Below are 144,179 nucleotides of genomic sequence, written 5' to 3'. Positions count from 1 at the left end.
GAGGAAATATACGCTGAAATGAATTTTCCGCGAAATTTTTTTTTACGTTTTTGTATCCTGTGCTATTTCGTTGAAATTTAAATTGAAAATATGTGCCGAAAAAATATCGTTAAAAAAATGGAGGTACAGGGAAGCACTGGGAGAAAACGACGCTTTGTGACAGGTCTTGACATCACCAAGACTGCAGATAAATATTATCAGTACAAATATATAATAGAAATGCTATTTTTGTTATCGTTTATGCATAATTAACAGTTCCATTTTAACGAATCTGTCATTTCAAAAATTTGGTACATTAAATTTTGTCAATTCATAATTTTGCTTAAAGGTCTTGTGTGAAGCAGATGTAGAAGTCAATACTGCTTTACAAATCATTTGATCGGGGACACAGAGGAGGTCAAATTTTAAGGGTGAACATAACGAATAGTGATCGATCTCAAAGAATCTGTAAACAATACAAAACTGTAAACAATACAAAACTGTAAACAATACAAAACTGTAAACAATACAAAACTGTAAACAATACAAAACTGTAAACAATACAAAACTGTAAACAATACAAAACTGTAAAAAGGGCATAAACACGAACCCCTGGAAATTCCAGAGGTAAGATCAGGTGCCTAAAAGGAGAAAGTATCCCCTGCCGACCGGTCACTCTTGGTGAGCCCTATGTATTAATCAGGTAGACGGAACATTCCTTCGTCAAATTTTGTATAAAAACAAAGGCCTAACAATTGGTATAAAAACATAACTTAATGATAGGTTGTATTTTCTAACATTATACAGAACCTGTAACGTGCTACATTGTACTACCCCCAAAAAGAGTGTAACTTTTGTGCGCTTTTTGTTTCGTGCAATTCGTTTAGCGTTTCATACAAACCGTGAATCGCTTCGAGTTGACCGTACAGCGTTTCCTGTAAGCTCCATCACCTTTCGTGCAAACCGTGAAGTTAGCGTGCGAGAAGCGTGTGAGAAACCCGAATTCCATGCGAATTTCATGCAGAAATCGTATGAGAAACGTCTAGGATTCACTCGAGAGTCATTTCACTTTAAATATGGCTTTCGAGGCGTCATGATGTTAAATTGTGTTGTTTGTGTCCAATATTATCCGTAGAAACGTATCATAGTGGTGGTATTTTATGAGTGAAAATAATTTTAAAAAACGATAAAAATATATTTATATAAGATGGTGTTGCTAATATCTCAGCTTTTAATTTTCAAAATTTTCTGAGACATTTCAAAAACAGTTTTAAAATGACACTCTACATTATAGCATGAATATTTTTGGTGTTGCAAGACGTTAAGCAAAATAGTTCCATGAATTTTATATTGATTATTTAGTGTATATTTTAAAAACGAATGTAGATAATGATATAAGAAAACCATTTTTTATGTTTATTTAAAAAAAAGAGATTTTATGTAAAACATTCATTTAACCATTTTGCAAAAATCTTGTAATTATGCCGAAAATATATATAAAAGTAAGCCTCAGAGTTTAAACATGAAAGAAGTTGTACAATTTGCCAAAACCTTAGCGTGTCCTCTGGTGAGAATTGACTTGGTTTCTTTTATTTTTCCTGAGATGAACTTTCTCAAGGTTTTGGCAAATTGTACAATTTCTTTCATGTTTAAACTCTGAGTAAGGTACATGTACATAGAAATATTCTATTACTATTCAAACAGCTAGGTTCACTTTATGCTAAAAATGGGCCTAATGATATCCCATTCAATTGACTAAATCCCTATATCTCATTTTAAACACCAGTATAAAGCAAAAAGACTTCATGTAACAAAATGTTCTCTGAGAGTCCGGGTTTTTGTTCTTGCATTTTGCAGAAAACATGTGGATTTCAGAGAATTAAAATATGTGAACACTTTCAATTTTAAAAGTGAAAACATATCTCATACTCTTCAGAAACAAATCTACAATAATTGCACATTTTGGACGAGAGGACATGCACTATACGAATATTGAAAAACAGATTTCATCTTTTGGTCATTTTTGAATTTTTTATGATACGGGGATAATGACAAAATCAATGACGACATAAGGGTCTGGATATGAAGGAAATTACGCCATTCTAATTAGATATGCAGTCAACAAGGGTCAAAGTGATATTAAATGCATTGTCGACTAAAACTAAGAAGGTTTGTTTTTTTCAGTTATTAACGGGCCAAAATGAGAACCTTGCTCTTTGTAGTTCGTAGACCAAATTTTCCGTTTAGAAGGAGGCACAGAAAATAAAATCGTCATGCACAGAATTTAAGCAATCTCAGCTCCATAAGAACTAACAAATATTATGTAAAGCATCTAGACATCAATAACCACAAATTTCTTGTTAAAATGTTTCATTCATGATTTCAGATTATAACGTTAAATTATTAAATGAAAAACGGCAAACAACATCCACATCTAAGCTATTCCAATGTCGCACGATTTTTAATAACGAAACAAAATTTATTAAATCTTTCTTATTTTAATTCAAGCACCCTGAAGTTGAAATTGAAAACATGTTAAAATTCTTCGTCAGCGTGTTGTAGTCTTTGTCAACATCCCTATTTTACGAAGTGATATTCCAACTTATTTGATAGGCAAGAATACGCTCTGCAAACGAATAATTTTTAAAACAAGACAAGCTATGGACAAATAAGTGATGTAAAAAGGATTTCAACAACCCTGTATACAGGCAGCTTTTCGAAAATTCAATCTGTCATTATAATTACCTTGTTTGTAATTACAACGTATTGCTGGGTCATATTTTGTCTAACATATTTCATACCATTTGTTAGGTTCTTGCTTTATACTATATTTGACTACGGAGCACTACCCTACCTGTCGCCCGAGTGGCGCAGTGGTTAGAGCGTCTGCTTTAGAGTGGCGGAGTTAGGAGCTGATCCTTACGTGGAGGGTTCGAATCCACTGCGGGACGTGGAGACCTAGTAGGACACGGGACCTCGGTTTATATAGTCTCATCCGAAGGACATGTGTTGGCACGAAAAAGATCCCTCGCTGTTCATTGTTCTTGAGTGCAGAGTATAGGTAGAAATTTGAAGCCCTCCACCGGTTAGTGATGGCGTCTCCAGAAGAGTGAAAAATTTTTCGAGAGGGGCGTTAAACAACAAACAAACAAAACCTCCCCCTTCCTTGTCAGAATATAATGCTCAAGGCCTGTGTGACAAGGAATGCTTACTCCTATTAGGCACCTGATCCCAACTCTAGTGTTTCCCGCGTCCGTATTTTGGCCTTTTCACGAGTCGTTTGGTCACAAGAATTATAAAATTGACCAATTTCTTTATTTTTTCTTTTACAATTATTCTTAATGCATTATTACATTCTCTTAAAATATGTATCTTTTAAAAATTTATATATCAAGCGCACTTAAAAGATAGGTAATGCTTCCAATTACACAATTCTCATAATCGCTTGAACCCTTTATTCATTTCCAAAACATTACGCAAATATAATGAAACAGTTTCGGAGCATAGTTTTATTTTTTGCACATGATTTTGTTAATATTAAATTGAATAAAGAAAATGAAGATTGATTGATTGATTGTACATTATTTCACTTCCCGTTCGAGAATTTTTCACTCATATAGAGACTTCATCATATACTGTTGATTGATTTCAAATTAAGAACAGTTGATACTATTTTTATCTACTTCGGTCAGTCGTGGCTGGGACTAAAACCCCCGACCTTCTGATCACGGAGCGAGCGCTCTACCAAATGAACTAACGTGACAGTTAAATCAGGATTGAAAGATACGAATTCTAAAATAAAAATCTATAAAAATTAATGTGAAATAAATAGGTTTACGAATATCAAATCCTTATATATACCTCTAACTTTTTGTCGTTGATCTTATTTTTTGGGAAAGAGGATAGACAAGGGGAAAACTGCAGGTGAAATGATTTTAGAACTTTATTTAAGATGTAGATAATAATTATCTTTAAACTTTGTTAAATACGGAAAAAAGAAAACCTTCATTGACATAATGGATTTACAACTTTACTTAAATGTAATTTTTAAGTGTGTTTCCTTCTACATATACTCAGTCGGTAGAGCGTTTTCTCCGTGATTGGGAGGTTGTGAGTTCGAATCTGCCCTAAGTCGATAAAAAATGGGTAGCAACTGTTCCTTCGCCATGCGCTCGGCACTTTGAAGTGAAAGTTGCGGGTCCTTCGGATGAGACCTTAAAAACCGAGGCGGGCGTTGGCACGATAAAGATCCCTCACTGCTCAATGATTCTCTCTGTATGAGTGAAAAGTTCTCGAATGGGACGTTAAACAACATACATTCAATCAATCAATCCTTCTTCATATACGTACATGTATTTGCAATTATGACCAATAATTAAATAGTTCTATTTTTATTAACGGAAATGGTACACACCAAGAATTATTTTTTACTTTTAACTAAGAAAATTTTACGTGAATACTTCAAATAATCTGTCTTAGAGTAATATATTCAGGTCCGCAAACTTTAAAATCTCACTTGGTTTTCCGTTCAAATGAATGTCACATTGTTAGAAACTTGATTTATGTGAAGATACAATAAAATCGGCTTCGAAATACTTCTAATATAGTATATATGTTATAACTAACAATTGGTAGGCCCACTCTTTGTTTTGATCACTGCATTTATTCTACCAGCTAAGCAGTTACGCGGTCCATGCAAAATTCCTTTGTCATTGAATACGGATGTTGTAGCTCTTCATACGTGTCTTCCTTCCTTTAGGAGAATTTCTTGGATAGCTCTCTTCTTCTGAGCCCATGTGTCTTTGTTTGGATTAAGATCTGAGGGAGTGCATGTTCTTTAATTCTAAAGAAAATTTGAACTCTCTAGCATGGAGAGAGATCTTATTGAAATATCATGATTCTTTTGTGAACTCTGCTCTATACATTCACATGATGTTTTCAGATTATAAATACATGTGTATCTCATCTTGGTATCTACATGTACTAAACTTTAGTATTCACTCATATTTTTTTTATCAAAATAATATATATCCCTTGATCCAAAAGCTCTCCAGCATGAAATTTAGATGTTTAACAAAATTTTAGGCAATCATAAATAATACTAATTTTGACTAAAAACACATCCTCCAACATTTTTTTGTCATATTGTGATGATTAGCCCATTGCAAACGTCATTATTTCTGTTTTTGAAAATAGTAGCTCTTCATAGTGAACGTAGCTATAAATTCGACACTTTCCTGATTTTTTTCAATAGTTGAATCACTTTAGGATATCATTGTTGATTTTACTATTTTTGTCTTCAGCTCTCTTATTGGGAATCTCTTATCTTGCAACGCAAAGTTCTTCATGACTTTTCTTGTTTACAGGTGACTTTTTATCTAGGCATGTTAAGCACAGTGCCGCGTAAATTGTATTTCCAATACTGCTACATGCATAGAGCGAGATGAAAATGCGTACATCTGAACCATCTGTTGATCGACTGCTTTTGTATTTCTCAAAGTTACTGATGGAATTCCTTTAAATAATAAAAATTACATTTAAACAAATTATCCAGCCTTTTGATGTGGTCTTCATGTATTTCTTTTCGGCTTTATATTTTGCTAAAAACACAGTTCATAGACAAATATTTAACCTTTGAGAAATGCGTTTAAATATTTCGACCAGATAGTAAAAATTGACGGCTTCTGTGGTTCCAGTTTTGCTCATTTTTTGACAATAAATCATGGAAGCATATTTCTGCCACCACTTGTCGGATGTTTATGATGATTTGTCACATATTTATGTCAACTTTTCAGATAATAATGTCGACTCGTCAAATAAAAAAATCACGGCCAGGAACATATTATCGTGTTATTACAGCAGGTTAAAGCCACTAACTGACATCTACTTGTCATCATAAAATTTGACAAGTCGACATAATTTTCTGACAAGTAAATATACTTTTCTGACAAGTCGACATCATTATCTGGCAAATCAACATAATTTTTTGACAAATCGGCTTGTTAGATGTTATGTCGCCTTGTCAGATAATGATTTCTACTCGTAGAATGTTATGTCGACTTGTCAGATAACATACCGACTAGTCGCTTCTTTATGTTGACTTGTGCGATCTTTATGCTGACTTGTCAGATACTAATGTCGACTTGTCAGAAAAAATGTACATTTATTGTCAAATGATGGCCGAAACTGGGCAGAGACACATTTTCATGTTGAAGTTTTAAACACTTGAATAGGTGACAAGTTAACAAAAAAAGATCTCCCAAGTCGACATAATTATCTGACAAGACCAAAAAAAAAAGATCTGACAAGTCGACATTATTATCTGACAAGTGGGAGGCAGTAATATACCATCATAATAAATAGTGCAAAAATACAAATATAAAAGAAATAAAAGAAAGTTAATTTAGAATCCAGACAAACATGATGAAAATAAATGAATAAGTTACACAATGTCTTTCACCATATTTTTGATGATGTAGGGTCATATTAGCAAGCAGACATGAAACAGTGTCAATGTGTAAGACATCGAAGGGTTTCCCTTAATTTGATGGCGGATTTTGTACATTTATACGGCAAAAAATTTAAATTTAACCATTTTGTTCACAAAAACAAAACAAAACAAAACAAAAACAAAAAAAGAAACAAAAAACAAAAAAAACAAAAAAAAAAACAATAAAAAAAAGCTTTCAAATTTATATGTCATTCTTCTAGATCAGCCTGTTTTTTTGAAAAAAAATTAATTCTGGTGCTCAACCTGTTGCACATTTTAAATATATGTTTAAACTTTATAAGTGTTTTAAATATTCAAATTGTAGATTTGCGTTTATACGTTTTTGTATACTATATACCTTTCATAATTAGCTCGTAATTGGCTATAGGTGAAATTACTATACTTTTTGTTAAAAAAAAATATGTTGAAATTGACATTTTTTTTTATTTACTATAATTTCCATGGTACCATATTATAAAGAGAAAGAAAATAAAAGTAATGTTGGTTAAACATCATATTTATACATGTGAAAGTTTTGTGTTAAGAACACTTTCTACAACCAATAAAAGAAAATAGAAGATAAAAATTTTCAGTTTCCATCTGAAGCTTGATTATTCGTGACATGTAATAATTATCTGATGAAATGTCTTAGCATTGATTAATTTCAGATAATTATTGGATAGCCTGGGTAACGGTGAATGCCTGGGGCTAGAGCGGAAACGTTTGGTGTTTACATCGGAGACACTTAAGCTGGGTGTCGTACGGGGATTGATAATTAAATAAATAGTTGATTGGTCAATTTAAAAATAACAGCCGTTCACGACTGATTTTGTCTTGGCAGTCAGCGAGTTGATGATTTTGAGAGTTTAATTTCAAGCATGTCAGATATTTTTTCATACATTACGACCTTTTGTTCTATTTCTGCATAATCATAATAAGGCAACGATTGCACAATTCGAAGCTAAAAAACGGAATAGAGATACGGAGCAATCGATTGTAGGACCGATTAGATCGGGTTATTTAATCAAGACCGATCTTTGCTTTTTGAAATCAAGTGAATAACCAAATCAGTCTAATCGAATTCCCTAAGCGGAGTATATCCTCAAAGGAGGGTTTTTCGATCCTGTCATGCAATGCACAAAAACGGCGATTCTTGCTCTACCCAATATAATAAAACAAACTTGCGTATATCACCTATTTTAGGAAAAAAAGAACGATAATATTGTTGTATCTGCCAAAAACTTCGTAAAATGTCAACAGAAAAAAATAAACAGATTTAATACTCCATAAACTGAATTTATTTTTATCGTGTTTTCCCCCAACAATCATATTTATTAAAAACAACTTTGCCGAACATTTTATTTAATTCTTTCAAGATATGAGATATGAAAGACAACAAAAGAAGTAAATTGCATTTAAATTTTATTTTTAACTGTATGTTTGTTACACTTCCTGATCATGGATATTGATATAGAGACAATTGATTGCTGGTTGAAAAAAAACATTAACTTTAGTCATTTGCTGTATTGCCCCCAGTTTTTAATCCTTAATAGATCATACACTTCCAGTTAAAGAGGTATTTTATTTTCACTCTGCATATTAAGATTAAAATCATAATTTGGGAGAGAACAATATTTGTTTTTGGAACTTGTGTCCAATCCCATTGACAAATTAACATAAAAATATGTCCAAACTGTATTTACATTATATGCTTAAGTAAAATAAAAATGCATGTATTAGGATTATTTGTGATCTACAAAGTTCAACTTTTAATATCTCTGTGATAAGCTTGTTTTTCTTACATATGGCTAATTAAGACAGGCAATAAAACATTAAATGTAAGTGGATATGGGGCTGAAATACTATGAGCCGCCCTTATCCTCCATTTTCTGCATACAATAGGTTAATATTAAGAATATTTTTAATCCAAAATAAGAGCAACGTCATTTGCTTCCAAGAAATAACGTAATTGATGAAATATACAGGTATAAGCAAGAGGCCAAAGGGTCACAACGCTTACCGAAACAACAAAACGACGTCGGCAGCATTCATGTCGTTCAGCGTTTGATATAGCCTAAGATTGCTGTATCTTAATGATTTTAAAAATGTATTTTATATAATCGAAGGAAATTGTATAAGTATATTAAATGTTGTTGATAACATTTGGTTATTAAAAATTTTATAGCAGTTAGGATATTACTTTTAGATCAACCCTCGTATCATCAGTCATAAACCCTCGTAGCTCTGTTAACAAAGAACTGCACTGGTATAAAGAAAAAAATTAAATCGGTGCATGAGGAAGTGATTTCATTCTCAAGAGTGTTGCTTCCTGAATGCTGACATATTGTATTTGTTGTAACGAATATTGAAAGGACTGAAGAGATCCAAAATAGTCTCCACAAATTTGTTGACATAGACCCAGCATGTGCCATGAAATATTCATAGCGTCAATCGGAAGATTTACATCGGCACTATAAAGCAACAGATTCTGGAGATCACTTATAGATTGTTGAGACCTAACTGTATCGCCGATTTGATGATAATTCAGTATAAACATCATGTGTAACATCACAAGATATGGAATAACAAATACCGGTATACCCTTCTTCTTAAGAATTGTTTGCTCTAAAACTAGCTCATCAATGTATGTGTACCAACTCAATAAGCTAATATCCTCCACTATATCTTTCCTGATTTTTTTACCCAAAGACATCTCGACTAGGCAATTTTTAAAAATATTAACCTTTACTGCACCATTATACACAATATTTGGCCGTGACATTCTAAACTGTGCTTTCTGTAAACAAATTAGTGAGTGTTTAAATCTACATGAATTATAGAAGTGCATAGCAAGATACAGAATGTCAGAGACATACCGTAATTTACATGACAGTTTTAGCAACGCAGATACTTTATTAGCTTTATAATAAACCTTATTTTCATTTATATTTGTAATTATACTACTTTGTATCAAAAATACTGTGTTCCGTAGTGCATTTGAAGTTACACATTGTAATGTAGCTGCCTGACACTGTGTCAGCCTTTCCCTGATACTATTCTCCAAATATTTCATAAGAACTACAAATTTCTTCATAGAGGAAATAAGTATGTCATTGTTTAATACTCGAAATAAGCTATTACCCAACTTAATATTAGTGCTAGGTATAATCATTCTCTCGTCTGTACAGAATCTTAATGTTCTATTTAAAATGGCGTGACTTAGGTAAGGTCTCATGGTCGCACTCAATAGTAAACATGATATTCCCTTACAATACAAATCGTACACCTGATTAAATAAAGATGTTTGGACAGAACCGTTGATTTTCGGACGAAACATATTGTTTTGTGGAATAAAAAAATTTGGACAATTTCCAATACGTACACAGTATATCAATAATTTAAAGCATGCCCAAAAACAGGACAATAAGTTGTCAGGTGTCCACGTCAAGGAAGTATTAGTCTGAATTACCCAAAATACAATTGTTTTTATGAAGTATGAGCAAAGAATGGGTGTATTGTTCAGAAAATTAATAACTTCTTTAAGGAAAATTTTAAAGAGGCCATAACACAAAAACTGACAGTGATTCATTGAATAAACGATTTTCTGTTCTGCTTTCGAGAATGATATTCTCCATTCGTCACAATTTTCAGGTATACTACCGATAGGAACAACATGGAATCCTCCGCTTAATATATCCCTTACAATAATCTCAGATGGCCAACCTTTCAGAAAACTCCTCTGTACCCATAGTAGAGCTATTGTCGGCCAATGATCTGATCGGAAGCAGAAGGCATAGTCTGCTTCTGCAATCCCGGACGCACAAAATGTAGAACAAGGTCCATGTAGCGTAGAAAAGGCGGCGAAAAAACTTCTGCTGTTCTGGAGTATTCGCAAACAATGAAAGCGGAATAATGTGCTTGATATATATACAGTGTTATTCACCACTTCACATGAGAACCTGACTGCTGGATCATTTGATTGACACATCAGATTAAGTCTTGTAAATCCCGGTGGTAAATCATCACACTCCATCAGAATTAGGGTGTGATGTGGTATACGGTAAAACATTTTTTGAGATCTATCACATATTATTTTGTGGTCTGTACTCCACCACATCCAATCGACATCTGAAGATTTCAGTATCAATCCTTCACGCCTACTCCCACTCATCATTCTCTCTATTCCCGTCATGTTATGCAAAGGTTTCCACACAAACTCCATAGTGTCCATTACTTCTCTCCTGATCCTCACTTCCGTAGGTGTCCCTATGCTATGACAGAGTCCCAAATATAACGCCTCTGATAATCGAGGTATGTGATACATTCCGATGAATAATGAAAGAATGAAAATCGCGAATCTGAAAGAACATGATTTCATAAACCACTATTTTATGAAACAATTATCCTACATCAAAGTCTCCATAGAAATGTATGGATGATGATGAACGTTACTTTTTTTCCAGTAATTTTGAGTCTCTTTTTCATGCCGCCACAAGAAAACATTATTTCGAAGTCTATCAGATAGCAGTCTTAGCACTGGTTCTTAATATTGACGTCTTAATTCCAAAGAGAAAACAAATAAAAGCTCACATATTTCCTTGTAATTTTTAAAATTATATCATAACAGTAAAATCCTTTCCTTTTGTACTACTTAATATAAAAATATTCAAACAAAAATTTATTTAATTTATCAAAGCAAAACAGCTTTGGCAATCTTCGAAGGGGAATAAAATAAGGATAAGGAAAAAATGACAATGTCTCATCTTATAATGAAAATTTTCATGGGACACAGGAATCCTACCCCATCTAAGAAAACATGAACGTAAAATATAGAAGTAAAGATGATTGAACAATTGATTTCTTCTTAGAATTATTATAAGCATACAAAATTAAGTAAATATTTCAGCCTTTGAAGAAAAACGAAAAAAACAGCTAAATGCTAATATGTAAAAAAGCAAACAATATCGTGTAAATATGTCAAATATTTCTGTTAAGTTAAAGGATCCCAGGAAAGTTGAACCTATACCTTTAATTATTCAAAAAATCGATTTGAACTTTTTATATACTAGACATAACTGTAATACCTTAACTCTGACAAAGATTTACTTCTTTGTACCTTGGATTTAAAATATCATATGATAGTGTCATTACCTGTGTAAGACCATACAATGTCCCTGTCCTGGGTAGATTAATAAAATGATATGCTCAATATCATCAAGAATTATTATTTATGATCATATATATGTATACATGCCTGCTTCCTGTTAAAAGGGATGCGAGAAATGAGGTCTAAAAATTTTCAATTTTTTTTATGTCATAATCAATTGTTTCAGAATTAAAAAAGAAACAAAGAAGTAATAACTACATGTAATAATGTATCTTTAAATCTAATCATTAATCTCTCTCTCTCTCTCTCTCTCTCTCTCTCTCTCTCTCTTTTTTTTTTTTTGTTGCTACCAAAAACAATCCTCAAAAATGCTGAAACAGCGCAAATTATGTATGAGGTAATGTGCATTTGATGATTTTATTTTTTTTCAGAAGAAATTAAAAAATAAACGAACTCCATATAATTCCTGACCTCAGGAATCCTTGATTCAGTAAATAGAAAAAATAAAAGGAGGATATATTTTCATAATTAAATCAGCTGATAAGTATGGTATATTTAGAACAGCTTTTAAAATTAAGTTTTCTGAGCAGACTCCTCTGGAGAAAACACCTGGGTGATCACATTACAGACAATTGTAATATTTTCAAGAGTTGCACAAAACCCGTATTGGCGCAAGTGATTAACAAAATTTTACACACATTTTGTTACTTAAATAAAATAATTGTTTCCCAATGTAACTGAAAAGTGCTTTGGAGGAGCCATAGAATTTTAAGTGTGCGAAATCTTTCATAGGAATTTCAACTTACCCACACATTTAAAGATTCTTTCAAACTTCATAGTAATTTTTATCAAAGCAAGGCGATAACAGCTCCGTCCCAAGCAAGATTCATTCAGAAAACAATCTCATCTGATGAATTTTTACAAAACATTTAAAGTTAACTCTTATTAATCATTTGCGCCAGCTACAGCCTGTTATATATACACATATAAATTCTACCATTAACCATAGTCCTGTCAACGGGAGAATTTTAAAGTTTCGTTTTTACAATATCATATTGAATACACTTGAATTCAATACAGAGAAGGTATACAAAATATTTTGATATTCAATGATAATTACCACCCTCAAGGAAAACTTTGCAAATAAAATTGAAATGTTCTATCTCTATTATCTTAACAGAATAAAATCCCACTCTGAACTAAGAGATATGTTTTATTAAACTGAACTCTATTCTGATTAAATTAAATGGCAGAATACAATATGCTGATTTAATTTACTTGGTACTAGTTTGAAAATACGGATAAATATTTAATCTCTGTGGTAATATTTAGAAATTTATTTCAAAATTAAGAATTATCTCCCTTATGCATAGCTCTGATCCATCGACGTATTTGGCTTCAGTCTTTGGCACTTTTTTCAGCTCTTCCAATTCTTTTTATTTAAATTTTGGATTCCCAAAATTTCGGCTTGAGCATCATTGAAGAGACATAATTTGTCGAAATGCGCATCTGGTGCATCAAAATTGGAACCGTATATGATTTACATTATGACTCCTGGGTCGAGGCCTCTGCTGGTGGACTGTTAGTGCCCGAGGGTCTCTACAGCCCAGTAACCTAGTACTTCGGTACTAGCTTGAAAATACGGATATATATTTAATCTCTGTGGTAATATTTAGAAATTTATTTCAAAATTAAGGATTATCTCCCTCATGCATAGCTCTGATCCTTCGACGTATTTGGCTCCAGTCTTTGGCACTTTTTTCAGCTCTTCCAATTCTTTTTATTTAAATTTTGGATTCCCAACCTTTCGGCTTGAGCATCATTGAAGAGACATAATTTGTCGAAATGCGCATCTGGTGCATCAAAATTGGAACCGTATATGATTTACATTATGACTCCTGGGTCGAGGCCTCTGCTGGTGGACTGTTAGTTCCCGAGGGTCTCTACAGCCCAGTAACCTAGTACTTCGGTACTAGCTTGTATTTAATCTCTGTGGTAATATTTAGAAATTTATTTCAAAATTAAGGATTATCTCCCTCATGCATATCTCTGATCCTTCGACGTATTTGGCTCCAGTCTTTGGCACTTTTTTCAGCTCTTCCAGTTCTTTTTATTTAAATTTTGGATTCCCAACCTTTCGGCTTGAGCATCACTGAAGAGACATAATTTGTCGAAATGCGCATCTGGTGCATCAAAATTGGAACCGTATATGATTTACATTGGAATGTTTTAGTTTGAAATATTTAAAAGAAAACCTAGTTGTACAGTGATCAATCAAATTGCCAATTAGTCAGACTGTTATGGACTTCCTATTAATATTCAGGTCATAGTTGGGATATATTTTGTCCTGTTTTTTGTCCTTTTTGCTTTATGTATTTTGAACAAAAAAAGTCTCTATGTTCAAATAATAATTCAGAAGTCAGTATCATTCCAAGGTCAAAGTTCCTAGACTAGTTTGAGACTATCTCCCTGTTAGAAATATACTTACTTGATTAATTTGTTATGACTACTTACTGATGTATATATATATATATATATATATATATATATATATATATATATATATATATATATATATATATATATATATATATATATATATATATATATATATATATATATATATCCAAACTTGAAACATTCACAGTGTCCGGTTTTTATATAGATAATTATTAAAAAAACAAATGCAATACAGGTTAAAACGTTAGCGCTTTCATTATTATCTTCAGACGTTTTACAAATAGATAATAACGTTTTCTTGACTGTAATGTCTAACAAAACTATTAATACTTTAAAAATCATTATCTATAATTGAATCTGATAGCTAGCTATAAAATGCTTGCAGTAGGTTCACACTTCTGAAACCAAATCCAACATGTGTTTATATTACTAACTGAGAACATGGGAAGGTTATACTCTGTGTGAAAGTTTTGTCAGAAATCAAATTAAATCAAACTGTTAAGACTGGGTTTAAATTTTTGAATGAAATGTTTTTCTTTTTCTCTTCTTTCAATTATATTGTCTCTAAAAAGTTTATAAAAAGGAAATACTTTAAATTGTCCGTGTCCGCATATATCTATATGTTCGCTGAGTTTCATCTTGCGGTACTCGGGGACTTGAATGTGTTGTTTATGCACCCGGATTCTGGCTCTCAATGTGGTCCCCGTTTCACCGATGTAGAATTGGTTACATCCTCCGCAAGTAATAACATATATTAAATTTTTGGACTCACATGTCATGTCCGAATTAATAAAAAAATCTTTTCCTCTGAAATTAAATGACGTTCCTTGTCTTAAAAAAGGACATGTGCCACATCGCGGGTTTTTACACTTCGTCACGGATTTTGTAGATTGCCTTAGTTTGGAAGGACAGAACATTCTTCTGAGTTTTTTTTTTTGGCTGCCTTTTGATGTTTATAAATTTAAATTTTGATAAAACACTTGACATTTCTTCATCTGTCAGTGAGGAAGAAACCAGAAATCAACGTCTGGAGGAATTGAAAATATATCTCACATACCAACATTATCCTTTAAACTTAATTAACAACGGCATCAAGAAAGCAAAGAAACTAGTCAGGCAAGAATTAATTAACCCAACTGCTAAGGATGTAGAGGAAATTAAAATATTACCACTACATGTAGTCACAACTTACAACCCTAACAACCAAAATTCTATTTATACATTACAGTCAAGAAAACGTTATTATGTATTTGTAAAACGTCTGAAGATTGAATGAATGAGTATGAATGAAGTTATAGTATTTGATGATTAAATGGAAAATGTGTAAATAATAATAGCAAATGATTTGAATGAATATAAATCTATAGAGATCTGTTTTAAAAGTTACACTGATATATGAAATATCTTTTATGATGAGATCTGACCTGAAAGAATATGTAAATATTGTATATTGTGAAATTAATAAATACAACTATATGTTGTATGGTTCAGGTCCAGATATGGTTTCTACAATGTAGCTGTGACACCTATGTATGCAGCCTAGGTCCACAACTTGGTATATATTAATATAATTACTTATTTTAAGAATTGTAAATATTTTTGGTAAATTATATAAATTTACTTGAGTTTTATGCCTATGGAGAAATAAGAGTTATTTCCATTTTATTGTAAAATATGAAGATAATAGAAATATCAGTGTGATATAGTTTTATGGTAATTGAATAATTTGTGATAAAATATATACTTATGTTAATGTTATGAAATATTTATTATGTTTACATGTTTTGTAGGGCTGAATTAGTTATTATCTTGAAATACAATAACATCATCCATGTCAGAAATTAAAAGAACCCTACAAGTTGACCAGCGTTTTCCTTTCCTTTATTCACGGGAAAGCCCGGTTACATATATATATATATATATATATATATATATATATATATATATATATATATATATATATATATATATATATATATATATATATATATATATATATATATGTGTGTGTGTGTGTGTGTGTGTGTGTGTGTGTGTGTGTGTGTGTGTAAGTTGATCAATCTCAGATACGGATTCTCACTTGCAGGACATTGAATGAAAAAGTATAAATAGCCAGCAGTCAAGCATTAAACCATTTAAAGTATGACATTTGAATCTTTAGGAAAATGAATATTGTTTCAAGAAAAAGTCCAATATTAGTTTGACAATGTATATGATGATCAAAGAGAGAATAATTCATATACAAAAATGCATTCCGAAAGGATGATGCTTCTCTTTACTAAATTTCATGGACTAGCATGCATTGATAAATAATTCATAGTGTGCAACACTTTTTAACTCAACTGAGCTGAAAGCTCAAGTGAGCTTTTCTCATCACATTTTGTCCATCTGTCCGTTGCGTCATTTAAAAATCTTCTCGGGAACCACTGGGTCAAAAAGTTGAAACTTATATGAAACTTTCTTTACCTTATGTAGATTCAAGATTGTTTAAATCATGACCCCGAGGGGTAGGATGGGGCCACAATGGTGGTCGGGGGTCAAAGTTTTACCTAGGAATATATAGCGCGGGTATGTTAAGGAAGCATACAAATCATTTCTCGGGAAATTTAGACTTTTTTAAGAAAATTAAGATTAATAATTCATCAAAGTCTCCGATAAAACATAAACTATTATTAACTATTACATAAAGACACGGAGTGTCCGAGGCCAAGTAGTGCACCACCTCGACGTCATCACGTGACTGCTATTAATAGCAAAATATTCCTTAATGAAAAACTTCACAGAACAACAATACCCCAGGGTTAAATAATTTCTTTGAGTAAATAACATAGTTGAAAAACATCTCTTATGCCTAAAAAGTGCTGCTAGAATCCCACTGTCCGATCGGGAAAATAATTATTCCACATATATGTACGAAACCTTACCCGATGTTTTGCATTTTATGCATATAACCCGAGATATTTCTACAAACCATGTTTACCTCACGATTCTAGCAGCACTTTCCAAGTATTATAGAACACAAGCTTTCGATATGTACAAATCTTATGTTTTTAAGTATCCAGCTTAGTGTTGTTCTTTTGCATTATTGTTGTCACGAATGACAGAGGAAAGGCCAACCGGGATACGTAAATAGCTGACTGTCTTCAATAGAAGATATAATCGATGAAAATAAATCAACATACCTGTTTAACATACTTTACTTCACATGAATAACACACAATATTCACGGTATTTGCTTCTAAACCTCCTTTTACGTATCTTTTTACATGCCGTTTTGGCCAAATTCTCGTTACACAACATGATCGATACTCAAGTTACTTGTTGAACAGTTATGACGTCATTGGTCGGAGATTATAATTCAAGTGACAGATACAGCATAACAAAATAAAAACATTTTATTTTTGTTAATATTTGCAAATTTCTATTCATTTTCAGGAGTCAAATTATATCTCTAAATAGCAATATTAGGAAAACTTGTGTTCTAAACTTGACGTCATCTCGCCTACTATGACGTCATATTGTATCACTGATTTAGGCAAGTCAGATTATCTTAGTGCTTCCTTAACACACCTGCGAGGGAAAAAAACCCAAAATTTCTCAAGAACAGCAAAGTCATTATTAGTCACATTGATATAGATACATCCTGACCTCAGATAGTGTAGATTCAAGTTTGTTCAAATCATGATCCCGGGTGGAAGGTGGGGCAACAATGCACTATTAGAGTTTAACATATTGATGTATAAGAAAACATTCTCTTGAATCTTTTTTTCTCAAGAACAGCAAAGCCATGTTTTAGTCAACTTGATATAGAAGTATTCTGAGGCAGTGTTGATTCAAGTTTGATCAAATCATGACCCTGAGAGGTAGGGTGGGGTTACATCATTTTATAAAAATTGTGCCGCCTTGGGATAGGATGGGGTCACAATAGAGATAAAAGTTTCACATAGGAAAATATAATAGAAAAAATCAGCTGATGAAGAACATCAGGGTCAAATTGACTCAGGTGAGCTTTTGGCCCATGGTTCCTCTTTTTCGACTGTAAATGTAATTTGCCAGAGGTTTAATGCTCATTCAAATGTCTTCAATTGATAGAACCTACGTATAGCTATGAAAAATGTCAAGGTCACCATAGACCATATTTTGCAACAGTCATTTTAAATCTTTCAGCGCAATGCAAAGAAACCTGCATATTTAAAACGATAACAGAGAAAAGAATATATATATATAAATCTATGGAAAAAAAAGAAAAAATATTGTCCAAGAAGATAAAATAAATTTTATGACTCTGAGTTTAGAGGTCAAATGAAAAAATATAGCACAATAACCTTAAAAAGTACTAATTAAGTGAATATTTTCTGTGAAACAAACATTTCTATGCAAAAAATACTCAATTCCTATTAGACTGTGTTAGTCTGTTACAATTCAAACATTTTGATTTCAGCGACCTAAACTTGTGATAATTCGTAGAATACCAACTTTGATAACCTCATTTAAGTAATTGAAATTGAGATTCTGTTTTTTTTAATATCACCTTGAATTCTGTGTGTTTCAAATAATTGGAGGGCGCACTAAAATAGCATCTTCAATATTGACAAGAGCCATTCAAGACATTTCTCAGGAATTTGATCATTGACCTCATATCTTAAAACCACTAGAATAAGGGCAATACAGTGGCGCCGCGTTTATCCGGACGCCATTTATCCGGACGCTTCACCATCCGGACGATATTTTTTGGGAACCGGTTTTTTCCACGTTATTTTGTCTCATTAATCCGGAAATTCGCGTTCCGTATCCGGACGGTCAATTTCTACTACAAAACATAACAGTTCATTGAAAAATGACTCGTTTATCCGGACGGTTATTTTTCAAGATACGACATTTTCACACTTATCTCTATTTAACGTACTACCATTTACAAACGTCCAGTACATATAAAAATGGTGTTACGTACAGAAGTTGATTACGTTTTTCAAGGTATTTTTTAATGATCGAAATTCAAACTCAGCGTCTGTAGAAAAAAATAATTATGATAATCTTGAAGATGGCTTTTGTTTTTAATACTTTGTTTGAGTTAGCTTGCAGTGTTCAGTTAATTTTATAGTAACCCTGTGTAATGAATATACGGGGAATATACAGGGTTAGTTTATATTTCAACATTTTCAATGATGATGCTGAACAGTTCTGTCACATCATATGAGCTTCAATAATTATAATATATGGCAAAATTAAACAACAGTAGATCAAAATTTGCTCAACCCATGAAGTCACATGCCAAAGAGAAGGCGAATTAAAAAAGGAGGTCTCGGCATAAAATTGCCCATCCATTTTTTTTTTATTGTGTAATTACATTTTAATATAATTTTCATTAATCAATTACTGCTTTTAAAACAATTAACTAAAATATAATTTAATTTCTTTTTCTTTGCTGTCACATTTGAAACAAGAATGTGCACATATACATGCTTAGAGAGTGCTTTTTGAGATGTGATTCAATTATCTGGACGATTCATTTATCCGGACGATTTCGTTGGGGACAGAGGCGTCCGGATAAACGAGGCGCCACTGTATATGTAAGCAGGGGCTATAAATAGTTTAAAGATCCTTTCATTCAGAATTTTGTAATATTAGATTAAAAATGGAAAGATTTTGACATGAAATAATTAACAATTTAATTATTCAAATTCTAATTGTTTATTTCTGTTTAGCAACACTATCATATTTTATTATTCCTCTAATATCCAAAAAGTTTTCTTTACTTGTTATTAAAGGGTTTTTTTAAAGAAAATATTGGTGAAAGTCAAAAAAAGTTTGATGTATTTTTTTAGAAATAGTCAGAGGCCACTAGCATGTAAAACAGGTAATTTACTGTCCTGGAAAGTAAATACCAGGACTTCTATGGTATGTACACAATGTAAAATGGGTGATTTTTCACTCCTATCAGTGGAATTATTTTGTCGTCTGAGTAGCCGTCATTCTTTTCTCTCTTTAATTAAAACATGGTACAGTCCCTGAAACGTTCTACTTTCCCACTTGAACGCTGAGCGAACGCTGAACGAACGCAGAGCAAACGGTGAGCGAACGCAGAGCGAACGGTGAGTGAACGATGTGTGAACGCTCAGCGCAACTTGGTGAACGGTAGGTGAACGCTGAACGGTGAGCGAACGCAGAACGCGAACGGAGCGCGAACGCGAGCGCAAAGTGAACGGTGAACGCAAGATGAACGATTTATTCGGAATGCCTCTGATCTTTTCCATACATTGTATTTATTCTATTGTATTCTAATGTCAGACGGGAAATAAATAAATATTCAAAAATTGTCCTAAGAAAGATGAAACATGCACATTTAGTAAAACTATTAATTTTTTTTAATTATTTTCTGCACATATGTACGATGTTTAAATTCAGCTGTTTAATTACACGATTTTTATCGCTGTAAATCATTGTAATTGTTACCGAACGCTGTAGTATTAAAGATAAAATCAATCTAGTTGTAAAATAAATATGTTTATTCTTATTTGATATATAAAACCATTACAAATAATGATTTTCGAAGAGTACATTACTGACTTACAGAATGAATTACAACGTTTGTAACAACCATACCTGTATTTCCGTGTCAAGGCAATTCCGTGTAAAATAATGAGAAAAAAATTTAAAAATATTTTGCTAGTCTGTGGACGTACTGCATGTATACACTCGTATTTAAAAACATTAATGCAATAATATGATTATGTGTCTTTTAATTTTTTTAATGATGATTTATTCGGCAGACTTCTACATGTATCTATAAACAATTCGCCGTGACTATACTCGGACAAGGTTATACAAAGAAGCATTCATTTTATATATTTGTTATAGATTAAAATTTCAGAACTTGGTATTAAAGTAACACGTGTCATAGTTTTGATTAAACGGACAAATGAGAGAGAGGGAGAGAGAGAGAGAGATTCCGTTTTAACCCCCCTTTCCACAAATGCATGTACATGTATGTACCTGTATAAACAAAAATTCTTAATTTTTATCTAAATATATCAGGCAGTGAAAGTAACCTTTTTAATTTAACAACAAATTCACTTTGTTTGACAGTCATAATCAGTTTTTATTTTCCTGCTTCAAGTTCACACGAAGTCCACGTGCTTGTCCTGTCAATCAGAATCATTCGACACTGTGCAGGTGTGAAAGTTTCGTCATACCAAAGGCGAAGTGCTACACTGTAATGTTTTCAAGAAGTTTTACATGTTTAATCATTTCTAGATCTGATTCCAATTTTTTCCATTAAATAAATAAATAAAATACATTGGGCATAAACACTTCGAATGAATTTGAAACATACTCCCTGGCCAATTTAAAATACCACCGTCAGCGTGTGTATATTTTGAACTACTGTTGTTTAATGACTTTTTTAGATGCATGTTTGTTCTGAGACTGAAATTTTTGTGCTACAAAACGCGTTAACTTCTTTCAAAATATTAATTCAAAATATACTGGAAATACTGACTAAGTGACCGATCTACGTAGGAAAAAAAGGGGGAGGGGTCTTAATCATATTGAATGGCAAACATATAAAGTTATTTTTTTCTCTCTAACAGTAGAATTTATATATGAATTGTAGTATATTACATTTAAATAAATATATTTTAACCACACTATCAATTTAATTCGCTCCAAAGATATTTAATTAACTGGATATCCGTAGTACTATTTATAATTCTCAGAACTATTTCTAATAATGTATTTCTATAATAATTGAAAAAAAACGTGTTAGTAATAAATACTTTCTAATTTTCCTGCAGTTGTTAAATTAATTGACATGGATTATAATCTCTCCATTAACGACTTGTCATCTTTAACATAACAGCAAAATGTTGCAGTGCTTGAAGTACCCCTATATTGCCCGTATTTAAATTTAATTTTTCAGCATCGTTCTACATAGGTACATACTTATAACAACATTTATTTTCCAGAGTAATTTACATAATAACCTAACAGCTAAGTTAGAATAATAATAAAACATATTGTAGATAATTTATTCCAATAAAATAATGATCATTTAAACACGATATGTGGAATATTAAATTTTAAATCCCGTAAATCCTTCCTTACAATAAAGATAAGTCCTTTCACTTCGGAGTTCCGAATGACAGTGAAGACTGAACGATAAGTGAACGCTGAACACAAGGTGAACGCAAATTGAACGAACGGAGAGCGAACGCTGAACGCTTTGTGAACGGTGAACGCGAGCGCACGGTGAACGCAGAACGCAAAACTGTGAACGGAGAGCGAACGGTGAACGCACGCTGAACGAACGGTGAACGAACGGTGAGCGAACGGAAAAATAGGAAAATAGAACGTTTCAGGGACTGTACAATAATAATTCAATATACAGAAGAGCATATTACAAACATTGCATAGAAATAAATCAGAATCACAAATAATTGCCTACTTCTAGATACAAGTTATCATTAATCATATATGTCTTTCTTAGAATCACGTTTTGAAAACAAAGACAATTTTTAGTCTTATTTCGAACAACTTTCACATTCATGTTTTCCTTTTCAAATCTGCATTTTATTTTTTATTTATGAATGGTAAAACAAATAAATGACAATAATTTGTTCAATCTACTTTTTTGTTCTGTTTTGTTTTGTTTTCATTGTAAAAACCAAGTATCAATATTTAATGTGTTTTTAAAACCCAAAAACAAACTTTTCTCCAAATATTGTCACAAAGTTTACACTTGTACAGGAGGTGTTCAGTGTCTTAAGAACCATACAATGTTCACAAATAGGTTTTACATCTTTGTTCCATTTACTTACATTTGAATTATTATTCAATATGCAATCCAATAATTTATAATTGAATTCAGCGATATATATATATATATATATATATATATATATATATATATATATATATATATATATATATATATATATATATATATATATATATATATATATATATAATTTTAACTAGATATACATTTTTCCAGTCATGTTTATCACTATCGTAAGATCAAATGCCTTTTGCCATATATTTTCGGTCGTTGAAATTTTATATTTACCAAAAGTGAATAATAACCGTCATCCTTAATCACAGAGAAAAGAATGGCATGAATCAAATACATGAAAACTAACAATAATGTGTTCACATATATTAGTAAGCAGTAAAGAATTCTCATTCCTAAAATATATTTACTCAAATGTTTTTGCCTAAAATATACTCACAAATTGACAGACATAAATACAAACATGTTAAAATATCTTTAAGAGTTCAGAAAACAGCGGAGTCGCTGACATTTGCACTTGAGATTTTGTAATATTACAAAAAAATAAACTATTAATAAATGGAAATATAAAAAGTATAATCATTGAGATGAAATACATACACGACGAATTACACGAAGCTAGATGATGTTCCCTGAAAATTAAATATCATACGTAATTATTCGATACTGAAATGAAAACATTACATCGCTCTATGAGTAAGTGAGTTTATTCGTGACAATGTTGCTTCTTGAATGTTATGAAATGGTGTTTGTTGTAACGAATATTTGTAAGACTGTAAAGATCCCAAATAGTCCCCACAGATCTGTTGGCAGATACCAAGTATTTGCCAGGAAATATCTGTGTTGCGAGAGGGTATGTTAACCCCTTCATCATAAAGCAATAGAGTCTGTAGATCCTGTAGAGATTGTTGTGACCTGACTGTGTTACCCAGTCTGTGGTGATTCAGTATTAACAACATGTGTAACATCACTAAAGGTGGGATACATATTGAAAGTATGCCATTCTTCATACTGATCTTCTGCTCAAAAGTTATTTCATAAATGTAACTGTAATTGTTATCACAATGAATATCTTCCACCAGAGCCTCCCTGAGTTTACTTCCCGCAGACATCCCTTCCATGCACTGTCTGTACATGTCAATATTTAAATGACCATTATACATGATATATGGCAATGACAATTTCTCATGTACCCTTTGTAAACAAGTGAGTGAATGTTCAAACATACATGTTCTGTAGAGGAACATAGATAGAAACAAATTTTCTGAGGCAGGACCTATCTTACACGCCAGTTTGAGCAATCTCGATGCTTTCTTAACTTTGTATGAAATCTTATTTCTTTTTTGAGGAAATATGCTACTCTGTAATGAAATGGCAGTGTTTCGTAATAATATTGATGTCAGATACTGCAATGTAACTTCCTGATACGGTGTCAATCTCCTGCTTATCACTTTCTCTATTTGTATTATGGAAACGGCAAATTCCTTATTCTGAAAAACTAACGCGATTAATGGTAATTCTCTAAATAAGGTTAAATCCAATTCCGTTCTAGATGTGATACAGCTCTCGTCTGTACAGAGCCTCAATGTTCTGTTTAAAATAGCCTTGCTGAGGTAGGGGTTTAGTGTTTGACTTAATAGTAGGCATTGTATACCTTTCTTAAACAAATTGTTTAAATGATTGAACAATGACGTTTGCATAGAACCAACGACTTTCAGTCGAAACATGTTGTTTTGTGGAATAAAAAAATGTGGACATTCTCCAGCATGTACCCAGTGTATCAATACTCTAAAGCATTCCCAAAAGCAAAATAATAAAGTTCCTGGTGTCCAAACCAATAAATTCTTAGTTTGAATAACCCAAAATACAACTGTTTTTGTGAAGTATGAACAAAGTACAGGTGCATTGCTTTGAAAATTAACAACTTCTTTTAGAAAAATTCTAAAGAGACAGTAACACAAAAACTGACAATGATCCAATGAATACACAAGTTTTTGTTCTGCCTGTGAGAATGAGATCCTCCATTCTTCTCCATTTTCAGGTGTGCTACCTTTGGGAACAACGTGAAAGCCTGCGCTTATTATATCCGATATAACATTCTCAGATGGCCAACTATGTTTTCGACATCTCCGAATCCATGGAAGAAGCGATACAGGCCAGTGATGAGCCCGTAAACAGTATTTATTGTGTGCTTCTTCGTTTTTTTCTTTGAGAAATGAAGACCAAGGTCCAGGAGGAATAGAGGAAATGTAGATAACGGAGTCCGATTGCCTAAGCCGTAAAATGTTATTTCTGAATAATATGCTGGATATATAATGATTGTTATCAATTTCTTCACATGAAAACATTATAAGATGATCAGATAATTGATAAAACTTTGGACGCATAGGAAATAATCTGGTATATCCCGGTGTAACGTTATTAGTGTCCATCAGAATCACAGTGTGCTTGGGGTCAGGATAGAGATTGATCTGAGAGAGGTCACAAATTACCTTGTGGCGTGAGTACCAACACATACTATTATCCTCAAAAACATTCACTGGGAATCCCTCACGTTTTCTCACACTTTTCATTTCCCAAGATCCCGACAAAGCATACAAAGGTTTGTTCATAAACTCTTCAGTATCTTGTACTTCTCTCCTGATCCTCACTTCTGTAGGACTCCCAACTTCATGACACAGTCCCACATAGACCGCCTCTGATAGTCGAGGTATATCATTCATTCTAAAATTATTGAATAGTGAAATAAATTTAATTTGAACGAAGGCATTTTAAGTCATGATATGATTTTTTTGTCGGCCATGTTTAAGATGGTAATTTTTAATAGATATAAAGTCACCAAAGGTTCAAGTAACATTGATTGCATTGACAACTAAAACTGTGCAGATTTGAATTTTCCAATAATCACAGGACCTCAAAGGTTGTAAGTTAACCAACAGGCGCCTGAAGTGTGGATCGATAGCCACGCCTCCCCCCCCCCCCCTTTAATTAAAAAAAATTGTAAGAGCTTATAATTTCTCTAAAATATTAAAAAAAAATTCCCCGTCAATCACACATCCATAGTCTACTTTTTTACGTTTAGAGAATGACGCTGTACGGTATAATAAAAATGCATCAGGTAAGAAACAAAATCGATAAACAAACAGGGGGTTCCCTACTTCGAGACATATTTCCATGGTAATAACAGTGTTTCTTATCCTAATTTTGCAAGCACTCTGTCTAGTAGATGTTCTTCTACTAGTCTCTTAAACCTTAACCCCACCAAGTGTTTTATTTTCGTAATCGGACAATTTATTAATCGGATACATAAAATTTTCTCCATTGACAGCTTTGAAAGAGGTTTTGGAGTTCGCACATCCGTCTCGCTTTATCTGATTGGTCAAAGGTTTAAACTGTATCACTGTTAACCAATCAGATAAAGCGAGACGGATGTGCGAACTCCAAAACCTCCTTCAAAGCTGTCAATGGAGAAAATGTTATACGTCCTATAAATAAATCGTCCGATTACGACATATAAAACACTAATGATGGGGTTTAGGTTAAAGAAATTAGTAGAAGAACATCTCCTTCACAGAGTACTTGCAAAATTATGATAGGTAACACTGATGGAAAAACACCTACATAACCTTATGCACATAACCTTGGACAACCAAAGTTGTGCGGAGAAAAAAATGCTACAGGGAACATGATTGGTCATTAAGAGAAAAGACTTGTTATGTATTTGACAAGTGAAATAAAGGTGATAAAAATATCATATCAAGACTTAGGCTTCTTAGAGATATATAGGATTTACAGGTAAAAATTTGAAGGGAGGGGTGCACTTTGGTTAGAGATTTTCATTTGGTACTGAACGCACCTAGTTGTAAACAAATGGAATTTGAAAGTAAAAGTGCAACGGCACGGTATATTTTGCAAGATCTCAAACTTTCACGGCAAGAAATTCATTTGCCCAATATTGAATATATTAATCAGTGACAGGGGCTCAACTTTGTATGGAAGTCTATGGGAAAACATTTGGTGGTGTTTGTCCTGATATTACCTTGGTAATATGTCTCGAAGCAAGGAACCCCCTGTTTGTTTACCGATTTCTTACCTTCTGTATTTTTATTATACCGTACAGGGCTATTCTCTAAACGTAAGAAAAAGTAGAATCCGCTTGCATAGAACGACATGTGGATGTGATTGACGGGGAAAATTTATATTATTGAGAAATTATAAGCTCTTTAAATTAAAAAGGGGGGGTATCAATCCACACTTCAGGCGCCTGTGGTTAACCTTGCTCTTTCTTTAGCATTTTTAAGTGTATTATGTTTTAAATGTGTGTTTGAAATATAACTTGTCTTATTAAAGAACATGTCAATCATTAGCATCATTCATTTCAAATTTAGAGCCAAAGAAAGGTTAAAAAATGACAAAAATGCCACCCTTTAAATATAAATTGCATTTGACCTATGAGGAAAAATTGCTATTATTTTCAGGAACCGTCATAGGAACTCTCCTTAGACACATAGAGATTGGCAAGTGGTCATGCAATATTGTACATTATATCTTTTTCAGATTCATGCATAAATATTGTGAAATTTTAATGTCACAATTATGAAAACCATAAATTTGAAAGAAGTCTTTGTCCAGAATGGGAAACTTAAGCATAAAGTGTACAGGTGTTGAAAAGGTTTTTATTCTATAATTTAAATATTCAAAATTTAAAAACCTCGTAGAGCTGATCAACCTTGATTGATTGAAGAATGCGTTATCGTTGACTCATTAAAATGAATACACAAAACCGGTCAAAGTAAAACCGGAAATTCAAAACTACATTCAATATTATTTTTTCTGCCGAAATATGGCTGAAATGTCGCCGACTTGGCTATAACAACAATAATACATGTAAATCAATCAGTCAGGCAGTCAAAACTATAATAAAGCATTCCAGTCTTGTCGAATACAAGGGTTGTCCCAGTATTCCGTAAACTGAGCTCATATCCTTTTCAAAAATTAACGCATCTTCATTATTATTTTTTTTTTTTTTTTTTTTTTTTTTTTTTTTTTTTTTTAAGCTGATTGCATGAAAACAATTCGAGTAATACGAATTGCAGTGTTATCGTTCCCTAACACCCGGAGCAATTTCCGACATCACAAAAGGTACATGTACCTATACCAGTTCAGATTTTTTTAAATACATTTATTACCAGAATCAAATTCTTCAATTCAGCATAAAGATTATACAAATATATGTGAAACATCTTAATTATCATAATATGGTTTAACATAGAAATATACGAACAAAGTATGTACATGTATAATATACATGTATATCCAATAATAATGATTTTAAAAGCTGTAAGGGTTTTCGTTTTTCTTCTCAAATGAAATTGCACAGTGTAACTATGACAGCGATTTCCTTCCCGATTCTTCGGTCTGTCTCTTTTTTAGTAACTCATCTTCACATGCTTAGAAAAACCATATCTGCCATTTTAATACCGAAATACATTCCATGTGTTTCAGGCATTTATGAGTTCTGCGTTTCTGTATGAGGAAATTCAAGTTCGGAACATTTAATCACAGTGTAATGCGCCGCCTGTTAACACAACCGCCATTTTTCAACAAGTCATATTTCAAACTGGTGCATATAAACGTAATGCAATCCACATTAATAAAAGCACATACAACAAAATTGGATGAAAAGATAGTTAACAATGCAATATAAAAAAATTGTATTTGTAATTCCGAAATTCAGAGTGGCAAATACTTGATCGTAAGATTTTAAATATCATATCACAAATTTCTATTGCATTTTTTGCACCAGATAATGAAATATATAAAATATAAGCACTTCATAGTATTCGTCCGTGTATAAATTACTCAATGTTTGTCCATAAATTAATTACTTGGTTTTTATCTATATACAAAGTTTCATTAATTTATGACACCAGGTTTAAACAAAACTACGATTGTCTACGGAATTTCGAGACAACCCTCGTATCGCAAGATTGATTGATGTTTTACAAATTTTTCACTCATATAGGGACGTCACCTTATACTAGTGAAGGGCTTCAAATTTGGACCTTTACTCGGCACTCAGGGCCATTGAGAAGTGAGGGATCTTTATCGTGCCAACGCCTGCCGTGATAGGGGGACTCAGGTTTTAAGGTATCATCCGAAATACCCGCAACTTTCTCTTCAAAGTGCCAAGCGCAAACAATTGCTACCTTTTATTATCGACTTTGGTCAGTCGCGGCCGAGATTCGAACTCACGGCCTTCCGATCACGGAGCGAGCGCTCTACCGACTGACGTATCGCAAGAAATATGCTATATACTTTTTTGCATTTGGTTTTAAAAAACTTAAGTAGTAACCGTTTTTCTTCTAAAATTATCTTTCTTGCGTTGGTAGCTTGCCTTTTTAGTCAACACTTGTTTCTCCTTACTTCTTAAGTAAATAGAAAATCCAAATTTTATTATAAAAGTTTCAAGTATCTAAGATTAAAGTATACACAATGCTAAACATCAGCTATCATTTATTTAACAGAAACTGATATATCTATTTGATTTGTTTGTTTCATACATTTTGTCCGAAGATGCCTGTCACATACTTAAAATTTGTATGTATTTTTCATTTTGCATTGAAATAAATAGGAAAAAAGAGCCCATAAAACGTAAAAAAAAGGTTGCTAGGTAAGCTTCAGTTAGAAAACTTTTTCCTTATTAATTCATATCAAATATTTTCAATTATTCCTATCAATCAATCAGTCTCCATTATGTAAGCTAGTACCTATAATGTTAGATTTTACCAGAGCACACCAAATACTAAGAAGTACATGTATTTGAAATATCATTAAAGCATATAACTTTCATATATCGATGACATGCATGTTTTTATATGCATATTTATTTACTTTTACTATCTTACGATGGTAAAATTGGAACCAGTTTTGTACATCCAGGTAAAAATAAAATTTAATTCAGAAAGTAATTTTCAATAAAATTTATTACTTTAATTTGTGTAAACCTGCTTCAAGTTATCATTACTTGTAAAACCAAGTCAAAAATTTTGTAGAATGTTACGTTTAGATGTTTCAGCGAGAAAGGAACAAGGGAAGATTGGAGTAAAATTAACTCTGTATCTATTCTAGATATGACGTAGGATGAAAAAAAAATCATCAGGAAAATTCACGGAAATAGAACTATAACATGGTTGATTAAATGTGAACGTAATTACAAATGGTTCTACGCCGAGTGTGCAGTATTTCAACCATATATCGGCGATTTGTTTATCGTTCTGTTAGGAAAATATTTTTCCTTGGTTTTGTTAAAGGTAAAATAATTAAAATACAACAAACAGAAGAATGGACAGTGTAGAATCCATGAAATTATATATATTCTGGTCGAATATGGTTTTTGAAATTCATTCTTTTCATAAATATTTTAAATATGCTAAATTCTGCGGTTTTAAAAACCAAAAAAAAGGGGGGGAAGAGGTTTTTTTTAAAGAATGAAACACCTTTATTGTCGTAGATTGGGGTTACGGAATGTACAAATATTTTTCTTTTTCTAAATATTTAAAGAAAGTAAAAAAAAAAAAAACCCAGCTTGGCTTTTTTTATAAAGGCAACTTACCAAATAATAAAATTTAATGGCACATTACACAAGAGTCTTCTTAAGCTTCTTAAATATCAAAATTTTATAAACAATCAATCAAAATCTCTAACCTTTTTTTACTAAAAAAAAAAAAGTTTTTACTTCTGTAAATGAAACTATTTTATAATATATTTCAAATCGTTTAATTTCATTTCCCAATTTTATATACGAGTTTTGTTTAAATAAGAGAATTCTTGTATACTTAAGTATCATTTCAAAAATAAATATAATTGTTGTGCAATTTCAAAGAAAGAAAAGACTACATGTAAAAAAAAAATGAGCAAAGTGCAAAAGTTTTTTTTTTATCTTTCCTTACCGAAATTTAGTATGAGGGGAATAAAATGTTTTTGGTTCAAAAGGACGGAAATTAATTCCCAAGGCGTCGAGACCGAAAAAAGGGGGTTTTTTAATGGGGGTTTTAAATTTGCAGTTTCTAGCATACCGTACTGAAATAATTTAAAAAGAGTATTTTTAAACCGAGGGAGTCAATATCAATTCAACTACGGAACCACTATTCTCATCTATCAGTTGTTACATGTACTTCCTGGCAAATTATATGCGAATCGCGGAGCGCGTTACCTGTCGGTAGGGGACACTTAGATCGCATTGATTGCATTTCTGTTCTATTCCTAAGGACCCTGATTTTTGGCTTGTTTTTCATTCCTTACTTGGTTTATGAGCTTGATCATTGTTCATTACCTTTCTTTTTTTCCATACTATCAAGTCATGATCAATTTCCCCTGCCTAGGTTTTTTCCCATATTTTTTTTTAAAAGGTTACTAAAGAATTAAAAAAAAAACATTCAAAAGCTCACATGATTTTCATTGTAGGGTTTGACCTTTAAACTTTGCAAATTATAAGTTAATGTGATTAAATTTAAAAAAAAAAAAAAGGACAGGTTTATTTATATCGCCTAATACAAAGTTAACGCATATTGCGATGTCACATTGCTTTGATAACTTTATTTTGTTTGTTTAACGAAAATTTTTAACTCATAGTCACCACTTGCCGCTGGAGGTGTGCACATTTAAACCTGTACTCTGCACTTACGGCATTTGAACAGTGAGGGATTGTTTGAAATTTTGTCGTTTTTAACTTAACTTCCTACAACTCAAATGATGAAAATGATATTATACACATGCTTTTTTTTATATAAATAAAATAGTTGTATTTTTTATAACCTGAAAAATTCATGGAAAAGATTATTATACGCTGTATACGGAATATTTCAAAGAAAAAATAAACATGTAAACACTTTGTATGTACATTTCAACGTTGCATCTTAATCATAGAAAAAGGGGTTTTAATTAAGATTTACAACTCTGAGTAAGATTCAGTTAAGAAAGTTAAGAACATACTTTTCCTTTTTGTCTTCATAGAATGTTTTTGATCCCTTCTGTTGTGCTGATATATAAACACAAATTAAATTCTGTTTATATCTTTGGTCATATACATTAGAAAATTTCCAATTCCAAATTTCGTATTTATTCAAAAGTTTACAATATTTGGTAGGTCTTTTGTAGAAAAATTACAAATACGAAAGTACAAATATTTGAGGAATGTATATTTTCAATAATTATAGACTTTAAAAAAAAAAAAGAACGAAAATAGAATGTGATCAAAAATAGAAGAAATTTCAGTGAAACCGTAGTAGATAAACAAGATTTTACCACCCAAAATTTTCATTTTATAACTGTTCATATATAGATTGTATTTAACCAGATCTGAAATAATTTCTTTCCTTCTCTTTATGCAATACTTTTTTTTTTTAGCTTTTTACAAGATTTGTATCAGAACCTAAATAACCCTTCTTCCAATTCCAGTTATATTTGAAAAGTAAAAGTGATATTGAATTTTTAAAAAAACATATTTTAAAAATAAATGGGCTTCATCAGAAAAAAATTCAGATGACAGGGAAGAAAAATAAATTATCTGGGGCCTGGCATATAACCTTTTTGCATTCGCCACTTAATTTTGAGGGAAGGCCGCAGAATAAATATCTGCCACAGAACCTTCCTTTCCGTTTACCAAATGTGTTTCTGGCGTATACATATCATCTATTGAGAGAGGAACATTAAGATATCTCCAAGAAAAACTTTCGGTATATGGTTGAGTCAGAGGATATTAAGAAATAAGCGACTATTGTACTTGTTTTTACCAAAATTTAATTAATCTCTGCTGAATTTAAATAGACCTACTGTAAAATGTAAAAAAAAAAAAAAAAAAAAAAAAGGCATGTAATATGGTAAAAAATAAAACTGAGAATCCTAGAAGCATTTTATCAAGTCCAAGTATATAGATATCTTGACTATCAAGGGAAATATAAAAACTTTCTTGTAAACAAATATTGTTTGAGACTTGGGGTTACGACCGGTGCGTATATTCTTTAAATATAGATTGTGTATATTTATTAATCAATAATATAAATAATTATATATATATATATATATATATATATATATATATATATATATATATATATATATATATATATATATATATATATATATATATATGACCAACGACACGAACAATAATAATTGTCAAAATTTCCTGTCCCTTCCTCAGGACAAAGAAAAAAGTTAAGAAGTCATAAAAACAAAGGAAATAGAGAAACAAAAACAACTAGCACTACTACTAAACGTTTAATTTGATGTTTATAAACAGTTGTGAACAAAGAAATCCGGAGCGCTATGAATTGCGTCCGGTCTATCGGGTGTACTCTGGTGAAGTGCGATTTACATAATTGAACGAATAATTATCGCTAATTAATTACGACCAAGCAGTAAATCGTACATTGTCTTATTCTCTCAAAATAACGTAACTATACATGATTAAAAGAAATTAAAGAAAGATAATATGGAAGGACAAATTTAAAATATGAATTTGGATATATTATAAATTTGGAAATCTGATAAAAGAAATAAACAAAAATGTAAGCTGTAAATATGTGGGTAGGTTGTTCCAGAATTGCTAATGCGAATTAACGATAAAGTTTACACTATACAGAGAGAATGAGCTTGTTTGTTACAATCTGGGATTGGGTCTAGTTCACCTTCATCCTGGTGAGGTCATTAAGGTTGTTAATACCATTTGGGCGGAATGACTTCAGCCTGTGCATCCAGAACTTTTCCTTGCCTTTTCTCTGAGCGTCTGTCCATCTTGGGTTATGGTCAATAACCACTACTGTCATGTACTCCCATTTGTGACCTTCAAGGTTGAAATGTTCCCCAACGGGTTCATTGAGTTTTTTGGTCCTAATGGTAGAACGGTGATTATTGACTCTCCTGCGGAAATCTCTTGTTTCACCAACATACTGTTTGGAGCAAACTTTGCAACTGATGAGATAAATGCAGTTGTCTGTTTGACAGGACAAATTCCCTAGTATTTTGTAGCTGCGGCCTGTAACGGGGCTGTTAAAGCTGTCTGTGTCAGAGCTGTCCTTACAGAGAAGACATCTTCTGTCAGAGCAAGTTTTAATGCCCCCGTTAGGTAATGGGTTGTCCAATCTGGTTCTTACTACCATGTCCTTTAGGTTCCTCGGATGTCTGTATGCAGCCAATGGGGGCTCCTTAAAGACCTCTGCCATTCGTTTTTTTCTGAACCGCGTCTAAAGCAAGAAAAGTATCATCAGCATACTGGGATAACTTATGTTCTTTATTATCTACTACAATACCATTTATATCTTTATTCTGTTTAACTAAAATTGCCATAAGTTCTCCACGTAATATAAATTGATATGGAGAAACAGGATCACCTTGTCTGCAACTTCTATGTATATCAAACTGATCAGATAAAAATCCATTTTGTAAAACAGAAGCTTTAAAATTATATTTCAGAATCCTGACATAGTTTATAATTATTGTACCAACACCAAAATACTTCAAAACTTTACATATGTTTGTTTGTTTGTATGTTGTTTAACGTACCTCTCTTGATTTTTTTACTCATATGGAGACGCCACCATTTGCCAGTGGAGGGCTTCAAATTTTGACCTTTACTCGGCACTTAGGGCCACTGAGCGGTAAGGGACCTTTTTCGTGCCAGCACCTATTGCGACACGGGACCTCGGTTCATACAGTCTCATCCAAAGGACTGGTCTCCACGTCTCTCAGTGGATTCGACGTAAGGATCAACTTCTTTCTCCGCAACTCTAGAGCAAATGGTCTGAACACTGCGCCACGCGGGCGACTCAAAACTTTATGTCTATAATGCGCATGAGATTGAATCAAAGGCTTTTTCAAAATCAATCAAAACTAATAAACCTGGAATGTTTTTCAGAAGACGTGTACAATGAATAAAATCATACATAAATATATAGTATTTTCACCTATATACCTGCCTTTTGTAAATCCTGTTTGAGTATCTGATATTAAATAATATAATATAATATTGATATTATTTCATATAAAACATCCAGAAGGGTTAATGGGCGCCGATTTCTAAGAAACTGTCTAGGTTTATCGCCTTTTGGAATAGAAGAGATTATACCTAATCTTTGTGCTTTAGTGAGGTCATTATTGATAAAAAAAAAAAAAAAAAGGAAAAAAAACACTTTATTGCTTTTAAAAAAAAAAAATTTACAAATCATTTTAAAAGAACTTTAAAAAATTCAACAGTGTAACCATCACTTCCTGGATTTGTTATTTTTCATATTTTTAAGCACCTCGGCTATTTCTTTTTCACTAACATCATACTCAACTTTCGTCGCTCGCCTGGTGCAGTGGTAGACCGTCTGCTCTAGAGTCGCTGAGTAAGACTTGATCCTTACGTCGCGGGTTCAAATCCCAATGTTAGACGTAGGACCTCTCCTTCGGATGAGACAGTATAAACAGAGGTTCCGTGTCTCAATTGGTGCTGGCACCAAAAAGATCCCTCACTGCTCAATGGCCCTGAGTGCCGAGCATAGGTCGAAATTTGCAGCTCTCCACCGGCAAGTGGTGGCGTCTCCATATGAGTGAAAAATTAAACAACAAACAGACAAACAAAAATTTTACGTAAGTTTCGACTTTTTTTCACCAAGTGGTTCTTGAAAAGATTTTTAAATGATACTACCAAATTTTAGCTATTTCTTATTATCTCCCTTGAAAGAGGGCGTGCCACTTCCTCTGAACAAATCTGAATCTCCTTCACACATGGATGTTTTGTGGCAAGTTTGATTGAAACTGGTCCAGTGGTTCTGAATAAGAAGTCGGAAATGTGAAAAGGTTACAGGCGGACGGACGATAGACAAAATTCGATCAGAAAAGCTCACTTGAGCTTTCAGCTCAGTTGAGCTAAAAATAAGTGTTCTGTATGTACCTTAGTGTAGTCTACATGTTTACTGTGATCTATATAACTCGTTTAAATCTAAGGAATTTCAAAAAAGTATTTGATTGAGTTTGTTTAAATTGATTGAGTGATTGATTGTAGGTTATTTTACGTCCAATTCGTGAATTTTTTACCTCATAAAGAGACGTCACCATAAACCTGTGAAGGGCTTCATATTAAGACCTTTACTCGTCACTTAGGGCCATTGAGCAGTGAAGGATCGCCTGTTGTGACAAAGGGCCTCGGTTTTTAAGATCTCATCCGATAGACCTGCAACTTTCATTTCAAAGTGCCGAGCGCATGGCGAAGGAAAAGTTGCTACTTTTTTTATCGATTTAGGTTAGTCGCGGCCGAGATACGAACTCAAGACCTTCCGAACACGGAGCGAGCGCTCTACCGACTGAGCTACCGTGACGATCTGTTAATTTGAAAAGCGATGGAAAGCCTTCTGTGTTTCAATGGTATATATTTGTTTCAGAGGTACTGTTGGCTTTTAATCCAATATTTTAAAGACAAACGGACAGAAACACAGATAAACAAACAGAGAAAAGGCAAGGTATCGATTCTTTGAAAATAACTAAATTGTTTATTATCAAATCGATATTTTCCTTCGCATTATCAGTATTTAAATGTCGTGCCTATGTTTTCCTTGAAATGAATTTTAAGCATTGGAAATTTTAAAAATATATTTTTCCTTTTCATGATTTTCAAAGCAAAAAATTATCTTTTATTTTTTAAAGCAGTTTCATACTTACTCACAAAAAAGATATTTTAATCCAAAAATTGTAAACAGATATTTTTGTTTATTTTTTAATAAGGTTTTAGATATTCCAAGACATTTTAGACTTACCAGTGAGTTTAGTTATTTGTTAAATGTAAATTCTATATTTGGATTAAGAAAATTAGAAAGACAAAATTAAAGGGAGATAGAGGTCGAAGATTGATATCAGAAAAAGCTTTCTTGTCGATGCGAAAAAGGAAACGTGGTTATATATATATTTTTTTTAAAATACGATTATAAAATCGTTATTAAGGTTTAAATGAAGTTCAAATTCTGATAAATAACGAGATTTAACAGATAAAGGGCGTAACTGTGGTGATAACCGTTTTCATGTTTCCTATATGCATCAGGAAAGAACTTTTTGGAAATTCAATCTAGCCATTGTCAGGACATCCTGTGTAAATTTGTTATCATTATTCTGGATGTCATGATTTTGACAGTTTCTATGAAAAAAAAAAATACAGCTCCATGCGGAAACAAATGTCAATTCTGTTACTGTTATCTGCAACACCGGGAATATAAAAAAAATAATATCGTGTCCTTATTTTATAACAATGGAAAACAGATTTTTAAATAATTTTATTTTGTTCACAATGAACTTCAAATGTTTGCACATTAAATAATACCAGTTATTTTCAATGTTTTTACAGCCCTTTTTTTACAAATAAAGATTAAAATTACATTAATCAAATTTTCTTCATTTGGCTTCAAAAATATTACACTTCATTCTTTTACAATGTTTTACTTTTCATATAATCATTCAACCAGATCATTAGAAATTTACAAACTATCAAATGAATTCAATAGGAAGCTGGTTACGGTCTTTACCGAACAGCTTAGGAAAATTTTCAGGAACGTAACTTTCTGTATTACATATATTTTTTTACCTCGTAGGTTGATGACAAATCGTATTAAATCACCTAAGACTCAGTCTCGTTGACTGGCGCGGATCATCAGATCAAACTCCACGCGTCGAATCTCGTTTGATCTGATGATCCGCGCCTGTCAACTTGACGTGATATGGTTCTTCGGATCAAGTTACTTTATAATAATAAATATAATACTGATCCATATATCACATAGGTAAAAAAGTATAGTACAACTAACATAGATGTTTCGAAAAATGTCTTAAAATGAAATTAAAAATTTAATAGTTTTTGACAGGAAGTTCAGGCAAAAAGGTGATTTTCCGGACCTCTAACTTTTTCTCGATCTTGGACAACAGGATTAGGGTTCTTCATGGGACTTTTAACGTGGCGGCTAACGTTAACAGCCACAGTTAAATTTAGCACTATACGTGAATAATTGACCTTTTGTAAATACAAGTATTTTTAAATAGATATAACCATTTAAAATTGTTATTACTTGTATTATTATTATTATCTAAATACCTATATGTACATGTACGTATGTAGGGGGGTGGGGGTGGTTCACGGTGCACTTATCAGGCTTATTTATTGGAAAAATTGTCTTTCTTTGTTTTCGTTTTTTTTACGCTTTGTATACTTGATATCCATTAATTGTTTTTTAAATTATTATCAAATCCATTTTTCAACTTGCCAAAAAGTAATACCGTTTGCATATTAAAATAAAGCAATTCATAAGATTATTTTGTTTTTCAATTTATTGATTTTTCTCTTCGCGAATTCGTTTACAAAATACCACGAATATTAACACTTTGCGTAATTTTTGTGCCACAGTCAAATTTGAAATGATGGAGAACCCTGATGTTGAACACCGGACGACGGATCAACTGTTGCCCAAGTCCCCTGTCAACAATTGATTTGTTATACCCTTGTAGTAGAAAAAAAAATTAAAAATATGGTAAATTGTTATGTCAGGAAAATGAATAAATTTTTACATAAGAACAAAATCATTAAATGCATTACTTGAAGTTCATAGCAGAGTGTAAATTGAAACAAAGTTAAATAGTTATGAATCAAAAATTTCAATTTAAACAGTATTAAAAGACCAAAACATTTAAAGACATATTAATTTAAGGACATTGGCAAGGCGAGATTTTCCGGAGAAGAAAGGTTTAATACATGGGTTTTTCACTTATAAAATAGTGATTGAGAGTGCTCTCCCGTGTAGAGTTCACGCGGTGAAAACCAAGAAAGCGTAAGTTACAGAGGTAAAAAAAAAAAAAAAAAAAAAAAAGCACATCTGCTTCCTTCAACGATAGAATTGTCTATACGGCAAAAAAGAAAAGTATTGATAGTTTTGTTGTACATTGTGTTCAGGGAACAGAGAGCCGACAGATCGTCATTTACCATAGCTATGCTTTAAAGGGCAAAGATGAAAGGTGAAGCGACTGAGGACAGTTCTTATGTCGTGTGAAGGAAACACCATTTAGTTACTACGAATAAAAATTAAAAACAAATCCATACCAACATTTTTACGAAAGTTTTTTTTCTAATAATGTAAAATACATAATAGAAACAATCAACCAGTCTCTTGACCATTATGAGTAATAAAGATGTTAAGGGAAGTAACTCAGAAATAAAGAACGGTGCCGATATGTCTGTGTCTTGTTTCTATATATATTTTTCAGCGAAAATATCTAGATGTCATAGGAAATGAGGATAATATAATGTATATAATACATAAACAATATGAAATAGATGGTTATGGCAGGAATCCTATGGTTAAAATTTTGTAGGTCCCTTTTATCAACATTTTGCATAGGAAATGCATTGTGAATTGTAAAATCATTGATTTGACGAAATCTAAAAAAAACAAGGTTGGCTTGGTGGGCTAAACTAACCAAAAAATAACTTGTTTAATACCATTAAACCTACTCAAGAGTTCTTGTAAAATTCTATACGATATCAAGGAACCTTGCCAATGTCCTTAATAATATAAGTACATTTTCCATGTTCACAAATAAAAGTTTTAGAAAGTATCTATAACTAGAAGGTACTTAAAATCAAATACTGTAGTATCATTTTAATTTGTCTTAGTCAATATTCGTTGGCAATAAAAATTCAATGGCTCGTTGAGACGTATGTTCGTGGATGACTCTTTTATACGGTTGATTCAGTGAATTATTCAAATTCGTATATCTTACCATACAAACGATTGTATTATTTATTACCCCAGTACATACATGTATATATTTGTCCTTATAGCCAAGGTTGGGGAGCCTTGGAGTCTATAAGTTAATTTTACATGGTGCTATACATTAATGTAGCATGAGTTTTGTTTTGTTTTTTATTTGCATACACTTATCTTTCATACAGCATTCATCTTCTTGCATGTATATGTATACATATCAGTCTGATAATAATTCCAATTAGACTCAATGTTAAAGAAATTATTTTGTAATATCTAAGGTCGTAGGGGCAATAGGCTAAAGAATCAAGTATTTTTTGCAAAAGAAAGCCATCCCCATCTTCTATTAAACTTGTCCAATTCTCAATTTTACATCAAAATGAATTTTTCACATTTATGATAATATAATATATCATATTTAAGTCCAGTAAGGGTAATTCTTTTTTACTCCTTTTTCTATATATATATATATATATATATATATATATATATGTGTGTGTGTGTGTGTGTGTGTGTGTGTGTGTCTTTTAACAATACATATAATTACAAAGTATTATTAAAAAGTTATTCTATTTTTTTAATTCCACCAAGTAAAACGTCAAATTTGTTCAAAGGGATATCTATTTAGTAAATAAATTCTTTTTATCCATGTTAATATGTTATACCATATTTCACTTACATACATGTTCGTAACAAAGAAATACAGATTTTGTATCAAGAGTTTTTTTAGTTAGTAACTTTAAAACGAACTTAACTCTCATTATTATACCTCTACTGATTTTATCCCTATATATAGATGGTTAGATGTGACTTATTCCCTAGAAATCGTCGAAATCGCAGTGAATCGGCTAATCTTCATGCGTTAGTTTTGTGAGCCAATCCCTCCGTCAAAAGCTTATCATGCTAATTGGCGGTTTTCCGTAATCCTCTAGATTTTACTTTTGAACATTGAAGAAAACCCGAAATGTTCTCCATAAGTTTTTAGCCAATGAGGCATGCGATGTGCGTCACGTGATTTTCTAAAGTTTACAGAGGACAAGAGGACTTGAACATGGCGAAGAGGTTTAATACTTTAAATGAGGATGAACTGGATAATCTGTTCGATTCCAGAGATAGTCAAAACACTAAGAAACTAATTAAGGCATCGTTATCTGTGTTAAAAAACTATGCAAGTGAGAAAGACCTTGATTATCGGAAATTGAGCGACAACCTACAGATCAAATGAACTGTTTTCTTTGAAAATTCTATGCAGGGATGAAAAAAGTTGATGGAGAGAGATACGCGAAGAAATCTATTATTAGTCTGTGCTACGGTTTACAGAAACATTTCTTGACGGTGAGAAAAGAAGATATTATTAACGATGAGAGATTCAAAACTGCAAACGAAATGTGTAAAGCTATGATTGTGAATTTAAAAAAGTCTGGCGTTGGTGAACCGAAATCGAAGGAACCCCTCACACAAGAGGACATGAATAAACTATACGAGACTGTTTTTAGCATAGAAAATCCAGAAAATCTGCAGAAAAAAAACAAAGTTTGAATATATCTATTATTTCTACAACCGTGGGCGGGAAAACCTCCGAGAACTTCAAAAGAATGATTTCACAATGTCGGTAGATTCTACGGGGAGGGAATATGTAATAGTTAAGGAAGTCAAACAAAAAATCATTGAGGCGACGATTTGCAGGATATGTCAATTAAACAGGGCAGGATATATGACAAACCTGGTGAGTAAAACAAATTGTAATGTTTTTACAAGGGGGGAGGGGGGTGTTCCATGCAATTTTAATAAAATTCTAAAATTATTGAATCATTTTGTGAACCCACATTTTGAATAAAGGATTACCTGTTTGTTCTGTTTATTTTTGTTTATTTTACAGGTGATCCTCGTTGTCCAGTACTCTCCTTCAAAAAGTATATTGGAAAGCTTCACCCAGAAAACCCAAATTTCTTGCAGCCTCCAAAAAAGAAAAAATGTGAGGAAAAAGAATCGTGGTATGAAAATGTAGCCGTTGGTAAAAACACGCTTTATTCGTTCATGACAAATTTAAGTAAAGAGGCTAACTTAAGTAAAATATATACCAATCATTGCATCCGTGCTACAAGTATAACGACACTGGATCACGAGGGGATGGAGGCACGGAACATAATGAGGCTAAGTGGACATCGTTGCGAATCTTCAATCAAATCCTACAGTTCAAAACTTAGTGAAGCAAAAACAAGGGAAATGTCTGGAATTTTGTGTAAAAACATATCTACAACATCTGAAAATTTTTCAAATTCAGAAAATATAGCTCCTTCAGAAAATATGTGTCCAGATTTCTATGAATCAGACATATCAATGAACTATTGAACAACGATTTTAAGCTTGAAAATGTAGGAAGTGGATCCGGATGCCTTTGGTACTGTGGTGTCATCTGCAAACATGTTGACCACAAACAATTTGTTTAAATTTTCAAACTGTCAAATTACCTTTAATTTTCCAAAATGACATTCATTTACTTGTAATAGTGAGATCCTATCTCTTTTAGAACTTTGATTTATTGTGTTAGTTCAACGACATTTAAACTTGTTGATTTTCTCAAAACATTGTGAAATTGTTATTGAAATTCAATAAATATAAATTGTGATTTTATTCAGTTATGAGAATAAAAATAAGTTAATCTGTTAATGGATATTTTTTTTAAAAGGTTATCTTTACAATTTAAATTTGTATCGGTATAATAAAACAGTTAAAGTATATCACTGAGGGATTTAGCAAGATTCCAGTTCCCCTAGACCAGAACTATTTCCCTCAGCGCAAGCGCCTCAGGAAATAGTCCCGGTCTTGGGGAACTGGAATTTTGCTAACTCCCTCAATGATATACTTTAACTGTATACTAATCATCAGGATTGCTACTATCCTTACAATTGTGTTGTAACAGTTTTCTTTTCAAATGCAATTATAGATCATCGGCTTCTTGTCAGATATGTAATGAAGTTGAAGACATTAGACACTTGTTTTTAGACTGTGAACATGCTCAAATATTATGGAAAAATTTGAGTCCAATGTTACATTTTGATGTACAGTAGAAACATGTAATCATAAGATTTCATTCTGAACAGAATACTAAGATCTAATATTTTAAGTGTTATTGTGTCTTTTCACATGCTTTGAAATAAAAAGATACCACAGAGTCTGACACATCTGTTTCACATTTGGGTTTTTACTAATGAAATATGTGGAGATAACGAACAGTATTCGAGTTCAAAAGTCCATTTAACATTACAAAATAGGAGCAGAGCAAACATGATAGATTGTATTTGCTGACAAGGTCATTGTATCGACCATAGAACGTACGAAATGATGACTTCAAAGGAGGCTGCTGATATTCTGTTTCATCGGCTTGTTTGTATCTTACCTCGTTTTAGAAATTGTTCATTCGTAGAGCATGCTCTGGCGTATTAAATCAACTAAGCAGAGCAAAAGACGTCAATGGTAACCTAACCACAAAGCTTTATGGTATACGTGATGACTTCAACTTTTCTATCGTCAACTTCCCTACTTATGTAGCAGTATACCCTTATCACCTGCATATGTAGTTAATGTCTTTCAGTTGATTCGATACGCAAGAGTATGATCTACATACGAACAATTCCTAAAGCGAGGCAATTTATTGATAAACAAATTGATGAAACAAGAATATCAACAGTCTCATTTGAAGTCATCATTTCCCAAGTTCTAGGGTCGATACAATGATCTTGTCAGCAAATACAATCCATCATTAAATCGAATGCGGACTGACGTTTTTCATATTAATTGTTAGGCCATTATTTACACACTGAATTGTCTGCGGATTTTTTTTCCGATCATGACAATGAGCACATAGAGGGTGTGATTGTTAGAAGGGGAATGCTCACTTCTCCATGGCACCTGATACCACTTCTGATATGTTTAGAGTCTGTATTTGCTCTACCCCTGATTTGTATTGTTTCAATGGACTTTTGAGCTTGATTACTGTTCGTTATCTCCTTATATAATTTATCTAGCATACAAGATATACAAATATGAAATAATATATAGCTTTCTTATGTAAAAAATATAATATAAAAATCAATATAAAATCATTCTTAAAGATATCAAATACTTATATATTTAAAAAAAAATTGTTGCATTTTTTAAAATGTTATAATTAACATTTTTCCATCCTGTTATTCTTGTTATGCTGCACTGTAACAAGAATAACAGGATAATAACCTTGGATAGTATGAAAATGTAAATTGGTTTTCATTCGGATTAATAAAAGATAAAAATGCACCAGCAAAATAAAAAAGAAACGTTAACTGGAAGGCTATATCTTTCTATCTTTTACTCTAAATATATACATACAGAATATTACTAAGATAATCATCTAAAATAGAGAAAATGTAAGCTTAAAACAGATTTAAAAAATAAATTTACTACAAAATTCATAACTCTATATCTACTAATTTGAGAACTAAAGACACGAAAGACATAATGACACAATGGTTAGTTGTTTTCCGTTATCAGTAACCATGTAGTTTTGATTTCTTTTTTCAGTTCCATTAACTTAAGATAGTCATTTATATGAAAGAAGTCTGATGACAACAGCTCCCTGAAGCATGGTCAGCATATTGACTACAGGAGTTCCAGAACCACCTACAAAGTAAACATTACATATAAAGATAGTTAAGGTATACTAGAGTTTTATAATTTTTTAAAAATATCAAACGTATATATTTTGACATTTAAATTGTATTCACCTATTAGCTACTAAATAAAATACGTTTTTAAATCACATAATATTTCTGCGTGAAAATGTATTAGGAATGTGATGTTGGAAGGAAGATTTGTGAATGCTAAAGAAATAAACGGTGTATAATATATGGTCGTGTATTTTGATTTGATTTTTTAAAAAGAAAAATGCATACTATAATCTTAACATTCTGTCGTAAATGGCATTTTTAACTGTCAATCTTCTTATGTTAAAAACGAGGTGTTGAACACAATGTATTTTACATATAACTTAACTAACAACAACTAAGATCAGCCAATTCCTTCTCCACTCATCTTACTGTATAAAACATCGTTTTCAGCCTTTTCCCGCACTTAAAACTAAAGTAGGCAATGCAGTAACATCAACAAATTCATCTCGATATATTTTGTGATGTGTCCTGTGATCTTTATGATGAAATTTCCTGAGAGACTTTGAATACTATTTATACAATAATTCAGATGAAATATTACTTTTCCCTGATTTTGAATCAATTGAATACTAGTATAATCTTAAATAATAAACTTTATTTAAACGGAATATTACTTTTGTCAAGGGTGTTAACTTTTTTATGAATAGTTCTTGGATAAGAGAAACTCCGGACAACTGTTGACAATTGTACTTTATTTATCTTCCATCGACATAATGGTATATGATAAAGTATTTTACATGTACGTTATGTTATCGATGACATGGTGATCTACAATAAATATGAAAACTTACGTACCGTCCATTCACACTTTAAAAATTTAAATGAAATTTATATGAAATATTTAATTCATAAATTAATTTACTGAAAAAATAAGATAGTTTAATTAAAATATCTTACCATATGTAGACAGAATTTAAGCTCCTAGTTATAGGGCTAATTTAGGACAATAACAATCCTGTTAACGTCCGTCTATTTCAGAGGGTTTTCATCAAGTGATTTAAAATAATATTACTGCATGCAAATGTTAATAAAATTCGCGCCAGCCATGCGCAATGACTGGAAAAACCAGTCAAACACACCCATACACATCCCATACTCACCGTATGACATCAGGGGTCATGAACTTACAAACCATGAATGAATGAATGAGATGACCCAAGCGCAAATTATCATACATAGTAACATATACATGTAGTAGATAATAATCCTGTGACACTTTTATTTTTTTTAAAGAAAATATTTAATTAAGATCAAAATAGAGATAACCCTAACTGCATAAAAACTCCAGAATCAGAACTCTCTTGTGTGCAGTGTATAGAGGGTTCTTACCTTGTAAATACCAACCCACCCACCCACCCACCCTTGCCAAAAATTCCTCTTTCAACAGGTGCCATGTACAATAGAGCACATATTTTCCTGTCAGTTGTCTACTGTTAGTGAACTCCAGGAGATTATCAATCCACATTGTGCATAGAGCAGCTGTACGTATAGAACAGTAATTAAGATGTCTACATACATGCAGAAAAAGTATGTGGGATGTATAAAAAATTATGCATACCATGCTTTCATAATTATTTTTTTTAGGAAGCCGACCGAACAGTTACTTTTCCCACAAAATCTTGGGTGTATTAAACGACATTATCCATTTCATTGGATATTTTTCTTATCGACACTATCCGATGTCGCTGTCGCCTGGAATGATACCTCAGGCACCTTATTAAGAGGCTTCAAATAATTTATAGTCTGTTTGCAGGTACCAGGTGTGAATATAAATATGATTCACGAGCTCTTGTCACCATAGAATATCAAATGACATTCCATGATTCTGGATTTTGTAATGAGTCGGTAAAATTGACATCTATAGTGAGGCCTAAAACTGGGAAATTCTAAATGAAGTCTTGATTCGGAATTTTTAACGGAGAATTTAGCAAAAAACATAAATAGAATTCACTATCACAGACAAATTCAAACCCCATGGCTTTAACACACTTATATCTACAATGTATATTTACAAATTTTAATTTTAATCTTGTTTTGATCCCCGCTGATCTTGTGAAGGATATTTTGAATGATTCTTTCCCTTAGATATAATTCCTATGTAAAACTTTCAGAAGGAATTTTGAACACTACCGTCCTAGAAGCCAAATTTTGTAGAGAAAATTATACATGTATACACACTCAATATTGATGATTCCTTATTAAGGCCCTATTCGTCTTAAAATATTATTTTCTTAAATATTCCACTGTTAATACCTGACCTCAAATTACGTCCCTATCATAGCTCTAGTGTCCATGGTTATAATATAGGGGGATACTTGCAAATTCGTTTGCTTTCTCTGCTCTTTTGAGAAAAATTTTAAGAGATTTTTTCCCGCAGCCTATGTGAGGCAAAACTCATCCTTATATAAGTAAAAACTCAGAAAAAAATAAATCTTATCAATCACTGCTTTTGACCGTAGGGGAGATTTAAATTTGGACTAGGTGACATTTGTCATTGTATGGGCATGGGTTTAGTGACGCAGAGTAAGGGTTCTGAACAGATCCATTTCTGAATTTATAAAAAGTCCTACTTGGTCCATGTTTCAAAGATAATACTGCTTCACATATAACAAAGTTTTAACATCTTCCTGTTTACGGATCTTAGGCCTTTCTTTAAACCAGAGTCTGTTGTCATTCTCAGCTTCCAAGTAAATATGAGGAAACGTTTGGTGACACACAGACTGAGGTGGCTTAACTTGGTCTCCTCCACGCCGGGGGGGGGGGGGGAGGAGGTAGCTCTATTGGACGATTGCGAATCGCGGGATTATATCTCTAATCAGTGACTCTGCTTTCCTGCTCCACTGATCAGGGCTTGACTCTGAACTTATCATCTGAGTCATAGATATGCAAATGGCCATAAGAATCTTAACTCACACAGAAGGTTTTGAAAGTTATTGATTATGTATTTGAGACACCAGGCCTTAGATTTTTGGAAACAGTCATTGCCACTTGTTTGCATTGCTGCAAACGTTGACTATGGGTATCTGAACATGTTCAAAAATGCCATTTTGAAAACCTTAGGGTATGTTGCCACAATAAATGTGATGCATAGCAACAAATTTTTGTTTATGGTATTCAGGACATTCATCACACAGGGTTGGAGAAGTTCCGAGAATCTGCGTGCCAGCTCCTATATAAAAGTTCCAGTCATTACAGTGAACGGCTCTTAAAAAGCTGCAGAAATACACTGAAATTTTGAACTTCTCGGTGCCCTATATTGTTATATTTTCATCAACGTCTCTATATCCTCATTGTGACGTGACTAAGGCACTTGTATTACCGTGTATATTCTTATGCGCGAGTATACACAAAATAGCATTCAACTCAAATTCATTGTTTCTAGTTTTAAAAAAGAACACATGAAAAGTAAATGATATATGTGGAGACAACGAACAATATTTGAGCTCAAAAGTCCATTAAACATTACAAAATAGGAGCAAGCCAAACACCGACCTCTGACATCAGAGGTGGGATCAGGTGCCATGCAGGAGTGAGCATCCCCTGCTGACTGGTCACACCCGCCGTGTGCTCTTTGTCATGATCGGGAAAGAACGGGAAAATCCGTCGAACAATTCGTTGTGTAAATAATGGCCTAACAATTAGTATAAAAAAGTCAGTCAGCATTTGACTTAATGAAAGATTGTATTTGCTGACAAGGTCAATGTATCGACCAAGGAACTTACGAAATGATGACTTTAAACGAGACTGCTGATATTCTTATTTCATCAACTTGTTTGTCAATAATTTACCTAGTTTTAGAAATTGTTCATACGTAGAGCATGCTTTGGCGTATCGAATCAACTGAGAGATATAAACTCATTATGCAGGTGATAAGGGTATATTGCTGCATAAGTAAGGGAAGTTGACGATTGAAAAGTTAAAGTCATCACCTTTATTATAAAGTATAGTTGTTAAATTACCATTAACGTCTTTTTCTAATAAATTATCCAAATATGAAACAGATGTGTCAGACTCAGTGGTATCTTTTATCTCAAGCTCACCGGGATATATCTTGTCGACATAAGAATGGAAATAACCATTGTTAATTGACAATACGTCGTCGATATATCTAAATGTCGAGTTGAAGGCCACAGCAAGTGTTTTCTTATTTTCACGTAAAAGATTTTGAATAAATTCTGCTTCATATGAATCCAAAAAAGGTCTGCTAATAACGGGATGCAATTGGTACCAATGTGAATTCCAAAACCACAAAGATATTGTCAATCAGAAACTCGCGCATCTTTTTAATGTCAACTTTAGAGTACTATTGTGTACAATAAGATTGTTTTTAACAAAGTAATTTTTCAAATGACCAATGGCAAGGTAACTAAATTTACGAGTTCCATTTTTATTGATAAAGTAGCTGTCAACGATGTCAGAAAGTCTGGACTTTAATTAATCGTGGGAAATAGTTGTATATAAAGTTGAAAAGTCGTAAGTTTTTATGTTGTTGATTTTGGTAAGATTTTGTGATTTCAAATGTTCCTTGGAATTTTTTAGTATCCACATCTGATTTACATATATTTCATTACACCACTTCTCGAATATATAGTTGCACAATACTCTTGACGTTTCTCCTTCACTATTGTTAATATCTTAGTGAGGAGTAGAGAAAGACGCTTGGTAGAACATTTACTGGAACCCGTATCTTTGTAAGGTTTTTTTATGAAGTTTCGGAATCCAATATAGATATGGTAATTCAAATTCATTTTGGTTGTTGGGAATATTAAAAATGTTGAAAACTGACATATGAATAAAATCTATACTATTGTGCAACTATTTAAGATACTGTAAGATACTGTATATGCATTCATAAATGTTCGCTGTTCAAATAATGATTAACTTAATGACATTATGGAACATAACTTGAGTACAAAGAAAATTGATAAAAATACCACACTACCAAAAGGCATAGGTTGCAGGGTTTCTTTCTTATCCTCTACAGATATTACATATATATTGAAAAGCAGCTGCAAGATAAATTAAGTGAAGATCGCAATTTAATACATCATCCAAGAAGACACTGTCTACCATATGAATGCTCGTTTATTTCTTTGAAGTGATATTATATATATATATATATATATATATATATATATATATATATATATATATATATATAAGGACCTACCCTTCCTACTCATTGAAGTTACTTTTTCTTCTACAAGATACAATATGAAAAAAAAATGTTTCCCGACCTATGCAAGTATTGCACCAGCCCACTTTTTGTTTTAGGATTGTAGTACATGGAAATTTGTATTTCATATATTTAGTTAAATGTAATAAAAAAGGAACTTTTATTCAATGAATTGAGCTTAGACTTCAACACAAACATCGACGTGCGGCAACTTTAAAAATAATACATTTTCCGAAGTAGTGCCACCTATTTTCTTATTTTTGATGGCTGATTTCTGAAACGTTGGAAAACAATGATATTTTATTGTCCATTGTGCTCTCTCTCTCTCTCTCTCTCTCTCTCTCTCTCTCTCTCTTACAAACACATAAATGTACACTTTTAATACAAGACACTATATAAGGACATCACCTAGTAACTTGTTGCCTTTGCACGGATTTATACAGGGGGTGAGTTTAGATTTTTTCACCCTATAAAACGTAACTTTTCCCCCAAATGAACACAGCGCACTGACGCATGACAATCGTGTTTCTTTATTCGTCTTAGGTATTATGGCATATTTTCTTCTTTTAATTACATTGTAAGTGATTACAAATAATTAGACAGGAGAAACTATCATTTAGAAAGTGATTAAAACACTATCCGTTCTATTATACACATACACTTAATTGTTCCGATTTTAAATTATATATAGCTGCAATAACTGGTCCCGGGAAAACTACCGAGATACGGGAAGTTAGGGCGAGTTACGTTCGTTCGTAAGATGTCGGTATTTCTCTATTACAACGTGACTCTTACACTGAAATCTGGAATGCTCTGCCGGGAATTACTCAGAAGCTATTGTTACATGTATGCTTACCTTTTTGCAAAGAATTTTTGGATATTCACACAAAAGGGTTGAACTAGTGGGAAACACAAAGGGTACCTAAGGGGTTAAACTATTGATTGCTAAGCTATTGATTGATAACTATTGTTGACTGATTAATATTTCCTGAAATTATTATAAAGCCAATTTACAGATATAAAAAAGGGACGTGTATGAAAACGCATTATTTTACTTAGAAATGAACTATTTATAATCTTAAGTTTTAGAGATGCATGGTCAAAATGTGAAGTCAAATTTAAAGGTTTAAAAGGAAAGGTTTAAGAGCTTGCAATTCTTTTATATGTAAAGATTACTGTGAATTTTTTTTTCATTTAGATAAGTACTTCCACATACATGTTGCATACTACATGTATTTTTTTAAGATCTTGTTTGAAGAAGAATAAAATTAATCTTTGCCTCTCTAAGCTTTGCAGAGTATAATGTTGTTACATTTTGCACATCATGATCATCTAATACACACCAAAAAAGACAGATAAAATATACACATATGCCTCTGATAGATTTGCATATTTTGAGCAAATGCGTTGGAACAGAAAAATCAGACCTGTATCTCAAGATATTTTTGTAAAGTTATTTCTTTTAAATAGTGTGAACAATAATTCAATCATTGCTTTTCAATTTAGTCTTCTCAGAACTTTAGTAAGAATAAAAAAGTAAAATATTCCAGTGAAAGAGTTGACATTATTTTTTTGTTCCTTTAATCAGACTTATTTCCTTTGGCATAACGGTATTTTTTCATTATTACAAAATATTTTATAATCTTTTTTATTAAATATATAAAGGGGGAGAAAATAAATAAAAATACATGAATAGATTTATAGATCTATAGAGTCGCCCGCGTGGCGCAGTGGTTAGAGCGTCTACTCCAGAGTCGCGGAGTAAGGAGTTGATCCTTACGTCGCGGGTCCGAACCCACTGCGGGACGTGGAGACCAGTCCTTCGGATGAGACTGTTTAAACCGAGGTTCCGTGTCGCAGTAGGTGTTGGCACGAAAAAGACCCCTCACTGCTCAAATGGCCCTAATTGCCGAGCATAGGTTAAAATTTGCAGCTCTCCACCGGCAAGTGGTGGCGTCTCCATATGAGTGAAAAATTATCGAGAGGTACGTTACACAACATACAAACAAACACACATTTATAGACAAGTTAATAACGTAATGGAAGATCAGTTAAGGCTTTTGACACTTTTTACCATAATTAAAGCAAAATTTCAAAACAAGGGAAACATAATTAGGTTTCTATCAGAAAGCTAAATAAAGAAGCGTTTCGGAATATTATACTAATACTTGTACTAAAAAAGGAAGTTTGAATTCACCAATAAGAGGGCAGAAGAGGGCAGATTTTACAAACCAGACAAAATCTGGACTCCTACACAAAACCATGTTATTACAAGTTGGCAAATTTAAAACGGAGCAAATTCAGCCAGAAGAGCATTATCTCTTTAACACAACTGTGTTCTGGGGCTATTTTTTGGCAAGCGTGAACGGGCAAAAAATCCTAATTACAGTAAAAAACGCTAAATATTAGAATGATGTCAATTTCAAACTGTATTCAAAAATTATTATAACACAGAGACGTGTTAAGCATAGGAAATATTCTATAAATACTGTGGTTTCATCATTATTCCTAGGCTTCAATGTTCGTGGAAAAAGAAAAAATACTCAGATGTGAGGATACCTTAATTGAGTAGAATGGACCTACCAATGAACATACCTTTAAGTTTGAGAATCAACTCAACATATACAAAAACTGATATTCAAGTTATAATGATGACACCACAGTTTACCGTTTCTCGGAGGGGTATGGATGTCCAATCACTCCATTTACCGCAAATATTTAAATGAATTCAAACCTGCATTATATCTCTATACATGTATATATTTCAACTTTTTCACATATTTTTAACATAACTATAAGATTTAAACAGAATAAAAGGGGCAACTACTTACATAATTGGGCGAAGTTTTAGTGTGTGTTCTTCTGTCTATTGTGAATGAATTCATTCCTTTTTGTCAGTCAACCATAGTCGATAGTTGAAGTTATTCGATAATTATACGGCAATTTAAAAGCTGATAGATTGTCTGATTTTCAACATAGAACACTTTGCCACTGGACTTGGATTAATAGATTAAATCAAAATACCCGTTCGATATTTTTTTTATCGTTAAAGGCGAATTTTATGAGATAATATATCTAATCAGCGAATTTCATTAGATGATATATTTTTGATATAACTAAAGCTGAATAGAAAAAAATTATGTTGCATACATTTTCTAGCTGTCATAAAAATACAATAAAAAATCACAAAATGCCATAGTCGTACATTATTACCACGTATTTAACTGTCATACAATAATAACATGAAAATTATTTTAGTGTTAAATTCATAATTCATAGTTTTCTTCTTCTTTTTCATTTAATTATTCTTCATTATTAACATTACCCTAAGCATGCTAAGAAATGCATTTATCTTTTTTTATTTTTTTCGGGCTTATCCTGAAGATTATTTACCATGCTTTTGTATATGAGTAATGCTACAAATATTTTGTATCATGAAAATAATTAAACGGGTTGTTTTTCTTTGTAATTCGTTGATCCTTTTGCATACTATCCTATCCTATCCTTGTGAGCATCATATGTTAAGAATAAAGTTGTGGATACGTACTGAAAAAGAATGCATAGATAAATAAACCCCTTAACTTAAAGCACCAACTCAAAGAACCTTAAACTACAATCAATATTTATTGTTACTGGTTAAGATTATTGCATCTTCATGAATGTAATGACTGAAGTACATGTATATTGTAATGTAATAAATACTGAAGAACATGTATATTGCAATGTAATAAATACTGAAGTAAATGAATATTGCGCTGTATACACACCCTGACGATGTAGGAGCAGCTGATTGGACTGTGGTAATGGTGGGTGGAGCACGTGTCCTGCAGAAACATCATAAACGAGAATATAAAACATTTAAAAATAAAGTAAAAGATGGTTACTATGACCTAATTTTAGGTCAACACATCTAAGCCTAAAATTTATTGATTGACAAGCGTCTTCATGCAGAGAAGATACTTCTAATTAAGTAAATAGAATTTCTAATGAAAAGTAAAATTCAATATGCAGGTAACTATGACCTTTTAATGGCTCACATACTCGAGGCTCTATATGCATAAATTCCAACGGTTTGATGACTCCACACTGCGTAATATATAATAAACGTTTGATAATATGATTTAGAGATCAGCGGCCATGGATTTAGAAAGTATGTTACAATGACATATTTTATGATAAACATATATCGAGGCTCAAAGGCACATGAACTGATCAAATTTGATCAAGAGGTCCTTGGAATATGTGCACATCCCAAAAAGTTAAGGAACATCACACATATTAAAGATGTACATAGCAATGGTCATTTGTGCCATCGTGGCAGAGGAGCTTAAATTGATGGCATAAATTTCCCTGTATAAGTCAGACCCTACAAAAACCTTTCTCCACTATGTTGTCTTCTAAATTTTATGCATCTTAGCATACTACTATTAAAAATGTCCAAAAGAACTTTGTAAGCGAGTCGAAACCTTGGAATGATTATAACGCTAATAAAGATGTATTATGAGAAGACAGAACATAATGTAATCTATGATAGGCATAGATGAAAACACATTCTGGCTGAATCTAATATAAAGTCACTTAGAAAATTAAATTCCTACTAACTGCTTATGTAGTGCAGATTCAAATTTGGATTAGGTAACACTTGTCACTGCTTAAATATCAATTATATAACATGAACAATGAACGGCGATCTTGTTAAAAAGTCTATTTAAAAAGTACAAACTAAGAGAGGAGCCAAAATGGACATCTGCATATAGAGCTGGTATCAGGTGCCATGGAGTAGTAAGTAACCTCTGTCGACCAATCACATTCGTCCTGTGCTCCTTGTAATGATCGGGTAAATGGAAAATAAGTAGACAACTACATGTACTTATGAAATACGAAAATAATGGCTTAACATTTATTTTTATGAAAGACAATAGTCAAAATTCGACCTAACGACAGATTGTATTTGCAAACATTGTCATTGTATCGAACAGAGAATTTGCAAAATGATGACTTTAAAGGAGAGGTTGATATTCTTAAATCACCAACTTCTTTGGCGGTAGCAAGCTTCGTTTTAGAAATTGAAATTACATAGAACATACTCTTACGTTTCAAAGCAATTGGAAGACAAAAATTCCGTATGCAGGTGATAAAGGTATATTACGATATTTAAAAAAAGAAAATTGACGATAAAAAAGATGCAGTCTTCGCGTTTATCATAAAGTTTAGTTGTTAGATTGCCATCATTGTCTTTCGCTGGTTAAATATCCGACGTTACTGAATATGTAATGTCTTTCATTTCGAGGTATCGTATACTACAGTTTCTAAAATGAACATAAGAATGAAAATCAATATTTTTAATTGACGAAACGTCTTCGATATACCTTAATGTCAAAACAAGAGGCGTTAACTTCTCAAGTAGGAGTTTCTGAATAAATTCTGCTTCATAGGAAAAGAAATCAGGTCTGCTGATATTGAAGCACAATTAGTACCAATGGAAATTTCATCAGATTGTTATGTTATATGTGAAGACCAGGTATCCAGAAACTACATAGATATTGTCGGTAAGAAACTCTGAGTGCCTGTAGGTAAAATCAGAATGCTATTTAATAAATTAAGTTTGCAGATAACTAATGACAATGTATGCGAATTCCATTTTTATTAAAGAAAGAATTATTGTGTCTGATGGCAGAAAAACCTGTTCTTTAATTTATATTGAAGAATGATAGTGTAAAGAATTGAAAAGTAGAACGTTTGGATGCTATTGATTTTTTTTTAAGTTTTTTGATTTCTAATTTTCTTAAAGTTTTCCTAAAGACTTTAAACTCCTCACCTGGATAATACCATTTCTCTGATATGCCCTTGAACAGTACTATTGAATTTTTCCGTCACTACTGTTAATATTTATGTGAAGAGTAAAGGATACATGTACAGTGCTACCTATGAAAAAATTAAAAAATTTTCACTTACTTTTTTATCTTTAAACTTATCTGAAGTCTGAAAAGTATATAAGGTGCACAGTATCTGACAAATAATGGTTAAGGCCCTCGGTTTCTCCTTCGGAACCTTGGGACTTTCACAATTTATCTTTAAACAGTCAGTAGATAGCCAGCTTCGGTATAAATTCACCGAAACTTTACTCGAATTGAAGATTGTAAGGTTTCAATCTTTAAATCAGAGATATTTTTGACAATTCTTTTCCGGATCCAATGTGTTCTTTTTCCAAATAGTCTACTCGGAATTTCAAAACCTGTGATATTTTGATAACAAGTACTTCGGTTTAAAGCAACCTTACTGTACAAAGTTTTTATACTAAAATCGGTGAAAATTTGACTTGTAAAACTTCAAGTTTTGTCTATGTTATTAAATGAACTCTATGCAAACTGATTTAAATTTGGGAAACAAAAGGTTTACTCGATAAGAGAATTCGAGGCATATCTTTGAAATAATTAATGGGACTATCAACATCTTTATAATTATTTCAATTCCCCTGACCACTATATTCTTAAAGTAGAATTTATGGAGAAAAAATATATCATCCGACTAATAGTCCTACTTTACGTAGACAAAAAGAATACTGGATCAGGAAACTAGGCATGAACTTTCCGTATTGTTGCAACGACCACATATATAATGTAGGGAATCCCACAGTGCGCGAATGTGAATGTGATGCGTCTTTTCAAATACACATAGACGTAGGCGTAGTCATAGATATCGATCTTACAATTGACCATTTATAATGTCTCGTTTGATTCACTGTTGCCTTACGAAAAAATCAATTAGGCCTTCATCTTATTCCCACTAAACTCTACTCGGTTCCCTTGAAACTTTTGAATGAACTATTTGCAGAAGCTAAAGCAAGTCCATACTTAGATTCTTAAACTGCAGAATACAAGCCCAGCACATGCTTTTTAAGCCACCACGTGTGTCGAAAGATAATTCTGATTCAACCCGTCGGTTTCTTAATCCTAAATTTTCGAACAAAGAAATAGGTGCTGTGAACATTAGTAACAATCCAAATCATAAAAAAGTTAGGTCTTGCATTTCACCATATTCACCTTGAAGTCTACACCCTGCATTTTCTACAGATATTCACAAACTGTTGCTTCTGAACTTTTCAATTATAAACAAACCTTAGAGTGCCTAGATATTGAACATCTAAAACAAAATTCTCTTAAGTGTTCTTGCTCTCCTTCTTCTTTCAACTACAGTCCCACTGGACACGTCATTACTGGTGATGTCAATATAGTTGAAAATGAAGACCTAAAAGCAATCATCATAGGAGGTCCTAAATACAGGGAACCCCGATCATTCTGTTGGCAACAAAACTTCATTTTTATTTTGAATTCTGTCAAAAAATTCATGTCAGTCGTTTGTGCTAAGCATGAACAGGAAGATCTGAACTTTTTCTCAGAATAGGTCAAGTGTTTTAGAAATATATTGAAGAATCGTACAAGAAATTTAAAAGGCAATATGCGAGCCTCTTATCCTTCTGTTTTCACTATAAAGGAGGAGACAAAAGATTTAGAAAGACTACATGAACTATGCGTAATGGTTCCAGTCGACAAGGCTAGTAACAACATCGTCTTTGTTTACAAAGTTCATTATTAAAACTGTATTGGAGAAGAACTAGGCTTTACTTCTACGACAGGAAATCCAACTTATACTCGCAATTCACTTTTTGAAGATAAAACTCTTCAAAAGCACATTTCAGTGTTTAATACGTTTAATATTCCGGTCAACCAAGGTGAGTTTGATCTACCCTACCTATAATGGATTTCTTAACTTCATGAAAATCCTTAAAACAGAGATACATTGCAGGGTCCAGCAAATGCTCTACTAAGCTCCTATCCTTACTCCTTACAAAATATTAACTGTTGTATAGGAGAAACTTCAGATGTGTTGTGCTACAGCATATTCTAGAAGTGGTGTAAATCACATGTAGATTCTCAAAAACTTTTAAAACGTTTAGAAAATTTAATATCGCCATTTTTTTTTCAAGTGAGTAACATCAGAACTTACGACTTTTCTACACTTTATATACAATCACTCCTCACGAAAAATTAAAAACTAGGCTTTCTGATATCATTAGACAACTGCTTTTTCGGGAAAAAAAAAACGGAGGTCTGGAATTTTCGTATTTTGTGATTGGTCATCATCGGAATTCCTCTGTTAAAAAAACCACTCTGATTTTACACACAAGTATTCTGAAGTTGATATTAAAAGGATGCTGGAGTTCCCCTTTGACAGCATTTATGTAGAACAGCTCATCCAACTAACAGATGGAAATAATTGTGCTTCTTTATTAGTCGACCGTTTTCATCATCCCATGAAGCAGAGTTTATTCAATAAATTCTACATGAGAAAAACACTAACTGTTCCCTTCATCTTGACAATTACATATATCGATGGCCTATCTTCAATTAACAATATTTACTTGAGTTTCTGATCGACAATATCTATGTGGTTTTTGGAGATCAGGTCTTCCAACAATCTAATGGAATTCCCATGGGTACCTATTGCGCTATTAGCAGACCTTTTTCTGTATTCATATGAAGCAGAATTTGTCCAAAATCTTGTACGTGAAAAGAAGAAAACACTTGCTGTGGTCTTCAACTCGACATTTAGATAAATCGACGACGTATTGTCAATTAACAATGGCTATTTCCATTCTTCTGTCGATTCGATATATCCTTGTGAGCTTGAGATAAAAGATACCACTGAGTCTGACACATCTGTTTCATATTTGGATATTTTACTTGAAAAAGACGTTAATGGTAATCTAACAACCAAGCTTTATGATAAACGTGATGACTTTAACTTTTCAATCGTCAACTTCCCTAACTTATGCAGCAATATACCTTCATCACCTGCATACGGGGTATATATCTCTCAGTTGATTCGATACGCAAGAGCATGCTCTACGTATGTACAATTTCTAAAACGAGGTAAATTATTGACAAATAAGTTGATGAAACAAGAATTTCAGCTGTCTCGTTTAAAGTCATCATTTCGTAAGTTCTATGGTCGATACAATGACCTTGTCAGCAAATACAATTTATCATTGAGTCAAATGCTGACTGACGTTTTTCATACAAATTGTAAGGCCATTATTTACACACTGAATTGTCGACGGATTTTTCCGTTATTTCCCGATCATGACAAGGAGCACACGGCGGGTGTGACCGGTCGGCAGGGGATGCTCACTCCTCCATGGCACCTGATCCCACCTCTGATGTTTGGAGGTCCGTGTTTGCTCTGCTCCTATTTTGTATTGTTTGATGGACTTTTGAGCCTGAATACTGTTCCTTATCTTCATATATTTCATTACTTCCATTCAAATGTCGACACGATGTATCCAAGTAAACTTATATTAGAAAAACCACAGTGTCTTCCACATCTGTTTCATATTTGGACGTTTAACAGACTATAAACGATCAGTTTGTTTTTGTTCTTTATTATCCCTCTCGCAAATTTAACGCTCAAATGGAGACTTCATCTCTTGCCAGTTGAGTGCTGCAAATTTAGGCTTATTCCCTGCACTTAATGCCACTGAGCAGTGAGGGATGTTTTACGTGCCAGCAACTACTGCAACACGAGACCTTGGTTTATATAGGCTCATCCGAAGGACCGGTCTCCACGTCTTGCGATAGGATTCGAACCCTCGACGTAAGGATCAACTCCTTACACCGCGACTCTAGAGAAAAAGCTCTAACCACTCCGTCAGGCGGGCGACCTATCAACGATAAGAGCCAACTAGCAACTAAATTAAACGTCAAATGTAGTAATATCTTTAAGCACTATCACCTGCATATGGTGTTTACATTTCCCAACTCATTCCATACTCAAGAGCGTACTGTGTGTACAATCAATTTTAAGGGGATGCAGGATACAAGTCACATGACACAATTACATACGCTATAAATCCTATTTAAAATATGCTAAAACATTATAAAAATCACCAGCAGCTGTGTAGTTTTTATACAAATTGTTGTGCTTTACCATTTTATATGATATATTTCAAAGTTGTGAAATTCATTTCCATATTTAAAAGTCTTCAAAGTCAGTGACGTCAAACATAATCTGTTTGTGCAGCACGACGAAGTACTCTTGATTTCATGGTCATTTATATATGAAACAGGTAATTATCAACCTATTTTAAGCTTAAGGTAATAAGTTAAAGAGGAAACGCAATCACAAACTTCGCATGAATTTCAACAGATTTCTTTGTACTTATATCTTATATCGCTCTGAAAGGCTATCCTGTGACGACATAGTTGTTTTCCCCTACTCAGAAAATATAAACATATGGCGTTTTAATCACGGCTACGTCTTGTTTAACGATTATGTGTGCAAGATTGTGTTAAGTTTTGCTTTTCGATATTTATACAGCTAATGTTTTTTAAAAAAAAAAAAAGGACTTCAGCTTAGACCTAAATTTCAAAATATTTACTGACAGAGTTTTTTTTTTTAGCAATTGAGATTTTTGTCGTTAAAGTCGTCTCGAAAATTGCGTAATTTATTCAGTCCATATGAAGTGTGGAATGAAAATTTTGCTTACAGAATGTTAAACTCATTTCGTATTGTAAAAATTATACTGTCCGCATACACATTTTTTATTACATTGTATGCTTAAATATTCCCGCTATGAACTTGTTAATTGGCCAATAAACATGAAGAATAAAAATTTCATACAGACACTGTACAGAGGAATACTTCTTAATCTTTTGTTTTTATACTGATTTGACTACGGAATGTTCCGTTTATCTGGTCAATACGTAGGGTTCACTCATAGCCATCTGATCTAACTTTGGTTTGACCTGGCTAAAGTTGGTGTACTTCAAATTTTTATATAGCCTATATAGACATAAACCTCATATGGAAGTAAATCAATAAGAAATCATTCTTACCTAATGTTTTCATTTAACATGTTTTTGTATTAAACTTTAAATTTCTACGTGAGTAAAAAAAAAGTATCAGCATCATTTCCCAATCAAGTGGAATACTAAATGCCAAGAAACTGTATACATTTCTGACAATTCTTCATAGGGATATGAAATGATGTTGACTTGAAAGAAAACTTACGTTCCATAAAAATCTGCATAACATATGGGATCTAAATTAAGAAAAACATAAGTTTATTCATATCAATGAAATTAAGAATACATTTACTTTAACTTACAAAAACAAAACTAACATTTGAAATGAAAATGAGAGATGCTTTTCTTTTTAAAAAATATTTATGTCAAACAAATCGTTCAAAAACGACCTGAGTTTGTAAGTAAATACATGTAAAACATATAAATTCAAGACAATGGTAATAAAAAAATCCTGGTTAGGATTCACGGATCGCGGTGGTCACGGATTAAACATTCGATGCCACGTAATTAAAATATCGTGGATAGAAATATAAATCCGTAGCTCATGATCAGAAATCGAATTTCAGTTCACGACTGAAATTAGTTCACATTTTGAAGACAATGTATGTTGTTTATAAATTATAGAAAGGTCTCTTTTTCGCTAACTCTACATGCAGATTACAGGGGCTTCATTTTATAGTAAACATTTGTTTTTTGCAATTTGATGCATACACCAGGTATTCTTAAAGTTTATTAATAAATCATTACCGCAATAAATTGCTCATTACTGACAGGTTTTTTTTTCTTTTTTTTATAATTTTACTTATACTTTTATTTACATTATTTTTTTACTCTATATTGAAAAGTGCTTTACGTATATTTTTTACCCCCCGATGGATGCACAAGGAAAATTTACTTTATTGTAAGTAAGACAGACTGTTTACTAAAATAAGCCCTTTTTAGGGCTACCCACATTTTTAGAAAAGATACCTCAATTACAGTCGTTGACGAAACGTCTGCATGTTTGCCTCTGTCCCCCCCCCCCCTTTATACAGTGCAGGAAACTAATTTTGTTACAGCATCAATGCTGATTCGAATGCTTCCTTTGCTTGCTGATTTGAATGCTTCCTTTGCTTGCCGATTTAATGCTAGTAATCCTTATCCTGATGCTGTTTTATAATTAGGTCAATGCTACCGGAAATAGCATCATGCTACCGGAAGTAGATAATGAATTTCAGCATTGCCGTTTAAAGCAATAAAAGTGCCTTTTACAATTATTTGATCATAATATCTCACTATGTATCAATAATGTGAATACTTGAACCAATATTCTTTCTTTCTTTTTTAATTTTTTACTGAATTATAACTCATTGATTTTCTGATGCTAGTAGGATAATGCTGATTTTATGTAGGTCAATGCTGGTTTTATCCTTTGCTTGCTGATGCTGATCTTGGTAATGCTGTTTTTTAAATGCTGATCCTGATGCTAGCTCGATCCTGATGCTACTAATGCTTATGCTGATGCTGGTTTATGTAACAAAATTAGTACCCTGCACTGTAATTTACAATTATAAATTCCTAGAGTTTAATTGTAATATGTTCTTAGGATACAAAGTTATAAAGTTTGAGATTTGCATTGATTGTTTACTAGCTGAAGCATCTTCATAATGATTTCTATTTATTCCATACAAAAATGCTTTGTTCACAGTGATTGATATTGTTTTGCCTTTTTCAATAAATTGCATTTATATTCTGATAAGAAAACATCTATATCAACAAGAATCCTCTTATACATAGGTATTTCAAGAATTCTTAAAATTTTGATACGACCAAATTCAAGCAAAATGTATGGAGTAAAACACATTTTGGGTTGCAATATGCCTATTTGTAAGGTTGTTTAACGTCCCTTTGAGAATTTTTCACTCGTACGTATTGAGAGGTCACCACACCTACGGTGGTGGCTTCGAATTTAGAACGATGCTCGGTACTGAGGGCCATTGAGCATTTAAGTATCTTTTTAGTGCAAGCAACTACTGCGACTCGAGACCTCGGTTTATACGGTCTTATCCGAAGGACAGGAATCTACATCGCACAGTGGATTCTACTGTTAAGATTAGAGTTTAAAGACTCTACTTCGCTCGATATGTTTCATTTGTACCAAAATGCTCAAAACATGTCAAATACAGTTTCATGCCGTTATATTTTTTTTTCATTATTTCACTGAATTCAGCTTTCTTAAAGTTTTGCAATTACTATGAACCATTGGTCATGTAAATCAACCAATAAATATGCAAATTTTGTGGATTTAGAATAAATGTAAAAGTACCACTTAAAACAAAAGACGGAAGACAGAGTCCCCTCCCTGCCCATTGTTATACTATCTCTAATACCGTTTCTAGCAAATGAATGTTTGTTTAATTATGTTCTCCAAACGAAGTTTGGGAACATATTGTTTTTACTCTGTTTCTTATTATTATTATTATTAGGTCTTCCGTTTTCAACGGAAGACCTATAGTGATTCTACTGTTTCTTATTATTATTATTATTTTTCATTTTTATTTTTTTGACCTTTTCAAATCGCGATATCTCAAAAACTACTCATTCGTTTTCAGCCAAATTTTCAGGAATGATGTGTTATCTCATGCCATTTTGAAATATTGAAAAAGTTTGGAAAAAGTTACTTCCGGTCAGGAATTATTACGATTTTTCATTTTTTCCACTAAAAATCTAGTCCGTGAATGTTCTCAGAAACTGTTAAAGGTAGGACTCTGAAACTTTCAGGTATGATAGAATTTGGTTTGTAGATGTGTGATGGAAACATTTCGTGTGTCGTCGTCACTTCCGGTCGTCACAGGAAGTGATTTAAAATGGGTAATTTTTTGAACTTTTTTGTTTTTCATTATTTTTTTATGATGTTGATATGCTAAATAAAGAGTCTTACAAGAATGCTAAATACGCAATTTGTTTAAAAATTGATTAATCAATACTGTAAATATTTATCATTTTTCAATTTTAAGCGATGATGTTTGTTAGCGTAATGGTTAGTATATTGAATTTTCACGTGGGCGATCCGAATTCAATCTAAAGAATGTCCGAATTTTTTTTCTCACTTTTTGGGGCTCAAATATAAGATTTTATCTTTAAGGGGGGAGGGCGCTATGTCGTTCGACGTCAGAGCAGCGGTGTTAGACGGCACAATATCAGCGTGTCTTTTTACTCCCTTATAAAGAGTTTGCAGTTGAATTTTGCACTAATCAATGTGCATAGATGCAATTGTGATACGACAAAACGAGGACCACATGTTGGTACAAATGTATATGTAGCTAGATAATTATGCAATTGTGTCATAAATTGGAGATTTGCCGAATTGTATTTTGAAAGTAGAATTTGTTACTTTCTCATGTTGATTGAATAACATATAGTAATTTCAAATGAGAGAAAAATAAACTTCAATGATATTTTTCTTTGATTTTAATAGGATAATATTCCTTTATAGATGCAAGTTACTGAACATAATAGGTATCAGATTCCTTGAGCGTCATATGGCGAGACGTGTATTGTTGCGAAACATTCCAGTCTTTTCATTAATGTGTTACTAATCGGAATAATTCACTTTGGGGGTAAAGAGGAATATAACATGCGTAAGAAAACTTATCGCTGCCTTTATGTTACTTGCCCGTATACGATATGTTATATGTGCAGTGTGATAAATATACATTCTTAGACTCGAAAATCAGGCTATAGCAACATATTTTTTTTCTTTTGAATTTCATTGAAGCTATCACGTACACTTATTTAATTGAAGACACATTCCAAAGAAAAAGCGCGAAGATTTACTCGTGACGTTTGGCGCGAAATAATGTATTGTGACCCGCCTTTCACAAATGGTCTGATGCAGTAGTGTAGAAGTACAGAAAAAGATTACACGGATATGTCTGTATTTGGAATTGCATAGAATAGAAAGTTGAATGCATAAAGAATAAAGGAAGTAAACACAATAGTTTTTTTATAGTTTTTATCAGTAACAGATTATTTTCTCTGCTATCAGTCATTGTTAAAACTCAAGTAACAGATCCGATGTAAATCTACTAGCACTTGCACAAAATTTAGCTGGCTAGTTTTCATCCTATAATTCCGCACTATAAGAAAAAAAAAATAACCTGCCCGACACTCGTTACTTGAGGGAATGAGTGCAAGGTAAACATCGATGATGGCTGGTACATTGCGCTAGTGTAGTGGTTTCAATATTAAAGAACAGGGTTCGCTTAGGGCCTTTTTTGGCCCTGTGAATTTCAGAAAAACTGAAACTGCTTGGTTTTAGTTGACAATGCATTAAATATTAATTAGACCTTTGATGACTGCGTATCTATAAAAAATGACATAGTTTTCTGGCTAGCCTATGCATTATGACGTCATGAAATGTGTCATTTTCCTCGTATCCTGAAAATTTCTACAAAACAGCCAATTTTTAAAGCTATTTTTCGATATTTAATATAGGACGTAACCTCTGATCTTAAATATGCAACTATTAAATGATAGAACTATTTCTGAGGATTACAAAACCTGTTTTATTTTTTAGAATCAGAGGATGCGCTCATATTATTTCTCTTCTTTTTTTAACTAAAACTTGCATCACTTTATTGCATCTCTTTCGCTGTTTTGAAATATGTTAGATTCCACCGGAAAAAAAAGTCAACTTCCGGTCTATTGCTCGGCAACAGTAAACGACTGAAGTCTAAAACTTTCAAGACTGATAGTCAGTCATCAGTTTATTTGAATCGTGACAAAATCCTTGTATCGCCCGTTACTTCCGGTCGTGACAGGAAGTGATGCAAAAAAGGAATGGTTGATGGTTAGCACGTTGGATTTTCAGGCTGACGACCAGGGTTAAATCTCCAGAGTGTCTGAATTTCTGTTATCACTTTTTCAGCTTGAGTTTTCTTTTTTTTCAGAATCGGACGGAAGACCTCTCATTGCTCGCAATGAGTTTCTAGTTAAGGTCTTCCGTTTCAGACGGAAGACCTTATAGTGATTCTACTGTTTATTAGGGTCTTCCGAGCTTCCTTCGGAAGACCCTTCTGTTATTCTACTGTTTCTTATTATTATTTTTTTTTTTCCCGCCGATTTTCAGCAGGCGATTTCTCGGAGACCTTTTGTCCGATTGCTATGAAACTTTTACAGTAGATACAATGTATTATTGCCTAAAAACGGTTTTTTCAATTTTTTTATATATACCTCCGTTCATGAGTTATTGCCCTTTAATCGATATTTTGAGGGTCTCTTGTCCAGTAGAAATCTCAATAACGACACATGATATTTGCATGAAAATTGGAGAACTTGTAACTAATACATTGCAGATGAGCAGAACATTAAAATTGTAGGCTAATTATTTTAAATTCGGAAGCTATGTGACGGCAAGTTTTAAGAATTATTTTTCCATGAAATTTTGCTGCTTTTTGTTTAATAACTTTTAAACTGATAAAAATTTGGTAAGACATATAGAATAAAAGTTGTGTGTAATTACAAGAGCTTTCAGATAACATCAAGAAAAAGGGGCTGGCCCCTATATTCAGGGGACAGCAGGTCATAAAAGTATTTTTTGGATAGCTAAAAATATTAAAATATTATGAAAAAGTTTGAATGACATAATTTCTAACATATTAAATCTTGTCATGTGGTATAAAGAGAAACAAGCTCCGTGCTATATTTTATTCTATTTCATATAATGATTATTCGAGAATCGTACAGGAACAAGTTGTCTACAAACCAGCCACGCCTTTTAGGCATCGTAACACATGCTTGTAGGGTTTTAGATAGTTGTTGTGTTTTTAATAAATTGTTTTGATTCGATTTCTCTGTTTTCTATTATTTAAATTATTTATAAATGCAAGTTATTTACACAAGTAAAGGTAAATCAACATTTACTAATGCATCCGTATAGAAAAAGTCTTAATCGGGGCCTCTTGTTTGTAACCTGGATGTAAACAACATGAGCGGCATTGTGGGAAGAAGACACTAAAGACCCGATATACGAAAAACGTGATTTGATCTGATGCTTTGTTGGCAAATATTTAAAAAAAAGTGTAGTTTAGTAAAGCATAATGCTTCATAATCAATAATTTTTTAAAAAATAAATCATGTATAACACTCAATCTGATTATTTTATTTTTTGAAAAATCATCAGGTCGAATATCAGGTCTTTAGTATATCAAGTCTTTAGTACGTCCCCGGAAGTAGCCATGCAAGTCGGAATTGCAGACAGAAATGTGAAGTTGACAGTTGTACATTTTCTTAACGTGCGAGCCGTATGTAGACATGCACATTTAATCCACATCTACGAAGCACATAAAATCCTTGGTTGCGTACAGGGAGCATTAGTTTTAAAGGGATATATATATTCTTGCACAAATTGTTTACGAGGAAATTCTGACGAGCACATTAACAACGATGAACAGTCTTGTGTCGGAGTTTTCTGTGATAAATGTAGCGAGTGATGAAAGAGTTCACGGTGACATTTTAATATAAGATTGGCGTGGACCTTGGAAATGAAGGTTAGAATTTTTCTTATCTAAAATTTAACAGCTGCTTACAGCACTGATGTTTACATGTATATGCCAGCAAATGTATAAATGTACGCACAAACACTTTGTTATCTATTTCATGGTTCAGTCTCTCTCTGTTAGCCCTGACATGACATTGTCGAATCCTCATTGCTTTACCTTTTATTTAAATGCATGAGAGCATGTAATTTCACCAAGACTTATTTTTTTGATTGAAACAAAAAAATGCAAAAATTCAACAATACACTATCTAACATACTACATGTATAAACATGATAATTATTGTTATATATTCTTCCAATGAGAATCAAGCCCAGGCCTCCTGATTACAAAATGAATGCCCTACAACTAGGCTACCATTACAGATAATGAACTAGCTTAATTACCATGTAAAACATTGTTTAGTAAAAAATTAGTTCTTGAAATTAGAAAATAGAATTTTTTCATGATTGGGGTATGTAAACTTAGAGTGGTATTTGGGTTATACAGAAAACACGCTTACTGCGGACAGACTTAAATAAGGAATTGAAGCGTATAGTGAAGTGATTTTCATTCCCTGTGGTTTTAAAACATACTGAAAACTAAACTGAAAAATGAATACATTTATAATGAATCAAAATTATTTGTCCCTGGCACTTATAAGCATGTTTTACTGTAAAGACAAAATAATGGGGATTTGTTTTCACAGTGGCTGTATATTGTGAATAATTTAATTAGTCGATTGCAACTCTTCAGCTTTAAACTAATCTCGTTCAAGCAGATGCTTGTCTGTCTCCGTAAACGCCAACGAGCAGGAGTTTATGGAGACAGTCGAGCATCTGCTTGAATGAGACTAGTTTTACACATGCTATCTTCATGATCTAAGTGGTAATTTTTTAAAAAAAAAAAATATGTATACTGGTATATTATTTGAAAAGTACATATTATACAAAAAATACCGACTAACCGGTTATGAAAATCATAACCCGTCATCCCATACTAAACCGGTTACTATATTTCTGACTGATTAGATGGTTACCCAGTTGTCCATTGCCATCCCTAATAAATTTTTTACATGTATAAGTTATGTGCATTTCCTTTGTGAAATCATGAAAAAAAACTTCTAATTAATCCCCATATATTTATTATATTTTTTTATTACATCCTCAAAATTGACTGCATGTAAACATCTATTTAATAGAGTACTTTTTACAAATAATACACGGAAAATGTGACAGTATCTTTGAACTCTGTTTGATGGTTTCATTAGGGATGTTAATGAATGTTCGAGTACTCGACTATCATTCAATCATATTGACTATCGACTAAAATTTGTTAAGTCGGTTGTTCGTTTAGAATTTGCTACTCTTAAATTCAATGTAAAAAAAAAATTGGATCTGCTCAGTTCATTTATTAAGGTATCAGTGTTCAAACTCAGGGAAAGGCTTAACCAGTCTTTGTTAATTGTTCAAAGGGATTTTGTTGTTCGACAAACATGCATTGGCATACTTTAAAAGATGTCGGATCCAAATTGTAAAGTTTCAACCTGCAATTTCATAAGATCTCATATAATGCAACTACCAATTGATGAAGAATAATAAAACTTTATAAATACATGTAAATTGGGGAATGGTTATGAGCATAATTCAAAGGTGTTTCTTTCTGATATTAATATCAATCATTTTTAAATTGTATTGATTGATTACAAAAATCTCATAATTAAAATTTTGTTTTTATAAGAGTTACACTTTAATTGTTTAACAATCACGGGTAACTGACAAGCGAATTCAAATGGCTTCAGGTAAGAAATCAATAACAGGTACATGTACTAGCAGCAGGAAAAGAAAGGATAAATGCGAGTGTTTGATGTTCTGTATATAGATAAAATGTGCAGTCAGTGATTTTTTTAGGGCTGATTTGGGGCCGAAATTCGGCCCCAGTCCCAAATGAAAATATGCCTGTATTTTCCCAAAATGTAATGGAAGTTTTCCCAAAGAAAAACTTACAAAATATGTGATCAAATTCAGTTTGTTTATTGCATGTTTTTCAGTTGGGTGGCAGGGGATAGTTTCGTACTAAAGACCCGGTCAAAGTTCTTAAAAAACTGAGATATCCCCTGATTGATGTGATATTTTATGTAGAAAAATGATTAGAATAATTATGGGACACATTTGCAGTGTAGCAGAGTGCTTTGCTGAAAAAAGTGATGTGCAACATGTAGGTGTCACTATGACGCTTATCATGTACAGAGTTGTAAATGCGAAACTAAGACACGTGATCAGTTGAAGAGGAAATTCAGCTGAAAAGCAGTATGTAGGCCTTAGAAGAAGATGTGTATCTCAGAGGGAAGGTGAATGGCCCCATATCAATTGGTGAATTTTCATTAGGACATGCATTGATTTAGAGACTACTGGGTGTTTTATCCTGCTCGCTCGGGCCTGGGGGTGGGTTGTATGGGTGCGACTGAGGCCCAAATCTTGGAAAAACAAGCCAAAATTTGGGGAGTCCCCAGGTGCACTTTTGGTACATGTGCACTCTAATGGGCAAATTACATGTAATTTGTTGACATAATTTGTGAGCCATGAGCATATGAAGTGTAATTAATTAGCCCCTGGAAAACTGTCTCCATGTACATGTTTTTATGGATCGCATGTATATGTGTACCCCCTCGGCACATGTTTGGCATTAAAAAAAACTATCCTCTGACACCTTCAAGAAAACACCAATTTTCAGAAATATGTAATTTAGTCTAATTCTTCTCTAAATAAGTTTATTGATGTATACCATTTTCAAAACTCACCATATTTTTTTATTTGACTCTTATTCATTTAGGTAGAGAGACCTAAACACAAGGGGGGTAAACCTTTCCCAGTACACATTTTCAAAGAGTTTGAAGCATCAGCATAACAAATCTTAACAGAGTAAGGCAATTTTTTTCTGAGAAAAATTTATTTGTTTGAAAATAATAGTTTGGGCACTGTCACAAATATTTTATCAAATTTTGCTGCAATTACTTAGTATTAATTAAAATTAAAGAGGCTTAATTATTGCGATATCACTGAAATTACATAAACTTACTCTATTTTACATGTATTTCACTAAATATCATTATTTTGAAAGAAAAGAATGAGTCTGACTCAGTATGCAAAAGTATCAGTTCACAGAACCACATCTATTCAAAGATTGTTGTGCTTTAATTTTTTTTCAAATTAGACCCATTTTACTATTGATGATTACATAAAAAAAATACCCCCCTCCCCTTCATTTCATTGATTGCACATTCTAAATATGGAAAGTTGTTTAAATTGAAAAGCAAACTTTGAAAGTTAAAAGTGGCAGGGGATAGTTCGTACTAAAGACCCGGTCAAATTTCTTAAAAAACTGAGATATTCCCTGTTTGATGTGATATTTTATGTAGAAAAATGATTAGAATAATTATGGGACACATTTGCAGTGAAGCAGAGTGCTTGCTGAAAAAAGTGATGTGCAACATGTAGGTGTCACTGTGACGCTTATCATATACAGAGTTGTAAATGCAAAACTAAGACACGTGATCAGTTGAAGAGGAAATTCAGCTGAAAAGCAGTATGTAGGCCTTAGAAGAAGGTGTGTATCTCAGAGGGAAGGTGAATGGCCCCATATCAATTGGTGAATTTTCATTAGGACATGCATTGATTTAGAGACTACTGGGTGTTTTATCCTGCTCGCTCGGGCCTGGGGGTGGGTTGTATGGGTGTGACTGAGGCCCAAATCTTGGAAAAACAAGCCAAAATTTGGGGAGTCCCCAGGTGCATTTTTGGTACATGTGCACTCTAATGGGCAGATTACATGTAATTTGTTGACATAATTTGTGAGCCATGAGCATATGAAGTGTAATTAATTAGCCCCTGGAAAACTGTCCCCATGTACATGTTTTTATGGATCGCATGTATATGTGTACCCCCTCGGCACATGTTTGGCATTAAAAAAAACTATCCTCTGCCACCTTGGATTTCTTCATAATTAGGTAATTCATACCACTATTGTTCTTGATGCAAGTAATTAGATAATCCATACCAAGAATAGTCTTGATTAGTTATAACAATTGTTTGTTAAAGTAATACAAAGACAAAAACAAAGCTTTTGACAATGCTTTTTAAGTGATTGTGCTTTCTGGGAGATTCCCAATTTAGCGTAATTGATGCTGAAATTCCCAATTCCGAGGACCCCAGCCCCCAGTCCCAAAGTACTGAAAAAAAACACTGGCAGTAAATATTATATTTGAAATCAAATACATTTGATACATATATTTATTACTACGTAAATGTTAATGATTCAATAATTTGTTGTATAATGGTTATAACGTAGTTTAAATATTGTACAGGCTAGTAGTCTCTTAAAGACAAAAAGGAAAATGACATGAAAAATTAATTTAAAGAACTACGCACGCTAATTCTTGATTCCCGCCTACATTTTACACCCATTTAATTCAATACTGATGGCAATTTGGCCGTAAAATCTTTGTTGAATGCAAAGAACAGTTCAATGCCAATTGACTAATAATTTTATTACCAGTGTGAAATAGTTAATTACCCCTAATTCCAGCTCTTTAGATAAGGGGGGTAGACGATATTTTTCATTGAAATCGGGCTTTAAAGCATCACCACATTTTAAAATATTCTTGGATATGAATAAATGGTCCTTAAATCTTTTCTTATGTTTTACTCATATAAAATTAAACATATATTATTAATAAAATACAATGAATTACTAGTAAACCCCTTTGAAACTGGTGAAAAAATAAGCATTTTTGCAGTTTTTGTCTGTAAACATATGTTCCCCCACCCCCCGTGAAATACAAAAAGCTTCGGTATGAATATGTGAAATACCGATTTATATTACCTGTAAAAAGGAATTTTTGTTTTACGGGGGGGAAAGATGTTTTAAAAAGGTTTTCCATTTTCCATTGATTTCTATGGTGAAAAACACTTTTTACCAAAATTATATAGTTATCTCTCTTTGTTTTCCCAAAGAAGTAATGTTTTATGAAAATTCATTTAGATATCTATATAGATATGAAAAATCATGTAAATGTGTTAACTTTTGAAAATTGACTTGGAGGTAGGCAGGAGAACAATACTATTGTTCGCAGTTCTTTCAACGAGTACTCGACTTTCATTTGACTAAAGCCTTCTGACTGTTCGACTTAGCTGTCCCAGTAAAATTAACATCGCTATTTATCATTTATAAGCTGTACAGTTTTTTTTTTTTTAATTTTAAATGAGAAATTTCAATTTCTTTTGGATAGGTGTGACTGCCATCTGATAACTGAAATTTGATACCAAGCATGACCATATTTGCGAGAAGAGCATCTGTTTGGAGATGACAAAGAATAAGCAGCATAGTGAAATTTAAACAGTCACACAAGGATAAAAGTCCTTCCATCTAGGATTATGGACACATCAGGCCTTAATACATTAAGAACTTGTAATATATGTATTTTTACAAAATAATTTAGAGAGAACTGCTATTTTGGCATATACAACAACAAGTGTTAACATATGTGCATATTTCAAATGACTTCAGTGCTAAGGGCATATACATGAAAGAGGATTGTTAGAAAAGTTTGCGGACACATTGATTTACAGAAAATTTACTGTGCACTTTGAAAAATGACATTTATCTGATTAAATTCTTATATTTTGTTTATCTGTTTATTAGTATGTAAAAAATCAGGTCCATTTACTAAAATTTTAAAAATATACGACTTTTACTGTGGTCAAAGAATTCACGGAGCAAGCATTTGATGGTTTTTGATGTTAGGTGATGTGACAACGCAGGTGAGTTAAGGCTAGGTATAGGCATTTCTATGCAAATAATCTAACTAAAATGCCTAAAAACTATATCTATTATACAGAGAAGATTAAAACTTATTGTCTAATACATACTTGGTACCCACGACATGAGATAGCAAGTACACATTATGACGTCATATTATGACGTCATTGTTCTTTACTACACAGGATTATAAAGAATATCAACAAAAATGCTTCGGCGCAAGGGCATGCTCTATTTTATTTCACTGAAACAAGGTGTATTTAGAAGCAAAATATTCCAAAAATTGCTGGTATTGCTGCACAAATATCAACAGCTCAGCTGTATAATTTTTATTTGTAAAGTTTTAAGTTGAATAAGGGTAAAAATGTATAGTCCGGTATAAGTTTCCTCAAATTCCGATCAAATGAGAACATGCCTAGGATTTGTGCAGCAGTTTTATTAATCTATAGAATATTCTTCTTAGCATTGTACAATTTTTATATAAAAATAAATAGGGTAATCCCTTGCGCCGAAGCTGTTTTGTTGATGTGTTTTATTACCTCCAGTAGGTAGGATCTGTGACGTCATAATATGACGTCATAATGTGTACTGGCTATAACATATCATGGGTACTAAGTATGCATAAGAGAATAAATCAAGACTTTCCTTGAATAAAAAATATACCTCTTCTGCGTTTTCATTAGCTCATTTGCATAGAAACGCCTACACCTAGCCTTAACTCACATGCGAACCTGATTCCAAACCTGATGAGCTTTTCACAGCTATAATTACCTTTCAGTTCTATTATTTACATGTCTTTTCCCTACTTTAAAATTGAATAACTCTAGCAAGTCATGTTACTTTTTTCTATTGTTGGGTATCAAATATTAGTGAGATCTTAAAATCTATGTCTACACAGTAAAGCAATAGGTATGGAAACAATACAAAATCCATAGGTGCAACATCCATGCGATAAGCGGTGTACTGGGATATCACATGGACTGGGTCATCAAAAATGTTAATCCTTCCATTAACAAAGCTACTACTATTTGAACACTTTTGTCCTAGATATGTATAAGCAATACCTGAAGCATCTTAAAACATTTTAGTCTCTTTTGGGTATTTTCCTGTCTGAAGAAATATTTTTTTAATAGCTCGGTGCTCTCCAAGACTTTCAATGACATTGCAATTCTCAACTTTGTGTTTTTGCATTGATCATCTATAATTAGCGATGAAACAGTCATAACCCCTCTAATTTAATTCAAAATTTTGCAACATACCCTCTCTTGAATATTGTAGTGACATGTAAAATATCATTAATTTTTTTTGCACTACAACAGTGCAATTTTTTATATCAAGAAATTGGTCTTATTTCAATATAACTTTGATTACAAATAGACAACTCTAAGATGCATAATTCTTCTTATCTTTTTAGCTCTTGTGAGCCAAAGGCTCAAAGAGCTAATGCTATGGCCATTTGTGCGGTGTACGTAAACTTTTTAGCTCACCTGAGCTGAAAGCTTAAGTGAGCTTTTCTGATCACCAGTTGTTTGTCGTCTGTCCGTCCGTCTGTAAACTTTTCATATTTTCATCTTCTTCTCAAGAACCGAGCCAAATTTAGCCAAAGTTGGAACACAGCATCCTTGGGTGAAGGGGAAATTAAATTGTTAAAATGAAGGACCAACCCCCTTTACAAGGGGAGATAATCAAGAGAAGACAAAAATAGGGTGGGGTCATTAAAAAATCTTCTTCTCAAGAACCACAGGGCCAGAAAAGCTGAAACTTATTTGGAACCATCATGGGATAGTGTAGATTCTAAATTGTTCAAATCATGGCCCCCGGGGGTAGGGCGGGGCCACAATAGGGAATCAAAGTTTTACATTGAAATATATAGGCAAAATCTTTAAAAATCTTCTTCTCAAGAACCACTGGGCCAGAGAAGCTGAAATTTATGTGGAAGCATCATGGGGTAGTGTAGATTCTAAATTGTTCAAATCATGGCCCCCGGGGGTAGGGCGGGGCCACAATAGGGAATCAAAGTTTTACATTGAAATATATAGGCAAAATCTTTAAAAATCTTCTTCTTAAGAACCACTGGGCCAGAGAAGCTGAAACTTATGTGGAAGCATCCTGGGGTAGTGTAGATTCTAAATTGTTCAAATCATGGCCCCAGGGGCAGAGCGGGGCCACAATAGGGAATCTAAGTTTAAAATATAGGCAAAATCTTCAAAAATCTTCTTCTCAAGAACCACTGGGCCAGAAAAACTGAAATATATGTGGAGTCATCCTGGGGTAGTGTAGATTCTAATTTGTTCAAATCATGGCCCCGTGGGTAGGGTGGGGCCACAGTAAGTATTACAAGGGAGGGTGGGTCTGGCGAAGAACAGCAGGGCCAAAGTAACTCAGGTGAGCGTTGTGGCCCATGGGCCTCTTTTTAGAATATGGGCCATAACTCAAGAACCCCTTGGCCAATTATTGTCAAATTTGTCACAGTGTATCCATGGCCCAAGGGCTTCCGTTTATAGTAAACTTAGGATTGTGACCCTTAAACAAGGGGAGATAATTAGGTAAGTAAAACCAAAAGTACTGGTTGCTAAAAAATCTTCTTCTCAAGAACCACTGGGCAGATTATCACCAAACTTTTACAAAAGGATGAGGATATATTGTAGATTAAAATTTGCACGGGGAATCACCCTGGGACAAAGGGCTTGGTCTCAAGGTCACTTCAAAGTTGACCAAAAATTACATTCATTAAAATGTTGATATTTTGCTTACTATAAGGACTAGGATCATCAAATCTTGTCAGTTGATGCATCGAAGGACCTCATATCATGTTGACTCAAAAGTAGTTCATGGTTACCTATTTTTTAAATTTTGCAGCCATTCTTTTTCAAAATGATTTAGAGGCATATTTTGAACAGTTTCAGGCCCGTTTTCATCAAACTTTTTCAGTTGACAAATGACAGAATGAGACCACTATTCTTTAAATTTGCTTGTTGTGTCTTAGGCTCATAATTCACATTATATCTACTGCAATCAACTTCAATGGATTCAAATATTTTTAATGAATTCTTATTAAAAAAATTTACTTGAATATATGTGTAATATACATGTACATGTAAAAGATTATTTTAACATGTTACAAAAAATTAAATATATGTGTCTTCCCCCCCCCCCCCCATTGTAAAACATTTAAATAAAGGAACCCAAGAAGCACAGTAAAACCATTTTTTCTTAATTTCAACTGGACCAAGATTAAACATCAAGATATTCAATGACTCCAGATAACCATGCAGGGTAAAAAACTTAGGGAATAAGGGGTTGGGAGTACCAACTCACTTCAACATATAAATGTTACATGTATTTAGATATCGGTTTTTAAGTTAATGAAGTTTAACTTTTAAGTTAAAGGCTAAATCAAAAGCCTGAAAGGCTTCAATGACGTAGAACAAGAAAAACAATTTCAAAAGATAATTTTGAATTTGAAGATAGCGATAAGTCAAGTGAGTGACTCAGGAGACATAATAAAAAAATAGTTTTAAACAAAATATCACAATTACAGTCTGGGGCCTTATGTCATGGTCCGAATGGAGCAAGGTTCGAATTGACCAGACACCGTCGAACATGTTCATGCCAAATATTCTTTTCAGTCAATTATGAACTATGAAGGATTTCATGAATTTATATAATATTTTATCTAATTGCCAATGTCAAAGCGTTGTATTAGTGATTGCATCTAAACTACAACCAAGACTCTGTTCTGTTACAATTACGATCGAGTTACGATCGGGCGTGGTATACGGTATACTGGGAAATGGAGGAAATGGAGAAATACAGTAATACTGGTCAATATCATCGGTTTTTAGGATAGAGTTGGTTAGAAGATTGTATAAGTAAAACTAAGATTTAGAAATTCAATCTTTTTAGTCTTGTAGTATTCGTGTTTATGTAATTTTGTAATTATTTTACCTCCTGTTGTGTTGTTTATGTTACACGGTTATCGTTCCGAAATGTTATTCATGTCATCCAATGCACCCTTTGTGTAGAAATTCATCCGCAACAACCATCACGTTTTTCTTATGTGAGAATAAAACATAATATTGTTGTTTTGCAATAGAATTAATTGCAGATATAATTGATGCAATTTTATTTTCAAGGTATTATTCATTTTGAGCGTTTTCAAAGAAATTGGTTTATAGCTATTGCTATTTTCTATTGCGGATGCATCGACTGACACATTCGGTCGCGTACATATCCGGTCGCGATTTCAACTGGGCGCCTGCTAGATGACGTTTCGAGCTCCAAGAGCTCGACGTCATAAAAAGAGGTTATGTTAAAATTTTCCACAAGTGACACAGTGTCTTACTGAAATCATCCCTGTGCATTTCTTGTAAGAGTATTTTTCTACTTACTGATTGTCAAACAATGGATATCCTCAATCAGTAACACATTTGGATTACTTACTATGTAGTTATGCTGTGTAAATGTTTTGTCAAGCAATTATTATGACAGTGATGTAGCAAAACACTGATGATTCTGTAGTGTGGCACGTGTTACTAACATGATTGCAGCAAAGATGTTAGATGAATAGAAAAGTCTAGAAATTAAAAATCAAAAGTCAAAGTTCAAGAAATGAGGGTCTGGGAGTATTAGTGTTTTGGATACAATTTCAAGAGTACTGTTGGAGAGAGTACAGTTGAATTATATATCCTCATGCTCACTCCAGATTCAGAGTTCCGGAGATGACGTCTCGATATTTGGGTCAAAGAAGAAAGAGAATGTTAGCAAAGTTGACAATCTAAACAGAAACATGTAACCTTTAGGTGGAAATTAAACAAATATTTATCCATTTATTACGATGTCAACTTACAAGCTAATCGCTAAGAAGGAAGACCCACTCGTTGCTTTGCAACGAGCTTTGCTGTAGTTATTATTATTATTTTTTTCCCGTTTTTTGTCCAAGCGATTTCTCAGAGATGGCTCGATGGATTTTCTTGAAACTTTCAGGGGTTATGACAAATAAAATAAACTAAAAACATTTTCAAGGATTTTGCAAAATTCACTTCCGGTCGTCAGATATATCCGATTTCCGTTTTTTCAAAAGAGATCATGTCCGGACGATATCTCAGAAACGGTAAAAGATTAAGACCTCAAACTTTCAGGGATTATTGATCATGACAAGTACGTTTGCAGAATATGTTTAAATTTGTCAGCCGTCACTTCCGGTCGTCACAGGAGGAGATCAAATAAATCGAAAATTTCAACTTTTCTTATTTTAATTAAATCTTGCATCACTTTATTGCACCTGTTTTGCAGTTTCGAAATATGTTGGTCCCACCGGAAACAGAAACGTCAACTTCCGGTTATAAGAGAAAAACTACATAATTTGAGTATTTTACTTTCCAATAAATATCGCTTATAGATGAAGTATTTGAAATGATTTTTAGATATGTTATTTAGACTGCAAATGTCTAGAGTAACGTCAAATATCTTGGTAAAATTCACTTCCTGTCGCGTGTTTTACTGTCCGCAAAATGAGAACTTGTCAAAGTGAGATCTCAGAAACGGTAAGAGATTAAGACACCAAACTGATATGAGTAATAGAGCTTAATGAGTAGGCAAAAACTTTTGGGTTAATAGCGTCAGTCGTCACTTCCGGTCGTCACAGGAAGTGATCAAAGAAATCAAAAGTTTAAACTTTTCTCTTTTAAAATAAAACTTGCATCATATAATTGAATCTCTTTCACAGTTTCTATATGTGTTGGTCTCACTGGAAACAAAAAACGACAACTTCCGGTTATAAGAGAGAAACTATGTGATTGGGATTTTTAACTGTCACAAAAATATCACTTATTGATAAAGTTTTTGAAATGATTTTCACAAAATGTTATTTGAGACTGCAATTGTCTAGTGTGAAGTCAACCATCTTAGGAAAATGCACTTCCGGTCGCGTGTTTTTCTGTCCTCAAATTGACATTTTGTTCACCTTATTGCTCAAAAACGGTACATGACTGAAGTCTAAAACTTTCAGAACTGATAGCCAGTCACCAGTTTACTTACATCATGTAAAAAACGTACGTTGCCGTCACTTCAGGTCGTGACAGGAAGCGATGCAAAAAAGTGAATTTTTAAAGTCTTTTTTTCTTTTTACAGAAATGTTTGGCTAATGCAGATGTTAGATAGACCATGACCATGCAATTTATTTACATCGGAAGTGCCAACCAAAAAACCTGAAGTTGTCTCAAACATGAGTAGTTTTTCATGGAAACATTTAGGGATGATCAGTTGTGAATAATTTAGGTGTAGAATGAACATTTTATTCGTTTGGAACACTTTCGTTCATGACGAAGTACATAAAGAAAACAGAAAAGTAATTCCGTTTGTTTTTATCTGTATCTACATATCTTTGAGAGCCTTGAGATAACTTCTGTTAATTATTTAGAGTAATCTTATTGAGAAAATTGTGTTTGGTTTTCAAAGAAGTCAAGAAAACGGAAGACCTGTTATTGCCTAGGCAATAAGTATCTAGTTATTATTATTTTTCTTCCTGGGTACTTTTTTGTCCGTGAGTGATCCCCGAAACTACACATCCGATTGAGGTGAAACCTTTTTAGGGTTAATAGGAATGTTATGTAGATTTGCGGAACGAAGGTCATTTTGCGCGCACGCGCATGCACGTGCGTGCGCGTGCAAAGCGTAAAATGACCAATATACTTGATATAGCTGTAACTTTTATATTTTTTGATGAAATGCTTTGATACTCAGAATATAAGGATATATTAATAGTGTAGACAAGATGACATGGTCAGAATGCGCATGCATGCACGTGCGCGCATGCGCATTGATTGAAATAACCAATACAATTGATATAGACTTAACTTGTACATTTTTTGATGAATTGCATTGAAACTCAGAATATAAATATATATTAGAGGTGTACACAAGAAGACTTGATCAGCGCACACATGCATGCACTTGCGTGTACGTGCGCGCGCGTGCAATGAGTAAAATGACAGATATACTTGATATAGCTATAACTTTCATATCTTTTGATGAAATGCTTTGATACTCAGGATATCAGGATATATTAAAAGTGTAGACAAGATGACATGGTCAGAATGCACATACATGCACGTGTGCGCATGCGCAATGATTGAAATAACCAACACAAATTATATAGACTTAACTTGTATATTTTTTGATGAATTGCTTTGAAACTCAGAATATAAATATATATTAGAAGTGTACACAAGATGACATGATCAGCGCACACATGCATGCACTTGCAAGCACGTGCGTGCGCGTGCAATGAGTAGAATGACCAATATACTTGATATAGCCAAAACTTTCATATCTTTTGATGAAATACTTTAATACTCAGAATATATGGATATATTAATAGTGTAGACAAGATGACATTGTCAGCGCATGCATGCACGTGCGTACGCGTGCAATGAGTAAAATTACCAATATATTTGATATAACCATAACTTTTACATATTTTGATGTAATGCTTTGATACTCAGAATATATAGACATATTATAAATGTAGACAAGACGACATTGTCAACATGCACAGGCATGCACATGCGCGCGCATGCAATGCTAAAATGACCAATATACTTGATATAGCTGTAACTTTTATACTTTTTGTTGAAATGCTTTGATACTCAAAATATGTAGATATATTAATAGTATTGACAAGACGACACGGTCATCATGGACATGCATGCACGTGCGCGCGCTTGCAGTGCGTAAAATGACAGATATACTTAATATAGCCGAATTTTTTTTATCTTTTTATGAAATTTGAATATAAAGATGTATTAAAAGTGTAGACAAGTTGACATGGTCATTTTGTACATGCATGCCCGTGCGCGCGCGTGTAATGCGTAAAAAAACCAATATACTTGATTGCCTTATTTAATGAAGCTTACAGGGAATAAAACACCAAAAGGAAGTTGGGGAGCGTTTGGGGAACATCTGTAACGGTCCCCGTTACAATTAATACTAGTTTAAATTCAATATACACTCTGACAGCTGTCATTTTACCAAACATTAATTATGCTTGAAGTATATCACTAATTAGGAAAGTTTAATAGTGATTTGCATTTAGAAATCTCAATAAATAATAAAAATGCCAAAGCACCAATACTTGTTTATTTTTTTTCTTGGCTTATTTCAGCAATGATAGCATATATATTACGCATGAAAATTCATCAAAAAGGCAGTATTCTATATGGAACACGTATTTTATGGATTTGTGTTAAATACAGTTTTCTGAGCTCATTTACCACTGGCAAAGAAGTGAGGATTTCGAGTTTTTTTCCACATATAAAATTGTTTTCTTAGTTTAAGGTTTTAGTCTTTAGTCATCAAACCTATATTTACAAGCTAGAATAATGTATCCTTTGTAAACTGTGTACATGCCCACATAATTTTTTTTAGATTGAGGAGACCTGAGAGAATAACAGTTACTCATTTCAAAAGCAATACCCATTTTCATGGATGCAGAATTTTACACAATTAAAGAACTATTGTTCTTTTTTGTAAATAACAGTACTAACTCGCAAACATATTGAAGAGACCCCCTTTTTCAAACAGACATGCTATATACGCAATGCTCAATATACATGTAGATATGCATTTCAAACAGGAAAAAATAGATGTTTTTAGTTAAACCTTGATAATATGTCCATTTTTAGACCATCCAGCTTGCTAGCTATGCATATGCACATTACATAAAGTTTAGATGTACAAATTTCAAATAGAATTTCACAAAAAGTGTTGAATACTTACACTTCCACAACTCTGAAGGATTGTAAGGAACTGCTGGACATACTGATGCTGCTTTACAGTCTACAGAGTCTAAATAATGTGTCTGATTGTTTAACACAGCACATTTTCCTGTAAAAGATAAAAAGTGATATGGTAAATTCAACGAAATGTTATATTCAAATTAATCAAAACCAAAGTTAAGTTCTTTCAATCTCTTTCAAACGTCACACATGTTCATATGTCCCTATAACTAAATATATAGTGATGAAAATGTATTAATGTGCCGGAAAAACTCTATATTTTTTGAATTGACATTTTAATATATTTTATCAAAACTGACAAGTCATGCCCTTGCAATTCAGTTCAATTTGTGTCAGATCTATACCTATTAAAAGTAGGTAGAAAGGTTTGGTAGACTACATAGCCATATATCAACATGATCAAGTCTAACAAAATCCATTTATTTTTCATAACTATTTTGAATGAATTTACTTATTATTACCAATGACTAGTAGAAATTATTTTGGTTTGCTCCTGTTTCATTTCTGCTATATGAATTAAGTTATCTAGCTTCTGCTACATTAAGTTCATGTTGCTTTAGATTTCACACACCATGTAATACTACATGAAATCTCCAAAGGTAAGAAATACAGTCATGTAACTTTTAACTAAAGGTTCAAATGAACAAATTTATCGGCTGCAAAAAAAAGAAGAATATGAATGAAACAAATGTGTAGTGAAATTGATATTGGAAGAGTGTTGCTTAAATGTAAAACAACAAACCATCCACATCATTAGTTATCACTACAATGCAGAAGGGAACTAAAATCGAAGTAAGTGTTTTTTTATTCATTCTTAGGGAGAGAATATGGTATCATTAAGCAATCCTTCACCATACCAGTAATTATCTACTATTTCTTCGTTATTACAAATCTGATTCAAAGATATATTCATTTTCAAATTGAAAACTGCATCCTTCCTCCATTAGGCATATACAAGCCAAATCCTATATTAAATTGACTACTTATCAGAATCTTTAAATAGTATAATGTTGTCAATAGGATTCCTAACTAGTTTTGCTGTAATAATCACGCACAGGTAACGTAAAGAATAATCTTTTAGTCTTCACTGTGAATGTACTTAATTTGTTTAAAATTCCGAAGATGACACATTGGTCTACTTACCGGCTGGGGACAATCCGTATTTTGTACATATTTCACCGTATTTTCCAACATTGTTCTCTATCGCTGCACAAAGATAGTCTGGGGTATCCCCCTTACAATTCTTCTTGTCAGATTCAAGTTTCCAGGTGTCTGCATTTCTCGGACAAACGGACACTTCCTGAAAATTTTGCGCGGCGTGGGAAAAACAGAGCAGCACAAGCAGTATGAATAATATCACCACTGAAGATGCCATTTCTTCTGAAATATAACAAGTGCAAGTTAGACTAGTGGTACATACATTACAATACTACCTCGGAATCATTTTAATTAAAAAAAAAATAGTTTAACTTCTACTGTATTAAAAAATAACTTCCTTACTCAAAAATAAATCTATATCATATTAAGCACAATTTTTAACGTACCTAAGCATTTTAAGTGTATTTTAAAGCTAAAACTTCCTTGTTTCAATCTCGGAATAAGGCCGCATATAAAGGACATAAAAACATATGCAGGACAATTGAATAAAATGCTTTCAAATATAATTATTGATGGGGCACACATTATCATATTTTTACCTCAGAATCATTTTGGGTTTTTTTTCAAATGTGTTGCTCGAAACAGAAAGGAGCTGTCTGTCTTATATGCATGTACATTTGTATAACCAATACTGTATGTTCGTATTGGCAAAATTATTTTTATCGTAGGTAGAGTATATATCAATATGTACAGGGCTAACATTTTTCGCCCGTCTTTTCGATTAGAACTTCGTTGCAGTAAGGCCAAAACACTATTTAATGAAATTTCTATCAATAATATTCTCTTTTTTTATCATTTGTAAATATTTTTACTGAATATGATTTAAAATGCAGGTATTATTTGGAGGCATTATTTATACTTAATTACTATATAATATAGATTTGACGGTCACCTTGATGCCCTGCCCCCTTTTGCCATATCCCTGTGCGGTAGACGCTACTGATCAAACTCGTATTATACCTGATGTTGTTAAATAAATGCTGAAATATGTTAATAAATTATTGTTATCTTTAAGAATCTCTATTTCTGTTTACAATACTGAAGTTAACCAGGACTGAAGTACCACTGTACTTGTGTGTGTACAGTATGGTGCTATAATTTGTAACCCCCATTTATGAAAGGCCATCCGTGGGGAGCTTACAGTTTTTTGTGTCAGAAGTGGGATGCTAAATTCAAAACAGCAACAAGTGATATGAATTTATGTCCTTTATTTATTTTATTGCTCAGTTGTCTAGTTTGTTGGTTTCGTACATAGTGTATATAGTATAGAATTTACCTGTTATTAAACATTTTATTCAAATAATAGTTAGACTTTAGTTTAATGACAGAGGCACCAACCCCTGATACTGAAGATTCCCCACCATAAGAGACTTGACAGACTAAGTGACTTCCCACAGTCCAGATATAGACCCTAATCCTTATCCTTTTTTCCAGAAAAGGAGTTGTACTAGATCCTGAGTGTACCCCTTCCCAAAGGTCATTTATGAGTAGTCAGTTAGAAGACAATGACAAGCTTGTTTCAGGTATGTCCATATATAGTAATGAAGCCTGAACCACATAACGGTAAGGATGACTGGGATGAGTGATCATATCAAGGACAGTGCTGAACTAGGCAGATGACCAGATGGGTCAAAATTACTTTTCCCTGCAGCAAGTTTAAGAGACCAGGCCAGAACTTATTATATGAGTCTCTCTGATGGTTCTTATAGATCACTAGTAAATAAGTTGAACCAAAATAGGTGGTTGCCAAAGTTAGAAATTAGAAAACCACAACCAGGTGAGTCGATAGTAGTGTTAGGTGATGACATCCGATGGCACAAAGAGGCTACTGTAATCTAGATACCCTAGGCCAAGAAGCCTTAGCTTTGAGCCATTTATACAAGGTAATATCTCTAGAAATGAAGTGCTGACAAGGATTGCCTGACCATTGCAGATGTAGTTGACGTCATAAAGAGGTATGAATCCATCCTCGGGTGGTGCGAAAAAAACTTTAATGTACGCGCGGTTGAAAGTGATGTAACCAGAAAATAAGCATCTGCAGGAAAACCGGGGATGTCTTTAAGAAGCAATTGTACAGACTCTACAACGCAAGATCTGATCTCCAGGTTGGAAAGCCTTGAGAGTAATACTAATGGAACCCAGAACAGCTTCTACCCTCCAAACCAGACCAACAGAGATTGCTTCATTTGTCATTTGTCATTTACCCGACCATTTCATGAAGTACTGCCCTCAAAGATACCAATTCAGAGAACACGAAGACAACCCCTTTACAATAACAAAATAAGAATAAATCAGAGAAACAGGTATCCAATGACTCACTAGGCCGTGAGACAGCGGAAGAATGGGGGACTGCTGCTGACTTACTGCTCGGGGAGGGCATATTTGGGAGGTCTATAACATGTGACATAATGGATTTTATACTTGTGCAAAAGTAAATCACCTACATTTAGAATAAAGTGATAAAAAGATACCAAGTCGTTAAGTGGAATGACTATAGCATTTCTTTTTTTTTATTATTTACAAATATTATGTTCTTCAAATTCATAAATATAAAGAGATTTCACATGAGGTCTTACCCTGAAGATCTTGCCTACTGTCAGGTTCTAAATTTTAAAATTACCGGATGGGAGTAAATACAAAATTTAGAGCCTGACAACTAGTTGTCATGTTCTAAATTTTGTATTAACTCCCACCTGGTAAATTCAAAATTTAGAATATGACACTACTACACAAGGACTTCCCTTCTTGTTCTGATCAATTTGAATTACATCAAAGTTAAACTTGTTTCACAAAGATATTATTCATTCTCTACCTTTTACGCACATTACACACGTACATTTTTTCATCACTTATGTTTTTTTTTACCTCAATGCACGCATTTTTATTAAATTGTAGATAAAATGGAGTCCTTTCTGAAAATATACTTCTGAATTTTAATGTATACTTTAATTATATTTTCTTTGTAACTTAAAAAATCCTATATAAATATTTGTAATTCAGATTAAAATTGTATAATTACTAGAGGCTTTATCTCCATAACAGGTAACCTCTCTCTCTCTCTCTCTCTCTCTCTCTCTCTCTCTCTCTCTCTCTCTCTCTCTCAAACGTATATCAGCATATTCAGATTGTAGAAATCTTAAGTCTTTTTTTTTCATATAATGAGGAATACAAAATAATGTATATAAGTGATCTGCATATAAGTAAGACTGAAAAAATAAAAAAGATACTAATAAAAAAAAACTTCTTTGTTTTATAGGGAAACCTATGTCAACTTTTCCTGTAAATGAAATGTGAGGGTGAAAACAGTACTCGTATTATAGGTTGTCGTGTTTTTCTTTTATATAAATGCTTCAGATATTATAATAAACGGCATAAATTCTGTTGATCTCAAAACCATTGAGAACAAAAACAAAGGTCTGTATATAAAAAAAAAAACAATTCCTTTTACTTTTGTTTAATTTTCATATATAAAGGGATTTTTTTTCATCAGAGAGTGTCTGTTGGAGTTTCATTTAATTACATTTACTTGAAAGCATATGATGTTGAATATTGATAAGACAAAATGTATGCTTATGGGAACTCAACATAGAAAATCTAAGTTAACATCTTCGAAACTAGATTTGTGTGTATCAGACAAAGTTCTTAAAAATGTTGAATCAGAAAAACTCCTAAGAGTACATATTGATAATTCATTGCGCTATAATAGTCATATTGATTCTGTTTGCAAGTCCTTGACATATAAACTATTTACATTACGTAAAATCAAAAAATTTCTCCCATTACACACACGAAAACTTTTCTATAATGCATATATTCTGCCTTCTTTGAATTATTGTTTGACTATTTGGGGCAATGCTCCAGGTGCTGGCATAGAAAGAGTTTTTAAATTACAAAAAAGAGCAGCCAGAATTATATTAGATGTGGCACCAGATGCTCCATCACTACCATTATTTGTGAAACTTGGTTGGTTGACTATATATGAATTGATAGATTTTAACAAATACACATTGCTTTATAAAACACTTCATGGTATGGCACCTGATTATCTGAGAGACTCTTTTGAATTCATTTCCTCTAATAATTATATCCTACGTTCTGAATCCAATTATGACCTTAGTCTACCAAAGTATCGAACAAATATGTTTAAAAATTCTTTTCAATATTCAGGCGTTCATTTATGGAACAAATTACCACTACATGTACGTTTTTCATCAACTTCATAATCCTTTCGTAAAAATGTAGAAAAATTTATCATCAATGGACGCAACATTTCTTAATTTGTAACTTGTTTCTATGTTTTAATAATATATACTTTTCTCAAATGCTTTCACCTATGTCATATACTTGTATTTTTTCTGATTATTATACTGTTTTATTCATAACTGTACTATACACGCATAGAGGGCCCTGAGGAAGACTAGTGCTTTGCACTAATCGGGTTACCCTCTTTAAATAAAGTATTATTATTATTATTATTATTATTATTATTATTATTGTTATTATTATTATTATTAAAGTTTAATATTTACAGTTAATGCGGTAAATTTTGTTTTCCAATCTTATCTTTTTTGTTTAAAATGATATTTCTGAAATAAAAATTATATTGTGATCACTATATTCATGTATTTGTATGGAAAACCATTTAAATCTTATTTAAAGTTTAAAGTACTTGTTTTTAGCTCATCTGAGCGGAAGACTCAAGTGATTTTAAAGATGAATATGATTGGAAAAATTGCTTGTGACATCCAACAGACAATTTAACATGAACTAATTTTCTATCATTAATCATATTTACCAGCAAAAATGTCCTTCCAATAAACAAATATATATCTCAAAATTTTAACATTAATGTTTAACATCAATATTTTTACATTTTGAAAATGTTGACTGCTTACTGTTTTCATACTAGCATCAGTGTGAAGTATTCCCTCTCTGGTTAGCATAATTGTAGGAGGAAGGAAACATTTTCATCGATAATTATGTAGAGACTTAATGGAGGGACCCTCTACATCAACTTCATTGTTACCCATCAGCTAAAACTTTTTTTTCTAAACAATTCAATTCACAATGTATAGCTTAAATGGAATGCAGTGCAAAATTTTGTTCTGACGAGGTTTTCAATTTAGCAATAGACTTTGATACTTCTTAGGATGATATTTAACATACATAAATAAAATGTGTGCACACCTTTGCTCTGATCTGATTTCTATAAATATGGGAATTTAGTGGAATCCAAAGCTAGACATAACCCCCATAACATTTCATTTCCAGCCAGCCTTTTTTGCCAGATTGCTGAGCATCTCCTGAATGAATAAAGCAATGCATTTTTCACTTATTTTTATATACATCAAACACATACCAAGATTCTTCAAGAAAAAATGGTTCACTATTATACATATTGACTATAAACTTTATTAGTTTCATATAATATGACGTACATGCTGATATAGTGCATCTACTTAAATGCTCAATTCTTGCAAAATAGTTAGCTAGCATTTATATTCATCATACCTGTACTTCTGTATCCTTAAAAGAAATCCAGGGATTGATGCTAAATCTTTCTTTACGCCATTTGACATTCTCTCTGCAAATTTTTAATTTATATATAAAAAAAATAATTGATATAATATATATACTCCATTTCTGCTTGATGCACACACCCAAATCATTAACCAAAGTACAGTATTGTGCCATATATTTATGAACAAACGTCGGCGACGTCACGTAAACGGACGTAAACAGATGAGTTACAGGGAATGTTTTAGCCATATATAATACACTAAATTTTGATAATTAAATAATAAAACTTACCTTAATATTTTGTAATATTGCCCTTGGCACTGACTACTTTAAGCAAGCGTCTAGGAATTGAACGATACAAGTTTTGTATGTATGTTGTTGGGATGGCTGTCCAAATATGGCGGATTTCACGTTCGAGGTCGGCAGCATTGTTTATATTTAAAATTCGTTGCTTCAATTTATTTTTTAATAATAACCAACAGTTTTCTATAATATTACAATCAGGGGATTGTGCTGGCCATGTCATCGAGTTGATGGCATTTCTCTTCTCTGTTTAAATTCAGTAACAATCCGGGCCCGATGAACGGGCGCATTGTCATCTTGAAAAATAAAATTGTTTGTTGGAAAATGCCGAGCTACAACGGGCCAAAGTTCTGAATCAAGTATGTCTATATATGTTTGTGCATTGATATTACCATCTACGACACATATTGTCCCCACACCATTCCATGTTATGCATGCCCAGATCATCAGACTTACTCTGACCGGCGGACCAGGGCATAAACACTCGGGCATCCAATCTTCACCCGGTCGTCTCCAGACATACACACGGTTGCTTTCTCCTATTACTACCTTACATTCATCTGTACATTTGTAAATATCACTCTATCCCATTCTCCTTCAACTCTCCACAATCTCTTTCCTCTTGCCCATGCCACACGTTTTTTGCGGTTCTCGTCGCGAATACGGATCTTCTTTCTTTCAATCCTCCTATGAAAATTATTTTCATACAATCGTCTTTTGACTGTTCTCTGTGAAACAGGAGAATGCCTACCCTGATTGATAATATCCGTAATACCAGCTAACGGAACAGTACGTTTGGTTTTTACGACTCTTAAAAGTTTCCTAGTTTCACGGTCGTCCATTTTTCGTTTTCTGCCACTTCTTGGGGCCTTTTCCACCGAACCTCTAGCTAAATAGCGCTGTACAATTGAATACACACTGTTCCGAGGAATGTTCAATTCACGGCCAATAGTTGCATATTTTTGTCCTGACAGATATTTGTCAACAATCATTTGTTTCACGGGTGTAGAAAATTATTTGCCTTAAGTTTCCCCATGTTTACATTCACGAGACCTTTTCGTTTTAAGCTGACGTCATATTTAACAAATGACGTCATAGATCGATAGTGGAAATTCTTAGCTATTTATAGAGGTAAGACACTTGCATGGTAAGATTGTGTAATTGCGAGAAACCTAGCATTTTTTTATGATTCTTTCAATATATGACGGTATTTTTACGTTTGTTCATAAATATATACATTTGTGGTATCTCTCTATTATATAAACATGCAGAGAGCAAATATCTTCATACCTGTATGAAGTTTTTCGAAGGTTATAGGTCATTACGTGACCTAATCACACAGCGCAGTAATATCTACATAAAAAGACTTACTCCTCTAAGCAATATAGCATGTTTTTCATGCATAAAAATGTACAAAATACGCAAGTAAAATAATAATCATTTTATTTACAATGTAAACGAGTATTTAATACAGTTCTTGATCGATTTTACATAGAGAATAGAAAACTACGTGTTATAAGTTTCATGTCTGAGCTGCATAGTCTCAACGTTTACCCTTATTTTTCTCGCAGACCTCTGAATGCTATAATTTTTTTTTCCATTAAACTTTACTCACAATAAATTTGTTGAAAAATATCAATGTAATGCAATCACGCCACACACTGCACTTTGGAAGTTCGGTAGGCACACCTCCATCATCGAGATCGTTGTGACGTTGTCTTAACAATGTAAGCTGTCGCCAGTGTCTCCATGACAACATCATAAATTAATAAATATGCCTTACTGAAATCGTAGATTTTATGTTTTTGATCAAATTTGTACTTGATTTCAAGTTATCTGGTCCGGACAAGTGTCTCCATCCATCCCTTTCCGACCGAAATTCCTCCAACTTTTTAGTATCAAACATCGGACGTATTTCTTGTGTTTTTAACATCGAATATGGGTTCTCATGAATACAAAAATTCCCAGACACCAATATGCTCACTATAATAATTGATCACAAGAAGCCTTTCACAGAATATTCCCTTCGAAACAATCCTTTGCCAGATGAATTTGAAGCGTAACCGCTTTTCAAGCCGATTTACACCTAGCGTAATTTGTCAAAATCTACGACGTACAGTTAGGGCAATATTTATATTCGATTACATTCGATTGTCCGTCTCAAATGTATATATAAGTAATATTTAACAAGTTTAAAAACTTCAATGGGAATTGAAGTGGGTCGGTACGTGATCAAATCTTCTGAGAAGGCCTTCGGCCTTCACAGGATTTGATCACGTGACCGACCCACTTCAATTCCCATTGAAGTTTTTAAACTTGTTATTTATTTCTTAAATATATGGCACAATACTGTACATGAAAATGTATACATTTACATGATAAAACTACCAGTAATGTTCTAAAACAGTTGTTGACACCCTATATTATTTCCAAGACATTTATTACACTTTTGGAAGACATGCTTCATAATAAAATCATAAAATTTTAAATGCAAGAACTTTCTTTCAAAAATTTTCACTATTGAATTTGGAATGTTCAAATAGTATATATAATTCAGATTGCAAAAAATTAAATAGATTCGGATACAAATGTATAATTATTGGACCAAAAAATCTACAGACAAACAAACAAGTAGAGAAACAGACATTGTGATTCCAGAACATCCCAAAACTTTGTTGGGAAAAATATAACAAAGTTTATCATACAGGGTGTACATACCTATTTTGAAGCAAGCCTAGGATATTGGTGTCTGATCTTCCATTTTATTAATGAGAGAGGCTGACTGTATATTGAACCTATATAAATTATAAAACAAATATTCACACAGTAAATATTTACTAGACATATATCTAATTAAACTAAAAGTTAAAAGAAACTACAAAAGAGAGTGAGTACAAGTCTTTAGGTTAAATTCTCTAGTGTTGAAAAAAATCTATAAATGTCAAATTATATACATGCATATAAATATAAATCAAATGAAATTAGCTTTCAATACAATACACATGTAATAGTACCTTGAATGTCTGATTAAGCTAAAAGTCATTATCCCCAGAAGATATTGTACAGTTTTATAGTTTATCATAGTTTTTATAGCCAGCAATTTCTATAATCTATGCCTTACATATTTTCATATGTTTTCCTTACTTATACATATTTTATAAGTGTGCTGGATTTGTTCTGTAGAAAAAAAGATTTGGGTTAATTTAGTTTTTGATATTTGTTTAAGTCATTACTTATATATACTGTGATGATTATTGTATTTATTTATTTATTTTTACCTGCATTGTGATCATGCATCGTCTGCCAAACCAGCTTTGGGTTTAAATCGTCAGTCAAATCAGCTTTGTGTTCAATCGTCAGTCTAATCAGCTTTGGGGTTCTTTGAACAAAAAAAAAGAATAATACAAAAACAGCACTGTGACACTGAACTCCAGTTCCTAAATACATAATTTCAAACACATTTCTCTTAATTTGATGAAAGAACCGAATGAATAAGGATCTCAACAAACATTTTACGTTAACTACTATACAAGGTTTCTACTTTCACTTTCATATCGAATATGCAAGCGTAGCTATTAACGAAAGGGAAACAAATCTGAAAAATTAGTGATACTAAATTGCCTTAACATTCATCGTTAACAAATCCAAAATTAGGCTACTTATTGACCACTAGGTTTACCGGCTTTTTCATACGGGTCTGTAACCGTAATGATATGATCTAAACACAATGAACTAGCCTTTAAAAAGTCTTTTAAAACGTATCTGAGATTACTTACTTTTTCAAACACCCAACTCTTCTGCTACAGTAGTGACGTCAAACATGACGTACACTTTCATCATATAAAAACCGAAACCGGTCCGTAAATAAAATGTGGAATGATTTTAATTTTACTCGTAAAATAAACCCAACCATAACGGTTTTTGGATAAAATACAAATTAATATATTCTTGATGAATTTTGTTTTTCAAGAAAACAAATTTTGAATTTTATGAAGGATTTTTTTTTTTTTGGGGGGGGGGAGGGTAACAGAGTACTTATTCCCTTTTTATCCAAGCTTCTTAAGGAAATGAACATCTTGATTCATTTGAATAAATATACATTTAAATTTACACATCTTGATATATGTTATTGAAATTATTTTTTAATCTTGCAGTCTACTTGTTAAAATATAACACCAACTTATACATATTAAGCTTAATTTGAAATTACTCAAGTGTTAACTGATAACATTGAATAAACATATTTTTTTATCTCATTGAATTAAAATAAAAATGAATTTTACCTGTTTATAACAAGGACAAAAAAACACACACACAGATCTGTTTCATATGATTCTCATATGATAATTCTCAAAGTATGCATATGATTCTCATATGCAGAAACTTTCATATGTGTATCATATGTATATTGCTTCATATGATTTACATATGTGTATTCATATGATCCACATATGATTTGCCACATATGATACTCATATGATTGAATAAACATATGATTCTCATATGATCCTCATATGATCTTCATATGAAAGGCAATGCATATGTGGATCATATGTGGCGAAATTGCCTATGTACCAAACTCTGAAGTATGTGCGTCGTCTACATCTGATAGAGATAATCAGAGTTATAATATGCATGTATATTCCCATGTGATTGCTTCTCCGAAGAACCTTTGAGAAGACATGCATCTTACGGTGGCTTAGAAAAAATTTCATCTGATAATCAAAAAGAAAATTTGTTTCAACACAAAGTGTCCAAATTCAAGTCTCTCAGGCACGGAGACGAAAATGATGTTCATCAGGATACAGAAAAGTCTATAGATTCACCTTTTGAAATTTGCAGGGAAAAGGACACCCTTTATGCTATCTTCGATGAGGAATATCCCTTCCGTAAAATCATCTAACTCGGGATCCAAAATAAACAGTTCAACCCAATCACCAAAACTAAAAAATTATAAAACTGAAAATCTCACAAAAGATTTCACTGGCAAGTACATGCCTGTTGAAGGTACCAACACAATCAACTCCATGATATACAAAAATAAAGCTGGAAATATCTCAAAAGAATCCAGCCAATTTTCGTTTCCGGATGAGGATTCCAGTTCAATTGAATCCATACCTGAGCCTTCTCCTTCAGCAACATTACCAGCAGATAGAGAGGATGAAGATGGATGGACCACATTAGAAGCAAGCAATTCTTGTGAACTCTATGAAGGGTTCATGTCTTCAAGGATAATACCTGAAAGGGAAATTGAATGTTTACTAAATTACGAAACCGAAAGTGCTTCTTCGAAAATAACAAAAACGAACTAGATGTAAATAGACATCGATCAACTTCGTTTGTAAAGGATGTTTTTATCAGAGAAGTTCGTCCAGCAAATTTCTAGTGAAGACCAATTAATATATTTAATATTTACATTGAATTTCTTTCTTGGTTTGTTTATTTATTTACTTTTTCTTTCTTTCGTTCCTTTTCTTTTCAGTCACTCTTTTTTCTTCTTTTCTTTTCCTTACTTCTTTATCACTTCATAATAGGGGTAATTGATTAGAAGAATTGAATGTAACCTGATTTATTAGTCCCCTACCGGTGAAACCGGAGGGGACTATAGGTTTCCTCTGAGTCTGTCCGTCCCTCTGTCTGTCAGTCTGTCCCACTTGGTTTTCCGCATTTTTTTCTAAATGCTTGCATATATTGAGCTGATTTTTGGTATGTGAGTGTATCTTGATTAGTTACAGACCAAGTTTGCATTTCGTTCCACTTCATTGATTTTTGACGGAATTATGGCCTTTTCAATTTTTAAGAGTTTTCCGCAATTTTTTCTAAACCCTTTCAGATATTGAGCTGATTTTTGGTATGTGACTTTACCTAGATTAGTTATAGAACAAGTTTGCATTTCGTTCCACTTCAATGATTTTTGACGGAATTACAACCTTTTCAATTTTTCAGGGTTTTCCGCAATTTTTTTCTAAACGCCTGCATATATTGAGCTGATTTTTGGCATGTGACTTAAACTTGATGAGTTATAGATCAAGTTCGCATTTCGTCCTGCTTCATTGATTTTTGACGGAATTATGGCTTTTTCAATTTTTAGCGGGAACCAGATTACACTTGCCGGTAGGGGACTAATATTGCTAATGCAATACTCTCAGAATGATTGTTTTAATTATATACTCCCTTACAAACTTTATTCGATATTGATCTAAGGCTATCACAGTGGTTTTCCTTATAGCGAAGTTAAGTAAAGATAAAATACTAAGAAATGAAAAAAACTTTTCGATATTAATATTATTTTTATTTTTATTTATAAAAAGACAAGTCAAGAACACAAATTTTGATTTTTAAAAAAGCGACCTAATGTATATACACATGTACGTGGATAAATTTAATAGGATTGCTTTTAGGTTTTCAATTTTTACTATATATGCCGGTTATAGTATCGCCAGTAAAGTTTCTCATGATAGAAAAGCTTGGAAACAATATTTTTGAAATATCTTCAGGAAATAAAGTGTGTTAACTTCAACTTAGAATATGACTGAAATCTCAGCTGAACATTTTTATGATTAAGAATTTTACTAAAGTTCACAGCATTTATTCCTTTGTTGGCAAATTTAAGTGAAAGGGAACCGACAGTTAGTGTCAGAATTATCTTTCCACACACTTGGTGGCTTCATGGTCCTCGCTGCGCAACATCCATAATCATAAACACTAGTTTGTATTCTGTAGAAGAAGAAATCTAAGTATGGAATTGCTTAAGCTATTTTAAATAGTAAATTCAAAAATTTAGTGAACCGAGTAAAGTTACATGTATTTGTGAGGAAGTCCTAATTATTTACTGACGTAAGATTTTAAAATTTCCATAGGCTTTTAGCTCACCTGATCTGAAAGCTCAAGTGAGCTTTTCTGATCACCTGTTGTCCGTCGTCCGTCCGTTTGTCTGTCTATGTAGCTGTCTGTCTGTCCGTCTGTAAACTTTTCACATTTTCAACTTCACAAGAACCACTGAGCCAATTTTAACCAAAGTTGGATACAGAGCATTCTTTAGGAAGGGGGATTTAATATTGTTAAAATGAAGCCCCCCCCCCCCCCCATTTACAAGGGGAAATAATCAAGAAGAAGACAAAAATAGGGTTGGGTTATTAAAATATCTTCTTCTCAAGAACCACAGGGCCAGAAAAGCTGAAACTTATAGGGAAGCATTCTGGGGTAGTGTAAATTATAAATTGTTCAAATCATGGCCCTCGGCGGTAGGGCGGGGCCACAATAGGAAATCAAAGTTTTACATTGAAATATATAGGCAAAATCTTTAACAATTTTCTTCTCAAGAACCGCTGGGCCAGAAAAGCTGAAACTTATGTGAAAGCATCCTTGGGTAGTGTAAATTTTAAATTATTCAAATCATGGCCCCCTGGGGTAGAGCGGGGCCGCAATAAGTATTACACGGGAAGGGGGTCTGGTGAAGAATAACAGGGTCAAAGTAACTCAGGTGAGCGTTGTGGCCCATGGGCCTCTTGTTTGAACATTTTTCTAGAATCCATATTTGATTCACATCACTTCCTGAATATGCTGTTGCACAATATTTCTGCAGTTTCCTATGCAATATTTCAAACCTAAATTTTATTCACAAATATTTTGCTCTCGCAAATGAAAAAAAGCGAGGATAAAGAAAAGCAATGAATGATAATTGTTAATTATGAATAAATGCACATTCTGTTCATTCTCAAATTTTGCATTGAGGGTCGTTTCAAGCCTTTTTAAATGTATCCTTGTTGCAAATTAATTTTTTAAAACACATAATGTTATTCATCTAAATTTACCCAATTTCTTTGTTTGTAGTTTAAATTGTTATTTGTAAAGAAGTGTTCCTTCAATGAATAATATGAATTTCAAACAGAAATTTATTTTATTACATAAAGCTGGTTTTATATAAAGGAACATCCTTTGAAAACACTCACCAGTGTGTACTCGTAAAGCTGTCCATGTTGGAGTCCTTTTTATCCTGGGGATTGAGAAAAAACATGTACTTCTTATGTATACACGTATCAATGGCAGCGTCCAGGAAATATAACAAAACCACTTTCTCATTTCTCAGCTCTTGTAATACAAGTAATTAATATTATTTGTGTTTATAAAGTTTGTTTAAATTTCGGCACAGAACGTTAGGAACACAAAATGAGGATTTATTTTATTTTTAATACTATGTAGCATCGGCAGAAATTAAAAAAATTTGATATTAAAATCATCAAGTATTTTATTACAATTTGAGTTAATCTAGACGAAGAATGTAATAATGCAAAATGTAATAATCCAGTTGTAACCTCAGTTTTTACACTTTCGATCAGAATTACATTTGCGTTGTAGCAGTGCATAACAGTGCATACTGAGATATACTTAAGTTACGCTGAATCATCTTCCTCTTCCGAAATATTCACGAAGTTTTTAAAAATTAACATCTTCAAGTTTAACTGTAATGGGTGTTTTCCTGTTTCAGTTCATAATTTGTATGTTGATGTGACATTTTCCTATCTGGATTTTCCATCAGTTTTTTGCTGTGGTGTATGTATTTTTTATGTAAATTTGATTTTGTATTTGTAAGGAATCGAACGTTTTTAGAAATATTTTTGAAACTGTGCTGGATTTGATTTGATTTGCCATATGTTTTTACCTTATTCATCGTTTCCATCTCTTTCACCATATGATGAAAAATCATAACATTTTCAACACAGTACCATATGATAATTTGGGTATTATCAGGCAGCGTCGCCATTTTTGACAATATCTAACGAAATGTATTTATGCATATATCGTAATATTTTTGTAATTAATGATGTCTATTTAATGAAATTTTAAAAATAAGCAGTCTAGACCTTAATGTTATAAAGTTTTTATTAATAAAATGTTTTTGTCAAATATATATTTCTATCCAACATGTTAATATTTAAAAAAAAAACGCTGGCAATGCTTTTTTGTAAAAGTCGAAAAAATGCATGTGGTGCGTCGACCAACGAATTTTAGAGCCCTTTAAATACTGGTGCTACATGCATATAAACACTTACAATATCTGGTCAAAATAACGAAAATATGATATCCTAATAATGTCAGAAATAAATACTTCTGATCTAGTAAATATGTAAAAAGCTAACGTTTAACTGGGACAACCTTCGTATTTAATGTTATACATGATTATGTCGCAGGAATGTGTTAATCAAAAAATGAAAGTTCTCTGTCTTTATAACTTATATTGTTCTTTTAAATATTGAATGATAATTTTGAAGCCTTTGAGTTTATACCCGCCTGTGCTATGCAAACAAGCCAATCAAGGCATTTTAGTATTTTTTATTTCATTTAGTGTAAGTTGTCCTACCGTATATAAATGTAAATCATGGATAGTTAAATTCAATTTAAAACATGGAATATGTAACTGAAGATTTAGTGAAAGCTTCTCTAGGCGAAATAAAGTGTTAAAATGAAATATAGATTACTATATTTGAATCACTACACTTATATCTGTTTAAACCACTAATATAACATGATATAATATAACATTTGTCTCTAGACAATCCCTTAGAGATCATGTTTATTTCCGTTAACAACTCAGTCGCATTTAAAGTACTTGATTAGTCATCTGTTGATGACACTCAAAAGTCACAAGATTCTGATATCATAAATAGTTTGTGACTTGAATCGGGGTTTTTTTTTTATTTAATCCTCCATACTTTTTATGCATATTTGCAAGTTACACAAATTAAATCCAGTGAAGACTTGGAGCATTTGAAAGAATGGTCAGTAGGACTTATTAATCAGCATGCATCTCTCTTCTCTCGAAATCTTTCAGTAACGTTTTGTAGTAAGCATGTTTAATGTGGATTCAGATTGTGTCATATTTTATTAATCTATATTAGGTCCTGATATTCCATCAAATATATTTTCTAACTTTCAAGATTCTAAAATTCTGCATTAAATAAAATAAACTCGTCGTTTCATATCAAAATTAATGCAATGAATGATTCAATAATTAATGTTTTTCCATAAAATATGAATACATGGAATTTCCTTCCTTGGTCCATTCTTGTCTGACAATGGTACCTGAGTGTCTAAATTTCACTAAATTTACCCGACTTTTAGGCAGGTCTCTCGCAAAATCTATCATGCACTTTAAGGAGGGATTCTTGTCTGGTTTCTGACTAGATGAAATATTCAAAGTATATTTGCTTATATGTTTTGTATATTTAGATGTAAGAGATTTAAAAGATCATATTTTTCTTTCCTCATCACACTTGTACAACTTTAAATAGAAATGGTAAATTGAGTTTGAAATTTAGCAGGGACTGTATTTTTGGCGGAATGGCGGCGTATGAAAATATCTTCTTTTCTGCCTCTCAAAATAATTATAGAACAATGAATTTAATTATAATTTTTACACAATCAAAGACTTGGGAAAATTTTTAAATGTAAGTGAAATTAATAATAAGGGGCTAAAGTTTTAAAATATATCAAATGAATATGATTTTCCAAGCAAACTACAATTATGTTAGCTTTTAAAAGCTTCCAATCTAAGTTCAGTTTTGAGACAAAAATTCGTAAAAAGTGTTTTTTTTTTCTTACTAAACGGTCAAAACTTTTTGTTTTTATATCATTTTGTACCTTTATGTGACAACTTTACCATCTGTGAAAATAAGAAAAATTTAAATATAGCAAGCATATAAAAATAACTAAAATATCTTAAAATCTTAAGAAAAATAGAGAAAATTCAGATTAGCCAATATCCATTTTAGTTAAATTATTTATGTCAATTTGGTAATATCATCTTATAGACCCTTTATGGTAATATCTCTTTATGCAAAAAGAAAAACATTTAATTTATTGAAGTAGAAGTAGGCATCGCATGATTGGCAACAGTAATTTTTTATTCTTAATGTTCAGGGAAAAGGTACTGACCTTGACCTGACCTTGCTTCTAATATAAAACGGTCAAATTTAATCCAACCGATACCATCACCTAGTGATATTGTCTTCTTGATTTTGTGAAAATTTCTTTGACTTTTAAATATAAGAAATAAGTGTTCTTATGAGAAGAATCCCTCCTTAATATCAAGCGTGCTTATATAAATATTGCATGTAGTTGAGTGTAACATTGAAAATTTTCACCCCAAGAAAACCATTGTCAACCGAGGCGCAGTATTTATTATATTATACTGAATGTTTTATACAAATACATATAACAGTGAACAGTGCGTGCATAAATTCTGCCAAGTCACTATTTTTTGGAATATCACCCGTCGTCAAGCAATGTTTACTGTTGCTACGCTGGAGGGCGTGGCTTCATCATTCAGCGGGTAATAGTGTTTTTTAACAAATGTTTCTCGACGAATCAGATTCAACTTATTTACATGATATAAGTATAATATAACTAAGTACTTCCCTTTCGTCAAAAACACTTGATAATGAAACATCCCCATTAATCTTAGAAGTTGACAAAAGATAAGAACACGAATATTTTCTTGTCTAAGATGAATTTACTAAGTCTTTATCCATTACTTTTTGTATACATAATTGAAGCTAATTGTGGTATTCAGACCAAAAGTATAGTTAGGCCATGCCACAATCATATCTCTTTAATCAGAATTGAAATCTTCTATAAAAATTCATTTGATTTCATTCATATTGTTTATCAGTCCATGAAAGAGTAACATCAATGCTTTCAAATATATTAATTATATTTTATAGATTTGATGACCATCAGGTGACAATTTCTACACTGTCAACATGTCTTTATCAAAGTATGCATCTACCCAAGAAACAACAAATATTGCTCGACTGGCAAGACTTATACTAGGTCCCTGTACCGACGTGTTACGTGAAATTCTTAAGACAGAAGTGTTACCATCTGAATTGTCGAAAAAAGTAAAAGAATTTACAGATAAACAACTAAAACGTGGAAATAGAAATCCACTCAATAAAATACAATCAGAGATCCTTTTCCCATTACCAGAGAAACAATACAGTGGCGATTATTCAGATTTAGACATATCTTTACTATACATACTTCTACGAAATGTCAGCAAAATACCTCAACATTCGGAAGGTTGGGAAAAAATTCCAAAACCCGGAGACAGAAGCGTTGCAGCAAACATTGAAAGACTTCGGCTAGTCAGGAATAAGTATTATGGACATGCAGCTGACCTGTCTTTGTCCGAATCAAATTTTAAAGCGGAATTGCGGAACATCCGGGACATCATTATGGAATTAGAGAGATACCTTGGAACAACAGGGATTTACCAGGATGCCATCAACACAATCGAAACCTGCTCAATGGATCCAGAACAAGAGAAAAAAAACATTGAATTACTTGGAGACTTTCATAATCTTTCAAGTAAGTGGGAGTTGAGCTTGTAAAACAATATCTATGTTTTGAAATACTTGTATATAAAGACATATATGATAAATATGACATTTAGGGACATCACTCTGCTAATTAACCATTCTGATAATATTATACATCATTATACTTTATTTGAATATGTCACTTTTATATTTTGCAGGTCAAATCCAGTCTATTCAGAGGGAGTTAAAGTTACCTCATGGTAATAAACGCTTGTTAGTTCAATTTAGATATGGACCGTTAATATGGCTTGTTTAGATAGGCATGTTGAGCAACATGTACAATACCAACCAGACCCAAATTGACAAACAAGACGTTCCAGAAAAGACTAATCTGTGACTGCTTTTTCGAAATTTGAGACTATATGGGAACGCTGTGACACTGCTTAAAGCAATATGAGCTGCAACTTTGATGTCTGAAATTTTGGCTGCAAAATTGTAATAAACTATTTCGGTGAGAGAGAAAGTTAACATTAATAAACTTCTGTTGTTCATATTCGCGATGGAAGAACTATTTATCAGCTTTGATTGAAGCAAAGTTACATTATTGTCGTCCTGTACAGTATTGATTTCTTATATAATACTATATATTCGATTGTACTTTCTTTTGAGACAGTTTCATACTTTATATTAGTCTAATTGATCTTAAAGCTTTAAATTACATACAAATTTATCACACATTTTAACAGCAAAATAAAATATTCCAAAATGCAGCTTATTTTGCTTTAACGAACACTCTGGGACGAGGGACTGTTGTGTTTCTGCTCTGAAACTGCGCTAGAAAAGATCCTAATAGTTTCATAAATCCCGGGACTGCTTTAATTTGTTCATCCATGTGTGTAAAAAGTTTCGGGTGACAAGAAAGGCCCGCCGTTTGTGCATTTCGAATTTTAAGAATTTACCATTAGTGGAAGAAAAAATATATTAAAAATACTTTTTAACAAGTATTTCTTGTAAAATAAGGATGTATATTTCCGCTGAAGAAAAATGGAATAATCATTTACATGTGCAAACCGTCGATTCCGGAAGCAAAAATGAACTCAAAAGGTCTTCAGGGTTGCAAATCTCTTTATTCCATTGTAGGGTAGAATTAAAAAGAAAATGTAATATTGGTAAAAACAAAAATTTGTTTTAGCAGTAAAAAAACCGCAGATTTTTATCCTTACTTTCAATAGGTCGAGGAAACTATTTTCTGTGACGTCAGAATAAATCTACATGCTATATGAGACACCAACGTGACTGACAAACCGACCAATCGGCTAAATGAGTTGCATTATGGGTCTCTTCAAAAAATATTACATGTACGTTTAAAAAAGGCCAGTTTTTCAAATCCGTTTATTGACAATTGCCTGGCAGCTTTTACCGTGTTGTACTACATGTGTCCGTGAATATGAATTTCACGTGACTATTCCCTGGTCCAAAACAATCGACTCTGAGGTGTACTCACATATTGTCATTGTTTATTAACGATATATATATATATATATATATATATATATATATATATATATATATATATATATATATATATATATATATATATATATATATATATATATATATATATATGCTACTCAATCACTCATGATCAATGTACATGAGAATTAATACTGTGTAAATAAATGCGGTGCAGCAATAAGTTTGTTTTTTTTTTTAATAAATGCATTAACTTTTAATTTCTAGTAAACTTATAATAAAGCTACAACGAATAACACCAGTAGCATGGCAAATTTATGAATATCAAGTTATAAAAACTGGATTCTTATTTACTTGTGAAGACGTTGTGAGCGGTATTTCAACGTACTATTTAACAAGTTGACTTTGTTTGTTAATATGACCATGGGAAAACTTAACTTGGACCTACTCTTTGTATTTTTCACAAAGACATTAAAAATAATTATTAGTTGACTTTCCCGCAATAACTTGAAATCGCGTCCTAAATTTGCCTGACCCGCGTGCTTGTAGTAAAATATAGACATGTAGTAGACCATCATGCTTTTCGGCTCAAGCACCGCTGGCCGTAATGACAACAATATCCATATAAGGTAGATTACTCGACCTGTTCAACGTAATTAAAAAAGTGTAGCTGAAACAAGATAATTCATGCCATCACAGTAATTTAAAGCAACCCTATACAGGATACTTTTCAAGTATGTTATAAAGATACAAGGTTGTACGTCTTCCTTGTTGCCTTTCAACATGATTAACTATGAATTGAAATGTAAAGAAATATGGGGATAACGAACAGAAATCAAGTTTAGACATCCCTTAAAAACATACGCATATTGAGCAGAGCAAATACATACTAAAACATCACATAGTGGAAGTAGCATCCCTTGTTGTCAGGTCATGATTGGGCAAACAAAAAAAATTGGAGACAAATAGGTGTTTTAAAATCAAACTGAAAATTTTGTATCAAAGAAATCAGTCAAAATTCGATTAAATAATAATTTTATTTGCTATCAAGGTCATTGTATTTGCGTAGAATTGGCAAAATGAGGACTTTAAGCGAGACTGTTGATATCCTTGTATCATCAACCTATTCGTCAATAGCTTGCGTTATTTTAGAAATTATTCGGACATTAAACATGTTCATGCTTGTCGAATCCTGTCGAATCAACTGTAACACAAAAATACTCAATGCAGTTGATGATGGTATACTGCTACATAAATAAGGGTAGTTGAAAATAGACAAGTTACAATCATTCCGTTTATCTTACAGTTTTGCTGTTTGTTAGCCTTTTATGTGTTTTTCTAGGGAAATATCCAGGCATGTATAAGTTGTTACACTCGAGCTCCTATGAAGCATTTTATTTCGAGTTCAAAGGGATAAATGGAATCAAAGTAGGAATGAAAATGAATATACTAGTAGTTAATTGGTTCCCTAGATTTTGGCCCTTTGAATAAAAGCGATTAAAGGTTTTCACTATTACCTATATTCACGTCACCATTGATGGTAATTCTATTAAGGGTGAAGAACAACATGGACAAGTAGAAGGATTATTTTCTGATTGTTCGATAACTAGGCACTGTAGTTTTTATACTAAAAAAAGTTTGAAACAAAAATCAATATTTTTTAAAGAAATACAAGGCTGTGCCTTTTTGAATGTTACGAATCCTAATAATATTTACTGTGTCAATTCCTTTCGTGGCAAATTTAAGTTAAATGTTCTATATAAAAGGATTCTATGAAGAAATCAATGGAACAAAGAAATGTACAAAAATATGCTTTCTAACCCTGATTCTATACAGCTTTTATATTATCACATGAATGCAGTATTAATTGAAATCACATGGTATATCCCATTCCTTAGTTTGTCACCTGTTTTGACAGTCACGTGATAAATATATATAGTGTGGAGGTTATAAACAAATTTCAATATTGCAAAAACATACCTCTATTCAAATCAAAAATTAAATAATAAATTGTTCCTCCACATCTTGTGTCTTCTGTCAAATGCTGCTTATTTGAATAAATTTTGAATTTTCTTAGTTAAAATTTCGAGTAATTTGGCAAAAAAAACCCTGAAATACGTGTGTTATTAACCAACTTTTAGCTCTCCTGAGCCGATTGCTTTTTTTTTTTTTATCAAAGAGTGTCTTGCTTCCGTCTGTCGTCTGTCGTTCGTCGTCTGTCGTCTGTAAACTTTTCACATTCTCAACTTCTTCTCAAGAATCATTTGGCAAATTTCAACAAAATTTGCCATAAAGCATCCTTGGGTGAAGGGATTTACGTTTGTTCACAATTGTGCCACGCCCTCTTTCAAGGGAAGATAATTAAGAATTCCCGAAAATTTGTTGGCCTCTTTTAAAAATCTTCTTCTCAAGAACCACTGGGCAAGAGAAGGTGAAACTTAAGTGAAAGCTTCATAACATACACTACATTCAAGTTTGTTCCTAACACAACCCCTGGGGGTAGAGGTGGGCCACAAGTGGGAGTCGGAATTTTATACGAATATATAGGAACTGTCTTTAAAATCCTTTTCTCGAGAACAGCAAAGCCATCCCTAGCAAAGATACTATAGTTAACTATAGTAAATCAAAGTGTCAAAGTTATCACCATACGCACTACAGTTAAGGCAACATTTTCTATAAAAAGGCACCAAAAACGAGACACTTAAAGTTCAACCGTCTTATTTTTTAGCATGAAACTCTATCTGAAATATCTTAATGGCTTTATGAAGAGTTTGTCCATCGCTTTTCACATCGGTATTTTTTGTCATCATGTGACCCTCTACAGTCACGTGAGCTCCGATTTTAGGTCAAAATATGAAATGTCAAATTTAACCAAAAAGTGCAAGGGCAAGGCAAACAATATTTGAACTGTACAATGTTTCATTGTGTCCCTTAGTATCTATCCTATCGAAAAACTGATGCTCATTCAGTCAGATTTCTGAGATATTTAAGTTATTCATTGAAAACAAACACCAGTATTCAAAAATAGGGTATTTTTCATCATTTAATCGGAAATTTTAAATTGCCTAATGAATTACAAAGAAATGAGCATCACTTTTTAAAAACTATACAGTAAAATAAAGAATTTAAAATAAAAACCTACCTCTTGGGTTGTCGCCTTGCCCTTGCACTTTTTGATTAAAAATTGAAATCTTAACACATTCATTCTAAATATAGTTTTCAAACGCATCATTGACCCAGCATGGGAGATAACTCTGTGATACTTAAAAGAGTTTGTGTACCTCGCAAATTTTGAACAAATAATACCTACGGACTGTGCTGGGCTTTATTTCATTAAATCAAATTGGTATGCATAAAAAAATCCTTGACTTTACTTTATTTTGTATATCTTCGTTCTTTTATACGATACACAAGACGTATTTGACACCTACCGCATTTCCTCCGTTCGTCAACAATAGGCCTAAAATTTGCCGCAGCATCAAGTAAATCAATTGGAAAATGCCCATGGTTAAAAATATTGAAAGATTCAATCATTTGTAATAAAAAAATAGACAGCCGCTATCAATGATAAAATATTTATTCTCCCCCAGTAGACACACACACATAATATCTCCAACAGAACTTAGTTGTTTGTTTTGTTTTGTTTTGTTTTTTTTACATATGTGATTATTTTAGTTATCAAACCTTCAACTGTTTAGGGATTCTAGACTACGTGAAAAGTTTTAAGAACAGGAGGAAGGGATTGGGGTGGATACTCCTGTATTTAATAACCTGTTTTCCTTTCTACACATAGGCGTCGGAAGCAAATTAAAAGTGGGGTGGCTAATTGAAAGTGGGGGGGGGGGAGCTAATCCAACGAAAAAAGGTAAGCCCCAATTTTCAATGCCAATATTATGTATATCTTTGCAAAAAAAGGGGGGGGGCTGAGCCCCCCTACCCCCCCCCCCTCCGGTTCCGACGCCTATGCTACAGATCTACACCCCCCTTCCTTTGATGCCATTTACCTTACTTGCATGTAAAAAATAAATTATTAAACAGTGTTTACATCAGGTTTTACTTTTTGGGGTATTTAGCACAAATCACATTGGGGGAGGGGGGCTTTAGTCTCATTTTTTTTAGTTATTATCAATCCATGCGCAAACAAGATAATCATAGTAAAACTTTGTAATCAAGAAACATAGCTGTTAAAGAACAGGTGAGCACAATATACATGCTAAAATTTAGATCTTGTTGGTACCCAAAAACACAGACAGGCGCGTAAACAGGCGCGTAACCAGAATGGAAGTGAAATGTACGCAGAGAACGGCTGGGGTCCGCTTTGAGAACCCCCGTTGGTCCAAGGCGAAGCCCTGACGAGGACCTAGGGGCAAAGTCCCTGGAAGCTCATGGGTTTTACTAAATATTTCATTCAAAATCATGCCATTTCGATTTTCTTTAGAAAATACAAGACATAGTACTTAATATTGTTTTTATCACAAAGTTAAATACTTCCGTGCAAATTTATTGTACAGAGGCTGAATATCTTTTAAAATGATATATTGGTATCATCTACTCTTTTTTAACTTTCAACAACAAATATAATTAATTTCAATTATTAACAAAATAATTTTATATTTCAAATCATATTCTAGTGGATCACAGCATTCAATGGTTGATATTTTCTCAAAGATCTTTAAAAAAATTATCAATGTGTTATAGAAGAATTACAAATTAATAAATGTTTTATTTGGTTGTGGCAATGATTTAATAAAACATTACAATTTTTTTTTATAAAGACATGGTAATATAAAATTTGAATTTGAATCGAAACAGTACGAGATAAAATAATTTGAAACACAAATATTTGCTGAATGGTATTGATATTTTTTCTCTTCTCACAAATCTCTTCCTTTCCTCCCCCCCCCCCCCCATTTTTTTTAATTTGAAAACGATGTGTACACATCTGCGTATTTGCGTATAGGTAGCTACGCGCCTGTCAGAATACATTCAAGTAAAGATATTCAAATCTTAACAGCCTTCAAACTTTCACACCATTGTACTGTTAAAAATTCAAAGTATTATTTATCTAGAAAATTTATTTAATTAAAAACAGCTTTTCAAATTCAAAGGCAGGCTGTGAATGGATTTCTGAGCAGGTGCAAAATATTTCAAACAGTCCACAGTTCAAACAGTTCTTCTGGATGAAATCAATTCTGAAAACAAAATGAAATACCATTATGGAAAGTTCATTGGTGTTTTAAAAAAGTGATACTCAAAACAATGCATTGAGTAACATGGAAAGCATATACATGACTCTACTATTTTTATTATCAAAACATTTCAATAATCTTGCTAGGAATATGTATGGTTTAGAGCTTATATGGAGCATACCTTTTCATTTTATTGGTGGAAACACTTGCTGCCTGAATGAATTGTTCAAATTGTTTGGGAGTAGCTACAATACAATATATATGTAATGAGTGAAAAACATAATGATTACTTTTGTAGAATGAAATGACATTGCATTGTACAAAACAAACCATGCTATACTATATTTTCTGAAATTCATAAAATAAATGGAAACAAACTTTTGATACTAAACTTTTCTGGGAAATTAAAACCTATGACATTTGCAAAAGTAGAATTGATCTGATTGATACTTAATTTAAGTAAAAAAAAAAAATCAATATACTAGAGATAACATTAAATTCTTTCACATATACAACATTAAAAAAAAAAAATTTAACACTGGCATACTATAAAATTAATGTGAAATGCTTTAGTGTGATCATACCCAGTGGAGAAATTGATGCATCTATTTTGATAGTTCTAGCTGATGTAAATGCCAGTTTTAACCAGTTCTGTGACAGCTACAATGACAAAAGAATTATACATATAAACAGCACATAAATACATGTATATACATATAAGACTGACTTAATGTACATGTAGTCAGACAAATGAAAATTCAAACATTTTATCTTCATTAATGTAGAAATTCTACAAATTTACAGCCTAGTGAGACAGATAGTAAAAGTTCTATGATGAATTTAAAATATGAAGCACTGGTAAAAACTGAAATCTTTAAATTCACATATTTTTGATTGCCAGAGGTATAAATTAAAATTTATAGGGTCTTATACTCTTGTATTTACAGTGCAAATACATTGTACACTGTTCATTTTGAATTCACAAATACATTGTAAGTGTGACTGCATCTAAATTATACTATTTGGTATCATGACGTGCTGTGCTTATATTATGTTACATGTTTGTACATGTATGCCAAAGGACAACATCATTGCATGTTTAAAAGTTTGCAACTTTCATAATGTGTGTGTTTTTGTGTATGTAGGGGGGGGGGGGGCACACAAGGCACTGCATTGCATAGTTTGTGACGGACAGTAATAATACATCTTACTGTGCATGTTCACGGTTATTTTACATCGATGTAAAGAATAGTATGTCTACATGTTAATAACTATGCACATACACACCTTAATAAACAGAAAGGGACCTAAGGAGGTAGTGCGGATCGTCTCAGTTTTCCATGATTTCCCGAAATAACGTCATCATCTTCTCATCAAAAAGATAAACAAGGCCCAGGTCTCTTATTTTATCCCTATTCTCTTTAAAGATTGCCTGATTGTTGCATTTCTCCACTGCATATCTCAGCTGCTGTCGCCACGTTTTTAGATGTAAACAACATTCCGTGTCACCGAGTGCAAGCGCTTGGCTGACGCCGAATGCAGCCAAACGACATAATAAAAAGGGAATTATTTCGAAGACGTGTTGTTACTTTATAAGAGAAAATCACTAATGTTTATTTATTTAAACCTGAAAATACAGACATTCATTACAAATTCTCGCAATCATCATTAAATGGCTTTTTTGAGCTCTATTTCCTTATATGGATCTATCAAGGCGGAGCAACTGTCATGACGTCAAACCTCATTATGACCTCATTACCATATTGTCTTCATGTGTAGCCTTAACTGTACTGCGTAGTAAATCAAATTTTTCAAAGTGATCACTATAGTGTCATAGTGATCACTATAGTAAATCAAAGTGTCAAAGTTATCACTATAGTAAATCAAAGTGTCAAATTTATCACTATGGTAAATAAAAGTGTCAAAGTTATCACTATAGTATATCAAAGTTTTCATAGTGTCAACGTTATCACTATAGTTAACTATTGTTAACTATAGTAAACTATAGTTAACTATAGTATTTTTGTAAGGGGTGATTAGTCATATTATAAAAGAAGTTTGTTCCAATCATGATCCTCGGGGTAGGGCAGTGCACAACAGGGGGGTCATAGTTTACAATAGGAATATATAGGAAATATTTATTCTTCTCAAGAACAGCTAAACCATTTTAGACATATTAATACAGAAGTATCCTCAGATAGTGTAGATTCAAGTTTGTTCCTGAACTCTGGGGGTAGGGCGGGGCCACAACAGTAGGTCAAGGTTTATAAGGGAATATATAGGTGTAATGGTTTAGGGGCATTTGAATAAAACGACTTCAAATAGTGGAATAACCTGACAAACCTTGGAATTGACTAGCCTAAGGGTATATAAGGCAAGGCTTTGGGAAAGTCAGGCATTCAGAAGGTAGCTGTAGAAGTTGGATGATGAATCAACAATAAAGATGTTAAGGAAGTCCATTTAAATAGCAAAAGATTCAACGATATTGAATACAGATGTGTGGTTGTTGAATACTCAGTATATTTAGACATAATTCTCATTTATTACTATTAGCATATAAGGGTGATATGTGTCCTAATGTGTTGGGTGGGGCTACAATAAAAAAATCTTTCCTGAGCTAGTGTGCTCAAGTGAGCGATATGGCCCATGGCCTCTTATTTTTATGTATTTAATAGGCAATACTCTCGAATTCAGCAAGGTAATAGCAGAAATAAGAAGTCAAGATCTGTTAAGTGTTACCTGTGCTGTGTTTGCGAAAAAACACCTTGCTATAAAAGATGCCGACCCTGTTTACAAAAACAAATACGAGGGTTGTTCGAAAACTTCGGGGACTACCGTCATAACTTTTTTACGTAACGTCATATTATATCCAAATTTGGAAGAAATATTTCAACAGTAAATTCAAATGATTTGTATTAAAAAAAATAAAAATATCATGGTTTATTTCAAACTTATTTAGACTTTTAAAATGATAAAATCGAATCACGGAGCAGGTCAAAAATTCGTAATTTACAATTAAGACAATAAATTCTGTCTGAAGTCATATCTTCTGTTAAATGACACACAATCGAAAAAATACTACACGTTCAAATTAAGAATTGTTTCAACTCTTCTGATTCCAAATTATGACTTAATATTTTCCTTCGTTGAAAAGAAATCAGTTTCAGAAGAAAGGTAGTCCTCATTGAAAAGCCAAAAAGATGACGTCGTAGAACGTCACGCAGCAGCAATTAACCGTACAATTTTGTGTTGTACTCTGGAAAACTCCATAAAAAAAACTCTGAAAATACCGGAGGAAGTAGGAAATATGTCAAAAGTGAGCCATGCATGTGTGTGTACATGGTATTTGAATGATAGGCTACTTTGCTTAGACGATGGTGATCTCTGAAAAAACGGATTATCTGTAAAAATCTTCTAAAACATTGAAATGTTTGTAACGTCATTATAAGAGTTTGGCGCTTCACAGATGCTAATCTTGTGAAAGCACACTTATGCAGTGAAAAAAATATAACATTGACAAACAAAATAATTATTCTGGGACAACTGTTAGTAAGTGACAGAGAAACGTTTTTAATGAGTGCACTGGTATTGGGCAATACTGTGTGAAATGTATAGAAATAGTATTTTTGAGAACCTAATGTCGGTATGTTTTTGACGTTACAGTGTTGTTGAGTTTGCTCCGTGATTACAAAACGTGTTGATTTTAAAATTAAATAACATTAATTCTATTAAATCACGTGGAATGAAACTTCATATTTAAACAGAATAAATATTTTTACATATGATAATGTGCTCATTTTAAATTTTTGGAAGATAGTATAACGAAGATTGGCATAGTCCACAAATTTTTAGAACAACCCTCGTAAATACCTTCCCTGGATAATGATTTGATAATGGCATTAAAGAAATTAGGCATTGGTAAAAATAACCTGTAAAAATATGTAAATAAAAATCTATTCAATAATAAAATGTATTTGTCACTGTAAAAAATGGCTTGATACGCCTCTCACCGCACATAAACAGCGTTAAATTTTACAATGATGGCGTCATATCAAGTGCTTTGTGATCAATGACTTGTTCACACCTTGTCGAATTGGATTTAACTACCGACAATAATGAATTTTTGGGGTAGGTTCCTATAAAGTTTAATATTTTTTATACAGTTACAATTACAATACTTTTTTGGTATTGTGCGGTTTTGTTATCTTAGCATGATGTCAAAGTACTTTTCCCCCGTATAAATTAGACACCACCTTCTTTTTGCAGCCTAAACAGTGCTGTAAAGGGAAAAGACGGATTACTTGACCATATTAATTATATGTACTGTAAAGATTATCACTATGGGTTACTTGTTAAGCCAAGTAACACGTGTGCTGTCTTCTGTTGCTGCTGGAGTTATTTTTCACAGCTGCAACAATAAGCGCCGCCCTACACCAAATTTGCTTAATTGCACTACCACCGAATTTGTCTATATTAAAGATCGTTTTGTTGTAAGAAAAAAAAATGCTTGTTAATTTTCAACATGCTTTATTACAATAAAATATGCAAAATAGGATAGCAAATAATGATGGTAGAGAAATTAAATTTGTGATATGATTATTAAAGTCATTTATGGCGTATTTTTTATAAGTTCAGACTAACTAAAACTAAAAAGTTCTTTCTATTTGTTTTATTACTTTATATAAAGATAGGACTTTTCTGTAAATTACACAATTTAAGTCAATCTCGTTTCAACGATATCAGAAATTTAAAACAAAAACCGATTTATACTGAAATGCAAAAGAAACGCAACATCCTATTTTAGGTAGAAATATTATATATATGATATAATTTTGTATCTAAAAGTAAGGACATCTTCAACTTTGTAAATATCGGTAATTTAACGGTTGAATGATTTTCATACGTTTAGATTACTGCTTGTTGCGTTTCTTTTGCGTTTCAGTATATTTGCCAACTCCGCATTTAATTAACAGACAGTTTAAATCCATTTTAACTATGGTAACATGAGGTTATTCAAGTTCAAAATTGGTGAAAATTTTAACTTGAACGTAAAATATATATATCTTGTTTATCTACACTCAAATTCGTATTTTTATTTTTTAGCTCAGATACGCCATATATAGCTTTAAGAAAATATATTGAAGGTATATTAGAGTCAAGTTTTGAATATTGTTTCATAGTATTCGTATTAAACATCTAATTTCAACTTTCTTAACATCAAATTTTAAGACTCTACTGTCTCTTAGGTTAACATAGCATTCTTCTGGAATTTCCAATAGTACTTGTGCGTCTCACAGTACTTGTACTTCTACTTCTTCCGTATGCACTGCCACTAGATACATCTCTGGAAAATGTTTGGCGACGTAGGTTATTTTGAAGTAATATTCCAGCATAAGCAGATGAAGCGGCTGCAACTGCGGTACCACCGAGACCTAAGGCGATCTTTAGCTTGGCCCACCCGGCGATCCCTAGTGCTGCCAGGAAAAATGGAATGCCTCTTTTCTTGCGCCCGTACGCGTGCGACTTGTACTTGGCCATTTTCACTCCGTTTTCAATTTGCTTCAATCCCTTCACCCATAGATTGATAACATGGCTATGTCCTTCATCTGGGCCCACAACTTGTTTATATACAATCTTATTCAGTTGTACTATCTTTTTAATGCGGGGTTTAAAAGCGGTTTCGTTCCGATGACGTATGATCGCCCTGATCTTATTGATCTGGTAATTCACATTAAAACCTGCATCAAAAATATTTGAAAATATGATAATTTACAATCATTGTAACATTACTAAAATGAGTATTTAGTTCAGGTATTTTATTATTAAGTAAAGGAGAAAGGCCGAAAACTGTCCATTCTGTGTGAAAGAGAAACTAATCGAGGGTCGTAGGCCCCAGATTAGTTTTTTCTCTCACAGAATGGACAGTTTGAAGTCTTTCTACTACTGAAAACATGGTGTCCTTTGTCATGAAATTAAAAAGAACTGGTATCAGATATTAAAAATTGATATTGTTTGGTAGCACACAAAGAATGACAAGTTCGTTGTTTACAGAATGGACAGTCAGGCAATTTGCAATTTGCTAAATTGTCATTGTGTTTCTAGATCCAAAATAACAAAAGGTCTTTGTCTAAAGAATGGACAGTTACAGTTGGCTTTGGGGGGATTCCAGTATTTAGAAAAGTATGCGATGTTTCAAAATCAGTATGTAGTTTGCATTGTAAAGGCATACACGTTTTCCTGCGATGGAGAGAGTATATGACAGAATCAAAAGCTAATGAACCAAAAGATACACAAAATCAGCGATATTTGGATCTGAAAACAGAGAATAGTAAGAGTAAAGCACAATATTAGCCCAACTTTTACCAAAACGGTCACCTGAGTATAATACAACAATTCAGAAGTTAAATACATTGATAGATGAAGCTTTGTTGCCCTAAAGCAAGAGAAGTAGGAAGATCAGGATCAACAAAATAATTAGTCTAGTATTCAGTATCAACTCATAAATTAAGTTCTAATCTGTCCCCCCACTTAACACTATTACCATGCAGACTATTAACAAACTATTAGTGCTTCTCTACTATTTTTAAACCCATATTAAGACCTCTAGCATTGACCTCTCTGATGGTCTTTGAAGAACTTTTAATAACATAAGTTATTTTTGTCTCATTTTTATTTATCTATTACTTACAGGTCTACCTGATTATTAAAACTAAGAAAGTACTTTTTTAATTATACGATAAACATTCTTGCATAATTATCTTATTCTATTAACCTCTCAAATACATTATTTACAGTGATTAATTATCAAAGGTGAATGGAAAAGGGGGATAACTTCTGTCAGTAGAATACAAATTAATAGAGCCCTGCCCAGGACCAGAATGCTTAGACAAATGGTCCAGATGTTCAAAATCTGGTAGAAATACGCTTACTTATACCATTTCAACTTTTACTTAGTTTGCTTCCGATATGCCCAGAAGCAGAGAAGAATTTCACAGGTACAATGCATTTTCACTACAGATTCAACAAAGTCTTACCCTAACATTAGAACCCAAGACCAAGGGTCAAGACATTTACAAATTTGGAAGAGTTACCCTCATCATCATAACTATGGACTTCAAAGAATTAACACTTTTCCACTATATTATCACACCCACACCCCCCTCGTTATGCCAGAACCCCTGACCCTAGGACCAAAAGATATAAAAATTCTGTTCGAAACTCTCATTTTCATCATAGCTAAGCAATTTATTTATCAGCTCAACACTAAGGAGCAGACAGGATTAATTAATGATTAATGAACAGAATTAATGCTTTTTCACTATATAATCAATACCCCCCCCCCCACTCCTCAAGAACACCAAAAACTGAGGCCATATATTTAAAAATTTTGGGAGAGGCATCCTTGCCTATCAAAATCATGCACTTAGTTTGTTTAAATAATCTCCAGTAGCAGAGAAGAAGATTTTCAAAGAATCAATGCATTTTCACTACATAATCAATAGAGCCCCACCCTAACACCAGAACCCCTGACCCTGGGGCCATGAATTTCACAATTCTGGAAGAGGCCCACCTCCTCATCATAACTATGTACTTAGTTTATCACCGCAATGCCCAGGAGCAGAGAAGAAGATTTTCAAAGAATTAATTCATTTTCACTATATAGTCGATAGAGCCCCACCCTAACACCAGAACCCTGACCCTGGGGCCATGAAATTCACAATTTTGGAAGAGGTACTCCTGCTCATCACAACTATGTACTTAGTTACTTTATTAAATATCCAGGAGCAGAGAAGAAGATTTTCAAAGAATTAATGCTTTTTCACTATATTATCTATAGATCCCCGCCATAACACCAGAACCCCTGACCCTGGGGCCATGAATTTCACAATTTTGGAAGAGGCACTCTTGCTTATCATAACTATGTACTTAGTTACTTTATTTAATACCCAGGAGCAGAGAAGAAGATTTTCAAAGAATTAATGCATTTTCACTATATAATCAATAGAGCCCCACCCTAACACCAGAACCCCTGACCCTGGGGCCATGGCTTTCACAATTCTGGAAGAGGCCCACCTCCTCATCATAACTATGTGCTTAGTTTATCACCGCAATGCCCAGGAGCAGAGGAGAAGATTTTCAAAGAATTAATTCATTTTCACTATATAGTCGATAGAGCCCCACCCTGGGGCCAGAACCCCTGACCCTGGGGCCATGAAATTCACAATTTTGGAAGAGGTACTCTTGCTCATCATAACTATGTAATTAGTTACTTTATTAAATATCCAGGAGCAGAGAAGAAGATTTTCAAAGAATTAATGCATTTTCACCATATAGTCGATAGAGCCCCACCCTAACACCAGAACCTCTGACCCTGGGGCCATGAAATTCACAATTTTGGAAGAGGTACTCTTGCTCATCATAACTATGTACTTAGTAACTTTATTTAAAACCCAGGAGCAGAGAAGAAGATTTTCAAAGAATTAATGCATTTTCACTATATAATCAATAGAGCCCCGCCCTTACACCAGAACCCCTGACCCTGGGGCCATGAAATTCACAATTTTAGTAGAAGCACTCTTTCGCATCATAACTATGTACCTAGTTACTTTATTTAATACCCAGGAGCAGAGAAGAAGATTTTCAAAGAATTAATGCATTCTCACTATATAATCAATAGAGCCCCGACCTAACACCAGAAACCCTGACCCTGGGGCCATGATTTTCACAATTTTGGAAGAGGCACTCTTGCTCTTCATAACTATGTACTTAGTTACTTTATTTAATACCCAGGAGCAGAGAAGAAGATTTTCAGAGAATTAATGCATTTTCACTATATTATCAATAGAGCCCCGACCTAACACCAGAACCCCTGACCCTAGGGCCATGAATTTCACAATTTTGGAAGAGGCACTCTTGCTCTTCATAACTATGTACTTAGTTACTTTATTTAATACCCAGGAGCAGAGAAGAGGATTTTCAAAGAAATTATGCACTTTCACCATATGATCTATATAGCACCACCCTGGGGCCAGAACCCTTGACCCTGGGGCCATGAATTTCATAATTTTGGTAGAGGGCTCAATTGTTATTACAATGATGCCAACAGTTTGACTGATTGATGTCCAGGAGTAAAGAAGAAGATTTTTAAAGATTGCATTATTTTTGGTGGTTTTAACCCCACCCCTCAGGCCCAAGGGGGGCAGGGACCATGAAATTCACAATTTTAGTTCCTCTTTTCCCATAGATGCTATATGCCAAATTTGGTTGAAATTGGTTTAGCGGTTTCAGAGAAGAAGCTAAAAATGTTCAAATGTTAACACACGACGCACGGCGACAGACGAGAACGGATAGCAATAGGTCACCTGAGTGACTCAGGTGACCTAAAAAATGAACTTCTTAGACGACAAAATTCAAATGATCAAATTCGTTCTGAGTTTTGGATTAGCCATAAGCCGAATTTCGACATGAGAATGTATTTCAAATCAAATCTGAAAATGTTTCAACTTTAATAATTTTCTACGGAAATAGTAGTGTTCATATGTAGCAAACTATGTTCTGGGTGGTTGATTTTATATTCCCTGTACCTCAATCTTAAAGTGGATTCTTCTAGAGGGAATAGTATTTCTGAAATTTAAATCAAATGTGAAATTATATCATTTAATTTCAAGCTTTGAATTTAATTAAGTGAATATTGAGTTTTGAGTATTAATGTACATCTTTCATGGATTTAAAAGTGTTAAATCGAGCGTATACTGTGCAGACAATGTGTTCTGGATTATCTTAGATCTCCAAGTTTTTTGTGTTATTTATATGTTAATTAAAGCATAACTAATGTATATGTATTTGTTTTTTGTTTCCCTCTCGGGCACATTCCAGAGTTTACCTGTATATCCCCATTCTGTTTGTTTTTACTTTCGATTCTTTTTTTGAAAAAAAATGTCCATTCTTAAAAAAAGATAGTTTTCCAAAAAGAATGGACACTTACAGATAACTTACTGGATTCTTTGAGGAGTTAGCTCAACATAAAGCTATAGAATGGACAAATCAAACAAAAGGTTTACGTCACAAATATGTTTAAATAATGATAAATATTCTTTGAAGACCATGTCTTACAACAAATTGTTGGAATTTCGATGTGCACTAATTGTTCTCCTTGATTAGCTGACCTGTTTTTATATTTCTATGAAGAAGAATTTATTCAAAAACTCCTACAAGAGAAGAAGATGGTACGTCTTGTGGCCTACAGTTCGACATTTAGATATTTTGACGATGTGTTATCAATTGATAATTGTTGCTTTCATTCACATATCGATTCGATATATCCCAGTGAACTTGAAATTAAAGACACTACAGGGTCTCTCATATCTGTTTCATATTTGATGTTTTACTGACTATAGACGACAGGGGCCTACTAACAACTTAACTGCATGACAAACGAGATGATTTCAACTTTTCCATCGTCAACTTTCCTTATTCCTTTATCCTTACCCACGGTGGTACATGTATGACTGGTCAACTGGTCTTGCTAGGCACCTAATCCCACCTCTATAATTTCCAGGGGTTCGCTTTTAAGCTCTTTTCATAGATTTGTTTTGTTTAGAGATTTTTTAAGATCGATAAATGTTTGTTATCTTCACCTTTTGCATTAGACATATTGATGATGTTTAATCAATTAAGAAAATGCTTTCATTTTTATGTCGACTTGATACATCCCAGTTAACTCGAAATAACTGTTATAATCTGGTCCTGATTTTGAAAAAGAAGGCTAGAGATAACTTTTAACGGCAAATATTTATTATTTGATGAAGAATAATTTTTTAACTTATTTCGTGTATCCTGAATCCGAAAAAATATGCTGGTCTTCCAAAAAATGACGTTAAAAAGGTCAACATGGCGATTCAAATTGGCGGACATCCAATTTCTCTTATTATTTCTAAATGTCGTTCAAATAGGAGAAAAAATGCATGAATATCTTACTGAGCGTATTCCAGCTACAAAAATGACAATCCAACACTTACATTATCATAGAATTTAACCTTTTAATTTGAAAGTTGTGCTAATAGCTCTAACTTGCGATTCAAAATGGCAAACACGAAAATTTCTCAAAATACTCAGACTGCTTAATTTTGATTGTTTTGCAGACAATGAAAGAAAACAAACTACAGTTTACATTTTAAGAGTCATTACATGTGTATCTATAATGACTTGAACTTTTATATAGGAGCTGTGGCACGCATAGTCTCAGAATTACTCCAAACTCTCTATGATAAACGTCTTTGATACCGTAAACTCAAATCAGGCAAAACTTGGTTGCTTCGTGTCATGGTTACCATAGCAACATGTCCTAAAGTTTGAAAAATGGCATTTTTCAACATGTTTAGAGTCCCATAGTAAATGATTGCAGCCAAGCAAACAAGTAGCAATGACTGTTTCTGAAAGTTGAAGGCCTGGCGTCTTAAATGCATGATAAACATGTTTGGTAAATCAACTATTACATGCGTTACTATGGAAACAAAGTATGCAAAAGTAATAATTTTGTTCATTTAATTGTATAAAGTCATACACTTAAGAATAAAAACAATTATAGGTTGAAATGCAAACAAATAATAGACAAAAGATCCTTGTAACATATACCAAGGGCGAAATATGATATTTCTTATAAATGGCAACAGTTGCCATGGCTTTAATACGACGAAGGGATTTTAAATTTACTCTCTTAGTATTTTAATCTTATCCTATCTTTTTAAAAAGCATATTTCTATATAACTGATGATCAATTTTTAAAGGCGTTGGTGTGACCCTAATTTTCACATTTCAAAAAATTTGAATTAAATTCTTTAAATAGAGCGTTGCTATGGAAATTAGCCAACTAACTTTACTTTCAATTTTGACTACCACCCAATCTCTAACTGGATGCAAAAACTGGCACATGGAGTTTAATATTGATAAAAGGTTAACAAATTGAACATTTTCCCTTCTTGGTAACCATAGCAACAGTGTTGTATTTTTCATCAATATATGATATTCAGCTTTAGTTCTACCAGATAAGTATTATTCAAGGTGAGTCAAATAATGTTTCTTGATAAAAGGGTGTGTAAATTCCTAAAGCAACAAAAAATATCACTTTAAACAACTGGTATGTTGTTTCCATGGTTACACTGCAAGGTAATAATTAATCCCGAATTTTCTTATGTTGTTAGTGTTGCAAGGTCCTAAGGATGTATATGTGCCAATCATGAATTATATTGTTTTTCCTCAAGATAGTAGCATTAACCAAATCTTAGCAACAGATTTTGCATGGTTACACTGTGTTACCATGGCAAACATGAAAGTTATTTTTAGAATAATATTGCCAATACCTAATCACTTAAGGTCAAATATTTTTATTGTTTTTCTTAGGTTGTTGATTGATCATTTAACACCTATCATTAGTGAATATTGAGTGTTTTTCAGCATTTTTCAGCATCTAAAATGTATTCCAAATGTACCCATGGTTACCACTTACTTAGAGATATATTCTAAATATTTCTTTATAGCATAAGTGGCAATAAGGTGTCATGTTTTTGTGAGAATGGTTTGTTTGTTTTTCTTAGTCTTCATTAAGGCTTAATAAAGATTCAAAGTAGCTGAAAATCTCAATTTTTCCAATTTTTCTGACTGTTACCACGGGAGCCACGAAAAGTAGCAACAAAATTTTATTATGTTTCTGGTGTCAAGTTGTAATAATAGGCAAAGTTTCATCAAAATCAGGTACCATTGTATGGTATTTACATGAATATCTTTTATTTGCCTTATTTAAGAAATTTCGAGCCTACATTGGAACAGTACGTAATTCATAACATTATATGTGGCAATGAAACTGGTAAGTACAGCGCATAACTTTTATTAGCTTTAAGGATATCAGATCCTCAGATAGGAACGATAACTCTTAAATCTATTATTTAATTTAAAAAGTTTCAAAATAAAGCTTGAAATTGAAATATTTTTTTGCAGCAATTTTAATGTTATGCATCTCAATATGATTCTTTGAAGTCTTGGAAATGATATTATAAGAAGTCGACATTCTACCCCACAAAAGTACCAAAAAAAATAAATTCATTTTTAAAGAAATCAAATTTCCTCTAATCTAGCATTAGATCCCAATGCTTATTAGCATGATATGAAATTACAAGTGATTTGGGATGTCTTGCAAACTTTTTACATTATGTATTTTATAACAACTGAAGTAAATAGAAGAACTAAAATATTGTATGAGTGTGCAAAACATGTAATTCCTCAAAATGCCTGGATACCTATAATTTTGAATCCAAAAATATATTTGTTGATCAGTGTTCAATTAGAAGATCCATAGCTGGTGCTTTTATTCGCAATTACTGAAAATATATTTGAGATTTGATAATTTTCCCTATATAATATGATTAACTTTACAGATGAACTTTGAAGAAATACCATGGGTAAATACACGTTATTCTGTGAAATCCAAGACATTTTTGTGAGAATTTTCAATTACTGAAAAGCTGATTTTCAGAACCTGAGGATTGGACTACCTTAAATATAACTTGGCTTCGTTGATTAAGTTGTTTAATAATATTACATATTTGGACTTTATGCAAAATGAAAGAATCCATTAAATGTCACGCACTGTGTCAATGATACTTTTTCTTATTAACATTAAAAATCACACACACACATACCCTTCTTTGCTTGAGATGCATAGTACTTGGTTGAGTCATTAACGGCTGAAGTATAGGAAGTTGATCCCAACTGTTTCCAGCCTGAGTATGATATTCTTCCATTATTTCTAACATCACAATAGTCATTAAGACGGTTAATATCTTTATAATATTGTCGGAAGTAGTCATGTTCATGTCCAAAAAGAGCTCGCTTATATCTGTGTCTGCAAAGGAAGACTTGTACAATTGAATCCATTTTGTTCTTGCTGATCATGAGAACATAATACCATATTGTCATGGTTCAGGAAATCAAAGAATTAACATGAAAGATTGAAACTTATTAAGAAAAAATTCAAAATTAGATTAACTGGAAAGAGAACAATAGGTATACCAATTTATCTCAGTCCCTTGTTAGCCAAGCTGCATATGCATTTGATTGCTTAGAAATCATGAAAGATAGACAAAGCTTTTTTTAGGAAAAGGAATATCACAATAGATTTTCTTCACCTTTCAAAGTCTCTGTCGAGAGAGTCCTCTGTTTTTTGTGTGAATCCAGCCTTTTCAGAATGGTTGGTATCTAAAAATTGACGATGTAAAAATGGCAAAATAGGCACTTTTACTTGTTTCATTATTATTACATGTCTTCGATATTTCGATTTTTAGAATAAAAAAAATAAGAAATATAGTATCATTTTTACAATTTTAGCCAAAGATCCGTTTAAACTGTAAATGTCATACGGTACTAATTTTTATGCACCAGGTGTGCATGTCCACAAATTATGTCTCTTCAGTGATGCTCATTTTTAGTACAGACTTTGATAAAAGGCGTATGTTCAATAAACATGTAGATGAAATTCTTGACCAGTGATAATGAAAAATGTATTTTTTTCAAAAGGTTTATAGAGTAAACAAATCGTATGGGATTTTAATGATTTAATGTATTTTTCAATTTAAAAAAAGATCTACAAAATGAAAGAGTTAATATTATAAAATAATTATGAAGTAAATTCGTTTGATACTATTAAACTATTAAACAATTTTTCTCATTAAAATCCGTATGTAAAACACTTTAGATTATGTATAAATATCGTAAATAAACTTCCAACACTTGTATGACTAATTCTACATTGCTACTATTAGAATTTTCCTATTAAAGATACATTACTTTACACGAAAAAATAAGCACAAAAATCAACCAGTGTCTCAGGCACGGAAATGATATTTCTTGTTCATAACAAGGAGCACACGGCGCGTGTGACGGGTGAACAGGGAATGCTTACTCTTCATGGCACATGATCCAACCTCTGATTTTTTTATAGGTCGGTATTTGCTGTGCTCCAAATTGACATTATTTCAATGTACTTTAAAGCTAAATTACTGGTCGCTATCTTCATATTTCAAGTAGTTTACAAAACATTTGAACGCATTTTTTTAAACTGCATTATTATGAGTGGTACATTAATACATAATGTCACAAATTGTACTAAATGGCTCTACAGACTATGTATTTTTAGAGAAAAAATCAAAACATTTTACCTGCACTTCCTGTGAAAAACAAGAACACTGCTAGAAAGATCACTTTCGAGGGCATTTTCTTTTAAACCTAAACAAAATTCAAGGAACGAATATAAATGCAGATACCCATGTCAATTTTGTGGCTATGCATGTACTATATCAGAAATATTTCAATTTTACGAATTGACGTAGGCTTTTGAATGTGTACAATACTTGTAAATATAAGGATATCTAGATTATAGATATTGTAAAGATAAACACAAGACCTTCATTATTGCCACAATGCCACAAAATGTGTAAATCGAGTAGTGACTTCCATTCTGTAATCTGTATATTAAGTGTTAACATGTTTTGTGTAGATATTATAAATATGTGCACAATGTGTATAATGATATATGTTTTCTTTTGGTTCGAAGGGCTTGTATTGTAGTAAAAATAAAACCGGGAATAGACTTATTCCAATCTTTATTATATTTTTTTCCGGCATTTTAAATAATTTACTAATAAAGGGTGTATTATTACATTAATATATTTTATTTGCAGTGATTTTTTTTATTCCTTTAGCAACATTTCTACTTGAAGACTAATGAACCTCTGCTCTTAATTTCACAGACATTTTTAAACTTCCAAACATTGATTTTCATCAGATTCAAATGAAAAAAAAGTATGAGGTATGAAGCGCTGCTTATTTTTCAGAAACGATTTTTATGTCAGATCGATCATGATATGAAGAAATATTAAGACAGAGAATAGGAAAAGCAATAATTAATTATCGCAACATAAAATCCAAAAATGAGGTGTACATGAAAATAATATTTTGTGTAATACCTATTTAATTTATACTAGAAAACATAATAAAGCCTCCTAAGTCAGAATATCACAATGGTATACATGTATGTGAATTCAAGAAAAGAATACATCCGTTAGCAAGAGTGATCTTTCTTATAAATATTTTTTTTCTTTGGAAAAAATGTAATACTAATAAAAATTCTTCATTTGGTACTTGATACATTAAAGCATATTATATTAAAATCGCCAATAAAAGAGAGAGCTTATTCAATTTTAAAGGGTTTAAAAACTGGATTTAAAATTTTTCTGTCAAATATAATAAAACAATTTGTATAGGCAAAAGTATAAAAACAAAAATAGGAAATAGAAGTTATTGTTTCCGTCATATGTCAGGTTTGACCGAATTTACTACCCTTCAGTCTAAATTACTGATGTGAACTGTAAAGTAAACTATGAGTAACATCAGGATTTTTACTTGGAAAGTTATCTATCTTATCAGAATCACCTTAATTTAAACTAAACAAAAAACCGAAACATCCGAGCATGATTCAAACACTTTCCTCGTTAAACGTCCGTTTTAGCAGCTCCTCATGGCCACTGCAACACGCAGTCACATATACAATGCCATTTAAGTGGCAGACAGTTCTACGTATTTAGCAAGCATATTTGGACTTTTTTACGACAGTGATGAAAATTTAAGTAAATAAACTTAATTTTTTGTGTACAGTGGGTCTTCGTACCAAATTTTTGCAAGTGTTAAAAGAAGTATCTTACTGCCTTTCATTTTTGTTCTAAAAAAATACAGCAATGACCCACTCTAATTTAAGAATGTACTTATAGCATCCAATTTATATCTTCTTTTTTTTTTCTTTTTTTTTTCGAAAATTGAGCGTGTTGCAATTTTGTTGTTTTAATCATAATCAACTTTGCAGTTACTATATTCACACATTATCAATTTTATATGCAATAGGTAATAAACATTACCTCAATTTAACAGAAAGTGGAATTTGTGAGAAATAAATTTATTGAGGCATATGGCTTGACTTATCTCGCCAATTTCTTTTTCAAAAGTCATTTACATCAAAACGTATGGTTTTTCTACACTTCTCACAACCATTTCTCATGATAAATACTTGGCTCTTTGATATCATAGAAAACTGCATCTTCAATAAAAATCGAACTCGTAATTGTCGTACCTTACTTTGGTAAAGGTAAATCTTATTGTACACAAAAGTACTTTTGAGTTGATATTAAAAGTAAACTGGAGTTTCTCATTCATAAATTTATGTAGTCTTCGGAGTCTAAGTCTTCCAACAAACTGTTTGAAATCCAATGGTCACTACCTGTGCTCCTTGATTATCCAAATTGGTTTTATATTTCCATAAGGCAGAAATTTTTTTTTAATCAGAAGAAAGCATTTCCTGTAGCCTTCTACTCGACATTCTGATAAGTTGACGATGCTTAATCAACAATAATTTCTTCCATTCATATCTCGACTAGATATATTCTAATGAACATGAAATAAAACACATCACAGAGTCTGCCACATTTTTATTAATGATTGGATGTTTTACTGAATAGAGACGATAAGGGCCAACTAACAACTAAATTGTAAGACAAGAGATGACTTCAGCCTTTCCTTTGTCAACTTTCCTTATTTATGTAGTTATATTCCACTATCACTTTACATTTTAGAGGTCAGGGTTTGCTCTGCTCCTGATTTGTATTGACTGAATGAACTTTTGAGCTTGAATACTGTTCGTTGTCTACATATTCCATCTAAACCACAAAATATGTATCTCTGATGGTGGAGAGTCTGTCCCCGAGGATACGTGTCGTTCGGTACTTATTCATTCATGAGTACACAGAATAATGAAATGATACTGGCAGCTGCGTCGCACAGAATAAAAAGTCACTCTTTTGGTTCTATATGGGACACAGTTTTAAAAGAGTTCAATCCCATTTAATAATTTGTATAAAGTTGAAAAGTCGTAAGTTTTTAAGCTGTTGATTTTAGTAAAATCTTGTGATTTCAAATTTTCCAAAAGTTCCTTGGAATTTTTAAGTATCCACATCTGATTTACACCACTTCTCCAATATATTGTTGCACAGTACTCTTGAAGTTTCTCCTTCACTACTGTTAATATCTTAGTGAGGAGTAAAGAAAGAGGCTTGTTTGAACATTTACTGGAACCCGCTATGTATCTTTGTTTGTAAGGATTTTTATGAAGTTTCGGAATCCAATATAAATATGGTAATTCAAATTCATTTTGGTTGTTTGGAATATTAAAAATATTCAAAACTGACATATGATTTTGAAGAATTTCTTCCTTAGAAAGAGAACTATGAGTATAAGTTGGATTACCACTTGTAGAATCAAATCCAAGTTCCTCTAAAATAGATTTAATATAATGAGCCTTACAAACAAAGACAGTGTTGTTACCTGCTTTGTCAGCAGGGACCAGTACGTAGTGACCATGTAATCTATCTACGCAGCACAGTTAAGGCTACAAATAGGGGGCGGAGCCTAATTTGTACGGGAAATATTAAGTATGACATCATACAAAACCAACAATTCTCAAAAGTACTACAAAATGAAATGATTTGCTATTTTAAACTATAGGAACCATCAAACTACATCTAAACTTAATATAACATGCTGTTTTGTCTTTAGTTAAATTCCACATAGCAAGGTATAAACAAGTCACTGATCGAGATGCACTTGTCGATGTGACGTCATTTCGCAAAACCTGACGCAGTTTGTATGCAGTGAGAGGTGGATCAAGGAATATTTTCACAACGAAAAATGTATTCTATAATTAAATAAAATATTATTTAAATATATTTAAGAGGCCATTAACTTGGATGCAATGTCTTCTTTATAATTTTATTCATATATATTCCGTATATTTCCTATTTAATTGATACTGCCGTATATTTGTATGCAAGTACATCGGAGGATAATGTAAGGGTTTTAATAAATCGATCTAGTGCAAGGGCATACACTCAATGGATCACAGTAACCTTTTACATATAAACTCTAGAAGTATTAAAGTGTCTGAAAAGTGCTGTGATCCTGGTGAAATCTTGAAACTGAATTAATTATATCTATATTTTATGCCGTTGTCCAGCAAAAAATACAGAATGCGGTCATATAAATTTGATTTTAACAATGAAATAGCAGAATCTATAGATAATCGCAGCACTTTTCAGAAACTACGATGCGTGTTGAAAATATTTATACACTAAATTTAAAATTTTAACTTGATTATGCCCTTGCACTAGTGAAATTTATAGGTGACCTCAATACTGCAAGTGTATGTGGTATATCACGTGACTGCTGAATCACGTGACAAGTCTTAATATAAAATCTTATCGTCCTCAATGTGTAGTTATTAACCATAATTAAATTTGTCGGATATCAATAAAGTACTGAAAAGAATCACCATCCTGATTAAGAATATATTTTCAATCACAAAAATTGCCGATATTTCCATTGCGCACCTTAACTGTACTGCGTAATTCTTTTTTCACTTCTGGATTACTGAATACAGAAGGATAGATGGCTCTCATATTGCCCCTCAATCTTTTTATGCGCGATTTTAACATACATCATACATTTAATCCATTCTGACAAAGTGTCAAGGTCTTCTTTTTCATGTCTGGCCCATCGCCTGGCATAGTCCTCTACAGAATCCATAATATTTATGAAATTCCGACGCCAGTTGAAGGATCGGGGTTCCCTATATCTAGGACCTTTTAAAATTAGTGATCTAAGGTCCTCATTATTAACTATATTTACGTCACCAGTAATAACGTGTCCAGCAGGACTATAGTTAAAGGTTGAAGAAGAACATGAACACGATGGATGATTATGTTTCAGATATTCGATATCCAGGCCCTGTAAAGTTTTCTTATAATTAAAAAGTTTGGGAGCAATAGTCGATATATATTTGTAGGAAATACAAGGTGTAGTCTTTAACTTGAAATATGCCTCTTTTTAGAAAATGTTCGTACGGAGAGTATACTCTTACGTATCGAATCCACTGAGAGACATAAACCTCATATGCAGGTGATGAGGGTATTATGCTACATTGACGATTGAAAATCGAAGTCATCACGTTTATCATAAAGCTTGGTTGTTAGGTTGTCAAGTTGGAGGTCACGACAATTGTTTTCATGTAGAAGTTTTTCTAATAAATTCTGCTACATATTAACACAAAAATAGGTCTGCTAGCAACGGGGCGCAATGGGCATCCATGGCAATTCCAACAGATTGTTGAAAGACATGGTCTCCAAGACACAGAGTGAAAAGCCAGGTTTCCCAAATTTGGAAACCTGATGGAAACCTATTGGAATCGTGATATTGGTAGTTTTCATATAGTTTCCTTTTTACAGAAACCACTAAGTGGTTTCAACGTAGATTCCCTAAATGGAAACAATCAACCTGTGGTTTTCCCCAAGTTTCCCAAGATGGAAAACTTTGGAAACATGCATCAAAGGTTTCCTTATATATTCACGACAAGGAAACAGTCAATCTGTGGTTTCCCAGATGGAGAAACATTGAAAATATACACTTATTTCCATCCAGTTTCCATTTAAGGAAACTTGTAAGTTGTAGTTTACACTTATTTACATGATGACAGACATTTTGGAAACCTTTGCAGAAATTTTGATTCGACTCTAATTTGCCCTTAATAGAACTTTCAGTGTAATTCTGCATAAGAGAATTGATTATGTGGCCGTAAACTCAAATACATTGTAAATTAAATTTCACGTTTTACTCTCAGTAAAACGTATATATATACATGAACTGGAATAGATATGTGCAATTTTTCTTTTATAAATATCAATTGCAATGTAAACTGATACAATAAAATTCTATCATTGCGCTGACCTTTGTGGTCGTGGGTACACGTTCCACAGGTGGGGACGTGTCGCCAAGACATTTGCGTTTGTGTAAGTTTTGTATATTCTATGTGATTTGAGAGGTTTTTCTACCTAAGGCAACAATGGGCTGTCCCCAAGAATGTACATACGCTTAGTCTCCACAGACTCAATGTAAATTCGGGTGGCCATTGCTGATCATCGATTAAAATAAAACAGATAAAAAGCTTTATATAAAACTAGACAAAATATTGGTAAAATAAGCTATATGAAGACTAGAAATAGGTTCCAATTTTCATTACTGTTTGAAAAGAAATATTTGTAACAGTTTAGAAATAATAATACTTTTCTATTGGTCTAGTATAAAACTAATGAATATTTTATTTTAATTTTCGTTGTATATTAAATCAAAATCCTTTTTTAAAAATAAATTCCGTGAATATTAAAATATAAAAATAAATCCGCAGTTAATGGTCTATGTAAATATTTATCTTATGAAAATAATTCCGCATTTAATGGTCTTCCTTGTTTGACATCAATGTAAACTTCAAATATTGAAAACATGAAAAAAGTATTAAATTATTAAACTTGTTGACTGCAATCGATATTCTACAACATAAACACCACATTCCTAATGTTTTGTGTGAAATTCGTACGCCTCTACGATGTACTCATTTCCGCCATATGCACTTTTAAAGTGTATCACGAATTCATTGTCATTCTTTCCTAATACGAAAATGTAGCAGAATAATATTCATGTACAAAATGTATGTTTCCAAATTTCGATTAAAAAATAACTCAAAATATTTTTTGGTTACATCTGTACGCAGGCTCTAATGTAATAAACGTCTTCACTTGTCGTACGACATTATGCATGAAATGCAGTAATATTAGCCATTTGTACAAAACAGACCAATGCTTGCTTTTTATTAACAGCTTGTTATAGAAAATTTATAATATTTAAATAACACATTTCTCATTACCTAAAGAAAAGACGTCCTCTTGAGTACTAGTGCAGCACGCTAAGGCAATTAGTAAAAATGATAATAGTCGAAAGTATTTTACAGATAAATGCTTAGCAAAAAAAAATTTTTTAAATTTCAAATCGAGTATTGATTTACAGCGACGGTTTTTTTCTAACGAAGAGGTATAACGCCCTTTCCATGCATTTCGCCTACTACCATATCTAAATGGAAAGTACCTGTTATTATAAATAGATTTACTTGGCGCATTGAACATGTATATATTGAACTTAAGAAAGCAACTTTTTGAAATAAATATGGGGAAGTGCTTCTACATGTACATTATAGAAAAAAATCACTGTAAACTTCTCTTTTACTACTTCCCAACCAGACTCTCTGTGTTTTTGGATATATCAAATCAAAATAATTTTTCATAATGTTAATATTTTTAATTTGTTTGACATTGTACTGAATTAAGTATCAAGTTCTTTTCTTGACTCGAATTTTTTCAAGATTTTTTTCTATGAAAGATCTAGATCACTATTCGTTAAATTTCGCGAAATACTATTGTATCTGTACTATCGTCATTTGTGTATATAGTTCTCCATGTTAGAGTCTTTTGGAAAATAAGATACATGAAGAAATTAATCAATTTTTGATACGAAGACCAAGTTCAACCGAAGAGATTTTAATGTAATAGTATACTATGATATGAAAAGAACATAACCCTTTCAAGATTTCTTTGGTTTAAGTTGGTACAATCATAGAAATCTGTATTTTTTCATAGCTCACTCAATAGTTTTCCATACGTCCCATGCAAAATATTTGAATTCCATTTGTCTTTTTTTTTTAGATGATTTTGACATTTTTTAATGGCATTATTTGTACTCGTTCATAGTTAGATTAAGTAAATATCATAAAGTATTGAAATATTTTGGATGTTTGTAAATGCGCTATATTTTTAGCCATGTAATATACTAAGTGCTCTATACCTCTTTAAGTATCCTCCCTTTCAAACAAGTAGGAAAACATACCTCGTTACATTCGAAATACAGGTTATATATATATATATATATATATATATATATATATATATATATATATATATATATATATATATATATACTTTGTGAATTTACACACTACTACAAACATATTTTTTCTATAAACTGTTACATTATATATTTACGCTGCCAACTATTTGATTTATATACGCCGACCGTCATCCTTTCGATAAGACGTGTACTATTACTTGTCAAGGGCATACTGTTACAAGTATAAAAGCTACAAACTATAGGCCCGTAAATACATTTTTTTTTTTACAATTGTTTTTAATCCTAACCAGAAATTCTTTGACGAGGAAAAAAAACAATTGTCGAATTTAATTCAAAACATTAAAATGATTTTGATTTATTTAAATGATGTGGGAAATGTATTTGAGTAAAAAGGATCGGTAAAAATGTATTCAGGAGCAAATTTTAAAAAAGCCTACAATTTTGTTCACCGCGGTTTATACTGAAATCAGTATATATAGGAACATACGTACTGGTATATACATGATATACGTCCCTGTTGATATCTGGCTCGAAACAGAAGGGGGGTTGGGGTTTCAACACGACATTTAAAGCCGACAGAAAAAAAATGCAAATCTATTCAAGGACGTTCCTGATTGTTTATAAATTATGTGTCTTGTCTTGTTTTTTTTCCAAATATTTTATATACGTACACTATACCCTGATTTTTTTTTTACTGATAACGTAAACAGATTTTTTCCATCATCCTCCAAAAATGAACTGTTTTGATAATTAGTGTTCTTCATCCTAAGCTGTAAAGACTTCAACAGTTCGAAGGAAAACACCCTGTTCGTGTTACAACTAATATTTCTTTACTACCAAAAATATTTAGGGACATGTGGTAAGTCCCCTATGCACCCCCACTTTCATTTCCTTCGGGTCTGAACTACATGTAGTATTCCGGCGTTGACTAGCCTAACGGCAGTAATCATTTACAATCATCAGCCTTATAAGAGATATTATTATAATCTTTGATACAATGTCTTTGAAATATGAACAAATATTTCCATACACAATTTTTCTAGGTAATTGACTAATTTCCCGATAATGAATGTAAATTTCAGGATTGTGTACAACCCGAGATAATCAAGTAATTTACATATTTATTCTGAAATTAAGCCCTTACAATATTCATTACAGACTTATTCTATCGGACATTCATTCAATGATCAATTAAATTTATTTTGATGAGCATACCCTTTACGTCTTTTAGAATTTCTAATAAGGTTTTCATTTTGTTTTTTTTTTCGACTCTAGATCTGATAGTATTTAACTATGAAAAACTACGAAAGAACGTTTTGTATTATACATAAAGCATTATTGTATAATTCTTTAACACCTTACTCAAAACAAAATAATTTAGTAGATCTATAAGAAAAAAAATAGTGAAAGAAATCAGACGATCAAAATTGATCGCTAGTATATTAAACAGGGATTATTCCAGCACTGTCCTAATCAAAATTTATTAATCAGAGAACTTTTTATGAAATCTGAAAAACTACAAATATTCGATTCTTAAATTTATATTTGAATAACAGCTCATCGAATGAATATTCGATTGTTCGAATATTCGTTCAGATCCCTAGATATTACTGTTGCAAATGTTCACTGGAAGGCCGCTTGAACCCCCCCCCCCCCTTCCCCACAGTTTTGCTGCAGTATATTCATATCCTCCATATCCACAGGCAACAGGTTAGTTGTATTTTTTTTCCTGACTCCCCCCACCCACCCTTCCCTCCCCTGGCAAAAAAAATTCTTCTACCTGTAATAGCTGAGAAAAAATGTTCCATTCCACTGTTTATTCCGTGACATCAGTGAAGCCTAAGAGATGTCATTTCAGGCTTTCTGGAAAGCCAAACTTCTTAGACATAATGATTGAGAGGATATATTCATAATGAAGTTCTGGTTTCTATGCAATATCGGTAAAAATATTTTGATTCCCCCCGTCCTATGAAAATGAAACAACGTCATCTAAGATTTACATACATGTATGAACTTACATAGTTGCCGCTGCAGGGAAATAAATAAACAAAACAAATAAAAGTAAACTTATAAAATATTTGTTCGTGCCCATTATACATTGCTCTTTGAAGCAGCTTGATTTTCATTGGTTACCGGTAATTTCAAGCCGCGCCATTTTTTAGGTTTAGACGAAGAAAATATATCGAGTTTACGGCGCAAATAAGCAGTTTATGATTTTTCGACACCCAGTGTCTTCAAGACTGTGTTAAATGCTACGATCAACAATCAAGGGTTTTCGTAAGTGAAATATATGAAGATAACGAGCAGTATTCAAGCTCAAAAGTCCATTAAACATTACAAAATAGGAGCAGAGCAAACACGGACCTCCAAAACATCAGAGGTGGGATCAGGTGCCATGGAGGAGTGAGCATCCCCTACCGACCAGTCACATCCGCCGTGTGCTCATTGTCATGATCGGGAAATAACGGAAAAATCCGTCCACAATTCAGTGTGTAAATAATGGCCTAACAATAAGTACATGTATGAAAAACGTCAGTCAGCATTTGACTCAATGATAAATTGTATTTGCTGATAAGGTCATTGTATCGACCATAGAACTTTAAACGAGACTGCTGATATTCTTGTTTCATCAACTTGTTTGTCAGTAATTTACCCCGTTTAAGAAATTGTGCACGCGTAGAACATGCTCTTGCGTATCGAATCAACTGAGAGATATAAACCCCGTATGTAGGTGATGAAGGTATATTGCTGCATAAGTAAGGGAAGTTGACGATTGAAAAGTTAAAGTCATCAAGTTTATCATATATCTTGGTTGTTAGATTACCATTAACGTCTTTTTCTTGTACAATATCCAAAACCCGGTATGAAACAGATGTGTCAGACTCTGTGGTATCTTTTATCTCAAGCTCAACGGGATCTATCGTATCGACATAAGAATGGAAATAACCATTGTTAATTGACAGTACATCGTCGATATATATAAATGTCTAGTGGAAGGCCACAGCAAGTGTTTTTTTTTCTTTTCACGTATAAGATTTTGGACAAATTCTGCTTCATATGAATCCAAAAAAGGTCTGCTAATAAAGGGGCGCAATTGGTACCCATGGGAATTCCAATAGATTGTTGGAAGACCTGGTCTCCAAAAACCACATAGATGTTGTCAAACAGAAACTCAAGCATCGTTTTAATGTCAACTTCAGAGTACTTGTGTGTACAATTTTGACAAAATAATTTTGCAAATGACCAATGACAAGGTAAGTAAATTTACGAGTTCCATTTTTATTGAAAAAGCAGCTGTCAATGATATCAAAAAACCTGGACTTTAATTTATCGTAGGGAATGGTTGTGTATAAAGTTGAAAACTCGTAAGTTTTTAAGTTGTTGATTTTGGTAAAATCTTTTGATTTCAAATTTTCCAAAAGTTCCTTGGAATTTTTAAGTATCCACATCTGATTTACACCACTTCTCCAATATATTGTTGCAAAGTAATCTTGACGTTTCTCCTTCACTACTGTTAATATCTTAGTGAGGAGTAAAGAAAGAGGCTTGTTTGAACATTTACTGGAACCCGCTATGTATCTTTGTTTGTAAGGATTTTTATGAAGTTTCGGAATTCAATATAGATATGGTAATTCAAATTCATTTTGGTTGTTTGGAATAGGAAAAATATTTAAAACTGACATATGATTTTGAAGAATTTCTTCCTTAGAAAGAGAACTATGAGTATAAGTTGGATTACTTGTAGGTATATTGTATTTACTTTTGTAAGGTAAATAATAGTTATTTTTTCACAAGTCTCTTAAAGACCGACCGCATTCATCATTACACCATTTTTAAATGTTTGATATCAGAGTTTTTAACAGACATAAATTAAATATTAAACACACTGCAAAAATTAGAAGACAAACTGAATGTTTAAAACGAAGAATAACAAAATTATATAATATTAAATTTGTGAATCAAATTAGTTAATACATGTGATAAGATAACAAATCAAATTGTATTGTGATGGCGAGTTTCTTCGTCTTCGCCGCGTCTCCCTCGCTATCGTCGCTGCTATTTTTACAATGTTAACAGATTTTTCAGATTTTTTCTTGCTGACAATTCTAAAATATAAGGTTGGATATTCAATTTCATATCGATGAAATCAGACGCAGAAAAATTCAGGTTGTATCGCGAATATTTTAGTAAGAGCTGATCAGCCATTGTCCTTTTGATGTCACAGGGTCACGTGATCGCTATCTAATTAACTTTTTTAGTGAGGGTTTTTCATTTAGGTCAATAATTGGTTTATTACCGCGGTTTATCCGCAGTAAAATCACAGAATTTATAAACTGTGATCATAAGAAACGTTTTACGCTTTTTATTCCAAATAATTTGGAAACATGCGATAAGTCCTTTAATGATCTGAGAAAGTATACTCAAGGACCAAGCTAGGGGGTGACTGAGGAGAAAAGCTGCTTTTGAGTTCCTTACATCTCCGAAAATTGTCACGGAGGATTAAGTCGCCTTAACATTTTCAATCCCTTTTGAAAATTAATAAAAATCTATCAAGAATGTGTGGTAATATCGTTATTACTGGTATTTTCTAAATCTGGCGTTATCACTGCATGTTTACTCCAGCATGCTAGAGGTTCACAGCGAGATGATTTTGACTTGGCGCCGCGTAACCTCTAGCATCCATTGTAGAAATTTTCGCCGCTGAAACCCCAAGTAGAAATAAATTGTTTAATTAAAAATTCATGCTTTAAACATTAACGAATGACACGAAACAATAAAATATTCATTATTTGCAATAAAACTTACACATAAAACAATGTTAATCTCTCTTATTAGCGATAAATCCATTATTTTTAAAATCGAAGCAGAAATGAAAACAAGTCGTCTGTTTGAAATTCGGGAATGGAATGCAGAATATCTGACAAAACGAAACTAGTTTTCCGCTTTGAAATCATTGAAATTTTCGTTTTCTGACTAGCAATTCGCAAAATTAGCATGAAGTCAAATCGAAAGTAATTCTGGTGACAAATTGAAATAATGAAGATTTTGATTAAAGAACAATGATGCATACTGACTAAAGTGGATTTTAGGATTTCTTGTGACTTTTATACCCCATGCAACACGTAGGTACCTGAGAATTACTTGTTTACAGTTTATTTCACGCATTATATGTCCCGCCCAAGATCTCAGGCGGAACGAACTCGTTAGAAAATGACCTTCGGATGCAAGAGTCCGAGGTATATAAGGAGCGTAGGGACGTTAAGGCGGTAGGGCTCTTACTTGTAGGAGTAACTGCTTGCTTAAATAGGTGAATAACAGCAGGGCACGTGCACCTGGTTCGCTGCTAATGACCCATGCATCGAATACTCAGAACTCCTCTAGAATGTACGCTTCCATGTATGAAAAACTCCACTTTACAAATAATACACAAGACACAAAACAGCTGGGCAGCTATCGATGTCATGTCATATATGTTGGAAATGATTTTAGACCGTTTTACTGTCGTATAATTGATCCATGCTCCGACATATTTTTACTGTTAAATATTACAGCTATTAACTGTCTAAAGATCACACATGCATGATAAACTTGAAGTCGCACTATCGGCGTGCAGTACATCTAGATCTATTTTGATACTGAAATGAACTTTCAAGAGAATATAACAAAAATATGACCTTCTTAAGGTCCTGAAAATATTTTAAAAATTGAGAAGATAGAAAAAATGTGTGAATCTTACGAAACAGTGAAATGTGCATATTATGCACGAAATGAAATTATTCTGATAATTTTGTTGAAATCTATCAATTAGAAACTTTAAGATTGACGTTTTAAAATAATTTTGCAAATGACCAATGACAAGGTACATGTAAGTATATTTAGGAGTTCCTTTTTATTGAAAAAACAGCTGTCTAGGATGTGAAAAAGCCTGGACTTTGATTTATCGTTGGAATAGTTGTACAAAGTGTTGAAAAGACGTACGTTTTGATGTTATTGATTTTAGTAAAATTTTTGCGATATCAATTTTTTTTAAAAGTTGCTTGGAGTTTCTAAGTATCCACATCTGATTTACACCACTCAAAAATATTGCTGTACATGTACAATACTCCTGAAGTTTCTCTTTCACTGCTGTGAATATTTTGGTGAGAAGTATAGAAAAAGGCTTGGTAGAAGATTTACTGGAAACCGCTATGTATCTTTGTTTGTAAGGATTTTTATGAAGTTTAGCGATCCAGAAAAGGAATGGTAATTCAAATTCATTTTGATTGTTGGGAAGATTAAAAATATTTAAAACTGATATATGGTTTTGAAGAATTTCCTTCTTAGAAAGGGAGCTCTGGCTAGAAGTTGGATTACCACTTGCAGAATTAAATCCTAGTTCCTCTAAAATACAATTCAAAAATGAGCTTTAAAAACAAAGACAATGATGTTACCTTCTTTTTCAGCTGGAACCAGTACATACTGATCAGTATGCACTGGTCCCAGCTGACAAAAGGGCCAAACATGAAAAAGAAGACTGACACTTTGTCAGAATGGAATAAAAGTATTAGATGTTTGTTAAAACATCGCATTAAGCGATTGAGAGGCAAAATGAAAACCATCTATCCCTCTTGTTCAATAATTCAGAAGTGAAAAAAAAAATAGAAAAAATTCACAATCTGTATTTTCCGGGCCCAGCTTACATAGCAAGTAACAACATTGTCTCTATTTGTAAGGCTCATTATTTTAATTTTAGAGGAATTAACTTTGATTAAATTCTACATAAGTAGTTTGTTTCTTTGTTTGTAAGTTGTTCAACGTCCCTCTCGAGAATTTTTCACTCACATGGAGACGCCACCACTTGCCGGTTTGAGGACTGCAAATTTATACCTATACTCGGAATTCAGAACCATTAAGCAGTGATGTATCTTTTTCGTGCGAACACCTACTGCCCACATGGGGCCTCGGTTTATACAGTCTCATCCGCAGGATTCGAACCCGCGACATTAGGATCAGCTCCTTACTCCGCAACTTTAGAACGTACGCTCTTACCGCTGCGGCACGCGGTCGATTCCACAAGTTTTTATCCAACTTATACCCGTAGCTCCATTTGTAAGGAGGAAATTCTTCAAAATCATGGGTCAATTTTGAATATTTTAAATATACCCAACCATCAAAATGAATTTGAATTATAATACCTATACTGAAATTCCTAAATATCATAAAATACTTACAAAGATACATACCATCCCGGGGTTCCGTATTTAAATGCCCTGTTCACAGATTTGTATTATTTGTGGATTTTTTTTTTTTTTTTTTGGGGGGGGGGGGTTGATCTTTGTTAAATTCCTTCATCCTTTTTTTGCAAAAAAGTTTTATTTCATATTTGAAATTTTTCTTTAAAAAATGGAAATGAATAAAATATCTTCCTAAAATACATTTTACGGTCATAAATTAACATTGACATAACTATTTTTGAAATTGCATATTGAAACGAGCATTAAATGATCACTTTAAAAGAAAAAATGGTAGCCGCCTTACCTGAAGTTATTGTTTCCTTGCGCTTTTATATTCAGTATGAATTTCATGTATTTTATTCCCCGCTTTTAAAAGAAAGCAACAAGGAAGCAATAAACTTTTGCATTTTTCTAGGTAAGGATTGCACTTATGGGGGAAAATAAGTTGTATGACAAAGTGGCAGAGAGACTAAAGTTCAAGTTCTTTTTTAAATAATGTCAATTAGATAAAGAGGCCTATGGGCGAAAACGCTTACCTTAATCATCTTAAGTATCCTATACTTTTCATGCTTGTTTCAAAGATCAAATTTCAAAACTAGTACAAGTTTGTGTTTGTATATTGAACTGTAAAATGAAAACAACGAACAGTAATCAAGATCAAAGGTCCATGGGAACAACACATATTTTGAGAAAAGCAAACATGGAATAAAAACGTAAGCTTGGATCAGGTGCCATGGAGAAGTTAACATCCCCTATCTAAATTAGAAAAAGAAAACACTTCCCTCGACCTTCACCTCGACATTCAGCTATATTGACCATATATTAACAAATAGTAACTTCCATCCATATGTCGACTGGATATATTTTTGTGAAATTGAAATAAAAGACACCATAGAGTCTGCCACAAATGGTCAATTCAATGATCTTGTCAGTAAATACAATCTGTCATTAGGTTGAATGAAGATTGACGTTTTTCATGGTAATTGTTAGGCCATCATTTACTCACTGAATTGTCTGCAAATTTTTCCGTTTTTTTTCCGATCATGACAAGGAACACATGGCATATGACCGGTTGACAGGGATACTCAGTCCTGCATGGCAGATGATCCCACCTCTGATGTTTTCGAGGTATGTATTTGCTTTGCTCCTGGTTTGTATTGTTTAAATAGACTTTTGATCATGATTACCGTACGTTATTTTAATATTTTATATAAATTGTAGAAATTTTGCAGGTTTTGAAATTTCCTACCTTGAAAAAGTTTGTACTTTTAAATTATATAATTTTTTTTTTGGAGTTTTTTGAAAATCTACTTTTGACATACACCACTTCTAGAATATGCTGTAGCTCAGTATGTGTGAAGTGTCTCCTTTACCGCAGTTTATATTTTTGAGGAGTAAAGATTAGGGCTTAGTAGAGTATTTTTTTGGACTCGGCAATGTATCTTTGAAAGGATTTGTATGACGTTTAAGAATTCACTAGCGTGGATCTAACTCACCTGTGTTGATAGAAATGTTAAAGTATTTAAGGTTGAAATATGATTTTTTTTAAATCATCCACAGAAAGTTAACTAGTTGTATTACTTGGATTTCCAGACATAAAATTTAAAGTTCTTCTAAAATAGAGTTGTTGTAATAATAAATCTTACAAACAAAAATGATATTGTTACAAGCCTTATCTGCTAGAATCATGAAGACTTTCTAATCCTTTTCGACCTCCGATTTAGTAAAAATGGAAAAATAGATCGTCCGAAATATTGCCTTATAACTCTAAACAATTCTGTAATAAATTTGAGAACAATTAATCCATTCCTTCAAACTTTCAGGTATTACCTCTCACATTAAGCCCAGTGTCTGACATAATTTATTAAAGAAATGAAGTTCTATCGCCAATTGAAAGACCCGGGAGTGTGTTTTATCGTTAATTAAACATATATATGCATATGGTGTTTACCCCTGTCACCTTATTCGAGGCTCAAGAGCATGCTCTGAGTACAATCAATTTTTACACTGAGACAAGCTACTGAGAGATAAGTTGATGTTAGAGGGAAATCAACAACTTCTTTTATAGTCAGCATTTCGTAAATTTATAACATTGATAGCAAATATAACCTTACATTGGGCTGTATTTTAGCTGACGTGTTTTATACTTATTAATACGTTATTTTTACACCAAATCTGACTACTGAATGTTCCGTCTACCTGATCAATACATAGGGGTCACGGCTAATGTGACCGGATGCTTACTCTGCCATGGCACATTATCCCACCACTGCTTTTAGCTCACCTGCGCCTTAGGCTCAAATGAGCTTTTCTGATCAAATTTTTTCCGTTGTCTGTCGTTGTCGTTGTTGTCGTCGTCGTAAATTTTTCACTTATTCATTTTCTTCTCCAGAACCACCGGGCCAATTTCAACCAAACTTGGCACAGAGTATCCTTGAGTGAAGGGGATTCATGTGTGTTCAAATGAAGAGTCACGCCTTCTTCCAAGGAGAGATAATACAGAATTAGTGAAAAATTAATGGCATCTTTTAAAAATCTCATTCTCAAGAACCACTCAGTTAGAAAATATAAAACTTATGTGGAATCATCCTCAGGTAGAGTAGATTCAAATTTGTTCAATTCATGACCACTGGGGAAAGGGTGGGGCCACGATGGGTGTTGACAGTTTTACATAGGATTTCATAGGAAAAATCTTTCAAAATCTTCTCAAGAACAGCAAAGCCATTATTGATCATATTTATATGGAAGCATCCATAGGTAGTGTAGAATCAATTTTGTTCAAATCATGACTCCCGGTGGTAGGGTGGGGCCACAACAGGGGATCAAAATTTTACATACGCATGTGAGTTAGGGCTAGGTATAGGCGTTTCTATGCAAATGAGCTAATAAAAACGCTTAAGAGGTATATTTATTATTCAGAGAAAGCTTTGATTTATTTCCTTATGCATACTTAGTACCCACGATATGTTAAAGCCAGTACACATTATGACGTCATATTATGACGTCACTGATCTTACTTACTGGAGGTAATAAAACACATGTCAAGAAAACAGCTTCGGCGGAAGGGATTACCCTATTTATTTTTACATAAAAATTGTACAATGCAAAGAAGAATATTCTATAGATTAATAAAACTGCTGCACAAATCTTGGGTATTTTCCCATTTGATCGGAATTTGAGGAAACTTATACCGGACTGTACGTTTTTAGCCTTATTCAGCTTAAAACCTTACTAATAGAAATTATACAACTGAGTTGTTGATATTTTTGCAGCAATACCAGCAAACTTTGGAATATTTTGCTTCTAAATATACCTTGTTTCAGTTAAATAAAATAGAGCGTGCCCTTGCGCCGAAGCTTTTTTGTTGACGTCCTTTATTATCTTGTGTAGTAAAGAACAATGACGTCATAATATGACGTCATAATGTGTACTGGCTATCTCATGTCCCGGGTACCAAGTATGTATTAGACAATAAGTTTTAACTTTCTCTGTATAATAGATATAGTCCTTAGGTATTTTATTAGATTATTTGCATAGAAATGCCTATACTTGGCCTTAACTCACCTGCGTAGGATTATATAGGAAAAATCTTTAAAAATTAGGGCTGTCACGAGTACCCGAAATAACCGAGAACCGCGGTCCAAGTTGTTCGGTTCGGTTCCGGTTCCATTTTTCCGGATTTCGGTTCGGGTCTGGTTTATATATTAGAGTCTGTTCAATGCAAAAAATGGCGTCGAAATCAAAGGAATGATGACGATAACAGTGATGAATAAACATCACAACTGAAATCTACTTCATTCCATGACAAAACACTTGTCACGGATGTATTAGATAATTATCAAAACGAGCAGGAATGGTCAGGTTGTTGCTAATAGTAGGCCATGTCACCGATGTCTAGACGTTCGCATGCTTAAGACTTGTTTTCAATGTAAATTTAATGTAACAAATAAAGATTTTTCAAGTTAAATACATGAAATTAAGGTTTAAAATAGATGTAAATACCCGACCCGAAAAACCCGAAACCGAACCGAAAATTTACAGAACCGACCCAACCCGAAAAAATTTGGAACCGTGACAGCCCTATCAAAAATCTTCTTCTCAAGAACAGCACAGATATCCTACAATACGACGTCATAGTAAGCTGTACGATGTGAACTTTAGAGATAATGATTACTTAATATCCCTATTTTAAGTTTAATTTCAGGTCCAAGAAATGAATGGAAGCATTCAAAGACATAATATTTACTAAATCTTGTCGTTTTGGGGTGGTATATTTATCAGAGAGGTTAAATACCAAACCCATGACGTCATAACTATTGATCAAATATTTGCCAAGTGAAAATTAAACATGACAAGAATTCATAATAATTCATAACAAATATATGAAATGGGAGTTTCAAAGCATGTACCGTGAATGTCATGTGTGATTCCTAAGAAATTAAATAATAATAAGGTACGCTGATTTATTCTTATCATGTTTTCTCCTAATGAACACAGGCAGTGTTTGGAAATCCCGATCAGCCCTTCCTCTGTCGATTCCAACAACAAAGATGCAGAAGTTCAACACTACTCCGCATACTTTGTAACATAAAATTTGTCTGTATCGAAAGCTTTAATTCTATACTACTTGGAAAGTGCTGCTAGAATCGTGTGGTTAACATGATGACAATTCTTTGATCGTATGTACAATATGTAAAAATGTTGGTAAGGTTTCATGCAAAACTTTGAAATAATTTATTTTGTGTCGGGAGAGTAGGATTCTAGCAGCACTTTTCATGGCCCAGTGATGTTTTTTACATAATTAATTTCACCAAAAGAAATGAATTATCTCGGGGTAGTGTTGAACTTTTCACTATTTCATCAAGGCCATTTTTCTATTTATAGACATCACGTGACGACGTCGTAGCGGAGTTCCTCTTTTAGCATGAGACTCAATGAAGACTATGCAATGGATAATTATAGTAAATGTTTTATCTATGACTTCTCCAATTTATCAATGTTACATTTTACGAAAAAAGTCTAAATTCGCCGAAAAATGATCTGGGTACTGCCCTAACATACCTGTGCATCCTAAGGTAGTGTAGAATCAAATTTGTTCAAATCATGACTCTTGGGGTAAGGTGGGGGCAATAAAGTTTTACATAGGAATACAAAGGAAAAATCTTTCAAAATCTTCTGAAGAACAGCTTAGCCATTATTGATCATATTTATATGGAAGCATCCTCAGGTAATGTAGGATCACCTTTGTTCAAATCATGACCGCCAGGGGTATTGTTGGTCCACTATGGGTGATCAACGTTTTACATAGTATTACATAGGAAAGAAGAACAGCAAAATCATGATTTGTCATATTTATAGAAGGATCCTCAGGTATTGTAGATTCAAATTAGTTCAAATCATGACCCGTCAGGAGTAGAGATGGGCCACAACAGGAGATCAAAGTTATACAAATGAATATAAAGGATATATCAATAAAACTTTTCTTCTCAATAACAGAACGGCAATGGTTATTCATATTTATTCAGAAGCATCTTCAGGCAAGGTAGATTCAAGTGTGTTCAAATCATTTCCTGGGGTTGGACAAAGCCACAATGGAAGATCAAACGTATAGGAAAAATTCTTGAAAAATCTACTCAAACCATGATTAGTCAAAGAAATATGGAAGCATCCTCGGGTAGTGTAATTTTTTGTTAAAATCATCCCCCTCCCCCAACCACTTTTATATTTAAACATTTCAATACTAAACTTCTGTTTTTTTTCCTAGCCAAAGTGCTCGGTTGAGCGATGTGGCCCATGGGTCTCTTGTTTTAGAGGTCTTTGTTTGCTCTGCTTCAAATTTTATTGTTTCAATGGACTTTTGAGATTGACTATTGTTCGTTTTCTCCATTGTTGCAAGAAGAATCTTAAACACTTAATGAACATCTAAAATATTATCTTTGCTTCCAGAAAAACCAAGAACACAGAAAATATAGAATTCCAATATAGAACTTTGATAATTACGATAATTATATGTTTGTTCGATTGAAATGAAATACAGTACAATATTTACAATAAGCAGCAGTTCTTTAATCTCTTACTAAGTAAATAAATGTATCTTAGATTTTTCTAGGAAGTTTTAATTATCAAAATTTATGTTTTCCTTTACTAATCAAGAAAATTGTTGGAAAAAAAGATTGTATCAGATTTTATCCGTTTCTGGTCCCTAGAAACATTCTAAATCACATTTCAAACACTTGTTGAGTTGCTTTGGCAATTGCCTTAATTAGAAAGAAGCATTCATATCCTTTCTACTTAATTTCAGTACGTCAGTCTACTTATCCTTTTGATGGAACGGAAGTACGCTGATAAACTCATTAAGATAAATGGAAAATGTCGTAAATGGAAATTCCTCAAATGCTGACTTCGTCTGTTTTTCCATTATTTGAGCAAAAGCATATATATATATATATATATATATATATATATATATATATATATATATATATATATATATATATATATATATATATATATATATATAATGTTATCACCAGTTATCAAGTATATACCTTCATTTAAAAAAAATACAATTATTGCTTTAATGCTTAATGAAAATTGAAAAATATTTAAAATGAAATAGCCATAAAACTCTAAGAT

General features: G+C 32.7%; 4 protein-coding genes across 5 annotated transcripts; 2 read left to right on the top strand and 2 right to left on the bottom strand.

Moving 5' to 3' along the window:
- Positions 1-41,234: 41,234 nt before the first annotated feature.
- On the top strand, positions 41,235-41,957 carry LOC133198049 (uncharacterized). Its single transcript, XM_061334203.1, has 2 exons — positions 41,235-41,331; positions 41,485-41,957. The coding sequence occupies exons 1-2, from the start codon at positions 41,295-41,297 to the stop codon at positions 41,955-41,957; spliced, it is 510 nt and encodes a 169-aa protein (XP_061190187.1). The 5' UTR covers positions 41,235-41,294.
- Positions 41,958-44,188: 2,231 nt separating this feature from the next.
- On the bottom strand, positions 44,189-85,050 carry LOC133198048 (uncharacterized). The gene is made up of 6 exons (XM_061334202.1): positions 84,963-85,050; positions 82,629-82,865; positions 81,466-81,573; positions 60,558-60,588; positions 53,255-53,311; positions 44,189-44,264 (listed from the first exon to the last, which is right to left on the bottom strand). The coding sequence occupies exons 1-6, from the start codon at positions 85,048-85,050 to the stop codon at positions 44,189-44,191; spliced, it is 597 nt and encodes a 198-aa protein (XP_061190186.1).
- Positions 85,051-96,989: 11,939 nt separating this feature from the next.
- LOC133198589 (uncharacterized) lies at positions 96,990-101,709 on the top strand. 2 transcript variants are annotated; one of them, XM_061334652.1, is made up of 3 exons: positions 96,990-97,019; positions 100,190-100,835; positions 101,005-101,709. In XM_061334652.1, exons 2-3 carry the CDS (start codon positions 100,229-100,231, stop codon positions 101,100-101,102), a joined length of 705 nt encoding a protein of 234 aa, XP_061190636.1. In that variant the 5' UTR covers positions 96,990-97,019; positions 100,190-100,228; the 3' UTR covers positions 101,103-101,709. The 2 variants fall into 2 exon arrangements, with proteins under 2 accessions (XP_061190636.1, XP_061190637.1); XM_061334653.1 differs by lacking the exon at positions 96,990-97,019 and adding an exon at positions 98,200-98,245.
- Positions 101,710-107,177: 5,468 nt separating this feature from the next.
- On the bottom strand, positions 107,178-122,712 carry LOC133198047 (uncharacterized). Its single transcript, XM_061334201.1, has 8 exons — positions 122,658-122,712; positions 121,629-121,698; positions 121,143-121,345; positions 112,701-113,186; positions 108,736-108,755; positions 108,033-108,108; positions 107,630-107,693; positions 107,178-107,451 (listed from the first exon to the last, which is right to left on the bottom strand). The coding sequence occupies exons 1-8, from the start codon at positions 122,710-122,712 to the stop codon at positions 107,334-107,336; spliced, it is 1,092 nt and encodes a 363-aa protein (XP_061190185.1). The 3' UTR covers positions 107,178-107,333.
- Between the last annotated feature and the right edge of the window lie 21,467 nt (positions 122,713-144,179).

Source organism: Saccostrea echinata, unplaced genomic scaffold, assembly GCF_033153115.1.
Source record: "Saccostrea echinata isolate AGI-Se365-2 ecotype Australia unplaced genomic scaffold, CSIRO_AGI_Sech_v1 ptg000033l, whole genome shotgun sequence".
Classification (NCBI taxonomy): domain Eukaryota; kingdom Metazoa; phylum Mollusca; class Bivalvia; order Ostreida; family Ostreidae; genus Saccostrea; species Saccostrea echinata.
The sequence above is the reverse complement of the archived record's forward strand: the minus strand, read 5'-3'. Positions and strand labels throughout refer to the sequence as shown.

What these genes read in the sequence shown, in the direction of transcription:
- LOC133198049 (XM_061334203.1), top strand. Translation starts at nt 41,295, where the DNA reads ATGTCAATTAAACAGGGCAGGATATATGACAAACCTG. An exon ending in CAGGATATATGACAAACCTG is followed by an intron (nt 41,332 to 41,484) that starts GTGAGTAAAACA and finishes TTTATTTTACAG; the next exon opens with GTGATCCTCGTTGTCCAGTA.
- LOC133198048 (XM_061334202.1), bottom strand. Translation starts at nt 85,050, where the DNA reads ATGTCACATGTTATAGACCTCCCAAATATGCCCTCCCCGAGCAGTAAG. An exon ending in TATGCAGATTTTTATGGAAC is followed by an intron (nt 53,312 to 60,557) that starts GTAAGTTTTCTT and finishes ATGTTTCTGCAG; the next exon opens with GACACGTGCTCCACCCACCA. An exon ending in GCTGCTCCTACATCGTCAGG is followed by an intron (nt 44,265 to 53,254) that starts GTGTGTATACAG and finishes TTTACTTTGTAG; the next exon opens with GTGGTTCTGGAACTCCTGTA.
- LOC133198589 (XM_061334652.1), top strand. Translation starts at nt 100,229, where the DNA reads ATGTCTTTATCAAAGTATGCATCTACCCAAGAAACAACAAATATTGCT. An exon ending in AGACTTTCATAATCTTTCAA is followed by an intron (nt 100,836 to 101,004) that starts GTAAGTGGGAGT and finishes TATATTTTGCAG; the next exon opens with GTCAAATCCAGTCTATTCAG.
- LOC133198047 (XM_061334201.1), bottom strand. Translation starts at nt 122,712, where the DNA reads ATGCCCTCGAAAGTGATCTTTCTAGCAGTGTTCTTGTTTTTCACAGGA. An exon ending in GTTTTTCACAGGAAGTGCAG is followed by an intron (nt 121,699 to 122,657) that starts GTAAAATGTTTT and finishes GTCAATTTTTAG; the next exon opens with ATACCAACCATTCTGAAAAG. An exon ending in TGCATCAATTTCTCCACTGG is followed by an intron (nt 107,694 to 108,032) that starts GTATGATCACAC and finishes ATTGTATTGTAG; the next exon opens with CTACTCCCAAACAATTTGAA.